Source organism: Vidua macroura, chromosome 18 (assembly GCF_024509145.1).
Source record: "Vidua macroura isolate BioBank_ID:100142 chromosome 18, ASM2450914v1, whole genome shotgun sequence".
In the NCBI taxonomy this organism is placed as follows: domain Eukaryota; kingdom Metazoa; phylum Chordata; class Aves; order Passeriformes; family Viduidae; genus Vidua; species Vidua macroura.
This window is the reverse complement of record NC_071588.1, coordinates 11988422-12106143: the sequence shown is the minus strand read 5'-3', so window position 1 is coordinate 12106143 and position 117722 is coordinate 11988422. Positions and strand designations below refer to the sequence as shown.

Genomic DNA, 117722 nt, shown 5'->3' with positions numbered 1-117722 from the left:
CTGACCACCTTACGCCTTTAAATAAAGTCATTTCTGCACGGAGCTGCCTCAGTGCTGCTGGGCTTCACTTCCCCCAAATCCCAGGGGCACAGAAGTGTGTTCCCATCTCCAGCTGGCAAACTTTAGGGAAACTCAGTGGCCTTGGGCTGATTTCTAGCTCCCTGGGCAGGGGATCCACACACCCCACACAAGCTGCATCTGAAGCTCCTGGGGCAGAATAACATCTGACCTTCCTGTCACCAATTGAGTAGGAACAGTCTTTAGACTTCTTAATTTCTGAAGCTGGAATCCAAATTTTGCAGATGGGCTGCAAAAAGAGGATGACAGGGCCTTACTTTGTGAAGGAAAGCAGCTCTGCCCAGCATTGTTTGTGCAGCTGTTAGGGTGTTGGAGGGTTGAAAAGGCAACCCTTTCTGCCCTTGCACCATTTTTCTATCCCCAGACATAATCAATTTGGAAGATCAGCTCCACATTTTGGAGTTGGGCTGCTGAAAGACAGTGACAGTACATTTTCTTGGGAGGGAATGCTCGTGGTCCCAGTGTTGATGGGTCAGACAAGACTGCCCGGGGTACAGGAAACACCTTTCTGTCCTAACAGCTTTTGAGTGGGATCAATCCTTGGACGTATTAATTCTTGGAGGTGGTATCCAAATTTCAGTGGTGGATCCCTGAAAGGGAATGTGACGCTTTTCCATAGGAGAGAAAACAGCTGGACCCAGTATTTCAGTGCAGATACCAGGCTGCCCAGGGGCGGTAAAGGCCAGCATGACTTTGCTGTCCTGGTACTTTTGGTGTTGATGCAATCAGAGACTTAAGCTGGGCCAGGGGAGGTTTAGATTGGATATTGGGAGGAATTTCTCCACAGAGAAACTGATTCAGACTGCTATAGATTAAATTGACCAACAGCCCAATTTAGGTACAAATCAATCAAGTAATTTATAAGCAAGCAGCAAGTAAGCAAAACAGCGCGGGGCAGCCAGGGAGTCTCCTGCTCCACCAACAGCATGCAACTTCCCCTTTTCAACTCAGACCTTTCATGCAGTTCTTTCTCCAGGTTACGTGTCCTTTCTTCTTGTACTCATGTGTTCTCCTGCTGCTAGGGGGTCGTTTTCTGCCTCCTGGTGGTCGAGGGGATGAAGGCAGAGGTCTTCCTCAGCATGCCCGGTGGGTGACTTCTTCTGGCTCATGCGCATTAGAACTTACCTTGTACAATCTTTTGGGAATGTCCGTGTTAAGCTTGCTGCTACTGCAAATGTTTGCGGTTAAAAGTAGCACTTGTGCTTTGGTTACCAAATTGCATAAAATTGTTGAAAATAGCACTTGCAAGTTTCACAACATTGCTTTATGTCTTGTCATCTGGCCAACAGACCGCATAGGTCTCTTAATGTCTTATGATTTGATTAACAAACTGCATAAGATCTATCATAATCCCCCCTTTTTGTTTTCCCCATTTTGTTCATCAAATCTTTTTACTACTTCCCTGGCTCTTTAGCATAGGAGCTTCTCCAACCTGATTCTCTTCCAACTGCTCATATCGTTCTCTTACAAGCATTAAATGTGCTGCCTCTAGCCTCCCTTCTACAATTTCAATCATTTTATTAAATATACAATGTCCAAAGGTCAATACCAATATAACTAGAACTAAGGGTCCCGCTAGGGTGGATAAGAGGGTCGTAAGCCAGGGAGAATTGTCAAACCAGGATTCATACCAGCCTTTTTGTTGTTCTTTTTCCTTCCTTCGTTTTTCTAATCCTTCTCTCAACTTAGCCATTGTATCTCTTACTACTCCGGTATGATCGGCGTAAAAACAGCACTCTTTCCCCAAAGCTGCACACAATCCTTCTTGTTGTAAGAACAACAGGTCTAGCCCCCTGCGGTTCTGCAGAGCAACTTCAGACAGTGACCTTAAGGACTTTTCTAAAGCCGTAATATATTTCTCTATTCTTACCAGGTCTTCATCTACAGCTGTCCTAAGAGATTGAAACCCTTGACCTTGTTTAACTAGGGAAGTGATTCCTCTGCCAGCCCCAACTGCCCCTAGAGTTATTAGAGTGGCTATAGTGAGGGCAGAAATCGGTTCCCTCTTCTGGTGATACAGTCCAGATTCCCAGCGGTTATACACGAATTCCTCAGTGTGATAAGAAATCCGGGGGACTATGGCCACCTGAATACAGTACTCTTCAGTTCTATTAAACACTTTTAGTGAGAGACACGGGGTTACCCCAGATCTTGAGCATACCCATTTGGTCCCGTTTGCTGGAATGAGCCACTTACTATTTTCATATGACTGAGGCCACATTGTTACCTGGCAAAGGGTCTCCTTATGGTGAGGTATGTTTCCTATGCACCTACCTTTCCCCGTAACATGTTGTAACGTAATTCCCTGTTTTTGTCTCTTCTGGCTCCATAGGCATTGTCTGGGGTTAGACTCATTGTCCATCGTAGCAGGATCGGTCACTCCTATTGCTTCATAAAAAGGAGGCTTTATATCATAACATAACCAGCAATGTTTGGTAGCATTTGGATTTGAAGTATTTAGAGCCTGATAGCTGGCTTTCATTAGTGTCCAAAGAGGGTTCTCGGAGTCTCGTACCTTTTCTTTATATTGGTTTCTGCTAATACCACTTGATATACCGTTTGATGGGATCGGATCATTTTCCCCTCTAATCCCTTCTCCTATTTGGGCGGAATTGGGGCCTATCGACTGGGGCCCTTCTCTGATTGATTCCTTTCTTATTTGGAGGTATCCTCCACGATCCTTGCCCGGTTCCCAACATCTTACCCCCCAAGTTTTTCCTGTCATCCATCCTGAGCTCAGGGGTTCAAGTACCTGTATTCTTAAGGACGTACAATCCCCTTTAAATATTATTACCCCTTGAAGGTCATACCGTGGAATTTTGCACCCCTCAGGGTTCCAGGAGACCCTCAGATATTGATCTGGATGTGTGACAGTCCAGGCAGTTGCTATGGTTTCACAGCCCCAGTACCCACAAAGGTACTCACCAGGGTAGTTACAATACTCCTTCCCAGGATTCGAACTAGGACACCAGTAAGTAGCTAAAGAATCAGGTTTTGACCACGTGTCTAAAGAATTTACCAGTTCATCATTAGTGACTAAGAAAGTTGGAGCCCCAGCTGTAACATTATACCTAATAACTTTTCCCTTGTCTGTTCTGGTCAAGGTCCAATTAAAGGGTTGGTAGATACTTTCCCCTCTTGTGGGTAGTATCACCCATCCAGCTATTAAGAATGCTGCATAGATGAGCCAGGCAACTGGTGGATTCCTAGGGCTAACCTCTTGCCATCTGCTTCTGTTTCTATTCCCCAATTTAAGGTGGGTCGAACCCTGCCAGTGCCATTCCCACTTAAGGCTGGTCTGAGGGCCATGGATCTGGGGTTTCAAGGTGGTCTTTTGAAAGTGGTCTGGTGACCTATGTCCCCACTTCTGTACACCTCTGCCTCCTTTGCCTACTCTTTTGCTCAGAGCAGCGAGGTGTACCATCTTCTTGGCAGCAGTCATATTCTTCAGCGGTTCCTCCATGCCTCCCTTGCTCCGCGTGCCCGGCCCTCCAGAGTCCTACAGGCTAAGTGTGCCTCTCTTTGCTTGCAAATTATTTGCAAAATCTGTGGGTTGGCTACTTTGGGTTTGCTAAGATGCACACATCCTTAATTTTCCCACCATTCCTCAGACTCTTTAATTATTTCCCCAGTCAATATCCCCACCCTGAGGGCCTGTTCCTATAGTACCATTTACAGATATCCCTAGGTGGGTATCTGTAGTTACAGTGAATCCACCAGTTCTCTTTACAAAGATTACACCTATAACACACACAAATGGATAACAAATACAATCAGGATCCTTACAAAAAGATTTTCTCACTCATGTGGTCCCTTTTTGCGCAATTTGAGCCTTAGATCCCCCGGCGTTCCAGTAATTTCCCACGTGCTAGTGTAGGCTGGCCCTTTTATTCGGCTGGTGTCAGTCCATCCTCGTTCCGCAGCCCGGATGGCCGTTTCTGTAGTGAGTAAAACAACAAACGGTCCCTCCCAGTGAGGGGTTAAAGATGATTCCTTCCAAGTTTTAACTAACATCTTATCTCCTGGAGTTATTTTTGTGAATTACTATATCTAAGGGAGGTTAGCACTCCAAAGGCAGTTCCCCAATCCACATTAACAAACACAGAGAAGGGTCTTTTGATGTCTGGTAAGCTAAACACGGGGGCATTAACTAAATCAATCTTTAAAACTTCGAGGCTTTTCTCATCCTCCTCTGTCCATTTTAACAATCCTTCCTTGCTAAGTTTATGATACAAAAACTTTACCTTCTTGCTAAAATTCTCAATCCATTTTCTGCAATATCCTAAAAGGCCTAAAAGTTGTCTTGTCGCTTACTCCTGGGGGCTTGTAAGGACAATATTCCATTCACACTATTAGGATCTAATTTCTTACATCCCTTTGTAATCCAATGTCCTAAATATTTTACTTTCTCCTCAGCAAACTGTAGTTTGGATCTAGAAACTTTCAACCCCTGTAAGCTCAAAAAGTTAGTTACCTCAAAAGGCTCAATGTCTAATTTGTCCACAGTCTCAGGGGTGTACCATACTTCTGGGTTAATTTTCTCCTCATCTTCCACAGTCAGGGGACATAACTTATAACTTAACTATGATCCCTTTATCTTTTACTTCCAAATTTATGTCTAATTCTATAATCAAGTCTCTGCCTAAGAAGTTGTAGTCTGCTTCTGGTATTAATAGAAAAGATCCTATTCTATACTTGTTCTCAGATTCTATTTCTACTTCTGTAATAAAAGGGGCCCTGAAAGGTTCTCCTTTTGCCCCAACTACTTGTAATTTCTCCGAGGAGGTAAAACATCCCCGGGGTACTTGTCGGACGAGGAACTCCACTTCTTGGCGCTGAGGACCCAGCTTTAATTTTATCAAGGGCTCTGTTCCTTTTGGGGTCCTCAGCACGTAGAGCCCCTGACCCCGCTAATCTCCCTTAATCATCTGTTCATCCTGCATCCTTTCTCTACAACTCTTTGCCATGTGTCCCTCTTTTTTTTACAGTAAAAACATTCTCTCTCTCTCTTTCCCTTTCCTGGCGGCCCAGACCAAGCCCCAGACGTATCCTTTCTCCCCACAGGGACTCTGTCTCTTGCTCATTTCTGTCCCTCTCTTAACTGCAGCTACCAGAAGCCTAGTTTGCTGCTTTTGAGCCTCCTCTTCTCTCCTTACATATACCTTCTGTGCCTCCCATAGTAGTTTATCTAATCCCTTCTCCTGCCAATCTTCTAACTTTTCCAATTTCCTTCTTGTATCTACCCATGATTTGGCGACGAACTGGGTCTTTAATAATGCCTGTCCAGTGGGGGTTGTGGGATCTACCCCAGAATATAATCGCAGACTTTTACAAAGTCTTTCAAACCAAATCTTTTATGAAGTCTTTCAACTCCCACTTTGGTGGGAGTTTCATCCTTTTTCTGTTCTTCTTTGAGGGCTTTATTAATGTTCTGCCCTCTTGGAACTGATTCCCTAACTGATTGCCCTGAATAATTTTTGTTCTTAAGGCTGTCATGTGTGCCCGGTGTTTGGGATTTTGGTAATTCCAATCGGGTCGCTGTAAGGGCCACTTTATATCTGCCCTAGGACCAGCTTGGTGACTATTGTCCCAGAGCCTCATGCCGGCTCACCTGATCATTTCCATTTTTTTCTAGAGTGAACAATATCCCCAAGATTGCCTGCAGTTCGTCCCAGGTATAGAGACTGGGTCCTAAAAACTGATCTAATCTCTCAGCAACCCCTGGGGGGTCTTCCAACAATCTCCCCATCTCCTTCTTGAAATCTCTTACATCCCCTGTGTTCAGGGGTACTGACACATACCCGACCCCTGGCTGCTGGGCGGGGGGTGGCTGCCCTTCCCCTGGCTGTCCTGGCTGCTGGGGCTGGGGTCCCGGTATGGGGACTTCTCGTGGGGGAAAGAGGCCCTCCCCTGATCTGCCACTTCCAGTCATACTTCTCGTGGCTCTTCGTGGGGCCTCTGAGCCGAGTCCTCATCTGAGGACCCGACTCTCTCCATTGTGAGGAGCCAGAGGGGCCTGAGCCTGGGTATCACAGGGGCATTAGGCCCGGGGTGTGGAGGCACAAAGGGGGGGATACAATAGGGGGTCTTCTTCCACACGGTTCCTCTTTTTCTTTTCTTTAAGAGCAAATATGGAGGTTACCCCAAATCCCAGGTTTCGCCCAGAAGGTGTTGGTATCCAGAGGCTGGCATATGCACTCTCTTCAGGATTCAAGGGTTCTTTAGTACTGACCCATAAATTTAATTCCCAGCACACCCAATCCCTGAAACATCCAAATATAGGCCAAATACTATGGGGGTTTCTTAGGGGCTTCCCTCCCCAAACTTCTATACAATAGTGAACCACTTTTGCTTTTCCCTTTTGTCTCCTACGGGTAGAATCATTACAATATTTTATCATTAACCCCAGAGGACTCTCTGGGGGTATCTCGGGTAGCCTTCCCTTGCCACCCGTGGGATCCGAGGGCTTGCTCTTCCTCTGTCCCATCTTCCGGAGTCCTTGACTGTCTCTCACTCGGCCGTGACCCACGCCCTCGCGGGCAATGGGAACCGCACTGCTAGAGGGCTCGCACCTGCCTGGTCTCGCACCCCGGGAAACCCACCCCGACCGAACGGAACACGCAATACTTACTCAGTCCAGAGTCTTCGTTCGGATCTTCCTGCACAAAAATTACGGGGTACTGCAGTTTCCTTTTGCTTACTTGCCGAATTCAGCAGGGTTCGGAGCTACAGGTTTGGGTACATGAGTTCCTCACTCTGGGGCCATCCGGAGATGGGGCGCCTCCCCAGCTGAGAACTCCGTATCCAATTGCCTGTACCCGAGTCACGGCACCAAGTTGTTATAGACTGAAATGACCAACAGCCCAATTGAGGTACAAATCAATCAAGTAATTTATTAAGCAAGCGGCAAGTGGTGTGGTCCGCACGGGGTGTTGGCTCCCAGCCGGGACGGAGAGCGCGGAGCTTTCCCAGCCGAACCGAGCCCGGCACCGGCACCGCCGAGCGCCCTCAGCCGCCGCTCCCGCCCTCCCCCCTCCCAGTGCGCGGCGCTCCCATTGGCTGGCTGCGGCAGGGCGGCTCGGCCAATGAGGCGCTGCCTTGTTGGCGCCGCGGCTCCGGAGGCGGTTGCGGTGGAAACGGCCGGTGCGCGGCTCCCGGGGGAGCGGCGGGAGCCCGAGGGACCCGCGCCGGGAAACCGCGGGAGCGCCCCGGGAAACCCCCGGGAAACCCCCCCGGGAGCAGCGCCGGCATGCCGGGGGCGGCCCCGCGAGGTGAGTGTCCCGTCCGCCCGGCCCCGCGGAGAGGCAGCCGGCGTTCGGGCCCTGCCCGGTGAGGGAAGCGAGAGCCCGGCCTGGGCGGCCTCGCCCGCGCCCCTCCCTCCGCGGGGCCGCGGTCGGAGGCGAACGTGGGCTCCCGCCTCCTCCCGGCCCTGTGTGCCGCCCTCCGGGCCAGCGGCGGCAGCGGCGTCCCTGCCCTCCGTGCAGAAAGTGGTCGTGTTTCGGTCAGAGCTTGTGCTAAAGTGAGACGGATCTTTGCAACGTTCAAAAAAAAAAGAAATCCAGAACAAAAATCGAGTGGTTTTTAAACGTGTATCTGAGATGTATAGATCCCAAGTGTAGCAGGAACAACAAAAGCTGGGAAAGCCCAAGTCGCTCCCTTTGTTTCTTAGAAGTTGAGAACACAAGTTCTGGGAGCAAGAGCTGACCTTGGAAATATTTACTTAAATTTTAAACTACTAAGGTTAAAGAAGAGAAGGTTTTGAAGGCGAAAGGCTTGCTGCCTTTCAGGATGTGCACACCTGTTGTAGCTACAGATTTATAGCTGAGACACTCCTGTATCTGAAAAAAATGCAAACTGGTTTGTAGTACTTAATACGAAAGAGTAACTATTTTTTGCCTGCTTATCTCGTGTAGCTGTGTTGCTCTGGAGGTGCTTGTAGTGACACACTCAGTTCCCGAGTGCTGTGGCACTGCTGTGACTCACTGCACAGGCAGGGTAGTTTTGCAGCCACGTACAGTGCCTGGTTTCAACCAAAATGAAATAACACCCTGCAAAAGCTGTGTGGGGGCAACACCCTGCCCCTGTTTTCCAGCAGCATCTCAGTCCTGTTCGGTTCTGCTCTTTCAGCCTGTGAACACCAGGCAGGAGAGATGTTAAATGGTTGTTACTAAGTTCCTGCGTGTTACACGCTTCCAGTATAAATAAGAAGTAGGAGTGAAATTATTTTCCCACGTTTTCTGCAGTTGCAGTTTCTCCAAGAGTCCAACCTCGGAAGTAAAGCCTTGACTGTGGTCTCTGCTGTTGACTTCCTCTGCCACCTTGAGCAAGATTATTTGGATTCAGCAAAAGACTTGGGCATATTACTGAATATAGACATTTTTGTAAGTGGACTTAAACCCCGTGAACTTAAATATGTAATTGATTTGGGATCATGCAGACTGACTTACTTAAATGTCATAAGCATCTACACCCTGTCCAAATGTGTAACATTCAGTCTGTCTGAAAGAGATGACCATTAGGATCTGTGCATGTATTTTCTTCATGTGAAAAGTAGACAAAGAGTCTGTCCTGAAGGAGATTTGAGGTTCTATTAATGTTTATCTGGTGACTTTAAAGGGAAAAATGCCTCATTGCTGTGCAGTTGTCAGTTTGATTGAACTACAAGCGAGGAGAGCCAGTGGTGCATGGGCCAGCAAATGCTCATTGCTGAATGACTGAAATTCCTGTCAAGGCATTATTTTCTCCACATGCAGGACTAATCATGATGATGTATGATGTATAATTCAGCTTACAGTTCAGAACTCCCACTGCTTCCTGCTGTAGTTAATTCAGGACTTACTCTTCTATTAATGTAGTCTCCCATATTAAAGACTGTTTTTAGCCTGTCTTGCATATGTCATCTTGTTTGAGTTGATGGGAAAGTTTTATCATACAGCAGTGAAGGTTTTCTATAAAAGTAGCACAGAGCTCTTTCATATATTTTTCCTTTACTAAAATGATGTTTCAAGCAGTTAATTGAATATAAATTATGGGCTTACCTAGGAGGAAGAATTACTTACAGGTTATACAGGTGTATTTACCCCTTCAAACTTTATCAGTGGTAAAAAGGACTGGAAATATGAGTATCCTTTTTCAGAATGAAGAAATGCTAGTTAGTAAAAGTTGTTTCTTTTGTTTCTTAGTAGATCTATGTGTGTCTGCAGTAGCTATAACTTGTTTTTGTATTGGTGCTGGTCTGTTGAGGTTGGTCAGAATACTCAGAACAACTGTGGGACAAACACTGGTTCTGTTCTAGCAGGGATGGCGGTAATGAAAATTATTCCTCAGTGAAATTATTGTTCCTCAGTTGTTGGGCTGTCTATCTCTTGGCATACTTTACAAGCATATTAAAGTATGCTTGTAAAGTATTCCCAGCTTGTCTTTTACTTCTGAAGGTTTTCTTTGTGAACAGAATAAATATTCTAATCCTGTTTGCTTTTCAGACCTGTTTGTGATAGAGCCTTCCTTCTATTCCTGGAGAAAGACATTGTGAATAGTTGTGAACATGGTAAGAGTTTTTTGAGATGGCTTTTGAGGTGTTTTGCTAGCAGTAAAATTGAGAATTTTCCTCTTTCCCTGGGACTAAGAATAAACTACCATAATGAGAACATTGTTTTTGGAATTATTGTAGTTATTGGTAAATTTAAGAATTTGGAAAAAAGTCACTGTAATGCACATGTCTATTTAGGAAAGGTGTTGCTTGCAAGACACTTGAAATTTATTTTTTTCAGCTGATTTGGGATGGGAAATGGTTTTGATATTTGTTTATGTGCAATTAGGGATGATTAAATTAATTACAGCTCTTGTAACTTTATGTAGAGATCTCTCAGTATTGTTCATGTACCAGTTAATTAAAAAAGAGAAAAATCCAGTTTTCAAAGGAGACTGGGACATCTGTAGGTGTCACATTTCTTGTGACATCTCAATTGTCATTGCAGATTCGCATTGCAGCGCTGAATGCGAGCTCCACAGTTGAGGATGACTATGAAGGTACCTTCAAAAGTCATAAGACACAGACAAAGGAGGCTCAGGTAAATAATTCCACAGTTGTCTTAATGAAGTTTTGTCTTGATGGGAGTTTTGTCCACTAGTTGCAGGGATTTGTTCAACCGTGATGTTTTGTTCTTATGAAAGTTTAGTTACTCTGTGACTTGAACCCTCCTTTAGCAAACTAAAACTTCACTCAGATGAGTTATTTTAGGAGAGTAACACAAATGTTCTGCTGTGTAGCAGAAAGTATTAAAAGTGTGAAACCACTGAAATACATAATAAATGTAAGTGTATTTAATAAAGTTGTCTTAATAAATACATTCTAATTATTTAAATCACAGGAAGCAGAAGCTTTTGCTTTGTACCACAAAGCTCTGGACCTTCAGAAGCATGACCGGTTTGAGGAGTCTGCTAAAGCTTATCATGAGCTACTTGAGATTCGTCTTCTGCGAGAGGTCAGTGACCCTGGGAGAAGGACACCCTAAGAACTGTTTGCTATATTTTGTCTTACTTCAGTTTTAAGTGGCTAACTAGAAATGTCACTATTATCAATTAGCAAGTTGTTTCTTGTTCTTGTTACTTGTCTGATTCCTAATGCCCACATTGCATTTATTTTATAATTTCTAGGCAGTTCTTTCTGGTGATGAGAAAGAAGGGCTGAAACACCCGGGTTTGATGTTAAAATATTCCACCTATAAAAACCTAGCGCAACTGGCAGCACAGCGGGATGACTTAGAGACAGCCATGGAGTTCTATCTGGAGGTACAGTGCAGCTGAAATTAGACACTGGAACCTTAATGTTTGTAAAAACTTTCTAAAATACAGACAGACACCTCCAGCATACATCATATCAGAGTACAGTTGAGTACTGTATTCTCTCTGATGCTAAATGGGATAAAATTGGTTCACCATTCAGGCCCCAAAGCAGCTGTGGTCCTGCTGAAAACTAAAGCAGTGCCAGTCCCTGCAGCAAAGTGGGTATGCACAGCTGAAATGTGGATAATACTGTTTGTTGTGCTTTCCAGGCTGTAATGCTGGACTCCACTGATGTCAACCTCTGGTATAAAATTGGTCGTGTGGCAATAAAGCTGATCCGCCTACCCTTGGCTCGTCATGCTTTTGAAGAAGGGCTCAGGTGTAATCCTGATCACTGGCCTTGTTTGGATAATCTTATCACAATTTTGTATACACTCAGTGACTACACGAGTGAGTACAATGCATGAAAAACATCTCAGTATGTGTGTAATTTTACATACCAAGAAAAATTGTAACAATGAAATCATATAGGTTGAAGTGTATCTTGCATAAGCAATGCAGCAGGGTTTGACAAAGAGTGCTACTTCATGGTAGAGATTTTACTGAATTATAAAGCATGATGGTTTAGATAAGTTTTGGTTACCCTAAAAATAAATGTGGTCTCACAGATCAGAGCCTCTGCAGGAAGTTCTCCTGTACACTGTTCCTTTGTCTTTCCATGCATGTTGGTTTTGGCTTTCTACTAATTTCCTGCTGCATAGCTCTAGGATTTGGATATAAAAATACAATCTCATTCATAGCCTGGTAAGATTAATTGTAGTTACAGCAGTGGATACACTGATTGCTTCACTAGTGGAATCTGCAGTTAAGACATTTGATAATATAAAAATGGTGAATAATTGTGTTTCTTTTTTATGGTTCTAATTTCTTCTGTGCCAGAACAGGCTTAAAAGTAAGTGGAAGATGTACTGCAAACATTGTTTAAACAAAATTAATTACATTCTTCTTCTGGATATAGTACCTAGGAAGACACAACATGCTATTTTAACTGTATGCATGTAATTATTTGACACCTCACAAAGCAATTGGACTAATTCATGTAAATGTCACATTTGGGTGGAATTCAGTGGTATATGTGAGGCCCAGAAATGGGAACTCTGAATGAACCAAAGCAGCCATTGACCATTCCATTTCTATTTCTCTGTCAGCATGTTTGTACTTCATCTGCAAAGCTCTGGAAAAAGATTGTCTGTATAGCAAAGGATTGGTTCTGAAGGAGAAGATCTTTGAGGAGCAGCCTTGCCTCCGGAAAGATTCCCTACGGATGTTCCTGAAATGGTGAATGTTGTCTTAGAGAATGTGCTGCCTTTGGAGTGTACATTTTGGGTTTGGGGTTGCTCAAAAAACCTGCTGAGATCTTGTGCTTTAACCAATCCTTTAAGCAAAGGATTGGTTCTGAAGGAGAAGATCTTTGAGGAGCAGCCTTGCCTCCGGAAAGATTCCCTACGGATGTTCCTGAAATGGTGAATGTTGTCTTAGAGAATGTGCTGCCTTTGGAGTGTACATTTTGGGTTTGGGGTTGCTCAAAAAACCTGCTGAGATCTTGTGCTTTAAGTGGTAGGAATACCTTGCTCATCTTCCTTCTGAATAATATGTGTTGGTGCTGCAGACAGAATGTTCTTCAGGAATTCCTTTTGGAGGGAGGTAGAAAGAGGGAAAGAATCCATTTGTTGCTGCTCATTTATTTTCATACCTAGACCTCTTGTAATCATCTGCCTTTGTTTTACTAATTAGTTCCTGATCCCTGCAGCATTCACTTTTGTTTTCCTAATTAAAACAATCCAATAACAACCAAAACCAAAACAACTCTCTCCCCTCCCAAGAAAACCTCACCAAAACCTCCCCATACATTATTGCTGTTCTTTCTGTGTGGATTTTACAGTAGGAGTGGGTAGGAGGAAAGTGGGAAAATAGAAGCCCATAAAATTTACAGGATCTGTCTAAGTTAACTGATCATTCAGAACAAAGATTTCTGATGGTTGACACATCTGTATGTATGCCATAAAATTGGTAACATAATGTTATGTGAATGCTTCTTTTAAGGCTGTTTTTGTTATGTTGTGTGATGGTATTAAATGAATCCCCTCTAGGCTTTAATAAAAAAAAAAAAAACAGCAAACAAAAACTTTCACTTATCTCCATTTTTTTATTATTTCTTAGTGACATGTCTGTCCATAATGTGAATGTGAGTGCAGCTGAAACAGGAAGAATCATAAATGAAGCACTGGAGCTACGTAAGAAAAGACAAGCGTTGCTGGTGCGTGACAGAGAGCCAGACCTCAGACTGGTGCAGCCAATTCCCTTTTTCACGTACGTCTTTATATTTCCTCTTTTCAAAAACAGCCTCTGAAGCATATTCTGACAACTGTGTTGTGCTTCAGATTTCTTCAAAACACCTTTTTTTCCCTTGTAAAAACAAACCAACCACCCCAGTGTTTTCTTATTAGCTTGTAGGTTGGTTCGGTGTGCTTGTGGTTTTAGCTTAAACCCCATAGCTATTAGTTTTCAACTTTTGATTTTAAACCAATGATGTAAAAAACAAATATGGTATCTGAAAATGATTTGGCAGCTATTCCAATGTATTACTGGATTTTTCATATATGACTAGTTTGTATGTGAATTTGAAAGGAAGTTTAGCTTTTAAAAATTGTTTTTACTATTGGGATAATGAAAACTCAGAAAAAAATTTGCAGTTCTTTATTTGCAGGAAGTTTTAAGCATACTCACAAGTTGTTTCATATGTCTTCATTAAGGCATAAAGGATTGTGGTTTGGTTTTTGTATTACACATATTTTTCTGGAATATTAATGGACTCTGCATGTAGTTCATATTGCAGAGAAGTTGCTTATACTTGTGAATATGGATGAGTTCTTTTAGTGTTGTTGATTGAATGCAGAACCTGAAAATTTTCTTTGACACTACTCTTTTCAGCTTTTGGTATAGAGTGATTTCCTCAGCAACTACTGCATGGACCTTGTGTTTTTTAGAGATATTTTTTGAGTGATGGGACAGGTTTTTGACACTCAGGTGTTTATCACTGTCCCACTGAGAAACTGCTCTTGCTATCTCTAAGCTGTTAGAGAAAAACAATGTTGAATGCTGTTAGGTTTGTAAACATCATATAGAAAATAATGTGACAAGAGCTGAAGACATTGCGATGCTGTTGTGTTTCCCTTACAGGTGGAAGTGTTTAGGAGAAGCCTTGCTTGCCATGTATCAGCACCTCACAACATGTGATCCTCCTCGACCCAGTCTGGGAAAGAGAATTGATCTCTCAGAGTACAGAGACCCAGTTCAACATTTGATGCTTTCTCCCACCTCTACTCCTGTCAGTGTTATCCAGCCAACTCCTGTCAGCACTAATCCAGTGGTGACAATGCCAGATCCTGTATTACCTTACACTCCAACCACACCCAACTTCCCAAGTCACAGTCAGAGTTCATTGGAACCAGGAGCTACTGTAGGTGAGCAAGGTACTTCAATCTAAGATTCAAGATCTCTTTCCTACTTACCTGGGTATAAAAAACTCTTCAGAATTCTTTGGGACATGCTGTCTTTCGACTGCATTTTGATGGAGTCAGAACCTTTTCATCATATGTGTAACATCTGATAGAGAAAATGAAGGAGTATCTGACCTTGTCTGGTTTTGTGCTGTTACCCCACAATTCAGTTTTTCAGTCTTTAAGATGAGAAAATTTGTGACTCCATTCCAGCAGAGATGCATATCAAACTTTTTGTTCTGGGAAGGGCCTTGAGCTCCTTGGAATGAATGATCTGTTTTACAAAAAGATGACTGTGTTGTTTTTCTGCTCATGTGTCACTTTAAGAAGCTGAGAAGACCAAGCTGTCAGCTATATTTATTTGAAATCTGTAGAAGATTTTTTGGCACTGTCCTCAGAAGGAAACCAATGAATCTCAAGTATTGCTGTGTAATTATTTTTTTTAAATAAAAAAGATTACTCATTTTTTATTTGTCAATTTAACCTGTCAAGTTTTGGGATTTTTTTCATTATGTTTTTAGGTGACATATCTGCAGGTGATAAATCTAAGAAAGGAGTGAAGCGAAGAAGAATTACAGAAGATAGTGGTGAAACAGCCAAAAGGAGATCTGCTAGAGTTCGGAACACCAAGTGTAAAAAAGAGGAGAAGGTTGACTTTCAAGAGCTGCTGGTGAAGTTTCTTCCTTCCAGGTACTGTACAGCAACAGCTTTCATTATGAGATAATCATAGAAAGAAAGCTGTTTGGGATTTTGTTTGATTGATATCCCCCAACCTTAAAACTACCAGTCCCATGTTATTTTTTGAAGCAGATGTGGTGCATTATCTTCTGATAAATGTAATAAGATTGCTTTTAGTAAAAATTGCTGAATAAAAATTGAAAAATAAAACAGCTTTTACTACTGTTAAAGTGAATTAATGGATAATGCACATATCAAAATGGGTAAGATAAAGTAATCTTGATTTCAACGAAAGGAACTGGATGCAAATCTCTGAATTTGTTGCAGTAATATATTCTCACTGTTAAAATTTGCACAGTGTTTCATATTTAGATTTCACCTAGTAATGAAAGAAAGAATGAGGACTTTGTTGATATTATGGATTTTGCTCCCCTTTCACACAGATTAAGGAAATTAGACCCTGAGGAGGAGGAGGACCCTTTCAATAACTATGAGGTGCAGTCAGAGGTCAAAGAGGAGAATTTTCAGCATGTTGGACCACACAGAATGTCATTTGATTCTACAACATTTATGGAATCTGGTAGGGATTGCATTATAACCCCTGTTCTTTCTTTGTTGTTTTTGCCATATATGATTTATTTTCTGTATTTTCCTGTTATGCCTAGAAGATACAGAAGTATATGCTGCTTTGAAAAGTATAATGTTATGATATAGAAGTATCTCAGTTGGTACTGATTTTTTGAGTTCTGGGGAATTGCTCAATCACTGTGTGCAGGAGCCCTGTTGTGTGGAATTTCCCATTTGAACAGATTGGAATACAGTCACTGAATTCTGTATGTGTACAGTGCAGAAGAACTTCTGTGATATAAATGCACAAAACCCTGTTGAAACTTAATTGTTTCAAGTTATGATCTGCCTCAACCTTACACATGTCTTTATCTGCTTTCTAGAAAAACAGGATGTTCATGAATTCCTGCTGGATAACCTGAACAACGGTGGGATCTTGGAGCTGATGATGAGATATCTGAAAGTCATCAGCCAAAAGTTCCTGGTGAAGTGGCCTCCTGGCTTGTGTGAGGTGGTCCTCACTATCTATAACAGCTGGAGAAAGCACAGCAGTAGCCTTCCCAACCCACTCCTGAGGGACTCAAGTAATCAACACATCAGGGTAATTTCAGCACCTTTCCTTATTCCATATTTGCTGTTGGCTTGGTGTCAGGGTGCTCGAAGTACCCAACTGAAATCCAACAGACACAGGTTTGGCTCAGCTCTGCTTGTCCCAGCTGTGGTAGCTGTCCTAAACTGGGGTGCAATGCAGCTCCTGGAGCTGTTCTGAGCTGAACAGACCTGGGTGATGCTACATGCAGCTCTGACCTGTATATAACGTGTGTTTATGCACACATACACCCGTAGAGATGTAATAGACACAGATGTGTTTTACCCCTTTATTCTCTTGTTACTCTTTCTTTTTCCCCACCCCTCCCTTTTCTTCTGATATGACACAGTTTTGTTTTGTCATCAGTACAGAGGCTGCTCTGTTCTCACTGGCTGATTCAGGGGTCAGCACTGGTGCTTTAAATAGAGTAAATACTAGGTAGCTTTAAGGTAACCTGAAATTTACAGTAAAAAAACCCAAACAACAAAACAAACCAAAACCACCTCCTCAGCATCACCATTTTACTACCTTTATATATCTGGAATTTCCTGAAAGCAAATAGAAAAAAATAGTAAGTTCTTTACATTAATGTTAAACCAGCTTAATGATAGAAGATGATATTTCTTGAATTATAAAACCAGTTCTGATACTTCTTGGCCCCTGAGTCAGCCTGTATCATCTTTTTAATGTTAGCAGTCTGTATTAATTTGGAAGGTTATTTGCCTTTGGTATGACTTCAGTTGGAAATGTTTTTTCAGATCAAGTATTTTTACTTCTTTGCAAATGAAATATTAATTATGAAAATTGCTGTGTTCCATTGATGTCATTTACAAAACAAACAAAAGTGCCTCTATGTAGCAGATGTTAAATTTTTATACATCCTGTGACTTATTTATGTATATATTTCACATATACGTGCCCTTTTTTAAACAAATGTAACTATATTTATAAATGTATTCCCTTGGTTCTCATTATTGCTGCATAACTGCTTACTTTTCTTAAATTTTGTCTTATTTTTCAAATGTCACTGCTACTGCTGTATTCTAGAATCATGCTTTTGGCATGATTTGGCAGTTTAATGTAGTTTTATTTCAGCCAGATAAAAAAGTAAGGATGACAATTTTTTCTAACATCAAGCAATGCTGTTCTGACCTTCTTTCATGAGCTGAGATTTTTCTTTTTTAATGGTTTCTAAGTATTGTTTGGTTTTGTACCTGTTGATTTGTCAGTGGTATTTTACACCTTTCAGGCAGAAGTAGTAGTTATAGCTTGGGAATAGAAATCCCAAGAGGACAAGATGAAGGCTTTCTTTGAAGTAAATTGCAAATTTAGTGATTTTTTTTTTTTTAATTTATGCTTCTTTTAATGTATTTCTTTCTGTGAATACTCTTTTGATATCTCCTTACTTTTTCTGAAGGATATGATGTTAATGAGCCTTTCTTGCATGGAGCTGCAATTAGATCAGTGGCTACTGACAAAAGGGAAGAGTTCTACAGGTGAGAACTTGATGTCATTTTCTTCACACTCTGAAAACACTGGGGGTGTATGAAGAAATGTTTCCAGGAATGCAGTTGATTTTGGAGCTATTTTTTCTTAATATCTTCCAGATCTGTATTTTATTGGTGAATCAATTGTTTGCCTTCAGGTAGATCAGTACCTTTGAAATTCTGTTATGTGGGACTTTTTCCATGGGATGCCAGTAACTTCATGATAAAATGTAATTAATTGACTTGCAGTTTCTCCACGAAATTGTCCTGCTGCCTCTGTGAATGGCAAGTTTGGTCCTGACTTCCCAGGAACTCATTTTTTGGGAGACCTGTTGCAGCTGTCGTTTGCGTCCTCGCAGCGAGATCTGTTTGAGGAAGGCTGGATGGAGTTTGTCACTCGGGTCTATTGGCTCAAGGCTCGGTTTCTGGCACTGCAGGTTGGCTTCACTTTTGGTTTAACAAACACAGCTTTTCCCAAATTCAAGTCAAAATTGTTCAGATGCAGCTGATTTGGGAATCTCAACTCTTTTAAGCATGTGAATAAAATCAACTTAAAACATAGTGATTTAATTTTACTTCTAAATATAATTAACTTCCCCTGAGTGTTGAGGTGGAAATTAAGTAGGAGGTCTCACATGCTAAGCAAATATTCAGATATGTTTAATATGTAAGTCTTTGTTTAAATTAACTCAGCTTAAAAAAATTATTTGTACTAAAGTTGCTTGGAATAGTGTTGTGGAGCTGCAGAACATAAGATTTTTGAGGGCCTGGACTCGTGGACACTGACAGAGTCTCAGGAAGTCCAAAATGTAGATTTTAAGTGAAGCAGATACTGTTTTATTACTGTTCCCTCTGCTTTTTCTAGGTGGCATGGTTCTGCTTTTGAAGACTTTCAATTTAATATGCAAATTTCGAAGGAGAGGGTTTTAAACCTATCACTAAGGGAATAATTTGAAGGCAATGTTATTTGATCCCAGTCTTTTTCTTCCCCTCTAAGTTTTGCTTCCCCAAGACATCAAAGAGAGTTTTTTAATTCAATAATTATGTTTAAATCAATTGTCAACTAGTTATGAGAGTCAGTTTTGTAAGTGTGAACTAACTTGTTCCTTCCCCCCTTTTTTTTTTCCTGCATCTAAGGATTCCTTTCTAATAGAGTTATTTAGGAAAAATGAGAGTTCCTATACAACTACTGGCATTTTTTCCTTGTGATATGCAGAGTTGTATTTTGCCTGTGCATGCCTTCCTGACCTCTCAATTTCAGTAACTACTTTGCACAGAGCAAGTAGAATTCATTCACTTTGCAGAATATACAAATGTTTCTTTACTCAGTGTTTTAATTTGCACAAATGGAAGAGTTATTTCTGCTAGTTTACTCTTCTGCCTTTTTAAAGGAAAGTTGTTTTAGCACTCCAGACCAATCTTACAAATTTATGCAGACTGAATTCTGTTTTTCTGATTTGTCTGTTATTGAAATAATTGGTAAAATATTTTAAAATATTTTTTGCTTTAATTTGAGCTATTCAGTTGAATTTGTAATTTTTGAGGACATGCAGTAATCACACTGGCAGTGCCTGCATTAAATTTAAACATTTTCTACGAGTTTTGGAGACTCTTTCTGCAGTGAGAACTGTAGGATTTTTTGGTTGAATGTTTTTCTCTGTACTGTTTCTACAGGGAGACATGGAACAGGCACTTGAAAACTATGATATCTGCACTGAGATGCTGCAGAACTCCACTAGCACACAAGCTAAAGCTGGCAATGAGTGCAGCGTCGTTATACGGTTGCCTAATCTGCACGTTGATTCTGTGGTCTCTTTAGAAGAGGTAAGAGTTCATTTGCAGCTGTGTGTTCCCTGTTCCATCCCTCACACTTCATCTCTCCCAGTTTCAAATGTCACCTATGAATTAGTTCTTTTGTGATGGAAGTTTACTGTATCTCAGAGTGAAGGTTTTGTAGTTTGAAGATTGTGTCAAGGCTACCCTCTCTTTTTCAAAAACTACAGTTTTTGTACCTGTTGGTCCTCTACATCTTTAGATTGCTTTTATACAAAATAAAAATATTAAAGCAGCAGTAGATTATTGAATCAGTGGTTTTATTTTCTTAAACATTAAGAGCTAAACTTCTGGGAGAAGTGTCAGTAGTCAAATATAAGTGAAAACAAAAGTTAAGATTATATCATCTGTGATGTTTGCAGATTGAAAAGAACCTAAAATCCCTGGAGAGATGCCAGTCTTTGGAAGAGATCCAGCGACTGTATGAGGCAGGGGACTATAATGCAGTGGTGCATCTGCTCCGGCCCACCTTGAGCTTTAATGGCTATGGCAGAGCCAAACACCTGGAGTTTGTCACATCCATTCCAGAGAGACCAGCTCAGCTGCTTCTCCTCCAGGTTTGCTTTGTTTCTTACAAAATCTGGTCTAGTAAGGAATTAAGACTTATTCCTGAAAACAGGAGGGAAGGATTTCTGGAGCGGGTGTTAACAGTTATGAGTCTTATTTACAAAGCAAAACATGGAACCAAATCTGTAAATGCTCTGAAGATCACAGCTTTATCGACATCATTAGCAATGTGCCAGCTTTTGCTGACTGAGAATGTGGCTAAAGATGCAAGATGTTGAGGCCTCCATGGAATGAACAGAAACTTGAATAATTTCCTGAGTTATTTAATGGATGAATTCATGCTGCTGTTGACTACATGGTGACTTAGAATCATTCTGAAACTGGTTATGTAGTTTATGAATGATTTTTTGCTATAAAGACTCTGTCCTGCATGAATGAGAAACTATTGATACATGCAGTATAATTGCTGTAGAGTTAATCCATTTGACACTGTAAAATAAGTGTATAATAAGTGTATAAATGAGCTCAGCTCAGCTGAGTATATTAGGTTATTTGTGGGAAAGAAAGTTTGTGCAAAAAAACCTGATGGTCTTTTAACTGGACTGAACCAAGTCCTACATTTTCCATGCTGAAGGTGACCCAGCCTCTTCAGAAGTAAAAAGAAGCAGGAGAAGTTGCTGTTACACTGGCCTTAGAGTTGCTACTTCGTTATTGATGAAGTAATAAAATGGTAGCACGAGATCATAAAGATCCAAACCCTATTTCTTGTAAGGGCTCTATTGAGCTGTAGATCATTAGAATTACAGACCTACAGCCATCCCTATTTTCTTTCCTTGTATCTCTTATTAAAGCAGAAAGATGTGATAATTTTTTTGTATTTAGGTCCTACTTGTGTATTTGTCATCCAGGGTCCATGTACCTCCTATTGTCCTTTTAATGTTGCATTTAAAGATGTTTCATTTCATTGAAGTAATCACATTAACTGAGCATAGTGTTTTGCTTTGCCCTGCTGCGCATTCATGTTTAAAATAAACTTTTCATTGTTATAATAGATCTTTTTCATATTTACATTCACTAGGACTCCCTGCTCAAACTGAAAGACTACAAGCAATGCTTTGAATGCTCAGATGTTGCCTTGAATGAAGCAATTCAGCAGATGATTAATATGACAGCAGCCTCTGCTAAAGAGGAGTGGGTTGCTACGGTAACACAGCTGCTCACAGGAATAGATACTTCATTATCATCAGTTAACAGCATCTTGAAAGACTCCTCTGTCACACCAAGCCTGGTTCGCTTAACAAACAACCTGATCCAGGTAACCCATGGCCTGGCACCAGGGGAGATGTGCTGTGTGCTGCAGAATTCAAGGCATGATGCAGTTGCTGTGTGACTTCCCACCCACTCGTAGTGATGGCTTTGGTTACATTCCTGTTACATTTTTGGGAAGATGGGTATTACCATATTGTGTGAGCATTGTTATAGTCTGCAGTGTGATAGACCTGCACTGAGCACACACCTGTGCTAGAACTGGTACCAGCAGGTACCTTTAGACACCAAGCTGCCTAAACCAATCAAAAAATGGTGGTAAGATAACCCAACACTGGGCTTTTAGGCTATTTGAAATGGTGATAATGTGAAGATTGAGGTGCCTGGGTGGAGTTTGTAAGTTATGGCTCTGATCTTGCCTGGATTTGCTTCAGGCTGGAGGGCAAGGTCCCATAAGCCTTACAGGTATGGTAGAATTGCTTGCAAATGCTGGCCTAAGTAAGTGTTTTTCTAGTGAAAACAGAGAGGGTGATCTGAACAGGGCAGGGGAAAAATAAAATGTGAACTGCTTCTAGAATTATGAATGCAACTAATTTTAGCCTTTTAAAGAAGGTACTTTCAAACCTCAAAACTGAATGAGTGTTTTCAGTCCAGGTAGCAAATGGCAGACTTACAAATGGCAGTTCTGTTAAGGAGCAGGTCTAGTTAATGTCAAAATTCAATGTGCTTGCAATTCTCAAATCTCTATTTACTTCTGTAAAAGCCAAGGACCCTTCACTACTTACAAAATCATACTCTTATTATGTAAAATTGTATGTTTTATGGAATGTAATGGAATTCTGGAGAACAGAGTGTTCAGGCACATCATTTATATAGCATTTTTAATGATTCCAGTTGGTCTTTAACAGTTGTTGTAAGACCAGTTCTAGAATTCAGGAATTTTTAAGTTCCTCTTCATTTGGGTTGTAGGGAAATTTCTTGTACAATAACAAGGCCTAGTAATGCTAAGAATTGGTGCTGTGTATTTCCTTACTCTGAATTGCTCATATAGCATACTAGCAGTGACACATCTAGGTGGAAAATGGGGGTGCAAGAGGAATGTCAGACTAGGGCAAACAATCTTCTACCCTTCCCCTAGTGATTGATTTACCTCTAGCATTTTTACAGCCACTTGTGAGAAGCTGAGACTCAACTTTAGGTTATTTCCTTGGGGTAAAATGTGTTGCCATCTTTGGATTGTTTGGGAAGTATTCACACCCGACCTTTTTCTTGCATCACTTTGTCTGTACAATGTCTGTTTCTTTCTTAGATCATAGACTGCAGCATGGCTGTCCAGGAAGAACCAAAAGAGCCATATGTGTCCTCAGTGCTTCCATGGATTATCCTGCACAGGATCATCCAGCATGAGGAAGATGCTTTTCGATCCCTTTGCTGCCAGCAGCAGCAGAACCAAGGAGAAGAAGGTGGATTATTTCTTCACTTTTACATATTGGACCTGAGCTCTTTACCATCTAGCTCAGGAATATAAGTAATAAACTACTTGTCTGTTGTCTTACCTTGCTGGCTGAAGGGAGTAGAGGGCTATGCAAGCATCACTTTCCACCAGGGAGGAAGCTTTTTGCCAGTTGAAGCATTGACTCAGATTTAATTCAGTTTTGTGCTACTTTAATATTTACCAATTTCTTTCTTCCAGTGAGTCCTGATACCCCTATGTTGCCTTCTTCACTTATGCTGTTGAACACAGCTCATGAATATTTGGGAAGAAGATCCTGGTGCTGCAATTCAGATGGTGCTCTGCTCAAGTTCTATGTAAGTATTGGCATTGTGGAATAACTGAGATTGATTCTGATTGATCTCTGAAAGTCATCTAGCCAAGCCACATCTCGAAGCAGGAAACAACGTTCAAAGTTAGATTGTTTATTGCCTTATCTTCATGTTAAATACACACTTTTAAATCTACTTTCCATCTTCTCCCAAACATATGAAAGTTTCAGTCAGTTTAATCTGAATAGCAAAGGCTTGTTATTCCAGACCCTTTTCTATTGGTCTGCTTCTGTCATACTCCCCATTGTTCTCTAGACTTACCTCACTGAGAAGAAGAGTTGTTTTATTCTCTTTTTTCTCCTTTATTTTGCTTCTTGCACTAGTATTTTGTTTTGTTCATGGGATTTGAAAGGGAAGTAGGAATAACCAAGCAGTTGGATAGTACTGTACATCATTTAGAAGCTAAAAACCCTGTTGTGTTACATCTTTAAAATTGCTGCTATAATAACACAGTGGGATTCCATATTCATCTTGTCTCAGTGATTCTAAATAAGTTGCTCACTTCACAGAACTGAGTTTGTCAAGTGTTAGGTAGGGTTTGCACATTTTCAGTGTACATAAATACTGTTTATCATGTAAAAAGAACGTATTTCAGCCAAGAAAATTCAGTTTTAAACAGCTTGGTTGTTTGTTTCTTCCAAATCGTAAGAGTAAAGCTTTGCAGCCCATCATCTATCCACAGTTACACAACTAGAATGCTCCTGATTGCTCCCACATCCTGTGGGGTGTTACCTGAATTTCCTCTGAAGCTGTCATGCATTTAATTGTCTGTGATTGATAAATTTGTCTTGTTTGATTGTACCTACCTCGATTTTATAGCACAGTCTGAAAAAAAAAGCAATTCTATTGTTTTCATGTTATTAACTAAATATTATTTAAAATACACATACACAGTTCATCTGTTGAGCAATGATGAGAATGAGGAATTACTTTAGCCCTCCATTTTCCTGTGTCTTAAGGCTGTACTTTGCTCTATTGTTCAGATGGGTGTGTTCCATCTCATAAGCTCCAGGAGTGGGTGTCTGGGCAGTAATACTGCAGCATTATTAGATGAAAGGACTTGCCCATTCATGGTTGACCTTTTTAAGATTATTCCTTGAGGTCTCATTGTTACACCAGAAAAGAAATTTCCCATGGTAAAGTAGAATATTTCTATGTGTTTGCTCATTTTCTCTTAGCTCAGAAAGCCAAGTGTTTCCCTGAGCAGAGCACTGACAGCCTGGGACAGCCTGGCTGCTGGCAAATCCCAGATAATGTGCTGCCATGGCATCCACTGGGCTGTGCTCTACAGGGACATTTCAGTGGCACTTTGCAGATTCAGCTTGACTTCACTGAGGTTTATTACCTTCAGCCAAGAGAAAATCATTATTAGTTCTGCTTAGAGCTACTCAGGAATCTCCTAATTTCCCTTCTCAGCACTCCCTGGAGCTTATTAGCCACAGATCAGTGCCAGACCCCATCTACCTCTGCATTTGAGCAGTGGCATGTCCAGGACAGTAATTTAGGCAGCTGGGAAGGATGGCACAGAGAGCCTGAGGGGTTCTGCAGGAGTCAGCTCACCCTGGTAGGGCTGGAGTGAATGAGCAGTGTTTGAACTGAGGCTGATTCAGGGTAGAACTATCAGATTATCTCTATGTCCTGCTCTCCTCAGCCTCCCTGGTGTTAGGAGCAAAATGCTGATACACCTGAGCTGCCCCTGCAGGGACTCCAGAGGGCTTATTAGCTCAGGCCCTGTGCTTCATGAAAATAGATGGGCTGTTCCCAGGCTCGAGCTTGCCCACAGATGTTGTGCTCTGAAGTGATGAGTCTGAATTGTGCCTGAAAAATGTGCCTGTACCCACAGCCTGGGGAGTCACAGAGTATGGGCTGGGAACCTGGGCAAAGTACAGATGACTGAGAGCTGGCAATGTATTTGCAGTGAGATCTTTGCAAATGTCATCGGGTACTTAGGACAAAATGTTCCATTTTCACCTACAGAATTGGCAGCTTCTTAAACTAAAATATAATATAGTATTATTAAAGACAAGAATTTGGTTTTCAGAGACTAGAGGGTGTTGGAAGGATAGGGAAAGACAAAGGTAAAATGGGATGAATTATTTGAAGAGAAAGGCATCTTCAAGAATGTGAAAAGTGTGTTTCATAGATTAGTGTTAAACGGTCACCTTCTGTAGGTGAACTGTCTGCTCGAGGACCTTATATTGCTTGTGGATGAATGTGCTGTGCAAGAGAAAGTGTTCATATTAATTAAGGCCTTTAGCAATATTCTGAATTATTAGGAACAATTCTGGATTTCTGCCAAGAACTTGAAAGTTGAATAGTAACACAGGAGATTGTTTTGAATTCTGTTCAAGTGTGAATTCTGTTACTGCTGTTAGATGTGCTTTTGTTTGTAGCAGTAGGAATAGAAGGCTTTTGTTACAGTATCCTCTGTTGCTCACTGTTTTTCTTCAGCGTTTTTAGCTACCCTTTCTGTAAATTTCAAATGTTGATCACAAATTCATGCAGGGAAAGTGCTGGCAATAAGGTGGCTGCTGGAACTCAGTATGAATGAGTCTGCTGTGACTCCAGATGTCATTGAAATGCTTTCTAAAAATTGTCTTTGCTTTTCTTTTTCGGGGGTTTGGCTCTTAATAAACAGTACCTTGATCTTAGCACAGATATTTTAATCAGAAGAGAATCAGCATCTTCTATTTAATTCCACCTCTTATAAATGAGCTTCTTACATGTGGAAAGTCAGACTTTTGCCTTGTAATGCAGTGTTTGTATTGACAGGAAAGCCCATCATGACGAGAAGCTTCATGTAGGATCTTGCATAAGTAATTGAGTTTGCAATTCTAGATGTTGAAAAATGATAAATGGTCACGAATAAACATTTCTTTTTTTTTTTTTTTTTAATTGAAATCTATAGTGGAACACATTGAAATTGAATCTTAAACCTCAGTAGTTGTGTGGGTCTTGTTTTGGTTACAAAATAAATATCCAGAATACCCCTACACAGGTTATTCTTGGTGAGCATATTTTTATTGACCTTGAAATGTCTTCTTGGAATGTGTTCCTTTTTGGTTTGTTTTTTATGGAAGCTTAGTGAGAATTTCCAAAGAGCTACCTTTCTTCTTTTGGCATTCAGCTGCAGTTTTTATAATGAATGTCTTAAAGTATCAGCATCTTCCAAAATATTCTACTGATGGGTGCTTTCTCTTGTGGTGTTGAAGGTAAAGATAGCAACTTGCTACAGTGTTTAGTAATTTGGGATCAATCCAGCCACTTTCCTTGGTGTGTAGCCATCTGTGTAATACTGTTCATACTGTTCAATTCTATAGTCCTTTTAGCCAGATTTTCATTAACTCTCTCTCTTCTTTTGCTGCCAAGTCCTCTTCATCCTGCTTTTTTCATGCAGAGGAAATTGCTGGTTGTGAGTTAGGGCAGAAATTCTTCTGTACCTTTTCTTTATTCACAGCATTGATGAACTGTAGTTCACAGTTATATTCACAGAAGCAGCTTGGTGTGTAGGGGAGAACTTTGAATGATTTTAAGTCTGAAACATGAAGCTGATATTTAACCTCATTGATTAAACTTAAGTATTTGTGAATTAATACAGGAAGAAAAATAAAAGCACTTCAATGCTGCTGCAATGCCATTGGAGACCAGTTTGCTGCAGTGCCATTGGAGACTGCTGCTGCAGTGTGAGACCAGTTTACAGAATTACACAAGTAATATTTGGTTGTTATTGGGGAAAAATCCATGTAAAAATCCCTTAAAATCTCTTAAAGTTGTATTCATCATCTGCCTTCAGCAGCTCCCTGGGCAGCTCACTGTGATCTGCAGGTGACCTTGTCCTTGATGCTTGGCTTGTAGGTTCAGGTACTTCAGAAAGAACTTGCAGCTTCCACTTCTGAAGATACTCATCCATACAAAGAAGAGCTGGAAACAGCCTTGGAACAATGTTTTTACTGTTTATATGGTTTCCCTAGCAAAAAAAGCAAAGCAAGGTACCTAGAAGAACATTCAGTACAGCAGGTAAGTTATCCAATGTCAGTGGAATATCCTGAAGTGATGAAAGATGCACTCTTGTTTTGTTCTAACGCACTTTGATATAATTTGGCTTTTATTTCCTTGTAAATTTTATGTATTTTACACATTGTAGAGAATAAAATAAAAATTTTAGTATTTTTTTAATTACTTAGTATTTTTAAAATTAATTTTTTAAAATTAAATATGACAAGTTGAATATTTTAAATGCTAGTCTTATCCATAGTAGTCTGCCGTTCTGAAAGTATTGAGAAATTGATTTTATTAAGCTATCACTTTCCTATTTTCAGCTGAGAAGAAGTTCAAGGTTGAGGAAAATTTAGAAAGGAAAAGTCAGCTTGAGAGAAGAAAGTTTTAGCGGCCAGCCTTGCAGTTTATGAAAGTGAAAAATGTCACTGTTTAAAGTTTGCAAGTACAGTATATTATCACTTATTTTGACATTTCTGGTGGTAAATACCTGATAGCTGTTTATGAGAAATGTGAAATTCAGTTGAATTGGTAGAAGGACAACTACAGAGTGCATCTGGAAGAGGGTTGCAATATTAAAGGAGGAAGAGAAGAGTACAGGGCAGCAATACAATGTCCTCCCTTGAGAAACGTCACTGATTTTGTTCAAAAACCCCAGACTGTTTTGCACTTACCAAATGCAAGGGTTCATAGAATTATCAATCAAAACCATTTTCATAAAAGCAAAATGGTTGTCTGGCTCTGTTGAACAAACCTTTTAGTATACACAAATAGTCTTACATTACTGTTCATTGAATATTTGGAAATTTTCTATGTTATCCATACATCTTACAGAGTGAAGATAATGAGAGAAAGGGGATAAATAAAAAAGGAAGTATAAGGAGATTACCCTCTGCAACTTCCCTGCTTTTCAATGCAGAGCAAAATTTACTGTAAGGGTAAAGTGAGCAATAAAAGGAGAAAATCTTAGTCTAGCAGACTTATTTAAGTCTAGCAGAAGAGAACTCTCGATTATTTTGGGTATTTTTACTGCTTTCAAGAAACAAAAGTGAAGAGAAAATGAGGAGAAAATTCTGGAAGTAACTTTCTGTAGAGAGTTTAAAGATTTTTGGGGCTCAGAATTTTCCCATTTCATTAACTCTGATTAATGAAATCTGAATCATTAAAATGATTCCCATTTCATTAACTCGTCTTACTTGGCTCTGAAATGGAAGGGGCAGAGTTCTTCTCCATATTTTACCCATGATCTCAGTGTCACTCAGAATGTTTACAATTGATCCTTGCTTATAAACAATTTTTCTGAGCAAGTCTTCTAAGCAAGTAGAATGAATTTATTTTTGCTTTATTTTGACTTCAGTGACATACACGAAGTTACAGCAATATCTTTGTCTGTTAAATCAATGAACAGTATATTGTATTTGTGAGCAGCATAAATTAATAGCACCATTAGCTCTGTTCTGGGGAGGTTTAGTTTGGTTCCTGCTAGAGTAATGTGTACACTCCTGTGAACTAGAAAGGCTATAGAAAACCATCATTAGTAGACTTGAATTTTAGAATTTGAAGTATTTTTTTCCCCTCTCATCTACCTCCCTCTTCAGGTTGATCTGACATGGGAAGATGCTTTGTTCATGTTTGAGTATTTTAAGCCTAAAACTCTTCCAGAATTTGATAGTTACAAAACCAGTACTGTGTCTGCTGATTTGGCCAACCTTCTGAAGAAAACTGCCACAATTGTTCCTCGAACTGACAAGCCTATGCTGAGCCTGGAGACTGTATCTGCCTATATTGAAGGAACATCCAGCAAGGTATAATTAATTCTTATTTTAAAAATTAAATTGAAGGGAGTAAAAATTGGTATTGCTGTTTTTATGTTGACTTTGAGATTATTAGTGGGATGATTTATTCCATGATGTTTGGTTTCCTTGGGTAATTGCATTTAAATAAAATGAGAATGATCCCACCAAAGCTTTTAGTCTTTGAATAGTAAAATACAGTCAGGATGAGATGTTCACTAGTGTTTGTAAGTGCTCTGAGTATCTGTGAAATGCTTTCAATGTCTTTATATTCAAAACCTTCATATTGTGTGATGAAAACCTTCGTATTGGGTGATGATTGTGCTACTTCCTCTACAAGGAAGAAGCAAATGTGCAGCTCATTTAATATAAAGCCTTGCCTTTTTGATTTTCAGGCACCATCTCTCCCCGAGGGTGCAGACTATTCTCCACCAGTGGTGACTGAGCTGTATTATCTCCTGGCAGATTATCATTTCAAGAACAAAGAACAGTCCAAGGCCATTAAATTTTACATGCACGACATTTGTATTTGTCCAAACAGGTCAGTATTTTTGAATCCTGCTGCATGTCCTTCATTCTTCTCACTTCTTTCAGCACTGAAAAGCAGATGACTGGTTTCAGGAATGAAAAAAAAGCCCAAACAACCAAAACCCCCACCTGCAATCCATTATCACAGGTCCATTGTATAATTAAGGGCATCTCTTAAACAACCCAACAGAGAAAACAAAACCCAAAATGTAGGATTAAATATTTGATTGCTTTGAAATTAAAACCAAAAAATGAGGGGGGGGGAAGCTAAACTGAAATAAAGAGTAACTGTGAAGAATGAACTCTTTGTACCTTTTGTTCTTTGCTTTGGCATGTTCATGCATGATAAGGAGTGAAAAATATCATCATTTGATAGGTGATGATAGCTATAGCACAACTGGCATCCTTTAGTGCATTAATTGCTTAGGCTGACCTCTTCCTAAAAGTGTTGATTTTGCTGCTAGAGAACGACACAGAGAATACAAGTAAAGTATTTAAGTGATATTTAAACAAAACCACCTTGTTTCTTGATAATTTACAACTCACTGGAATACCATCAAGATTAAGCTCTCTCATCTTAAAAATAAAGCATGTTCTGAATATCTGTCTTCTAAATTAAATTAAATAACCTTTAAATTTACTGATTAAATATAGAGTTTGCATATTAGGTGTTATCATTTTAATTTTCCTTGAAGTTGATAGATCAGGGTCAGTGACAAAAGCCCCAATTTGATAGATTTGAGACAAGAAAATTGTTTCTAAATCCAGTCACGTAACGGAGACAAAAGGGAAGTGAAGGCACAGAGCAATTTTAGATGTGAAATCTTCAGAGGAAATAGCTGTAGTTTAATGTTATTGCATCTTCTAGTATGGGACTTGTGACTAGCAAATGGCTAAAACTTTTGTTTAAAGGCAGATAAAGAAATTACCATTATCACCCCCTGCCCATTTTTCTAAAGTTTTGATGTTCGAAAACTTAAATTCAAAAATAAATGAATGGAATGCATTTTTACTTTAATGTGTGGTATTTTTTTGCTCAGAAGATGCCTTATGTGGTAGCATATTATTTTTGCCCCAGTCAAAATAGTTGGTACTTGTCTGTACTACAGTTCCTGTTCCATTCCCCTCAGGAATCTGACTGTTGAGGTCACTTGACCTAGAAATGGGTTTTCTGTTGGAATCAGAAGAAATTGCAGGCAAAAATATGAGAACATTATGGCTGTTGCCTTGCTGCTAAAATAATGGTAAGATTGAAAAGCCCCAGAGCAGAGGAACCCTGGTGTTAGTGAGGTGGTGGCCTATGGAAACCACCCTTCAGGCTGTGTTGTCAACAAACACAGGGCTGGACCCTCAACAGTCCTTCAGGCAGAAATTACAGTTCTAGATCATCAGGATTTTCCTTCTTGAATGCAATTTTGGCTTTATGATTTTTATGCTGGGAAATGATGATGATTATTCACAGTTGAGTCCAACAGTACAAGGTGTCATAATGTCTGCTGGCCTACAGGGTGACAACATTTTGACAAGGCTGCATGGTTACTGAGAAAAAAACAGTGGGAGTGCTGCCATTAGAAATACAGATATCCTGGCTTTGCATGGCAAATAAACCTGGATTTTTCATCAGTTTTCCATGTGTGACAGTTACTGGGGGCAGTGCTTTGTTAGGAAACCACTTCAAGAAAATCAATATGATTTAGGTTGTACAGCTTGTGTTCTACTCTGAGGAGAGGAGGAAGTGCAGAAATCTGTTTTGTGTGATGAAAGCAGGAAAAAGTTGTAGATACAAAAAGACAAATCTTGTCTATTCGGTGTAATGTTCAGGGGGGAGTTTCTTCATGGGTTGTAAGAGCCTGAGACGAGAGCTGTGGGACTCCAGGCAGCTCTTCAAAATGCTGTTTATTGTGTAGAAGATGTTACAGCAGTCTCAGGTTGTGGGTAACAGAGCCATGCCTGCAGCTGTCAGTCTCAGCTGTAGACGAGCCTGAAGCTGCTTTAGTTCTGGTTTACAATGCTTTATATATTTTTCTTTGCTGAGCATCTTAATACAGAACAACCAATCAGCATCATACACAACACCTTTACTGTTACCTACAGCCTATCATAACTACTGTCATTGCCATATTATGGTCATTTCTGTCCAATCACCTGAGTTAGGATGTTACAGTTTAAGCTTAAAGTTGTTTTTCAGTTTTCTTGCAGTGGAAAATTCTTAGACCTTTTTTCTACTTGCCACATCGGCATGTTTGTTTGCCTGTGGTATCTTTCTGCTTTTCCCTATTTCTGCTTGGTAAAAACATCTTTTTTGTTTGTGGTCAACATATCCTTTGCTCTAGTCATAAAACCTCCTTCCAACTTGACTTAACCTTTACTTTCTTAGTTGTCCAGCAATTCTCAATTTAGATATCTATTGTTCTTTTATATCAAAACTTGCTTCCATCTCTATTCTGCTCTCAGGTTCTACATTCAGAGAGCTTTCTGCCACAGCTGTGAAACTTTCTTGTCAAACTTTCATCTTTCCCAACAATGGGTTATGTTCCTGCCTGCACAGGTTTGACTCGTGGGCTGGGATGGCTCTGGCTCGAGCGAGCCGCATTCAGGACAAGTTGAACTCCAATGAGCTGAAGAGTGATGGCCCCATCTGGAAGCACTCTACCCCTGTCCTGAACTGCTTCAAACGGGCCCTGGAGATCGACAGCTCCAACCTCTCCCTGTGGATCGAGTACGGCACCATTTCCTATGCCCTGCATTCCTTTGCATCCCGACAGCTTAAGCAGTGGAAAACGGAACTTCCCCCCGAAGTTGTGAAGCAGGTGGGATCTAACAGAGAGTATAAAATTTTAAATATTTCAAATTAGGTTTTCTAACATAGTAAATTTTTAAATTAAGTATTTACATGCTATATTCTACATATGAGACTGTATGGTTACTTCGTAATGTTGGAAATTCCAATATTCATGTGTATGGTGCTGTCAAGCAGCATTTGAAGGTGGGCTTTTTCCTTTCTTTTTCCTGTATAAAATCAGTTTGAGCCTAATCTTTGAATTATCTTTTGAAGATGACACAAAATTATTGTAACCTTCTGGAAAGGGGAATTATATTTACCTTTCCTTTCTGTAAATGTCATACAATGTTTCCAGGAAAAGGTGAAATGCATAAATATTGAAATAGTGAAGAGATCAGAAATTACTCTGATACGTGTCCACATGTCATCTCATATATCTAAGGAATCCTCCTTTTTTTCTGTGGTTTTGGGCCATTTACCTAAATGAAAGATCAAAATGAGAAGATTGGTAGAATTTCCATTGAAAAAATTGTTATGAATTCATTATCTCTTTCTGTATAAGGGAGGTGAAAAATATTATTAAGAAGTTTATTGCGAAACTAAAATGAACAATTCTAAATACACTCTGACAGTGATAACAGTTGCTTGGAAAAATGTTTTGTCCTTTTGGACCAGTGAACTCCATTTCTGATTTAGCTGTTCTAACTTCCAAATATTACCTAGTCTGCAGCTGGAAGCACAGTGAAAAAAAGGAAGTGCTGCTCCTCTGCAGTAATTTGTAAAACTTCCAGTGTCTGAACTAGAGAGATCAGTGCTGGGAGCACCCTTTGCTTCTGGGAGAAGTATTGACAGGAGCTGGTGAGTGTCACATCTGAGCTGCCTCCAGCACTGCATTAACACTGCACTTCCCACCAGCGCTTCCTTGCCTGAGAGCAAAGCTGATGTCAGCCTGTATCAAAAGGGAACAAATAGTTTATTAAAGAATATGTTTGAAATTACAGTTAACAATAGAGATTTCTTCTGGAGGGTTATTGCATCCAACAGCTCCAAAGCGAACTCCTCAGAAAATGAAGTTACTACATTTCATGTCTTTGCCCTACCAGAAGTTTGGTCTCATGGTCTTGCAGCCTCTTGGCAATGAGGGATTTGTTGAAGAATTCCAGGGATAGTGCTGGTATTACTTCATATTATCAGATAAAAGGAGCAATACAGAGCAGCCATCTGAAGTTAAGAATTAAATGAGAATGTTTGTTTAGGACTACTTAAGTCTTCATTTTTTCAAGTGAATATATTAAAAATTCATAATTTAGTAAGAAAAGTTCTATTATAATAAAAGATAAATTGAAACAATTTCATCTCAGTTCCACAGATATATCTCTTCAGAAGTGTGTTTCTCATACATAAAAACCTTATTATTCTCTTCTTACAAAATGTTTAGGAAAGGAAAGGTTATGTTTTAGTTCTTGGTTATAGCCACACAGCTTAAATTTATAAACTTCATTTTTAAAGAGAGAAAATTACATTAATGCATCTTTTGACCCAGTTTTTTTTACATGAATTTATTGGCATTTAATTTATGCTGCTGGTTTTAATTTTTTTTTGACAGGGTGGAGAGAATATTCATCTCAAAATTAGATGCATTGCAACCGAGATGAAACACTTTTCTTCACAAATGAGAGTGGTCCATAGTGGCTTCAGCAGACTTCAGTTGCAGAACAAAGCAAATAATTTTTTTCTTTGAAGAGTTAAGATAATTACAGCTGCAAAAAAGCAGTAGAATTTCTGTAGACTGAATATTGGGTTGTTATTTTTCAGATTTATATTTATATAGATATAAATATTTCTTCTGTCTTACTGTTTTGTTCTGGTCATTTGTGCCAGCAGTCACTGGAGTGAACAAAAACCTAACCACAAACACATTTTGTGTTTCACCCCTTGGGATGTATTTGATCACTTCTACATCTTTTAGGTTGAAAGCATTTAAAGGCTGTACCATGTTCATGTGCTTTTACACGTTTTTGGGGTTTGCCACGTGAGCTGCAGTGACCTGGTGTGTTGTGTTGTGCCCTGTGGCAGATGGAGGAGCGCAGGGACAGCATGCTGGAGACAGCCAAGCTGTGCTTCACGTCGGCGGCGCGCTGCGAGGGCGACGGCGACGAGGAGGAGTGGCTCATCCACTACATGCTGGGCAAGATAGCTGAGAAGCAGAAGCAGCCTCCTGTGGTGTACCTGCTGCACTACAAACAGGCAGGGCATTACCTGCACGAGGAGGCTGCTCGCTACCCAAAGAAGATTCACTACCACAACCCACCAGAACTTGCCATGGAAGCGTTGGAGGTAAAAGAACGTTGAATGTGTGAAGCCTTCTTCTCTACAGATTGTTAGGCACGTGCAGATGCTGCTCAGTATTGGGGAATGTTCACTTGGAGAGTGAAATGGAGCCTGTTATTCAGGCTGGTTTCATTTCAAAGGCAGTTTGGACAGGTGGGTAGCAATTCCACTTCTGAATTTTGCTGCACACAGTTCATTGGTTTTTATAAAAATCAAACCTTGATGGGATTCACAGGCTTCTCGTACCTATGGAAGCACAGGTTCATGCAGGAGGTGGGACCTTTGCTTTCACTGGGTTGTCTGGTAAAAGCAGTGGCTCTAGAACACACCCAGTGGTCACTTGCTCACAGCGAGGCCAGTTCTGCTTTCTTGTGTTCCGTAGATTATGGTTATAAAATTTGTACAGTGTTCAGATTTTGTAATTTAAAAGCAACTTTCAAAGGCAGGGAAAGTTCAATTCAGGTAAGTTCAGGTGACAGGTAGCTGTCATAACTAACTCCTGCAGATTCTATAGAGAAAGGACTATTTGTAATAGGTTACAGAGCTACAAACTCTTTACTGACCAAATGGACTGTGATGTTTTTTAGGTATATTTTCGACTTCATGCTTCTATTTTGAAACTTGTGGGGAAGCCAGACTCTGGAGTAGATGCAGAGGTACTTGTTAGTTTCATGAAAGAAGCTTCTGAGGGACCCTTTGCCAGGGGTGAGGAGAAGAACACTCCAAAGGTTGCAGAAAAGTGAGTGCTAGCTTCCAGCAATATCCTCTGAATGAATGCTGATAAACTACTGTACAACAAACTATTAAAATGAAGCTGAATAAAATATAAACAAAGGGAATAAAATTTACATTAATGTTTGCAGTTTTCAGGTACCATGAGTAAGACTAAATGCTACTCTGAGATCTCAATAAGTGGCACAGAGGAAATGGGATGGGAAGAAAACAGAACAATTCTGATCTTGTGATCCGTTTTGAAGCCACTGTTTTTATTTATTCATAAATTTGTTTTTTAAAATCAACAGTTAAAAAATGCAAACGCAAATTACATTCACTTATAGGATGAGAGATTTTAGTCCTTACAGTTCTTCTCAACTACAACATAAAGAAGAGTTTACTATTGACCAGTCATAAGGGAGTGTCATGGTGGAGAAACTTCATAATTACAAATTTCCCTGGGCAGCTGCTAGTCATAAAAATTGAGAACCACAAAAAAACTTTTCCTCTTATTAAAAAAAATCTCCAAAACATTAACAAAAAAACCTTCTCTCCCTAAATAAGCTAAAAAACCCCTATTTTAAAAGTAATAAACTAACTAAAATTTTTAAATTTTATTTTTTACATTATCAATAAGAAAAAAGTTATTAAAAAAGTATTCTAACAACTTTATTTTAATTCTTACTACTTTTTTTCTTTTAATTACTGTTAATAAATTTTTCTTTCTACCCTTTTAAAGTTTTAAACCTACTTTACCTTTCTCCTAATCCTATCTTCCTACCTCACAACAAGAAATAAATACATAAGTGATTAACCAACACTAAACCCCACCACACTCATCAATACATTAGTTAAAAAATCTTAAATTAACAAACCAAAACCACTACAGGGAGGAAAATAACTTGTACTAAAAATCCTTTATTTAGAATTTGTCAGTGAGTGTTGCCCTGATTTTAAAAGTGTTAAGTTTTCTTTTATACTTCTTTTGAAAGTTTTAAAGTTCTTTTAAAAGTTTTCCATGCCTTCTGATGTTTACATATGTATACTGGAGTTCTCACCCACTGTTCATGTAAATAATGATTGTTTTGCATTCTTCTTTGTGGGAGGAGAGAATTGATGGACTGTTGGTTTGACCAGTGTGGTTGGAGAGGTGGCAATTTCATCCTCCAATCCACTGTCACTTCTGGAATTCTCTATACTGCGAGGTCAGAAATAAAATTGGCTCTTTTTCTCTTTTGAGCTTACCAAGCTTCTGTGTACTCATTTCATGTCCAGTAGCGAGAAGTGAGTTTTAATTGCTGTGTTGGAAATGCTGTAAGAACATGTATACAAACACTTCCCCTTTCTTCTCGCCCTCCCAGAGAAAAACCTTGCTTGATAGATGAAGACTCTCACTCCTCAGCTGGAACAGTGCCAGGCCCTGGGACTTCCCTCCCCTCCTCCTCGGGTCCAGGTCTGACATCCCCACCTTACACAGCCACTCCAGTTGACCACGATTACGTCAAATGTAAAAAACCCCGTCAGCAGGCAACGCCGGACGGTACAGTCCCTGTTCTCAATACTGCCAGCAGGGAGGTGCTCTGAGCTCAGCATGGGGGGTTTGACCAGTTTGATCAAACTGCTCAAGGAGGGTGAGGGGTCTGTGGTATCACGGGCAATATTGAAGCTCATTATCTTTTTCTATATGCGGTGCCTTAAATAGAATCGATGTACAGTCAGAGCTTTAAATGCAAAACTCAAAGTTGTCACCTGCCACCGCTGGTACCTGTCACTTAGTCAAAACAGTAATGTTGGTAGGAGGAGTATGAGCTCACTGAATTTTCAGTGATTTTTTTTCTTCAGAGCTCTTTAGGAAAGATGTGGGTTCAAACTTTAGAACACTGGACACTGTTTCGGCCTATGTGAAATGAATGGTGAAAATTTAAAGTGGTTTCAACAAGATAAATTGGTAAAAAAACAACACAAGCTGGTATTACAATTTCTTGAAGGAGGCAGGTGGCAACTATTTTGAATATATTGTGATTCAGCACGAAGTGATTTGCATGACAGTCCAGTAGATTTCATCTTTTAATTTTTCTTTATCATTTACAATGACTGGTTAGCAGCTCATCTTTGTAGAATGTAAAGTGATAGAATAAATAATTGGCTTATAAATGTAAGAAGAAGGGGGGTGGTGTCATAGTGTTAATGAAGATTTTGCAATTGCATATATAATAGAAATTAAGTTACAATTTAAGTAACCTGAGTTTATTATTTGGCTAGGAGTTTGATTCTGATTCTACTCTTCCAGCCATTTGTTTATCCATCTGGATCTATGAGTATCAGCACTCAAGGAGTAAAATACCTACAGTGTTTAGCTTGGTGTTGGTAGAATGTGCCAGGCCCCACAGAAATGCTCAGCTTGATATAAATTTATTTCTGGAGGGTGGGCTGCTTCCTATTGTCATTTTCTGAAGAATGGGAATTGTAAATAACTTTGTTGACACAAAGTTTTGAAACAAATGTTCCTATGCCTGAAAATTTTTAAGGGTGAATTTATTTCTTTTCTTCAACAATTCTTGGTGCAACTGACAGAAGCTCTTTTATTTCTCTCATTATATTGAACAGAGAAATGTTTGTTTTGTTACTGCTTGCATTTCACTTGGGAGTAATTCATTAGACTGTTTTGAGATCATTTGTAGTGTGGAGGTGTCAATGGCTTATGTAGTGATCAGGCTCTTTTATTGGCTTTTTGATGTCTTTTGACACAACAGCATAGAAGGGAGCAAATATTTAAATATTTCTTAAGTAATATTCCCTGTGGGGAGCATTTCTGCCTAGTACTAAATCTGCTTAGGTCCTGAAGAGTGTCTCAGTGCTCCCAGGAGAGCCATGAGCTAGATAAATGTTCCAGTGTGTGTGCTTTGTACCTCCTCTCCAGTGAGACATGCTGGGCTGTGGCAGCCCATGGCCCAGTGGGAGCGGAGGCGGCTGCTGAGCCGAGCCTGAAGGTGCAAGAGCAGGAACATCTGCCTCTGCCAGGGCTGGAGGAGCAGTGCCTGGATCTGCAAGCTGAGCCTAGCTGGGACTGAGCTTTGTGCTGTCAAAGCAATTCCAAATGTCAGCTGCTGGAAGAGACAGAGTTTGGGTGATCTTCAGGAAGGCTGTGTGTAACCATGACAAGGAGAATTGCAGAGTACTGCATCATTCATAATGTTTTGTAAGTTGCTGGCACAACTAAACCCTGGATACAGCATATTGAAGAACCCCAGGAAAGTGAAATATTTGCCTTGGGGCTGTTACAGATGGAAGAGCTAACAGGCTGAGCTAACAGGCTCAGAAGTCTTCCACTTTTACATTATTACATATACTGTGCTCTTCTGCATGCATTTGCATTTTACTTGTATTAAAATACATACTTCTGAAGTAAAATGCTCTTGACATCTTACACATAATCACATCACTGAAGAAAGCTGGCGCCAGCATTTCTATTGTACCATTCCTAAAAATAGCAAGAAAATACTCATTGTTTGACTACTCTTTAGATTATTTTTTAACCATTCTGACAGAAATGAAGCAGTCTATATTGTTGTTCAGAAATGAATAAGTTGACCAAAATTCAGCCTAGGTATTTATTCTTTCTGAGGCTTGACAATATTCTTATTTACACTTTCATTTATATTGTTGATCATAGATAGCATAGGTAAAGTAAGGGTGTACAGTTTTACACACTTTTCATATACTACCACAAGCAAGATGTTATTTGAGATCATTACTGACCTCAGAGACCTTTTTTGACCATTTCTGTGTTCTGTGCTTTGAGAAAGCATGACCTGTGAGGAAAGAGAGAAGGAACTGGGATGATTTGTCTGCAGAGGAGAAGACTCAGCGGAGACATGACAGCAGAGTAACCTAAATAGTGTTGGAAGCTGTACTAAGAGTTAGAGGCAAAACCCCAGGATATCCGTGTTCATGGAAGACAGAACAGATGATACTGCACTTAAATTGCATTTTCATTCTGAACATTAGAAAATTGTGTTTGAGTAGTCTTAGGAAATTCTGGTTTTGTATAACCCTGCAATATTTAGCACTGGAAGTCATTAAAAAGTGGCAATGCAGCTGTCTGCCAGGCATGATGGAGATATACTTTATCCTGATGGAAAAAAGAATGGACGAGATGAACACTTGCAGTTCCTTCTGAACTCATTCTATTCATTTTTTGGGTTTTGTGGGTTTGGGTTTTGGTGGGGTTGTTAGTTTGGTGCCTTCTAGAGCAGCAAATTCTCATTACAAGCTGGAGAGAATTGCTGTACAGCAAAACATCTTTTCTTGAAAATACTGGGATTCTGAACTTCAAACATTTATTGGTAAACAGGTGAAGCTGTGAGGGCAGTCTTATTTTGAATACATTATATTTGAATGTGTCATTATAATTCTATAGCTCTCTAGGATGTTTTGCTGGTGGAAGATGATGACTGGCATATGCAGAAATCACTGATAAAGTTGAGAGCACTGAGAGGCTTCAGATCCAGTGAATGCTGGTGATACTAGTTTTAAGTTGTGTATTTAATGAAAACAGGAGAAAGGAACCAGTAAATACAACTTGTAAAGTAACTAAAATTCTTTTTCCTCGTGGCAGCTGCTAGCACATATCTCCTTCAAGGAGACAAAAGTATTGCCGAGTGGCAGCTGTTATTTGCTGGCTGACTTGCTGCTATCATGTGTGTAAAATGGGCAGCTTCCTTTCTCTTTTCTTGTCCTTCCATTTGGCAACATCTTTTCTTTCCTTCTCTTAATCCCATCTTTCCTGTCATCACCCCTGCCTATTGCTACTTTATAACCCTTCAAAGTGAAAACTTGCATTTGAAGTTTGAAGCATAGATTCAGACTCTTATTTTCTAAGAGTAAAATAGGAAACAGGAAAACCCAGGAACTTGCCCAGTTCACCCAGCCACTCAGACTTTCATTACTTGTGCTGTTACTGTGTTTACACAGCTAAATGGTCAGTGTTACATAGCAAAACAGACATGCTCTCTGTCCTCCTCTATACGGGCTGGATGTATGTAGTCAGTAAAGACCAATTGCAGTAAAAGCAATAAAGTTAGTTCAGAAAGCAAGAAAAGTAGTAAAATTAAAAAAAAAAATCTGAATAAGGTATCTGTTTCCCAAAAAGTAGACTGGGGAGATTGTTAGGAGTCTTTATTGCTGTAATATGCCTTTGTTGTGTTGATACTCAATTCCATATTCCTGTGGTGGTATGCAGATGATGTATCCATGGCTATTGCAGTGTTAAAATGTTGTTTTGTTTAAGTCTTCATCCATGTCATGTAGTATGTCATGTGTAGTTAGACTTAATTGTCCTTTTTTGTGTTTGTCTTTGCCTGATTGCTTTTGCAACCAATATTGCCCGTGCTGCCTCTAACCTTTACACAAATCTCTGTTCCCCAGGCATTCTCTTCCTGCTTTTACCTGTCACGGCTTGCTTTTAATAATTGGCAGAACCTGCATGATAAACTCACTGGGAAAGGCTCCTTGCTTCGTGCTGTGGGAGAAGTCTCACTCCATAGTTTGTCGGTCTGTAACTCTGCAAATGTGATGAAGATGCACAGTTTTTGTAAATGGGGGGTTCTCAGCATCCTGATGAGACAAAGGTGATCTCTGAGCAACTTCTTGCACCAGGTTGTCACTCCTGCTAAACTAAATCAGCTTCTGGGATGGAGTGGATGTTTCTGTGCATAAAAAGAATGTCCACTTTGCATTTTGGAACATTAAAATCTTGCCCTTAAAATTCCCTCTCTTCAGCAGTTAAAAATGAAATCTTTGGGTCTGCAGTGCATGTCCTGTTCTGGCACGTGGTGCTGGAAGCTCTTGGGGACTGCATACTGGACTCCATGAATAATGAATCACACCCAGTTTATTGCAGTGTGCTCCATTTTTACCTTTCCCCAATTTAACCTCTTTCTGATTAGTACAAGTGTCACACTGAGATGTAGCGTGAGATTATGTAAAAAGCATTTGTCCAAATAAATGGGACATGGGTGAGATACTCTGGTGCTCTGCTCTTGAAGACAGAACAGCAATATAGGACTGTAAGTTATGGAAACACATTCTGTGTTCGGTACAGCCAGACAAAACATAGACTCTCATCTTTGACTCATGTTAAAGAGAACTCCCTTTGAATTGCTGTCCTCAAATTAACCTACTCCCGTGCAAATCTTTGCAATTCTTTTGCTTTTTAATAATGTGCAAGTGCCTTTTGATGCAGAGCTAAATGTTGTCTTCCGTTATGGGTGGAATCTGTTTGCAGAATGAGAATTCTGTGATACATCATGTTTCTGACTGCAGACCAGTAAAGAAAAATGCTCATGTGTTCAAGTGAAGAGGGGAGAGATGGTGCCAGGCAGGACAAAGAGAATCTGTACCTTCACAGCCTGTGAACAGCCCACCTTTATTGCATGAGACAAGATTTTTTTTTTCTGTTATATATAGTTGCTTATTCATAAGCTGTGACCTGTGCAGCAGGATGTTTCTTTTCTGCAAATTGAGTTAGCATATGTATAAAGCTTTGTAGGAAAGCTTTCTAGGCCACTCATTTCTGATTTTCTGACTTGTTTGTCATGATTCACATACCTTCTTACAGTAACTGGATGCATATTTTCCTTCACATGTTTAAGACAGACAACGATATCATTAAGAAGTGAATTGTACCCTCTTGGCTTTCTGAGCCTTTTACTTACTCCTGTATGCAGATGTTTCAGAGGTCTTCTCCATCTTCCTTTTAACTTCCAGAAAGTTTCAAAAGAGGATTACTGAGCTGCATAGTAAATAATTGTCAAAGGCAGAACACCTCATTGCCATTGGCACCATGAAGCTGTGCATAAATTCTGTAATTCTGTAGCTGGTCATCATGCTTAGCAGTGAGAGCTCTGGCATTGGGATTGTCTGAGCTGGTTCAGGTCACTCACACTGTGACACATCACCCTCCTTGTCCCTCCTCAGTGCTGAGGGGGCTCAGGTTGGGTGACACTGTGACACATCACCCTCCTTGTCCCTCCTCAGTGCTGAGGGGGCTCAGGTTGGGTGACAAGGCTTATGGATGGTGCACAGGGCTGCTGTGGGAGGGTGCTGGCACAGGGTAATGCCTGCTGCAGTACTGAGCCCTGTTTCCTGTTGCATTTTAAAATTCAACAGTCATTTATGCTCTCCAGAGTCGAGCACAGCTTTGTCCTGGTGATGGGGTGGCCTGCAGGGGCTGTGCCCAAATGCTGAGGGAGCAGTGACAGTGACATGCTATGGCTGTGTCTGCTTGTGGAGGAACACTGAGGAACAGGTATTTTTGAAGTCAAGCCAGTAAACCTATTCCATTCAGGATAAGATTAATGTTAAAATGCTCTTAAGCATGGGATTAAGGCAAACAGACTTCAGATATTTTTTCAAACATCTGTGACAGATGTATTTCAGTAATGACAGTGATTTAACAATCCATGTGACTGACAGGACCTCAGTGTGATGCAATAAAGGTCTTGGCAGTACACATGAATGCACAAGTTCTTTCTTCCCAATGACATCTTTCTGATAATAATTAGTATTTTTTTACTAATGTCTTTGAAAGTTAACAAGATCCTTCTTTTGACCTTTTAAAATCTGCTGTCCAAAGCTGTTCTTTTTCACCTTTTGACAGAGTAAGGGATGTAATCTGACATAGATTTGAAATGAAATGTCACAAGTTGAGGACATTATGAGAAATGAGGTAAAAGAAACTTTCTTTCAAGTGCCATTTTCTGAGATTTTTAGAGATACATGAAATATTTAACTTCACATCCAATTGAGATTTCAGCTCATCAGCTTGTTTGAAATCTTCCTAAAACTTAGGAACGATGCAATGAAGTAATGAAACAAAATATAATAATACCAAGGAGAAACCTCTACTATCAGATGATATTTTTCATAGGAATATAGTTACAGTTACTTATGCACAATTTAGTAGAACTTTCTCCCTAGACTCTTCATTTCCGCTACAGATAATAATTTTGGGACATTAATACCCAGCTGTATTTTTATCTTAGCTTTTGAAGTAATAGGAAACTTTACAGGGAAGGACCTCAAAAGAATATTTAGTCCTTGATTTACCAATCTCTTACAACAAGGGACCACCCCAGCTCTTTGGAAAAGCTTGCCTTATTGCTGTTGCTGAGTGGGGAAACTAAGAAAATAGGTAAACAAAATATAAAAACATAAAAATATAAAATATTTTTTTAAAATTTAAAACTTTAACTCTTAAATTACACTGGGTTGCATTAAATTGTGTCTAATTATGGCAGAAATTATTAAGAAGCACTGATGTTCTCCATGGATTTGTGTCATTCAGAAGGGCAGGTGTTGAGAGCAGTTGGGAATTTGGAATTAATTCTTGTGCCTCATGCACAGCAATCTTTGGCACGTAGGTTAAGTAGCACTAATGACTGTCTGAACTGCACTCTGCTCTTACCAGAGAAAGGAAAAGCTTCATAGCACAACAAATGTTATATATCTGCTATATTTATATTTATATTTATATTTATATTTATATTTATATTTATATTTATATTTATATTTATATAAAAGAACTGTATTTGGCAGCTAGGCTAGAAGAGTACTTTCACATATACCAAATATGGGGGGTTTTTTTCTGTTTTGAAAACCAGAGTTAGGATGTGAATTGGTGCAGTTGCCAATAGTTCTGCATTGCATACTGCAGTATTTAGGTATTGACAGAGCTTTTTATTATATTAAGGAACATCTTGGGTAACCTAACAAGTGATGGCTGTTTGTCTGCCTGTCTTCAAAAGCTCACAGTGACTCTGTAGGTTGGTTCACTGTGCTATTTTCTAACTGTATGTAGCAGTTAAGATAGAGATGAGCGGAAAAAAGTCAATTTTCTTGCTGCAATTAAAACCTATTGCCTTTTGCACTGTACTTAATGAATATGAACAGCAATTATTGTATTTTTATTTTGGTTAATCATATGTATTTGGAAATTCTCCCTCATCTTTTTTTAAGATAAGTCCAATTCTCCTGGTAATTTTCATATGTCATCTCATTAATCTCTCATTTTTATCCTCTCTGAATTAATTTTTCCCTATTTCAGTGTCTTTTTTAAAACGTGGGTCCCAAATACAGACACCGTAATTAAGTTTAATTTTCATCAGTGCTCAGTAGAACAGGAAGACTCTTACATATTTTTTCTGTGAAGTTACTGATTACACATTCAAGAGTGCTGCTTTGCTGAGGTGTGTTTAGAGTAGCCTGACATTTTGGCCAGTTCTGGTTTGAGACACAAATTCATCACAAATTCACATGTGTCAATGTGTGTGCTGGGATCCACTCACACATTTTCTACTCCTGACTGTGTTACCTTTTATGTGCTTAGAGAAGGATTTATTTATTTATGCTCAGATAATTCTGTGGAAAATGAAGGCTGGCTGGCTCCCAGCTTTGACCTTTCATCCTTTGTAAAGATAAGTACTACACTTTGTTTTACATTCCCTGGGACTTTACCCATCCTCTGTGATTTCTGAAAAATTAATACTAATAATTGGTGGCTGCTGCTAATTTCTGGAATACTCCAGGGTTTTCCATCTGGCTCACTTAGTTTGAAACTATCTGCTGCATTCAAGGAATATCTAATAGAATAGAAAGGTGTCTCAATAGTAATCTTCCTCTGGTTTCCAGTGATTAAGGAGCCCAGTGTTAATATAATTATTTTTTAAATAGAGTTAATGTATTGAAAGAAAAGGAGAATAAACATCCCTACCTAGACCCACACTCATTTAAGCAGAAATTTCAAATTAAATTAGCTAGCTAATTGTAAGGAGGTGTTTACATGTGTTCCCATAAGGAAAAGCTCATGCATACATTTGAAATCTAATGTGTTGAATCATTGTCTATCTTTGCATGATGAAAAACCATTGTAATTTCCCAGTGATCTGATCTCACCCAGGCATATTGGTCTGGCACCTCTTGATTTACATTCTAATGCTTCATCTGTCAAAACCCACACATCAGAACTGACCTGCAGGCTTGTGGCAACATCTGGAAATTTGCAATTTTTTTTTCCCTAGATGAGTAATTCAGCCTCTTTGCCACAGATACAGCAACTTCTCTTAAAAAAATATCAAGGGAGCTCCTGTAAATGGTTTTCCTGATGTCAACTGGGAGTTCAATAGTATTGATTTGTACCACAGAAAGTTATTAAAGCTTTATAAATGAGTCATTTAAAGCTTGACTGACCTCTCTTCAGAATCCTTCTCTTCCCATTCTTTATAATTACATTCTTTCTGTATAAAACTTGTCATCATTAACCAGCTTATATAGCTTCCAATTAGGAAGCAAACACTGTTCCCCTATTCTTTTTCAAGATATAGTTTTATCAAGATCTGCTCACTGAAAGGGAAGGTTTTCTTTGTGTGGTAGTGAAAAACCTACAGAGTGCATCAAATTTGGTTTAAATTCATTGGAATCCTAATAAGCAGAACCTGATCTGCAAGCTGAAGGTTTGCAGAGGGATTTATCTTGATAAAATAAATTCATAGGAGGCCCTTAGCTCTCTCCTGAACAAGTGCAATTCAGATGGAACAGAAGAAATTTAATTAAATTATCTGCTCATCTCAAAGCAAGGGCTTTTGCTTTGTTAATTTTCTTTCTTGATCTTATCAATAAAATGAGTGAATCAGAATGCAGTGGAACTACCTAGACAATGGATGTAACCCCCTCCTGGTTATGCCATTTCTGTATGGAACCATAAAATGGTTTGGGTTGGAATGGACCTTTAAAGATCATCTAGTCCCACACCCCTGCAATGAGCAAGGACACCTTTAACTAGATCACAGAATCAAGTATCAGTATCTTAAGAAGAAATTGGAAATAATTCTTGTGGACTCCAGATTTAAAGGGAATTCCCTGTATTGGAATTTTATATTGAACACTGAATTATGTTGGCACAATGTGGAAAAATGCCAGTTTCCCATTTCAGTGGGAATGTGCAGGCCTCTTTCTGTCAGAGAGACTAAGCTGTGTTCTTCAGTCATGCAGGCTTGCCTCTGATAACCCTTGATGTAAAGAACTTGGGTTATATCTGGCACGTTTCAGACATGAGGGGGAGGTTTTCACTTGCCTGTTCTGAGGTGTGTTTTATCCCCCCTGATAAAGTCACAATGCCTGTTCCTGTGCAGATTAACAACTTAATTGTGACTGTACTGTAGTCAGCAGCCACTGCTCCACTCTGTCAAGGTAAAGTCACTTCTACTCTTCTGTGCTGCTTTGAAGTCCAGTTTCCCTGTCTGTGTTAGGCCTAGTTCTTGGATGTGTTGTTTATTTGCCATATCAAATCACCTTTCAGAACGTTTGTTGAATAGCACCTTACACCTGCAGGATAGTTGGCATCAGAGATCACTCCTGTAAGTCTTTGCCTTCTAATTGTACCTTTTTTTCTTTCTTTCATGAGTAATTTTTACTGGTATTGTTCTTCATGGTTTTCTCTTATCAATTGAACTTTGCTTGTGTCAGGTTCAAAATTATACTGGGTGCTTTTCAAGACGAATGGTCCAGTAAACCTGGGAGATTTTACAGGGCCATACTACCTGAAATATTGTGTCCCCAGTCTAAGTGCTCTTGAAAGTTGAGCTTTATTGCTTTTGAATCAAATTCCAGGATTATATTCTAGGAAGAAATGTGGTGAGAATGAAATACCTTTTCTTGGTGGTGGTAAGGGATCCTATGTGGCAGTTGTAAGAGTTTGCAGAGTTTCGTGTTGCTGTTACCAAGAGACAAGTAACAGCTTGAGGAGTATGAAGTGGTGCATTCCTTCTTTATCTCTTTTGCAGAGAGGAGTCAGGATAGCACTGGAGCAGTGCTGTCTGACTCCAGTTCCACACAGGATATGTTTAATGAGCCTGCCAGTTCTCAAGACAGCCTGAAGAAAACTTACACAGAGAAGAGGATTTCTACTACCTATGCTGATACACTGGTGCTCAGCAAAGAGACCCTGGGATCTGCAGAGGAAAAGGGTATGCCTGATTTAATAGATAATGTCAGCTGCAATAGTCTCATTAAAATGTTTCTCCTGGCTTGCAGATGCACTGAAATATGCTGCACTGTGACTAAGAATTTTAACTAGGTATCATTGCTGCCATGTGTGCTTAAATTTGGAACTGTGCCTCACTTATGTGGCCACCAACCCGATTTGTTCTGTCTGTTAAATCTTACAAAGAAAATCTAAACTCCTGTCTGCTGGCCCTTTGACTGACTTGCCGTCTTTTAGGTTATTATTTACTTTTTCTTCAGTGTTTCATATTTTTAAATAATTTAAAGAGTAGTTATTTGAATATAGTCTCAAATAACACTTTTTTACTTTTCCCAGGAATAGATGCCCTTTTTGTTCTGTCCCAGTAACAGCTTAATATTCAGTACAGAGAAGAGCTTTAGTAGTAGAATTTAGATACTTTATTCCATTGTATACTTCATTCCAGTGGAGAACTAGAATTGCTCTCTACCAGATTTTTCCATATATAACAGTACTAAGTGTTCTGTGTTCCACTGGAAAAATGGCTTCAAAATCCATTAGCTGGAATTTCCCTTTGTCTGATGTTTGTACAGTTGGATGTAGCAGTAGATAAAGAGGCTGGGCTTCAACAGGGAAAGACAAACAAAACCAATGTGTAAATTTTGTCCACCTTTCCAGGCTGTGGCTTTTTGTGGGATGTTAAGTCTTCTTTGCCAGTTCACACTTTCCCAGTTCCCGAAATCAGAGATCATGCTATGTGGAGAGTCCTGAATCACTTCCCAGATCTCACTAGGAGCAAGTGCCAAGCAGTTATCTCTTTGTTTGCAGACTTAGATTACCTTGGTTTCTTGTTTTTAAAAATATTTTATTTCAGTCTTGCCTGAGCTAGGGAAGCCTGTGGTGGTGCTTGCATTAACATACTGAAATAGATGCCAGTTCCCAGTTTTGTGAAAAACTACTTCCATAATCACTAAATCCAGTAGTCTTTTGGCTACTAGACTAAAATCATGGCTCTTTTTCAGGCTTGCAGTGAGCTGTGTTATTGTCATCATCTGTCTGTCAGAAAAAACATCAAATACATTCTTAAATTACTGGTGTTTCCCATAAAGCTACCTGTACAGTAAAATTTTAATGGATTATAGGCATCAGGCAAGCACATTTTGGAAAATGTATGTTCTGTAAAACATGTTTGACTCAAAAGTTCAGCCTTATGAGAGAAAAAGTTATGGAGCATCTTTATATTTGAGGATGAAGTACATTTTAGTGTATCTCTACACTCTTTGCTGGGAGATAAGATCTAATGTAAGAGGCTCTTTATCCTAGCAAAGACAAAGACATGGTAAACTTCCATGACTAAAGATCAAAGTTAAAGAAATTAATCTGCATGTAGCATGTGTGTTTCCAGCAGTAACGGTTAGCTAACAGGAAATGTGGAAGCTGCCACTCTAACAAGATGATTTCTGAAGTAAGATTTGATATCCTTCAACAGAAGATGGGTCAATTGAATTATAAGTTACCAAGTTAATCACAAAAATATTTACATGGAACTGTAGGTTCTACATTATGCAGAAGACCAGGTGAGCTGCTGAGTCCATTTTGAGTTCTGGGATTGTGTTCTAGGCAGACTATTAAGAATAATACATTTCACTTGGGAGGGTGGCTTTAATTTTCTCTTCTTTCTTCTTTTCTTTGCAATAAAATGTTCCTGAATTTACTCTTTTATTTTGGCTTTTTTCCCTCCTCCTCCTCCTTAATCTTCCAAGAGTATGTAAAACCCTGTATTGTGTAAGGTGTGCTGAATTCATACTATTGTTCAGGATAAAACCCAAATGAAGACAGTGGAGATACCAGGATAAAACCCAAATGAAGATGGTGGAGATACCAGGATAAAACCCAAATGAAGATGGTGGAGATACCAGGATAAAACCCATATAAAAACAGTGGAGATACCAGGATAAAACCCAAATGAAGACAGTGGAGATACCAGGATAAAACCCAAATGAAGATGGTGGAGATACCAGGATAAAACCCAGATGAAGACGGTGGAGATACCACTGTGTGGCTCTGTCAATGAGTTGCAGATTACTTGTTCACTGAACATCATGAATAGTCATAATTTTTTTTCAATATTTCTGTCTATGCTTTAATGAAAAGGATTACCTTTTGTCATACTGAATTTTTGTCATTTTCTATATGTCATTTGACATTTCACTGTCACTTTCCTCTTACTGTTCCAGCTGCAGGAAAGTCAGAAGAGCTGCTGGAGATCTCAGTATCCTACGATCCTGCTGAGCCTACCGGCCAAAAACTGCTGGTGGATCCTCAGTGTGCTTCTGGCAATGCCCTCAAAGCTGCCATCCCCCCAGGCTCGCAGTGGGACTGCAAGAAGAAGGCTGACCCTTGTGGAGAGGATGCAGCTGAGTTTCCTCAGGGCCTCCCCGCAGACCTGGAGGAGCAGCGCAAGTTCCTGACGGAGCAGTGCATCTCCTCCTTCTGCCTGTGCCTCAGCCGCTTCCCCCAGCACTACAAGAGCCTCTACAGGCTGGCCTACCTGTACACCTACAGCAAAACACACAAGGTGAGCTCTGAGCCCCAGCGGGAGATGGATCTGTGCAGTTCTCAGTATGTATCCATGTGCAGACCTTGAGATAAGAAATGCTGACTCAGAAATGCCATGGAATAGGGCAGACGTTGTTGGGAGAGAAATGGAGCTAGAAACAAGTTTCAAAGGATGGCTTTGCAAACAAGACTGGATACTTTGGAGAAATGGAACTATGAAAGTGCATTGTAGTGGGACCCACGAGGGGTAATTTCAGATCATTGGCTTTAAGGCATCTACAGCATGGTGTGGCTAAAGCTGATGGGCCAGGAAACACTTACAGTGTATCATAATTAGAAAATAGCTTCTGATTGTGATGGTTTGAATCATAACACCTGTATTGTCTCACCCTTCTCATGAGACTGAAAATGGAATAAAAGTTTTTAAAACGCCTCTCAGTTGCCCCATCTCTGGGTCAGGAAAAGAGCATTGTTTGACACCCCAGCAAACCAACTGTGCTGCCACTGGCACTGGTGCAGAAGCCTCAGTGCTAAAATACAGCTTGTTCAGTGCAGTTGGGATGAAACTACACTTGGGGAAGTCTTCAGCTTCTAGATTGTCTGACTCGTGTGTGAGGTCAGTTAAGGAGAAAATTTCTTTTTTTATTACTGAACTAAGTAATTTTCTGTCATTCAGCAGAGAATTACATTTTAGTTATGTCACATAAATTAAGATGTTCTCATGAAAATGACAGCAATTATTTATTTTACTGAATAAGTGGACTGGAAAGTGACTTGGAAGCAGAAATTAATCAGTATTGTGCAAACACATCATGTGACACACAGATAAACTTTCTGGGTCTTTGTTGGTAAAATGTGTCAGAACAGTACATTGAAATGATCAGAGGTATTTTACTATTTGCCATAATCAAGGTTTGAATTCACAGATTTTATATTTGGAAGTCTTGTATTAGATCATATGCTGCTTTGCATGGCTTCCTGAGTTTTCTTCCCCACCAGTACTGAGGCTTATGTGAACAACAGGGAGGGGAAACAAATTGTACCCCTGGCCTGGAAGCAGCAAACATCACCAGTGTCACTGCAAAGTGAGCTCAAGCAAGTCTTGCCAACCTACTGGAAGGTGATGAATATTCCATTTGTCTGTAGAGTGATTATCCAGAAAAAGATCACCCTTTTTTATGGAGAGCTTGTTTTGAAAACATTTTTATGCTGTTTGTATGTAACAGTTGTTAATTTTTCCATGGAGCTAATCATGAATAGGAGCCATAGATTCCTGCAATCTGTCATTACTGTTGCTGACATGATTTTGTATCAACATTCAACGAAAAAAGCTGCCTGTTTTCAATTTATTGGTTCAAATAGCATGTCCTTGCCTGAGGAACTACGTGCAAAATAGTTTCTTCCATTATTTTTTCCTGATGAAGCTTTCTCTTTTGCTTTTTATATCTCCCTCTTTATATAAATATCAACTCAGTGAAGGATTTCTATGTGAAATACACATTGTTATCTAAATCTGTTTCCTCTTGGAACTCAGAAAAACTGAATCCTGCCTGTTTGAGCCTAGTAGTTACCAGGCTGGCTTCAATGAGCATTTTTGGGTTTAACTGTCCTTTCTATTACTTGTGCATAATGCATAATGAACAGCCACTTGACATGGCAAAACCCAAAAAAAAAACTTCTTATTGATTGTGCACTACGTGTTTTCACATGGGTTTTACATTTTCTTTCTTCATTGGCTCAGTCAGGTTCTTTTGCACAGCAATGTCCAATGTCTGTGTTTTAATGGCACATTACTGTGTCTTTAGTGGAAATTATACTCCTGCACAAACTTAAAACACAAAATGGATCTATGCATTGTCAGCAGGAACTGCAGTAAGAATTGTGCTTACATTTACTCATGATAAACCTGATTTTAAAAAAATGAGATCAATTACATCAGGTTGTGCTGTTGGAGGGCGGAGTGGTAAATTTTAGAAATCTGAGATTAATTTTTAAATGCGTATAACCACCTTGGAAAATTCAGCATTTACATTCCAATGCCAGGAATTTGCATGAAGAATTTAGACTGATGGCCAAAATTCATGGTTGGCTGGGAAAAGGAGAGGATTGGCAGGTCTCCATAGTGCTCAGAAAAACAAGTTTTCCATATGCAATCTGTTTTCTCCCATTTCACAGTTTTCCTGGTTTTGCTGTTGTGAGATTAGTGAAGATAGTTGAGTGATTTTTAAACATCTTTTCAAACTCTTTGAACATTTTGTTTGGCTACATGTTCTGTTGGGGTTTTTTTTTTCCCCTGCAAAATCCAGCTTTAAATATTTATAGAGTTTATTTTTCTTTGTTGTAATCTGTTATCAGAAGAAATTTATACATAGCTATTTTTAGTTGGAGTAAATGTGCAGGGAAATACGGATGAATTTTCAGAAGTTACTTCATTGCCAGTTTGGGCAGTAGTTTCAGTTTCCCATCATATTGTCTTGAAGAAAAGTCTTCATCCTTTGTGAGTTTTACCTCCAAAATGAATGTTGGCAGTTTGGAAGGAGAAGTTAGGTCTTGGCAGGGTACTGTTTGTCAGTGTAACTTTGTGAGAAGTATTCACCTTATGGTCCTTATGGATCAGAATGTGGAACTGGTCTGATAATCTGTAACCAGCAGGTTGTCAGGAAAGAAAAATATTTACTTTTCGTAATGTTTTTTTAAAATCTCAAAATAAAAAGTGCTCTGTAAATCCTGGAAGAATCTGCTCATGAAGACTGTCTGAGTTTTTAAGTTTGTATATTCTGTAATGTCTGTTATTAGCAGTGCCCTTAATGGGGAAATGAGTGTTGGGTGTGACAGGCTGGTCAAAGCAGGCGTAATACATGCATGTAAAAATTACAAGATTATATGTTTGTAGGTTTAATATATACTTAGAGACAGACATAACCTGGAAGCATAATAGATGTAACCACTTCAAGTAGAAACAGTTTGATAATAACAGTTCATTTAAAAGGCCACCCTTCAAATCAGTAGTCTTATTTTGCTTTTATTTGATGGAGGAGTAGGAGAAGGTTTTTGAGACAAAGCTTTCTAATGGACTGTAAATAAATCAGAGGGAGGGATTAAAGTATACTGGTGTGTTTTGTTCACCTCTCAGAAACACTTTGTGGAGTTTCCAGTTTAGGTGAAGGTGCTTCTGACACCATAGAGTTAAGGGGTATCCATCCCAGGTGATTCAGTTCCACTTGGCTGACCCTAAGAGATTTTCCTTTTCTACTTCAGCTTTTTTGCAAGTTACTGTACCCTGTCAGTCATCTTGTCTTTGAATCTTGGGGTGATAAAGATGTGGGAGGCAACAGCTGAACTGGAAAGAGTATTTCATAATTGCCCTGAGTCAGACAGCCAAATCCAGCATTTCAGGCTGGCAAGCAGTGTGCCAAGAAGAATAAATCCTTTTTGCTGTGTCCTGGATCCCTTCACCCACTCCTAATAACTTCAGGTGGAAACCAAGCAGAGCAGACTCTGTGAAATCTAATGAGTTGAGACCTGCTCAGGCATATTTACTGGGAATAAGTGATCATGCTGATTTAAGGAGAAGGGTAGTGGAAAATCTGTAACTATGTCTTTTATTCCTATTAGCTTTGATTGTGTGAAGTTACCGTGTAATTGCCCCATTTGTCTGAATGATCTTTTCTCCTCCTAGCTGGGTTACTGCCATCATCTTGTTCAATAAAAGCCTGTGAATTATGTGTACCAAACACATGCCTGTGCATGGTCAGTGTAATGTGCACAGCACATCCCAGCACCAGAGCATGATGCTACAATTAATGATACAGTTAATGATCTCTTAACCTTTTCCTTGGAAAGCTTCTATTCGAGAATACATCCACAGCTAACTTTTCTTTAGACTGGAATTTTAGATTTAAGCTTTGTGGTGGGATGGTAACTTTCTTAAGGATTTTGTTTTCCTTGAATTTTTATGTGATAGTTTTAACTGTAAGATTCAGATTAGGCAAGTTTTACTTCATTTTCACACTTGAATTTACTTAAACTTCTGATGACTATGATTAGCACAAAAATAAAGCATTTTCTCTGCCTGGCTCTTGGATGTTCCAATAGGCTTATTTTTGTTGGATTCTGATTTTATTCAAAACAAGATGACTTTCATGGAAGACCAGATTTTTGTAGGTTCTCTTGCTTTGTATTTTCTTCTGTATGTATTCCCAAGCATTTTTCAGGATTAGGTTAACAGGATTACAGAAATACATATTACTAAAGAAGTTATGTAGAGGAAAGTTAGTATGCAGCTGAGTTTACATCCTCTGCTTTCTTCAGTCTTAATTAAATTTGGCACTCAATGATAATAATTAAATTTACTGATATCCGTGACCAGGCAGAAAGTACCTTGTGATGTTTATGAGTGAATATGTATTTGTTCCATACCAAAACAAAGCTGTCCAAATCCCCTTGATTATGCTGCACTATAATCATGAATGTCCTGTGTAAGTACCTCTGTGAGCTCTTGGAATGAGGGATTTTTGACACCCGTAAATATCTGGTTATTATTGTTTGGCTCTCCTGCACATGAATCCATAATCAGCATTTTGCTAGAGGGGATGCTGCAGTTCTGGTGAGACACTGGAGATTTCTGCATGATTACTGTCATTAGCACAAAGGCACTGATGATTGAGCAGAGCTTTCACTGTTTCACCAGGGTCTTATAGACAAAAATAATCTGGAACACAGGAGGAGAACTTTTCTAATAACTCCCCCTCCCCACCATACAAACATATACACAAAAGAAAGGATATTACAGCTGGAATATCCTTCTTGGATGGACGTGATTTAATCACATTTATGACTCACAGAAGTGTATTTCCAGTCCACAGAACACAAGCCAGAGTGCAACATTCTTATTTCCCTCTATGAACCAAACATCTTCCTCTTTCTTTCATGTCCTCTCTTGTGAAGTTTTCTGTACAAAAGCTGGCCAAATGCAATTCAAATGCCACATTTGAACCCTGAAATAAAAAAAAAAAAATGAAGTGAAGCAAAGCTTCCATCAGTGACATCTCACAATTAATAATTGTCCCATCTGTTGGTAACATTCTGCCTGGAGCCAACAGCTGTCCCGAGTTCTCAGCTACAAAAGAGAGCTTCATGCATTGAACTCTTAGAGGGATAGTGCTTTTATCAATTTTTGGTTGTTATCTATCATTTAGTTTCCTGCTGATAATTTCTTGTTAATTCATTGAGCACTATTATCCAAGTTTGATGACAGTCATGGAATTTCCAGGGAGGTAAAGTGAACTTACATGGAGGGCAATGGCTGGGTAGGGCCAAAGGCCCTGAATTCAGCACCCCACTAAAAGAAGGCTGCAGTTTAAGCCTGAGGGTCGAGGCCTCAGCTCTGGCAGGTATTCCCTGCAGGTGGTTGGCCCGAGGGAAGAGCTGGGAATGCTTCCAGAGAGTGTGTGGGGAGAATGGAACAGCAAGTATGTGGGAAACGAGAAAAGACACTTCAGGCTAATAAATAAAAGTGTACTTAGTTTTGTACTTTTACCTGTGGTGGCATTTGCATCCCCTGCCTCCATCTCACCTGGCTGTTGTTGTCCACAGAACCTGCAGTGGGCACGGGACGTGCTGCTGGGCAGCGGGGTGCCCTGGCAGCAGCTGAAGCACATGCCTGCACAGGGCCTCTTCTGCGAGAGGAACAAGACCAATTTCTTCAATGTAAGTTTACACAGCTGATAAACACAGTGCACTTGTGTTCTCAGCCAGCCCTGAGACACCTGTTTCTCATTGGAAAGGTCTGCAAAGGGATGGGGATGTGAAATTCCACACAGGCACGTTAAACAAGCCATGAGCAAGTAAAGGGAAGGAGAATTACAGAGATATTTACTGGGTGAATGTCTCCCTTGAAGGGTTATTTCTGGTGAGCTTGAAAACATGGGGAGAGAAGCACCAACATTTTTTTTTCAGTTATGCATCATTTTTCATATACTTGATGGCTGAGTTCTCTTTAAAAATTCCAATTTTGTTCATCTTAATTATCCTCTTGTTTATTGTTTCTCAACTCAACCTGCAGTTCTCATGATGAAAAATAGTGCTATTTGCTCTGAGAACTCAGCAGAGTTGGAAGGAGCTTTCTTGTGCTCTGCTCTCTGCAGCATGGCTCAGCAGAAGGAGTCTCCCAGCCCCACAGAGAGGCAGCAGCACTGTCACAGAGAGTGTGGCTGTGATCACTTCCACAGGGTGCCTGTGCCTCTCACTGACATGGGACACAGAACACTCCTGAGACTCACATGGGCATTTATCCATCAGTTCCCTGCTGGGATTGCCACTTACACGCTGCTGTTGTCTTTGGTATCCTTGGCTTTTCTGTGCTATGTGCCAGGGTTTTTGCCTTTTGTTCTTTTGTGATAGGGTTCTTTAGCAGTTCTGGTTTGCAGTGTGTGGTGAGAGCCTGGAGATGCTCTGCTTGTCATTCTGGGCTGAGTACAGTCCAAATCTGTTATGTGGTTGCCTGTGATGGCAGTGACAAAATGTTGTGTCTCTACTTTCCCATCCAGTGCTTCTGTTTTAATATTGGAATTGTGAAATTTATTTCAGCTTTATATCTGCTAACAGCTATCTTCATTTTTGCTGTATGTTGTGTTAATTAGCACCTCTCTGCAAACCTCTTTTAAGTACAAGGTAAGTGCTCATCTCTGATTATAATCCCTCAGATGGGTTAAACAACTAAGGAATATTGACAGTGGTTCAACATTGATTCATGGGTCAGTCTGCAAAAAGGGTTTCTATATCATTGCATCTTTCTGGAGAGAAGTTTTGATTAACAAGTGCTGTCAGCCAGCAGCTAAATACCATTCACCCATGTGATCACTCCCCTTCTCTACCCTCCATGGGATGGGGAGGAGAATCAGAGAAAAGGTAAAGCCCGTGGACTAAGATCAGTTAAAAAACTGAAATAAAAATATTACAATAATAGTAATGAAAGGGAGGTAAAGAAATAGAGAGAAATAAAATCCAGGAAAAACAAGTGATGCACAATCCAGCTGCTCAGTACCTGCTGACTGATGTTCCAGTTCCCCAGCAGCAATCAGCCCCTCCCTGCCAGCTCCCCCGGTTTCTATACTGCTTTATATACATACCTCTGTTCCACCCTCTGGCCAGTTCCAGTCAGCTTTCCTGGCCACGCTCCCTCCCAGCTCCTCGTGCACTTCCTCGCTGGCAGAGCCTGGGAAACTGATTTAGAGTAAGCACTGCTTAGCAACAACTACAACATCAGTTGTGTTATCAACATTATTCTCACACTGAATCCAAACCAGCGCTGTAGCAGCTACTAGGAATAGAATTAACTCTATCCCAGCTGATACCAGGGCACAGCTGATGGGGCAGACTAAACAGTGGGGACCTGATTGATGGCTACACAGCTGATTTCCCTGCACTGTCTGCCAGTTTTCCCTACAAAAATCCTGCTGTTATTAGCCCCTGACACAGCTAAATGCTTGGACTCAGATTCACATAGCACAAAGTATTCTTGTGGAAATTAATGGAATTATTCAACATGCTTCAAGCCAAGTGTGAACTTTGCATGATCAAGGCTGACTTGTTCATCACTGCAGGGTTAAGTGTCAGAAGTATTCTTTTTTAATGTATGAGGAAGATGAGCAGTAGGGAAATGAGAGGTGTGTATAAGGGAGTGTTTCTACTTTAAAATGTGAATTACCACATTAAGAGAGATCAGTGGTTGACCTAAATTGTGTCTAGTTTTTGAATGTTAATGCTAGCTAATTTAATTTATAGAGATTCCATTATATTCCTAGGTGGAATTTTCTAGCATTATTGCAGAAAGTAATTATTTCTTACTCTGCATACTAATATTTTTATACTCTTCAGGATGAAAAGTACTAGTACAGATACTTGACAGCAGTATAATAATGTTTTTTTATAAATCAACAAAAACTTAATTCCCATAATTGATTTATTTAATCAGAAATTAGATACACTATGAAAAAAAAGACAACCTTCAACAGAAGGTATATGCTGGCCCAGTGCAACATATTGGGAACACTGGTAGAAAAGATAGAAGGTATTTGTAAATGCTATTCTCAGTTTGAACTTGGGTCTGTCAGCATAGAAAGGTAGTGTTAGTCTGGAGTACTCCATGTAGACCACTGTGTCCAGGCTTTAAAAGTTTGGGTTTGGGGATAAACTCCAGTGTCTCAGCTGTGGGGACATCTTGACTTATTCTGCATGCATGTAGGTTAATCTTCCTGGTAACAGGCACGAGTTTAGCATGGTGAAATATTTTGGTGGTCTCATTTTCTACCCAGCAATATTTTCAAAATCCTCTTCAAGTAACATTGTGTGAAGCACGTGGCATTAATCCAGAACAGATGACACAGACATAGCACAGTGAGGAAACCCAGATCTGAGAGGGAAAGGGCTACAAGTGCCCATGACAAAATGTTGGTGGTGTCAGCTGACATTCCAGAATTGGACAAACCTAAATCTGTGAACAACTTGGAAAACAACCTCTCAGCTCTGCATTGACTTTGCCTGGGTTAAACCACAACTATTCTGTTCCCATGCAAAGCTCCCAGGCAGGCAGTGGGGAAGAGACTGAGCTGCACCATCTGGGTCAGAGCTCTGGTGTGTCATCCCCTGTGCAGATGGTGCTGCAGCCCACTGTCCCAGCTCCTGTCTTCACATACAGGCTCAGTGATAAAACACAAATTCTAGCACTCTACAAAAGTAGTCTCATCTAATCTTAGAAATTAAATGGCCAACCTTAAGATTTTCTAAGCCTATTAATGTCCCCCAGGGTTATTTCCAATAGAAACCTTTTGCCCAAAGTGTTTATTTGCTTCCATAAAATGCCTTTGGTTTTCTCTTTTGAGAACTCTTCAGCCTTCATGATACAATAGAGTGAAATGAATGTCTCAGTGGCTTTCTGTAGATACTTTACCACTGGAATACCTTTTTCTTCTGCAGCAAGTAGCACTGGTGTTTTTAATCTCTTGTAGAGAAGATTTAGGGTTGTTGAAATTACAGCTGACTCAATTTTACAAGTACAAACAACAGAGTGCAAGAGAGAAAACTAGCAGCTCCTCCTAGACATTTTATAAATCATGCATAGTCCTAGTAGAATTATTTATGAAATGTTTATGACAGCACTGTATGAAAAGAAATAAACCTGGGTAAAGCTGTCTCTTGTTAAATTTTACTGCAGAACTGCTGGTCTGGATCTGTGTGTCACGGGCTGTTGTATAATTTGTTAGCTGTCACTCATCTGCACCTTAAATGAGCGAAAAAGGCATGTTCAGTTAGCCCTGACTTCTTCTCATTTGACATATTAGAATAATGTCAGGATGCTCAGAACTTCCCTTTTTCAGTTCTAAGAAAAAATAGTGATGCTGCATTATTGTACCTATTTGTTTCCCGAGCAGTAAAGAAAGGCCCTGGTTTTCTGTAAGCAGAGTTTTTTGCATGTTCATGGCTTTGTTAGTGAGGGCAATCATATGAATGAATATTGCTCTTAGATTTTAAGGAGTTTCAGCTGTGTTCCTATAAATTACTGTCAAATCTGGTGCTTTTGACCATTTGTCTCTTGCATGTACAGGTACATTCCAGCTTTTCATCTCTTCTTCTCAGTGTGAGTGTAAATATATACAGAGATTTTTTTTTAGGATGGCTGCAGGATGGTTTCTATAGTAACTAAATTAGAAATTATTTCAGCAGGAGGAAAAAAATCCCAATATATTGCTTTATATAGTAGGGCACTTTCTTATATATCCAGATTTTGTGGTACTATTAATAAAACAAAGTTAAACTTTGTGCACAGATGATGGGCATTGATCAGGCTGTGGGTAGGTGGGGATTGTGGAAGAAGCATTTTGGTGGTTGAGCTCCACGTACCAGCAAGTTCTCCATATGGTTTAATATACACTATTTGTATTTTCCTGGCACATCTTCTGTGGTAATAATAATCTGTTGTAATAAGATCTTCATGTCCATCTTTAGTAACTGTTCCCCACAGACAAAAGCTGTGCATGCACGCCATATACTACAGCGTTGACACTGATGTGCATGAAGTCTTGCTGCAAACTGTTATGGGTAATTGTTCTATTTTTAATTCCAAAAGCAATGCAGTGTGTTTATTCTCTGCTGTGTGTGTAAAGCCCTTCATTCTGTGGTCTGGGCAAGCAGGGTCAAATCAAGGTGGGAGCATCCACTGAGTGCCTGAAGCTGCAGACAGCAGCGAGCTCCCTTTATTTTGCCTTTGTTCATGCCAAGTGTGACTGGGCGCTGGCAGGAGGCTCTGCTGAGCTCTGGACACTGAGTAGTTGAGGTCTAAAGCTGGTGCTGCAAGTTTCTAAAGGTAGTTCTTATTACACAGCATGGTGTCACCCAGTGGGAGCTTGCTCTGGTACTCTCTGTGTAGCACCTTCTTCCCTTAGTTGTGTTCCAGGAAGGTTGGTTCTGAACAGGAGAGCAGGGTGCTGTTTTGGGATTCCGTGTGACCAGAGCCATTCAGGGGAATTTGAGAAGCAGAAAATAAGTCTCTTATGAAGTCCCCAATATAGGGGACAAACAGGCAACATGCCTCAGCTCTCCTGGAAGTTGGGCAGTTCTGTCAAAGAGATTTCATTTTATGCCTCAATTATTTTTATATATTCCCACAGATATACATTACTGGTCACTGTCAAAAATAGGGCATTGAGAGAATATATAGGATTTTCTTTTGATACAATCCAGCTGTTGTTTGTTTCTCTCCCATTTCCTGAAGTGCAGCCTCAGCATTAATGATTCTCAGGCCTTTGATTAAAATGAAAGATTTGCTACAGTATTTAATGTCTCTGTTAGAGACAACTGGCTATCTATCATCCAAAGGAAGAGGGAAATCCATTAGCAGTGCTCTGAACCTGTGTTAGGTGTGTGTTCTGCCCAGTCTGAGTTTGCTACCAAAGCTGGCTTGAAGAACCCCCAAGCAGCACACAGTGCCAAGGGGCAGCTCTTCAAGGCTGCTTGAGACAACCTGACTGGAGCCTAAGGTTCAGCATTTCCTGCCATGTACTCGAAAACTTGAAACTGGAGGAACAGCAGACTAAAACCACTTTTGTAGAAATCTTACCACTCTGCTTTCCTTCCTGTCCTTGGCTGGTGAGAGATCTGAGTTACTCTCCTCCTGCTCATAGCTGATGTGTCTCTTTTTGGTTGGCAAATGTGCTTCCAGCACCTAGACATCTGCTATGTGGAACACGAGCCTTCCGACCAAACTACTGCCATTTAAATCAGACTGGGGGAAGTGGAAAAAACTTGAAGAAACTTACTGTGCCTCCATTGAGTTGAGATTGTGCCCTCAGCATGGTGAGAGGTGGAGTTTAGTCATGTATTGAGGCTCTAAGAAAATTAATGATTATGTTTTAGTTGGATCATGATTGGTTCTGAAAAAACAGTTGGTCTTTTTAGTGCTTCTAATGCTTTATTTGAAAATGAGTATGAGGGGTTGCCAACTCAAAAAAAAAAAAAAAAAAAGAAATCACAAGAGACATCCCAGAAATCACAAGGGTTTAGTTATTCCGTTTTGCTGTTCTTACTTCTGAGGGTTTTGGATGCCATTTTTATGCAGCCACAAGGGAACAGAAACCATAAAGAAATCATTAAAAAAAACCCCAAAAAACCGCTTTGATTCCAGCAACTAGATAATGCTTGAAGCAAGTTATTAGACTTAGTACCATTCGATATGCAAAAACAAGTGTCTAGAAAAGGTGACCTCCACCCCTGACACTGTGTAGTTGCAGTAAACAAAATAGTAACAATGCCATAATGACAACATATAATAATAGTTTAATTTTTTTTTCTACTGCTTATTTTTCTTTTTTGTGCTTTTTTGTCCCTAGGGATAGGGACATCTGGTGAGGAGATGGTTAAATAACCTACTTTAGAAGATAGAATTGTCTTTAATCTCTTCAGGACATGGCCATGTTATAGCCATGAAGTGCCAGGGTTTTCCGTGGGCAGGAGCAGGCCCAGTGCTCTGCTTTGTGCAAGGGCTGTTCAGTAATGCAGCTCCTCCTGCCAGCTCCCCACTGACTGGGAGCTGTTGAGATGTTAAGGAAGAGACATGTCTGTGCTGCAGATTTTCTGCCTGTGCTAGGAGGAGGAAGCTGCTCCGTGCAGCGATGAGGCACTTTGGGAGCTGGTGCTGGCAGCAGTGCTGGGCTGTGCTCAGAGGCTCCTGCAGCGCTGCCTGTGCTGCCCAGGGGCTGTGAGAGCTGAGCCTCTCCTGGGGCACCGATAGCACAGACCTTGCTGCTCTGCCTCACGTGGGCTGGGGCTGCCACGCTGCCTGCCTGGCCTGCTGCCCCAGGAATTTTAACAAGGATTTCAGAGCTTTTGCTACGTTCCCCAGTAATGACATTATAGACCTATTGTTCCTCGTCTGTGTGAGGAAACCATTTCTGGTGTGGTGAAGACCTATTTGTGTGGAAAACTGCTGGGAATAAATGAAAAACCCTCCAGGAGTCCCTTCTGAGCCAAATGATTCTATCATCATACTGCCTTAATTTTTAAATACAGTCAGCTGTATAAATGGCAGATACTTTATGGTTACAGTACAAGCTAAAGTTTGGAAGACTGAAAAATGCAAACAAATCAGTATTTTCCCATTCTCTTTTCCTTGGTTTTCTTCCTTTTTGGTCTTTGCTAATTTTCTCCATTACCCTTCACTGTATCTTCTGCAGAGAAAAATAATGTTACAGGTGTGATGCTTCCAGCACTCATCCTTGAATGTTCCTTGAGCCACAGGATAAAGGAACTCCTACTGAAAAAAAGCATTGTCATACCTGCCTGCAGATTCAGGAAAGCATGTTTGCATTGGTGACATATAATTCTTATTTACAGGAATATTTTTGCATCAAATCACCACCACTGGGGGTGGTGTTGTTTTGTTTTTTTTTTTTAATGAACATTTAAATTTTGGACAATCTGATTCATTAAAATGCATAATAAGGTGATAGCCCAACCCTTTTCTCAAACCATGACTGAAAGTTAATTTTATTAAACTGAATGTATGAAAGATTAGTGACTCTGACTCTGTTGAATTTGCTGAGGACAACTGTTTATATGTGGAAAAAGGTAGCTTTTCAAAAATCCACATATTTTAGTCAAGTAATCATTAATATGATTGTTATATGTTGTATGTCCATTGTTTTTCTCATCTAGCATGGTAAATGGCCTCCACTAGGGAAAGGGGAGGCAGGAAAGTATGATACAAGTTGTCCCTACAGTCAGAGTTAAAATTAAATGATTTCTCTTCTTTACCCTTGATAGTTGTTCCTTTGTCAGTAAAAAGCCATTTTCCATCTTTGTCCCTTTTTTTCCATCTGTGAAGTTAATTTCATTCTATTCATCCATGCCTTGTCTGCTGATTTTCTAACATTTTAGTTGATAGAATGCTTTTAGCAGGTACAGAGGAGTTGTACCTCTCATTCTCTGTCACTTGCTCTCATGTGTGCTCACTCTCTTGTGCAACCTTAATACCAGCTCTGGGACCAAAGGTAAGCAAGGAGTTAACTGTGCAAGTGAAACTTCCATAGTGATTGGCTTGAGACCAGAAACCCAGCAAGCAATGAAGTCTTAAAGTTGCCTATAAAAAGCTAGATAACTTTTTCAACCTCTGCCCAACATGTTATTTACAGTTCTTCACTCCATCCTCTTGGAAAAACAGAACTCATCAGTGAAAAATGTCCGTCGTTCACAGAGTTTTCTGCCTCAATATATACACACTGTTCTTCCTGGCCAACTTTGCAGGCTTCCAAGACCCAGCTAGTAAAGATGCCAATAAATCTAAATCCCTGGAGATACAAGCATGGGGTTTGGAACTGTGGTTTGTGCCAGTGGATATTAAACAGCTATTTTTTTTTTCCATTGTTTCCCTAGGAAAAGTTTCTTCTTTTGTTGAGTAGATGAATTTCTAGGCAAAGGTAAGCAAGGGAGCAAATAACCCTGAAATAAATGAAGCTATTGCTTTGTGGAAGAGAGATTGTCATGGAGACTGTAGTGTGTTAGAGGACATAAAGCACTTTGTTTTAAACCTGGATCTTAAAAGTCTAACAGCAACCATTCCACCCACTCGAAACAGTATTTGAAAGGTGGAGACTTGCTGGAATACTGTGTGATCAGTGTCCTTTTACAAATGTGTAATGAATAAATCCATTATTTGATTTTTCCATCTGCTAGCTGTGTATCAGATACGGGTGGGAGAGCTACCTTTAGGCACTTAATGGGATTACTTTTACACTTGGATTGGCTTCATTCCTCTTAAAAAAAATTTAAATAGGATTTTTTAACTAACTTAAGATTTTTAAATACAGTAGGAAAACAGAGTTTTAAAGGTGGTGATCCATGAAAGGTCTTTAAAATACATGTTTTTATATTATATGTGTATTATATGTCTATTTATCAGACTGGTTTTTGCAGGTTCTTACTGTGAGTTATTTCTCCTAGTTTTATCATGGAAATAAATGGCAACAACAGTTACATCAGTGTAGACTGCTGCATAAACAAAACAAAGCAAACAAACCCAGCAAACTAAATCTGGAATATTGAAAGAAAATCTAAGACATAAAATTGAATCTTTATTAACTGCCATTAGCTTTCCTTTCCCCTACAAATTCCTACAGTCTCTCTCTGAAAGCTTTGACACAGAATTCCTATTAATATCCATGTGTGGAGTTCACACAGGAGTGTTGAGCAGGCCAGTAATGTCCATGTGTCTGAAGTGGTGAAGCTGTACTTTCTGTCTTTAGATACTCCCTTCTTTTGTTCTGAAACTGGTGGCATCACTCAGAGGAACATTTATGTAATGCATGTTGATCCAGAATCAAGACATACTCGAGTTTTCTTCAGTGCTTCCTTCTTAGGTGAAGCTGTGTGTGATAAAGCCAAGGTGAACAGTGCTTTTTGATGAGCTGTTTCCTCCAGTTGGATGTTCAGAGGATTCTGTGATGTTAACCAAGGCAGTTTCCTCTTCTATACATTCAATTTTGTAGATATTTCCACGACTGCTTTTGGGGGAGATATCAGCCTGTATATCTTGCTCAGCTCTTGTCTGTTCCATATTCCAGGTATGGCAGACTTTTTTCATTCCTGTATCTTGTCTGTGTAAAAAAACTAATCTCACTCTGAAAGACCCCAAATGGCAGTAAGGGAACACAAAACCACTTCTATCAGACAAACTGCTCATCCTGCCTTTCTGGAACCCTGTGAGAATTTCCTTCTGCACCAGTGATGGTTTTAATTTACCTGGAATTATGGTAATTTATAATAACTTTCATCCTTGTAGAAAGAAGAGCATTAATAGTTAAATTAACTTTATTTTATTAAAGAAGTGAATTTAATGAGAAATATTCCAGGAATTTCAGTTCTCTGGAAAAGGATGTAAGTATTTGTCATGGATAAACACTGCTGTAGTGCAAAAATGAAAACAGGAGAATGTGGGATGAGAGCAGCATGATGCAAGTCTGTATGTACCTGTGCAAGCAAGTAGCATTTATAGATAAATGTTTTTAACTTAATGGCTACAGCAAGATACAATTGGCCAAGTTAAAAAGGTTAGGATGGAGAAGATAAGATGGCAGATGATGGTAGGTAAGAGCATGTTTGTTTGCTGTGGAGGCTGACCAGTTTGCAATGTCAATGTGTGGAGCTGAAACATGGATATTGAAAGTGGGAGTTCTCTGAGTAATAGTACTCCATCTTTTGGCAAAATTCCTAAAGTTAGAGGAGTAAAAATGTTGAATATTGTATAGTGTGTTATTGTTGCAGACTCTTTGGCTCCTGTGGAGGATTTCCTGGCATAATATGAACACTTCTGGAGTTTGCGCGGTAGCTGCTGTGGAAGCAGCAGGGGTTGACCACTTAGACAAGGTGACTTTCTCAGCCTCCTGAAAGGAATTAAGGCAAAATAGGATTGAGTGGGTGAGGCAAAGTAATGAAGGCCATAGTGGTCAGTATTTCAGCATGCTCCTCTGAACACTCAGATGTATTACTCTGATCCGACAAGGGAATTTCTGTAAGAGCTTGAGTGACAAATGGCTTTTTTCCAGGAGCTTTATGGCCTTTGTTCATTTCAGTTGCCTCCACTCCATCTCCTCCAGTTTGCTTACTCACCTCCTGTCAATAAAGTTTCACAAATTCGGCTTTTATGAAGTTGTTTAATTTTTCTGTAGGTTAGAGGAAGGAAAATCAGAAAAAAAGCCACCACAAGCTTTGCACTTGAAGCACTTACTAACAGTTACTCAGAATGAATTATGAATTTTGCTGGCTGTTTGATTTGCTGACACAGTAAAAATCAGAACTGAAAACTCCTACCAGGTCATTTTCTATTTAAATCTTTATCTCTTCAGCTGCTCCCTGTGTGTATATTCAAAGTGAATTAGCACTTAGACTATGATCTCCTGTTTAGCAGACTGAAACTAGTGGGAGTCATTAATGCAATGGCAGTTTCTTAAGTATTCAGATGTTTGAGATAATTTAATGAGCTTGGTGTAACAGCTAAACTGATTTCTGTTTACATATACCTGGTTTATTCCTCCTGACAGACTACACTAAGGGTTTAAAAGCATGTGTTGGGGTTTGTTGCTCATTTTTTTCTTAATTAAGAGTACAACTATCAACTACAGCATTGCAGAATCACTAGGCTCCAGTTATTTCAGTGATACTGAAGTGACTAAAGTATTTCCAAAAATCTGGACAAACCTGAAGATAGGCCAGGCTTTTATGTCCATGTAGCTCATCCATGGAGAAGCGTGTGCAGCCATCCCAAACTCAGTGACACTTCAGCACTGCCTTCTGTCCTGGGAGATCTGCTTAATATAGAGTACATATTTTATGTTTGTAATCCATGTGTGTCACAGCTCGTGGCAGATTCAGTGTTAAAAAAAGCTGAAATAGAATCATAAATCAGATTTTAAAGGGAAGTAGGGCTTGCAGGCCCATGTGGTTGTATAATGAAGATGGGATTTCTGAGGTGAATGCAATGCAATGATTTCAAAGGTATTTTCTTGGTAGCATAAGGGAAAATACTCAGGAATGGAAGTGTTGAAATGAAATGCACATTCCAAATACTTTGTAAGCTGAAACACTGACAATGGGATAAACGTAATCCTTAAAAATTGTATTTAGTGACACTTAAAGGTGCTGTTTTCATGCCTGTAACACAGTAGTTTTTCCAAGAAGCTTGAAAGAAAAACATATGGCTTTGTTTGCCCTTAGACTGACAGCTCTGTACTAAAGGTCTTACTGAAAATTACTTCCCAGCAGGTTTCAGGTCAGGGTACTTTCACTGTAATTTTTTTCCCAATTAATAAGAAAGCAAAAGTATTTTTCTGAATTATTTATACTAAAGAGAACATTACTTTTAGGACCAACAAAAATAATAGTTCACATTTTCTAGTGTTTCAAATAAAACATGCAACTATGTACACAGACATTTTCTGAAAGTTAAGCTTATTTCAAACAAAGAGATTTTGGAGGCTTAGGCTTTTACTAAATTTTTTTTTTAAACCTTCTTTTCAATATTTAAATTGCACGAGCAAATAAGCAATATTCTATATAGTTTGTAAACAGAACACTAAGCTATAGAAGTATTAGAAACTGACTGAAATTTAAATTAACAGCAGTGAGTGTGTTCCAGCTGGAGGGAGTTTTAGTCAGGAAACAGACTTGGGCTCTCAGCATTGCTAGGTTGTGTTGCAAAATTTCAAGTGAAGAATTTTACCAAAAAAACCCAGTGTTGATTGCTTTGGAGATCATCAGTGTCTTGATGTGAAATTCCAGAACAGTCAGTTGCCCTTGCTGACATGCAGAAATATCAACTCCTGTGCCATAAAAGTTATTATTCCAAGTTGTGCCCCTTGGCACCCAGGCACTTAGAAAGCAAAAGGATTTGAATTAGGGAAGAAAAGAGGAGACATATAGACAGGACTTAACTGCCTTACAAATTTCCTGCCCAGGGAGTTCTCAGCCCAGGATTGAGACAATCAGTCAATGTGACCCTGCTGACAAAGTGTGGGAGAAATAATTTTAAGCAGAAGGGTGGGTTTCCACTTTGTGAATTAGTAGTCAGTGAGTATTGCTCTCTTTCTGAAATCACTGCTAGAAGTCACAGGCACTGTTTTTGGGCTGAGCATCAGGGTGACAGGTAAACCATTCCCATGTAGGCCCATTTTCTGGGTTATTTTGTCACTGTCTTCTCAATATGTCACTTCTCTCCTTTAAAAATCTGACAAGTCTCTGCATGCTTTTTGTGAATAATTGAGCTAGAATAAAATTTCCTGCCTCTGTATGTTCTCAAATCGATAAGGTAAAGCAAAGCAAAGTGTCTTTCTTCCTGCAAACCTCTGTCTGAGAGCTGTCTCCAGCAGCAGACTGGAGCTGACAAAATGAAAGGCCCACCAGGAGATGAATCTGAATCTGAAGTCTTTGAAGTATGTGGGCAGCAAGGTGAAGACAGCAAGATGATGAACTGCAGATTCCTGCTCCAAGACTCCTTTCAGCTTCATTTATTCCTATTGCTACTTTTTGACATCCTCCTCTCCCATTTTTCCATTTGTACTCGTTCTTTCCTCTTCCATTTGCCCTTTTGAGAACAACAGTTTGAATGTCAAGTGTAGGCAAATCATTTGATATGATTTTACATTTGTTTGTCTCTGGACACACAGCATATGGTCCATCTGAAATTCCCAAAATAATAGCTTTCTGTGTAGAAATTGCTGTTCTTGAGTAAGTTTTTGAGGTATAAAATTATATCAAATTCAGCTCTAACACTGATGGAAGAGAGAAATTTTCCTGGAAAATACTTATATAAGACCACAAAATTTGCCAGTCTGGATTAGACAGGGGTTTCTGGGCAAATATTTCAATGTGGTAGCTATTGTCATCTGACTGTTTGCAAGAAAGAAGCAAGAAAGAACTCAAGAAAATACTTGAGTTAAAGGAGGCAAATACTGCTGCTGGAGGAATGATACTTTCTAGTTCCTGTAGGACTTGCACTGAACTGGAAACTTCAGATTACTCTTATCTCTACAAGGAAAAAAGAAGTCATCTATAAGTGAAAACAATGTCCTACTTCCTTAAAAACAAGAGGTGAAATCTACTTCTGCTAAGTGGAAATAGAGTTCATGCTAGGATTTATAGTGCATATCCTTCAAACTGAAAAAAACATTTGAAAATGGAGCAGAATTTCAAATGACCTTAACAAACTCATATGCTGTGTTTGCAAGGAAAGCTGGCACCCTTATCTCAACAGTGCAGAGAGGCCTGCAATCTTTCTGAACATTCATTATTCACCCTAGAACATTTCATGGAGAAATCCCAGAGTGCAGAAGTGTAAAATCATTTCCATCTGGCTCCTAGTATTGTGGCACTGGAGAGCACATGTGGAGCTCACATACTGTAGGTGATTCTGGCTGAAGTGTTCATCAGACTTCTTCTGATTGTTACTCATTTGAAGATCCAAAGATTTTTAAACAAACAAAAAAAAAATAAAAATTAAATGAGGCTTAAAGTAGGAAACACAGAGTGCAATACAAACTTGTCAGTTTTAATGTTCTTTAATGGTTTTAATGGTCATTCCCATAGTTGAAGGACAAGTATAGGACATGGTCTTTGAGGATTACCAGTTGCACCTAGGATGATTGTTTTCCTTTCTCAGAGATAGTTTGCTGAGCTGAAACTATTCATTCTGAGTATTTATTTTGAAAAGGACAAATGTTAGGTCATCTTGTTGACTCTGGGCATGTTTCAAGTTCCCTGTAATTGCTCTGTCAGTCTTTTTCCCATCCATCTTTCATTGCCAAAATGCATAAAGCCACATTGTTTTGTTCCTCTATCACCTAAATTAAGCTTAAAGAGCAGTAGATGTTAGCTGTTTCTACAGCCCTCATTTGCACAGTGTCTCCAACTAATAAAACAAGAAAACACTGTAGCATCTTTTACCCTTAACCAGCCAGAAACCTTAAATTTTGTGTCTTAAATACTGCTGTGTATAAAAGTAACGAGTGAAAAGGCCTTTGATTTTAGGTGGTGTTGAGTCTGACTCAAGAACACCAGGGGATGGCTTCCTACTTACAAATAAGTAGGAAGTGGCTCCACCCTCTGCAGGAGCCTGGAGCAGCACTGCCTGCACCAGGGCTGCAGCTTACAGGGATGTGGGTGGGTGCCTGGGAATAACCCAAGGACATTTCTCACCCGAGCACCAAAGGTTTAGTCCCTTTCTGTGAGCACCAGGTAGTTTTATCCACTTGTTCTTCACAACCTTCCTGAATTTGGAGCATCTCTGTAACATGTCCCATATTCAGAATGTGCAAATCCTGTGGTGTGGTGTTGGTTCCCACAGGTACAGGGGATGCCACCTACCCTTCATGGAGCAGATGTATTTTTTACCTTAGGTAACTAATTTGGAATTATTCTGCTCAGTAGCACTGTAAGTTATGTACACTTGCACATGCAAATATTGCAAAATTCCTTCTGCTTGTGAGGGTTCAGACAACTGACTAATGTATGCTGTGGGAGTCTGCAATGCAAACATGGGAAATACCATGGTGATTAATGAAAATGCCAGTCAGAGAGACAAAAAGTTGAGAAGAAACCTTTGGAATTGGGCAGAATCAAAGATAATACATGGTGAAAAACATATCCTTTTAAAGATAAAGAGACAATTTCAAATTAGTGAACACCAACAGTGTATTTAATTCCAGGTACAACAACTACTTAATTTGCATTAAAAATGACAGTACAGAGGAAAAAGTCTCAGTGTAATAGGGGAGATAGGAGCTCTACTGTGACTAAAGGAGCAGATGAAAAAGGGCAGGTCAGAAAGAAGCCTATTTGCATGAATACATAGAAAGTAAGTATTCATTTCAGTTCTGTATTTAAAATGTAAATCTGTGCTATGTAGTCAAAAGGGTAAAGGTTAATGGATTTTTGAAGTGGTAGTGTCAAAACTGTGTTGTTAATCAATATAGAATTTGTTATTGCCTTTGGTGGAAAGATGTGAGAGGCAATGAAGACAGATTAAGTGGAGACATAGACACAGGGTATTGTTGATTAATACAATTTTATAGAAGGTAAATAGGGTAGCTGAATTATTCTTTAGCTATTTTTTCAAGATGCTATTAAGCATAGAAGTATGTGTGTGATTTATGCAAATAAGTAGGAAGTGGCAAGGTGTATAGGGCTTTCAATGTGAGAACCCTTGTGCTAAGAAAATAGGAACATGAAGAAAAGATTGGTAAAAAGTGGCTAAAATGATGGGAAATGAAGATAATGTTGGCACCTGCTTTCTACCTATAGTGGGGACTGTCATGGTTGAGAAGCGAGGTGTTAAACCTGAGGTGTTAGTAAACAGCATGGATTTTGAGCACTTCAAAATACTCCTAATAAATGGGAGAGGGGAAAACCAAACCAAAGCAATGCAGTGCTTGGAAAGACAAGGAAGAGGTCAAAGCCATTGCCTTGCCTGCAGAAGTGAGAGAAAGCAGCAAGTAAAGATAAAATGTTTAAACTTCTGAGATGAAGGTAATCTGGAGCAGAGCCTGGATCAGTGGCTGGGAAAAGAAGATGAGCTTAGCTGTGCTGAGCTGAGATGGAGAAAGATGTATCAATGAGTTTGTGAGGCAGGATTACATGGACTGAGGTTGGCAGCGGAGTGGCACACATTTGGGGTCTCTTAATGGGGGATTGACCGGAATCATCAAAAGGAGAGGGAAGTCCGGGAGAAAGGACAAGGGGAGATCTTTTGTTTTTCCCCTCAAATAGTTTGAGAAAGGCTGAAGGATGTAACGAAAGAAGTGACAAAGGGCTGGAGCGAGACCGCTGCCAGCAGCACCCCCGGTAGCGCAGGAGCCGGGGAGGGGACGATGTGACAGCGGCAGGCCGGGGGATGGTGTCCGAGGCCGCGGCGCCGCGTGTCGGTGCCGTGCGGGGGAGCTGCGGGGTGGCCCCGCGGGGGCGAGCGCACAGCGGTGCGGGCTGTGCCGCGGCGGGGGCGGCCCCGCGCCCGGCCATGGCGGCAGCTGCGGCGGGGAGGCGGCCGGTGGCGGGCTCGGCTCCGCTCCGAGCATCCCGGCGGGCCCCGCCGCCTCGGCGCTGCGGGCACAGCAGCGAGCCGGCCGCGCCGGGGAAAAATAGGTCACGGACGGGCCTTCGGTGGCGGCGAGGTGAAGGGCGGTGAAGCGGCACCCGCGGGGTTAGACTGGGTCAGGGAATGTCTCGGGGAGGTTTGGCGGACAGGTGGGAGCAGATAACTGGTTTTTATTAATGCTCGCGAACCGACAGCGGCAGCTGTTCGCTCCGTTGCCCTAAGCGGGATGGCTGCGAGCCGGGCTCGGCGGTAACCGGCACCGACATCCCCTTGTCAGGCACGGCCGGCCCCGGCCCGCAGCCCCCCGGCGGCGAAGGCAGAGGGAGAAATAAAATAAATAACTATCCGCGGCGGCAGGAAATCCGAGGTATGCGGCTTCCAGGGCTCGGGCAACTCCGGTGCGAGAGGAAGTGTGAGCCGGGCGGGGGCGGTCAGGTGGGGGCGCGGGGGCGGCGCGGGGCCCGGGCGGGGGCGGGCGCGCTCCGGCTCCGCGGCCGCCGGGGAACTCCGGCGGAGCCAGCCCGCGCCTCGGTGATGGTGAGTGCGGGGGGCGGCTCGGGGAACTTCCCCCACGCACACGCGGGGAGCCCGGGGCCGGCGGGCGGGAGATGCCCCGCGGGGAGGCCGGGGGCTCCGGCGGGGACACATGCGGTGCTGGAGGAAGTTCGGTCCCTGTGCCCGCAGCAGCACAAACAGCTGCCGGCTCCCCTGCGCTGTAGGGCGTTCCTCGGTGTGCCGTGCCTTTGCCCTTTCCCGTTCCGCTTGCCCGCGGGCGCTCAGAGCCTCCCGGGCAGCTGGCCGTGACCTGCGGGGAATCCCTTCTCCGGTGCTGGGCGGGCTGCGGGCGCCGCTGGGCTCATCCGAGCTGGAGGGAGGGAGATGAGATCTGATGACATTTGCCGTCGTGGTTGGGAAATACTTATTTCATTAGTTCGGTTCGCCTGCGGTTAGAGGCTGAACAGAGCTGCTTTGCTGCACGGGAAAATCCTGAGGGCGATGGGAAACGGAGGAGTCGAGAGAAGTTTGGAAGGGGGGACGAAAGGGTGAGGGATTTTTGTTTGATTCACTCTGTATTGTTTGGGATTTCTCCTTCCTCCACTCCCTGGGTGGGATGAATTACTTAGCACCCTCGTTCTCAATCCAGCCCGGATCTCTTGCGAGGGGCGGCTTTTCGGTAGGTCTCCGGGAGCCCGGCGTGGCACAGAGCAGCCCAGCTGTGCTCTGCTGCGAGAGCCGGGCGCACACGGGAGATTCCCCTGCTCAGCGGTGACCTAAGAGGAAAGCCTGTTGTTCTGTTTTGCATGAGCTACGATGCTCTAACAGTTGCGGCTTCATTCAGCTAAAGAGAGAGAGAGGATAAGAGGATTCCAATTTAATTAGCAGTTTGTTAAAACCAGTCAGCTTTGTCTGGTCACATGTTTATAATTTTAGAACGTATGTCTTAATTGCAGTAAATTCTGGTGTTGTGCATAAAGCAAGTGCCACATGCTGTTTGCGGCATTGGCTGTGGTAGCTCCACGTTTCTGGTTTTTTAATTTACTGCAGCCTCTGTTTATTTGTACAATGGCAGATTTTTGAGTGTGCAGGGGGCATTTTGCATGAAGCAGATCTAAGAATTAAAGCATATGCTGTAGAGGTTTTTATTACCCAGGGAGCTGCAAGTTGTGTCCCTTCTATTGGAGCATATTCAGGTTGACATCTTGAATACCCAGATACTGTTTTCAGTAATAGGACTGTTGTGTGTTTTTAGCATCTTTACTGGAGTCTGAAATACTCTAAATGTTGAGGCCTTCCTAAGTCCTCCTCCCCCCCCAATAATTACTCTGGTTGTTCTCAAATAATTTCTCCCTCATAGTATCACTGGAATCAAACACTGTACCCTGTCTTCTGAGCTGAGACACTGCTGTGCCTTGTGTTAGACTGAGCTCTGGTAGTATTGCTGCTGGCTGAACATTGAAGCTCCCCGTGTATACTGTGACTTATGTTACTGTAAATAGGGTAATTAAATCATTGCTTCTCTGCAAAGTCTTGTTCTTCTGGTGTTACCAAAGATCAGTCAGCTTTAGTTGGGGTGCTAGGCAGGCTGCTGCCTAAATGTTTACTTGAATTAGGCATTTCCACTAACTCTTAGAACTGGATAAAGAGCTGCTTTTGTTTTTCTGAGGAAGTCCTGGCAGTGTCTGAAAGCAAGACAGCATAAGGTGTTAGCACATGTATATGTCCTCCCCCACAAAAAAAGGGTAAAATACATGAGAAACAGATTTACTGAAATTCTTTTTTGTTGCATGAATTCCAGTATCAGAGGAGAAAAGATAACTTGAGATTAGCTGTGGGGTGCATAACAGAAAGAGATTTTTTTACCTTTTATAGCCGTCAGGATTCCTTCAGGGCCTCCACTTGCTGGACAGAGAAGGGAAGTGTTCTGTGGATGCTGCTGTAGTAGGGGGAAATGAGAAAATGAAATTAATTACTTGTCAGCTCCTAATGGCTTAATTTGAGGCTCTTAATTGTTGAGGATGAAATGTGTAAACTCAGGTAGAGCTTTAGTTTTTGGAGAGGAGTATGTCTTCTCCAACGCTTTACCCACTGCAGATGTCTTTTTCTGGTTCATAACCTCTATTATGGGGTATTTGTTTCTTACTACCTGTTTCAAATAAGCTGCTTCCTTCTCTCAACTTCAGCTGACAAACTGTTTGAAATCCAGGCTGTGTATTTCTGTCATTCCTAAGCCAGTAGGAAACCTCAGACAGAGCTGGAACCTTCAAATATGAATTAAGTCATGTGTTTACAAACACAAGTCTTTCTAGAACTGGCCTTGGAAAAAGGAGCAGGGAACCCTAGTCAGATCTTAGGGATTCTGGTTTGAAAGGCTTTTCTGCTAGCTCCTGCTGTCACTTTACCTCTCTCAGAACGCTAGAGGAGTTTAAATTTTTACTCCCTTCAGCTTTCCATTGCTTTTTTTCTTCTCAACATTGACAAAAGATTTGAGTATTTCTGCGTGCTTCCAGATTGTGTGCACATACCAAAATACCATCCTGTCATAGAACATGCCATTCTTGTCACTTTCCAAAAGTGTTTTCCAATAGTGAACAGTTGAGTATATATTTTTTTCGTACTATTCCTGGTATGTATTGCATTTTATATTTCACCCTGGTTGGTAGTGCTTGTTTATATTAGTGCTGTTAAAAGTCCTGAGAGTTCTTCATTAAGTTCCAATGTGCAGCTCTCTTAATTTTTATAAATAACTTCACAATATTCAGTGAGGTTTACCAGCTTTTTTCATAATCTTGATTTGTTCCTAAATAAGCTGCAAAACCCCCTACCTATGTGTGTTTTGAAGCCTGTGGCTTATAAACTAAAAACTAAACTTACAAACTGTGAATGTAAGGTCATAGTAGCTTTAAAGAAAATTGCCAGTACCCAAGCAGAGCAGTTGTCACATATGGATTTGTCACTTCCAAGTAATGACGTGGCCCTTTCTGACCAAGTTTCAGTAGGTACAGTACACAAACCTGATTTTCTGTTGTGTCACCTTGAACCTACTTTATTTTTTCTTACTTACCAGGGTCAGTTGAAAAAAGCTACCCAACAGGTCACTGAGGAAAAATGTACTCTTTTGTGAAGTCCCTAAGTGACCCCCAAAGTCAGGTGATGTGTCTGTGTGGTCACTCACAGTACTCTGAGGTGAAGGTGTTGTCTGAAAGATGCATTTTAGCCAGCAGGCATTTTAAGGAGGATGTTTCTGGGTAATTTTTATGAAGATGTAATTTTGTATCAAGATAAAATTAAAATGAAGTCTTTTCTACCAGTTTTAAGGATCAGCACTTGATTGTGCTTTATGAGCTGCCATCTGATGCTGCTATAGAGGGTTTTCTGTTTTCAAAAATTCTGATGGAAATTAATAGCAAGCATTTTCTGGACCTTTTGATTTATGTTTCTTCAGGCTCAAAGATCTCAGCAGGATCTCCTAATGCCATGTATTCTAGTGATTTGGTACTAACAAGAAAGAACACTGGCTGCTTGATCAGTATTGTTTTCTGAAATGATAGCATTTTCCTCTGCTGCTGATCTAACCCTCTAGCTTTTGATATTTTCTGAGACTTGGAGTCTAACACGGTGGTATAGATGTAAAATGTAAAGGTGCATATGTTACTTCTTCTAAGCATTTTATGAACATGCTGAAATATTTTGCAAACACTGAGATTTTATGGACTCTCATCTTGATATTTTACTCTGTGTTTCATTATGTAGGGGAGAGTAAAAGCTGAAAGTCTGTGCTGTCAGTGCAGGGATGCTGGATGTCAGCTGTTGGGTGGGAGTGGGCAGTTAAGCATTTTGTTTGTTGAAAAGCAAGGGATGTAGGATGGAAGACCAGTTTGTGTTGGCATAAAAACTGGAGTATTTTGTTAAAATAACTTTTTAGCACTCTGACAGCCTAGTTTAAAATACTCCAAACCAACGAGTCTTTATGTATTGGATAATAGGTAATTTCCATCTAAAACTTGGTATTTAAGTAGGTGAGAATGCATTCCTTCAAATCCTTCAAGCCTGAAGAGTTACAAGCTGAAATAGTAGAAGTGACATCCTGTACAAGCAGGAGACCTTTACTGCAGTGTTACAGCATGAAGAATTTCTGAACAACTCTTCATGTTAATTCAGGATGTTAATTCTACATTAACAGTGTGCTGAATCTCAACAATTAGCATAGTTCTTGTCCTCCTTTCCTTTCTAGAACTGCATATACTGCACTAGGTGGTGGAGGCTTTGTTATGCTGGAGTGTCCCTGCAGTCTTTTAAGGCAGGAGTGTTGTCAGAATAACCTTAGCAGTGCTCTGAGCCAGGCTCACTATTTTTGGATACTACAAATAGTAGTCAGAAATTATAGCTGATAGTTCTGTGTTCTGAAGCAATTTTCAATTTTTTTAAAATTAGGCTGAGGTACAATCATAGAATTGTAGAATCACAGAATAGTTTGGGTTGTAAGAGACCTTTAAAGGTCACCCAGTCCAAATCTCCTGCATAGAACAGGGACATCTTCAACCAGATGAGGATGTTCCAAGCCCTGTACAATCTGACCATGAATGTTTCCAGAGATGGGGCATCCACCACTGCTCTGGACAGTCTGTGCCAGTGTGTTGCCACCCTCATTGTGAAATAAGTTTTTCATTATATCCTGTCTAGATCAACCCTTCTTTAATTTAAAACTGTTGCCCCTTGTCCTGTCGTGACAGGCCCTGCTAAAATGTGTGTCCTCATTTTTCTTAGGCCCCCTTTAAATATTGAAAGGCCACCCTGAGGCCTTGCCAGAGTCTGTGTTGTGCAGGCTGAACAGCCCCAGCTCTCTCAGCCTTTCCTCCCAGCAGAGGTGCTCCAGCCTCTGATCACCTCTGTGGCCTCCTCTGCACCCCCTGCAGTGGCTCCAGGTCTTTGCTGTGCTGAGGACCTCGGGGCTGGACACAGTGCTCCAGCTGGGATCCCCAGGTAACCTTCCTTCCCCCAAATAATACCAGTTTCAGTGCCTGGACACTGCTGGCTGCTTACTCTGTAACCCCTGGGGATATTGGGACAGTCACTGTACAGACAGAAGTGTTGGGGTCTGTGTGAAAACAAAAAAATATCTTATAATCCTTAAACGTGCCCTTCTCTGGGAGCCCACTGCTGCTCCCAGCTCTGTGTTAACTCCAATTCTCTGGTTCTGCAGCACCTCCTTTAGGAGTAAGACTGAATGCTGGGGCTCAGCCTTGGTTTGCCACTGACAGAGACCAGAGCCACTTTGCAATGTTTCTGCTTGTCATTTATGTCCCCTAACATTTGCCATCTTTTATGACTTAGCCATCATCCTTTGTGTTGAAAGGAAATAGTAATTTCTAGCTTGTAATTCATCTCATCCTGACGTGGAGCCTCTAATAGCTCAGGTGAGCCACATCCCCTAAATGCCTTTTTCTGGGTGGTACCATTAAATGTGTGTGTCTGTCTCAGAGATGTGTGGAGTTAGATTAATGCCAAGTGTTGTCAAAAAAATGAAAGTTTGCTTATGTCTTCAGGGGGCTGATGCAGAGGCCTGCCCATGGGCTGTACCAAGCCTGTTTCATTAGCTTTTAGTACCATTTGCATCTGATGCCAGGCAGTCTGCTTGTAGCAGATACACAGAAAAGTTCTTAGCAGGAAAATCCTCTTAATACAAGGAGAGGCTGTCTATTAGGTGAAACCAGAACCCCTGTCACTGTCTAGATGTGCCCTGCTATCTATTTATTTTGGTGGTATAGAAGTGTTCTCACATCTAGCCCCAGAAAATAAGTAAAGAAATTCAAAATTCTGATAAAGGATTTTCCCATCAAAGTTTTCATATTCTTTCATTAGATTTCTACATCAAGTTATTTGTGTGTTAGAATATTTAGAAGCAGTCTGTGTTCTCTGGATTTCTGTGCTGTATATCCTCCCAAAGAAAATATTCCAAACTCTTTCATACAGGGACATGACATAAAACCAAAATGTACCTCAAAAAAGGGTACTGAAGTAACAAAGGCAGAATCTGAAATTCCAGCATGGGTGAGGAGAAGCTCCTCAGTGTTTTCTGTAGAGCAGATGGAGGAGCCTGACTAAGTCTCTGGATGACTTCTGCTCTTCTGCATCCCTTTGGCAACCTTGAATTGTCTAGAGGACATGGTGAATGAAACTTAACTGCTGGTAATTTAATTCCTAACCAATCCCTTTTTCTCTCCCCTAAAATACAGTTGGTAAAAGGGAGCAATTTACAGAGGAAAGATGATTAATGTACTTAAGTAATTTGTTCCAAAATCTTTTTATCAGTAGCTGACCTTCCAGCTCGAGAAGTTGTCCAGCTGTCCAAAAGAGAACCTTTGTTAATGTTGGCAACAGAAAAAAGGGGAAAAAAAAAAAGTCTGTGTTCCACAGCTTTATCTTCAAATCCACTTTTGCTTTAGCACCCTAGATTTGCAGGTTAGAGGAATGAGGGACTGAACAAGAGGGAATTCTTGGAGTACACTGGAGAAGGATACTGAAAGGTCCAACACCCTGTTGGTGTTAACCTGGAAAAGCAGTGCAGGGAGCAGCCCCCTTCTCCCAGAGGCTGCTGCATTGTGCACACACCTCCTGTGTTTGCTGCGTTTTCCTCTGGGTGCTGGCTGGTGCAGAGCTCCAGAGGGAATGCAGCTGTGTTATTGTTTGAGCACAATTGCACCTTCAAAACAGGTTTCAAGAGACTGGTCTGTTGCTTCTCCTTGCTTTCTTTGTCTTCCTTTCTGTCACAGCCATGCAGTAGAATAGTTTCTTTATTTCCTTTCCGTACAGTCTAGTTAGCTGTTTCCCTTTAAAAAAAAAAAGTGATGTGACTTTCTGTTGACATGGTTGTGAAATCACATGGTACATGGGAACCATCTGAGTAAAAACTCCTCAAGCCTCCTGACTGGGTGAACATAAACCTCCAGATTCTGCCTGGCAAGTGGCCAAACCCAAAGCTCTGCAGAGGCCATCTGTAGGCCTCAGTTTCTGTTTCATTAATTCCACCTGAACTTGTAACTCATCTTAACAAGGCATTTCTGGTTTTATTTAATTGCTTATGCAGCAAGGAAGTAATTCCCTTTCCCTGCCTCCTGTGTGGATGTCCCTGACTTGTGCTCACAGTTTCCCAAAGTGGCTGTGGCTTGGGTGTTCTTTTCATAGGGTTAAAACCAATTTAAAGTCAAGTCAACTGTAAAATGATTGTTCTGGAAATTGAGAAGTCTGAAATTTAAGACTCTGCAAATACATTGTATTTTGAAGAGAGAAATAAGAGGTGAAAATTGTCCATTATGTTTCTTTATCAGCATATGATGATTGGAACATGTGGAGCACTTCCATTTGTCAATACTTTTTCATGCTGCTGTCTTGCTAAAATAAAGTTACAGAATTCCACAGTTCTTCCAAAATGCATGCATGCTGTTTATTCATTTCCAAGTGTGTGTGTATTTAAAAGATAAGAAAAGAAGGAATTGACAATATTTGCCTTGTAGACTAGGAATTGTAATCCTGCTTGTTCTTGATTTACTGAAAGGAGGTTGCTGCAGTTTTGGTTTTATATCTGTTTCCTTTTCCACGCCGATAAATTGTAATTTATGTATTATCATACTTTTAAAAAATATATTGTTACTGGTCTATGTAATAACTATAGTCTGAAACAGTTGGTAAGATTTTCCTGAAATCAGTTAAGTTACAGTAAGCCAGGCTTGCTCGATGACACAGGCCCTGCAGATAATAGTTTTAATACTCTGAATGTAGCTGCTTTCCTTTCTTAATACTTCTGTGCCCACTTGCATTCCTGTTCACAGAGGCAGAATTGTTCCATTACAGGCTGAATAGCAGTGTGGATGAAATGAGGAATTGAGGAAGAAAAATAATAGAATTATCTGCAGAAAAGAAGAAAAAGTCAAAATCAGGTGACAGAGTAAAATAATAAGAGATATGGGAGCATGTTAAGGTAGGGTGAGGAAAGGTGGTTTAGTAATTTGCTGCGTGGGGGAGGGGGCAGTGGTTTTAATGGTTGTGCTCAGAGGTAGCAGGAAGTTGTGAGTGGAGCACTAAATAAAGCCATGCTGACAGAGGAGAGTGGGGATAGGCAGGGGTCTGTGCTGGACCTTCCTGACTTCAAATAGAGAGCTCTCAAACCCTGTGTGTTGAATCTGTTCAGCTTGAACCATATTCCTTTCCTCTGCAGGCACCCAGAGCAAGAAAATAAAATTATAAAAGTAACTAAGAAGACAGGACATGAGTAAAACTGGTAAACTGGTAGTATTTCAGTATGTTGTGCTTAACCCTATTTAAAAGCAAGAACTTCAAGAAGGTGAGAACTTTCCAGGGATTATACAGCTGTGCTTAGTTCAACTTCATGATTTTGAAATACTGTGTAGGTTATATTATTAATTGGTGCCTTCCCTGATCTGCTTAGTTAGTTTGCTAGTTTTGTCATACTTTCTAACAATCTTAAAATAATACTTAAATTATTTTTACTAAGGTCTCTTAGCAGGACATTACTGAGACTGACAAATGAAGAAATGTTTGGTTTTGATTTGGGCACTTGGAATCCAGTTTGTTGTACGTAGTGCAACTTGAACTTCCAGGACCCCTTGAAAAAAAAAAAAAGGATGCAAAAGAGGGAGTTGAGTAATGGGAAGTCTTTATTTGTTTTAGTGTGAGTTTTATGTGTTTACTTGTTATATGTGAATTGGATCATGTGGAGCATGACTTGCATTTCTCCATTTCGTTGAGAAGGGAATCCATGGAGCACAGAGAGAGTAAAGTTTGATCTGTGCTTAGAAAATGTCTTACCCTGGAGCTGAGCCGTGGCAGCAGCAGCCATCCCCAGGGAGCTTTGGGGTTTGCTGGGATCTGTCAGCCTCTCCTCCTCAGAGAGGCATTCCTAAACCCCAGGGAATCCCCTCCCCTAAAGTTCTGGAGTAAGCAGCATGGAGGAATAATAAGCACTTCCTTCCTTTCTATTTTCAGTGCCTGAACTAGAAAGTACCACAGTGCTGCAGCTCTGCTCCCAGCACCGTCCTCCCCTGCTCACCCTCCCGAGCCTGCAGGTCTGCAGGGGGAGGCACAGCAGCAATTCCAAGCTGAAAAAGAATTGTAGAAGGGTCACCAGGATTATGGTAGACTGGCTTCATTATTCAGTTTCATATTTAATGTCATGTTCAGTATTAAGTTCTCTGCAGGGTTTTCACTACTCCCAGATTTATTTTTTCCTAGCAGTGTGTGTCAGGCTTCCCCCGCCCCCACTCTTGCAGCGTGTTTGTTTTGCCAGGAAGGCATGGAGAGCAGCCTGATGTTTTGGATCCTGAGAGGCATTTTGGAGTTGTTGGAAGTGTCTCACTCCTTCCTCTGGTTTGTGTAAACAGCTCTGCTGCCTGTGGCAGCAGGGAGGAGAACCTTTCAGCAGTGGCAGTGGTGGCCAGCGTTGGATGTAAAATCCTTTCGGTGGCCAGAGCTAGAGACATTTTATCAGGTACCCTGAGAGGCCATAACCAGCAACAAAACCTTTCAAAGAACTGGGAATTGTCACAAGGATCTGCACTCTTCTCTGAGTGTACTTTCAAGAGAGGTACTTTGCTAACGAATCTCAATGTTCAAGTGATGATATAAAAACTTCTAGTTAAACTAATTAATAGTTCCTGGTCTTCTCCCCAGTTATATCTTTACAGACTTTGCATTTGTATATTTCTTGAGCTTTGTTAAAAGTAATAAAAGCCTAACATTGAGCTTCTTAAAAAAAGTTGCAGTGTGTGATCTGAATTTGGAAGTGTTCTTCCTGATATTTAGGAAGGAAAAATTAATACCTGATGGGCTTTATTAAACCTCTCTTTGGAAAAGATTTAAACAAGACATTCTTTAGTTTCTGACTGAAATTGCAGTCTTGAAAGTTCCATATGACTGATGACATGAACTCTGATAAACTCACTTTACCATCAGTGTTTTGCATATTGCTTAACACAATCTCAGTGATGGAATGAAGATTGCTCTGGTGGCAGGTTTCTTTCTGCTTTTGCCTCCAGGCTGCCTGTGGAACAGGCAGCTGTGTCACATTGAACCCCTATCTATTGCTGTTCTGCATTTATGAAGCTGCAAGTCAATACATGAAAAGTTAGTGACTTTCCTTTTAAAATCAGTCCTACTTTTGTAATTGCAGTAGGAAACTTGGACACCCCTAATGTGAGTTTTAATTTAACCTCTTCTAATGTGCCCTGTTGTGGAAGACAGCAGCATTCTCCAAAATATACAACTTTGTTTCTATCTGAGGGGCTTTTTCCTGGGTTTCTGGATGCAGTTGTATATTCTGTCATTAAAAATGGTTCTAATACTAAATTCTTGTAATTTCCAGGGTAGCATTAAAATGTATACATGGGATATATGAGAAGGAGCTGCAAAATTATTTCCAACTGATTCCAGATACGGTATCTGATCCAAGTGATCCTCCTGATGCAAATGAAGGATGAGATAATGCTGAAAAAGACCAGGAACCTACCTACACATTGGCACTGTTCCACTCCTACAGTGTGCTGTAGTTGACCATGAATTGTTTTGTGTAGTTAAATTGGCTAAGTAGGTTGTTGCAATGTGGTGCCATTATGAGGCATTCACTTGTTTTGGGATTTGGCAGGAACCCAGTTTACATATGTGCAGAGAAGGAAAAAATAGCAGCTCCAGAATGTGTGTTTCATCTGTAGGCTGAAAGGAGAGCCATTGTATGGTTTGGGGGAAGAAAAAGCATCTCTGTTTAAATAGAAGTGTGTGCTGGTTTACAGAATTGTCACCTGCAGGACCTGGATGTGCTTGTGAGCTGCTGAGCTCCCTGAGCAGGTGAGCTCTTGGCCACCAGGCCACGGGAGGTGTTTGTGGACATTGTTGGGAATGGGAGGAGGCAATGGCTCTGCCTGGGGCTTGGCCATGGTGCTGTTTTAGCTACATTCTGGAAAAGGGAAGCTACAAAAGACTTTGAAAGAAAGCTTTAGGGAGCAGAGAGGAAGAACAGCTTTATTGTGATCACTAGGGAGTAAGAATAGAGAGCATGAGGAAAAGCAAGAGCAAGAAAATTTGGCAGATTAGTCTGTGCATTATATCCAGTTGAAGTCACTGTTTTCCATGTAAAAACACTGATATTAAACCACTGATATTTCTGTGTTGTTTCTTCCTAAGTTCCTATACATCTTATGGTGTGGAACTAGAGATTTGCTGCAGACATGCAAGGGAAAGGTCCATTTTACACAGGGGGTTATGGATCTGCCTTTCTTGTCAAATGTCATTTATGATTGCAGTAATCATTTTCTTTGCTTACACTTTGTATTAAGTTTTGGAGAATTTTGATCACACTGAAAGTAAAGCTAAACAAATCGAAGCAAGACCTTTAAACAAAGATAAAGGAGTAAATATTTGTATATCCTGCTCTCTGAACAGGTTTGGAAAGCCAAACTCTTTTTCAGTCAGGTACTCCTATCAATGAGACTATTCTTTCCTGCCTTGTCACAAAATTATTTACATGATCAGAGGATTTTCATCTTAGAAAGCTACTACAGGAAAAGCTTCAGAACCAAATAAAGCACGAGGGAAGGGTTTGCACTGATGCAGCAGCAGTTTTTGTGAATGATTATAATTAAGTCCCATCCTAACATGCAAGCATGGTAGTGTGTGCAGTTCATTTTTTCAGGTGTGGTTGACTAGGGTGCTGACAGCATCCACAATAAATGCCTGAAAACAATCTCGTTAGATGTGTTAGACATAGCAAAATCGGAGCTAACTAGCCCTAATTAAATTATATTTGCTATCAGCCGCCAGCCTTGCTCCCCAAAGATTCCCTTGTCCCAGAAATTTAATTAGAAGGATCAGGATGTGTGGCCAAGTATTTGAATCTGCCACTAGAAAATGGATTCTGCTGAGGAATCCAATTCTTCCTATTGGACTGGTTAGTCCACAGTGAACACTGATGATATCAAGGCTCCTGCCAAGTTCCTAAGACGTTTAATAACAGATTATTTGAAGATACAAACTTGCTGTGACTGCATATTAACAGCTTTCAGGCCAGGAAAACTTACTACAAGTAGTTAGTTGAGCTTTGACTCAGTAAGGTGTGTTCATTGACATTGAAGAAAAATGCATAGTATAATTTGGGCTTTGCTTGCTGTTTCTTGGAACAGCTCAGAAGCATATTTAGAAGGCGTGCTGTGGCTTCTGTGAGCCTTCCTCTTTTGCTACTGGCAGGAATCGGTTGACTTCGTATCTCACTGTCTGGGGGAGCTCAGCTTTTCTCTGTCCATGATTCCCCTGTCCCTCGTGCTGCAGAATCTGCCCCTTATTTTCACAGTTGTGTCCTTTCCAGTTGGATCCTGTTTGAAGGTTCCCCTTTCCCTCCTCCGCAGGGAATCTGGCGCATCCCCGTGGATGAGATCGACCGCCCGGGCAGTTTCGCGTCTCATATGAACCGCTCCATCGTGCTGCTGCTGAACGTGCTCTCGCAGCTCAAGGACTACAACACCCTGCTCAAAGTCTCCTCTATGCTGCAGAGGACCCCTGACCAGGGAAAGTACGGGCGATTTCTTTGAAGCCATTCCTTTGTAAAGCTTTCAGTGTGTTTTGTTTGCTGTATGACTGTTTTATTTAAAGCTGTTCTTTGTTTAGGAAAAGAAGTCTTTCGACAGATTCCCTTGGGAATATAGTGGAATTGTTGGTTTTCTTGGTTTTTACAGAGACGGGGTAACTGAGAGGCGTTTCAAAAGATTTTATTCTATTATCAGTCTCAGTGAATAGTGAGGCACAAAAGATATACAACTCAACGCTATTTTATCAAAAACTAACTTATTTCTTAGTTACCATACCTTATAAATGTTTTTCAGCTTATCAACTTTGTAGCACAATACTGCTATTACTTCTAATACTAATTACCTATATTTTTTCCCTACATAATTCTACTACAATGTATCTTTCACAATCCTAATTCTCTAAAATATCTTGTCTTTTTACAAAACCATATTTTAAAACTTATTAAAACTTTTTTTTTTTAGTTCAGTCTCTGTCTTAACAATGTCATCTCTATTCCATAACAGCTCAACACACTTTATCTTAGTGTTTACATACAGATGTGTAATACTATGTGAGCCTTCTATCAACAAATCCATTTCCCACGTGGAACGATGGCTAAGTTTTTCTCAGGATTACGATTCTCTACCTTAGCCTGGAGTTTCTCTGCATTTCTGCTGAAACTCAGAGCAGCCGTGGAGGTGCCTTAGCAGGCTTACAGAGGTGGTGTGTCACGTGGAGGGATTCTCTGGCGGAGCAGAGCGTGACTTGGGCACCCTGTGCTGGCTCTTGCGTAAGAGCTGAGCGCAGCGCGGGAGGTCACGGCCCAGCATCCTGCCTTCCTGTAATCCTTGATGGCCTGAACAATGGTTATGTGCCTCTTGGCAGCTGATGCTATTTAAAAAGCTTATCCTGTTCAGGGGTGATCTAATTTTAATTGCATTAACCTTATTTAAGAAAAAAGAAGCTATTAGTGTGAGCTATATATGGACTCGTATCAATGGGAAGACCAAAATAAACATCCAAGGAAAACATTGAAGCAACTGAGGTAAAATTCTAGTAGGTTGTCCTGTGGGAAATGTTGAAATTGGTCTCTGGCAAATGCTTAAGAAATGAAACTTGAATGATTGATGGCAGTAAGTTGGAGGCATTGAAGGTTTCTTCATGTGTTTTTGAGTGTGAGTGCATGTGAATTTGCATGGATTGTAGTGTGTCTGGGAATATGTCACCACTTGTTCAGCAAACTTGAAGCCAAAAATATTTTGACTTTTAACATACCAGAAGAACTGGACCATAGAAGGTTTCAATTTCTTTCCTAAGCAAACCCATAGCTGTACTAAAAATATTATGTTATTTATAAGTCTAGACTGAATTCAAAAAACAAGTAATTTGACATGTTAGATCAGCCAGTGCCAGCCGTGGTGAGGTGCAGTTGTTACAGGAACTTAGAAATACAGATAATTCTGGGTGTGTCTGGTATATGCCTGGAGCAACCCTATTTTTAAAAATAGGGTAGTTTTAGTTACTACTGAACTAATGAAGAGTCAGATGTTTATGGTTTGCTTTTCAGAGAAAAGATAGCAAAATTACCAATTTAACCTAAAATCATAGAGAGGAAATATGTGTATTTAAAATGTTGGCCTTTTGACTGAAATAGTACCCTTCAGAGTTATTTACTTGATTTCTAGGCCTCTCATTCAAACCAGCTAATTCTGAAATAGAAATTAAGTTTTCCATTAAATGTGATTAGGTGGGATTGACAGCTGGAAGTGTTTTGCTTGAAAGCAGAATGAAACATTGTTTCCAAATGTACTTAAATTACAGTGCTCTAGTAAATTAAATGAAGCTATAGAGTGAATGTTTTACACATACAATATTATTTTTTTGTAATACTTACTAGGAAAAAGGGTAGTAGCACACCCATGAACCCAGGATTTTTAGAGCTAAAAAGGCAACTGTATATGATCAAAGAGAGAAGATTTGCTGATGTTCTTAATCTCACATGCATGCTTTATCCAGAACATGAAAATCACCTGAGAGAGTTCAACATAGCTTTGTGTAACTATAAGACTCTTTTTCAAAAAAAGGATTGAATAAAAAGCTGGTATTTGAGGGGCACAGAAGGCTTGATACAAGAAAACTAAATCTGGTTGCTTGGTTTGCTCTGGGTTTGGTTGCTTGGTGTTTCCCATTTCTCCCCTTCCCTCTGGCTGTTGGCAGAGCTGTCTTCTGCTTTGTTTGTGTCATCTCTGATGCTTGTGGGGAAGGGAGAGGTGGAGGGAAACAAAGCTGAAGTGTTAAATCCCAATATTGTTTTATTTCAGTGTGCACCTGTAGATTTTTGTTTGTTTCTTATGTTTTGAATTTGTTGTGTTGGCTTTTTCTTGTTTTTCTTTCAATGTCCTGTGTCTTGGTTTGAAAGACGAGTGTCTGCTAAGGCAGGCAGGAGCCTCCCTTGAAATGGAGAATGCAAACCCCTTCCCTCTGAATTATTATAAGTTTGAAATTAAGGGGCTCTTAGGGAAAGATATGGGAGTAGGAATAACAGTTCTTTAGTAGGAAAATTAAAAGTACAAATGCAATAGTACAAACAAAAAAAAAAAAAAAAAAACAAACAAGCCCTGCCAGAGTGAGAGCAGGCCCTGGCAGCCTGTGTGTCAGGGTGGTGGCAGCAGTGCCATTCCATGGTGGCTCAGCCCTCCTGCAGTGCCAGCTGTGCTTCTGCTGGAGCAGGATCCTGGACAAGGCTGGAGTTTTCCTCTGAAGCTCCAGGGCTGCTGGAGATGGGCCTGGGCTTCCTCTGGGAATGCAGTGGGGCAGAAAGCTGCTCCTCTGGGAATGCAGTGGGGCAGAAAGCTGCTCCTCTGGGAATGCAGTGGGGCAGAAAGCTGCTCCTCTGGGAATGCAGTGGGGCAGAAAGCTGCTCCTCTGGGAATGCAGTGGGGCAGAAAGCTGCTCCTCTGGGAATGCAGTGGGCAAAGGCTGCTGTGCTGTTCCAAGGTCAGATTGGATCCAGGTAGGAATGCTTGGCTCCTCCCCTGGGCAGAGCCTCTCCCCATGGGCTGATGGAATTTTCTCAGCCATGCAGGGACACTCAGTGGCCATGAACAGCAGAGATCTCCTGGAGGGAGGATTGGCTGTGGGAGAGATAAAGAAAAAACTGCCCCATGAACAGCAGAGAACTGCCCCAGCTCTGACAGATGGGGATAGAGCACACAGCCCCAGCTACACCTTTCAACCTGAGACAGTCCTGGCTCTTGTTTTTAGAGTGCTGGGAGCTTTTGGCAGCTAACTTCATTTCTGCTCTCTTGCTGTGGCACAGGAAGTACTTGCGTGATGCAGATCGCCAGGTTCTGGCCCAGCAAGCCTTCGTGCTCACAGTGAAGGTGCTGGAGGACACTCTCAACGATCTCACACAGGTGAGCAGCAGTGCACTTCATGGCTGGAATTTAGTAATTAGCTTTTGCAGTGTTCACTCATTCCTTAGATCTCCTGAGATTGAAGGGCTGCGTTTCTAAGCACTTACTTCTAATACCTTTTGTTTATATGCCACTAAACAGAAAATTTTCTTCCAGCATTGTTATTTCTTGGTTTTGAATTTCAGTAACAAATACAGTCTGCAGTAAGGATTGCAAGATTGCAGTAGTTTGGTCTCACTGTCCCTTAAACTTCAAATAATGGTAGATACATGTAATGTTCAAGATCTCCATTTTCAGGAGAAAATAGAGGAAATTTGTAGGAAATTTCCTTTTAAAATGAACTAAGATTCATCTTGCAAAACAAACCCAGATAGCTTGGTGTTACATGCCTAGACCCTTTTCACTGCTAGTCCTTGACATCACCACACTCATTATTACATATAATTGTAATCTAGATTTAGTTTTTAAAAGTCATACAGAAACTAATCAGTTCCCAGGTTAAGGGATCTGGATATTGGAACTTTACTTGGTAAATACATTCAAGGAAGAACTTGTTCCTAAGGGTTTTCTAAGTTAGCAGACTGTAGGTTTAACAAATTAAATGAAAACATTGTCAAGATCACTGGAACTCTGTATATTAAATGGTTTGTTCATAAATCTGGATGTAAGAGTTGTATCATTATCAGTTTTTGAAAGAAAAGATGATGTACTGAGTTTTTCTACCTTTGGAACATCACCAAAGTAAAGGTACAAAAAGTAAAATACTATAGCAGGGTTTTGCCTACTTCTTGATCTATTAACAAGCAGGTTATGTAAGAACAACAAAAAGAAAGATTCTTAAACTTGAGCTTGATTTGCAGCTGCCAAAAGAAACAGATTTGGTTTTGATTTCAATATGTTAGAAGAAAAATTTGTGCTTGGATTTCATTTAGCTGGATCCCTTAGCATGGACTGAAGTAGTGAGGGAAAATAAACATTGTGGCTTTGGTTCAGCCTGAGCTGTTGACACTTCTCTGTGATGTTTTCACTTATTAAAATTCTTCTATTAGTATGATTTGTGGCCTGGATTAATTAATATCGAGGAACAAAAAAGAATGAACACAGAATAAATGCATTTTCTTCAGCAGACACAGTAATGAGAGGTACTGGTCAATATTCATGATAGACACAGCTGTTCTCAAATGCTTTCTGATTTCTATGATAACTGAGAAGAATGATTTCTTTTATTAAGGTTTCAGAAGATCAGGGTTCCAAGTCTTCTAGCCTTGCTTCAGGAAGGATGACAACAGACGTGTCCAATAAAACGAGTGCTGAAGAGGGGAAAGATGTCCTTCCCAAAAAGGCAGTTTTATCAGATGGAGCAGTGCATAGTACTGAAAATGGAGTGAAGGAAGCCACCCAGGGACAAATCCCCAATGCTATGGACATATTGGAACAAGAGGACAGGAGTGACAAGGAGATTAAAGAGCTTCCTGGCCCTGGTTCAGTTGAGCCTATGGATCTTGATGGCTATTCCAATGACGCTGAAAAAATCGATTCTTCGTGTAGACGCAGCGAGCCGGAGCGGCTGCAGCCCGGCAGGAGCTCCAAGGACAGGGCTCCCGAGAGCAGGACTCCAGAACTTTCCTTGGAGGAGCTCAGTATCAGCTCAAAACACCAGCAGCAGGCAGCTAAAGCAGTACCTACAGAAGAACCTGTCCAGAGGTCAAGCAGGAAGAGGAAATTACTTGAGGATGTGGAGTCTGGAAAAACACTTCTGCTCGATGCTTACCGAGTCTGGCAGCAAGGTCAGAAAGTTATGGCCTATGACCTGGGCAAAATTGAGAAGATCATGTCTGAAACATACATGCTGATTAAACAGGTATTGTATGATTAATTGTCATTTCTCTATGTGGCCTCAGACACGCTTTTAGGATCTAACAGGAATTGCTAAACTGAGCCCTATATCTGTTTAAAACCTGGGGAGATAAACACCTCCCAGAGAACCATTCTCTTGACAAGGCCATTGCTGGGCATAGGGAGTAGGACTCTCCATGTTTTGAAACTAAATTTCTGAAATTAGTTAAGAGCTGTAGTACCACTTACATGGTGTTTGCTCAGCTAAATGTTCATTTGAATTGAGAGAGCTGAGTATTTATCTTTGGGTACGTGCTCCTGAATAACTGAAAGTCAGCATTTTGCTGTAGAACTGCTGCTTCCATGCTCTACATCCCCATTTCATCTCAATTTAATTAGATTTATAGATGAGCTAAGTAATTATGACCTCATTAGTTGTGGTTCTGTGTTCAGGTGGATGAAGAAGCAGCACTTGAACAGGCAGTCAAGTTTTGCCAGGTGCATATGGGAGCATCAGCACAGAAACAGGTAAGCTCTGAATTCTTTGAGTGCTGCTGACAAGCTTTTATGAGTCTGTACAGGCAAATCTGTTGCTGAGTGTCTTCAGCACCTAGAAATGCCTACTTTCCTTGTATTGGTGTTATCTAAGATAAGTTGGGCTACATTAGTAGGAAGATCACTCCTTTATTAGTGTCAGTGCTACTGTTTATGTCAGGCTTGCAGGATCGTTTTCATGCCCAAAAGCTTTTGGGGAAACCTCAGACAATCTTCAAATTGAAATATTTGTGGCATACTACAATTTCCCTAATGTCCACATCATAGCCAGCACTTCATGGATGGTAATTACTTCTCTCTGCTCCCTAAGGGCTCCAACCTCATCAGCTCTTGCCTTGCTGGCATTACACACTGCTCCAGAGATACCAGATAGATTTTCTTTACTCTGCTAAAAACAAACTGTTACTCAGTTTCTTTTTAGCTTGTAGTTTACCCAGCAAACAATTATAAGAGCTTTAAAGGGATCATTATTTATCAGTCCTTAATGTGATATCAAAGCCAAGAAAAAAACTGCATGAATGAGGTATTTATTGGTGTTCATTTTGCAGCCCCAAAGTATTTACTAGATTTGTATTTTCCATCATTTTTGTTCAGTTAAAATGTGCTTTTGTATAGTGCATCTCTTAGCAGAGTAATAGGAGAGGATGTAAGAGGAAAGGTAGATTTTTTTGTTTATTAGGTTTTCATGGAAGTAACTTTCTCCAATTTGTGCCCCTCAGGAAGTCAGTAACATTGTTCCATTGAACTACAGAAATGAACAGAAATGTCAAGAGGTATTTAGTAGAAGTGTAGGCTTGCTTGTAGTCTGGTATTTCAGGTTTTAAATTTTTTAATAAAAAATAAATGTTAGTTCAGCATGGTAAGCCTTTTTCAGTTTATTCTGGGGAAAAACAGACATCATCACACTGTGATTTATGACTTTAAAATAAAAAGAATTTGCTAGAAAGCTTCTTTAAAAAGTAATGTTACTGTTGCTTTTTTGGATGTGTTCACCTTTTTAAAAAACACTCAGCAAATTCTCCTTTATCAACCCAATTCCTTGCTGGGCTTTCTTGAAGGTTCTGGGAATGTCACTGCTATTCCAGCTCTTCCAGCAGGGTCACTGGGTACTCAGGCATGTGGCAAAACATGAGAATGGTGAAAAACTTACACACAAACTAATCTTGAGAGTAGACACAATAGGTGAGCTAGTATTTAACAGCACTGGGAACAGTAAGATTTCCTGTTAAATCACTTGAAATAAAACATGCCCCTTCACATGCTGCACTTGGAAGCTTTCCCTTTTAGGAAGCAGTCCCAGCTAACGAGGTTATTACATCCTGCAGTCTCATTTTCTGCTTCTAGCAGGATCTTGCAAGCTGTGTGAAGCTGCTCCTGCAGCACTGTGAATTAGTGTGGAGACACAGGAATAGCCACTCTTGTAGACATCTGTCTGTTTTCAGCAGACTGAATCCTGTTTTATTTAAAATTGGCAAGTATTTGCCTTCTGTAAGCAAATGATGTCATGCACAGAGCTGCTGCAGCCGGGGGAAATGCTTTGTTCCTAGATGGTTTGAGTGGGTTTGCAGGGCCTGTGGTTCTTCAGTCACTTAACCCAAGAAATTGACAGTAAAAAAAAAAAAAATCCACCTTGATACACGTCTTTCTCAGCTGGCTGTTGTATTTTAAAGTTGCAGGTGTTAGATGGTTTCTTTATGAAAGTTTTCACTTGCTACTAAAATGAGGCATTACTTAAATTCTGGCTTTTCAACTTTCTTCCAGACCAGTCGGAGTTTCTAACCTAAATATTTAGCAAATGTGTTAAAAGCTCCTTCTCTGCCTCTCCAAGCCCAAGCAGGAAACAACAGAGCAATCAGTGAGAGGAACTGGACCAAGTGGGTCCTTACACTTCTGTGAGCAGATCTAATCTTTTTAATGGCTTGGCAATGCTGTGACCCTTTGACTTGGTTTCAGAAATCCTCTCTAGTGCTTATGAGTGATGCACTGCTGACATGTTTCCAGCCAATGAGAGGCACATCACCCACAAAGTCAGCTAAAAACATGGCAAGTGGCTGAGAAAGGTTGGCTTCCAGCTTTGAAGAAGGCAGAAAAAGTCATTGGTACAAAACCTTGCCATGGTAAGTCCCAGTGCTCCAGGAGGACTGGAGAAATTGGAGTGTTTTCCATTGGGAGATTCCAGTAATTGATATAAAATTGTGTTCTGTGTAAGTTGCTGGGACATTTCTTTCAGTATTTAATATTAATATTTTTTTAGTGATATATTAATCAACTTCAGCACATTTTGCTTCACAATTTACAGAGTGGTGATGCAACATTTTTAAGTGCTGATATTAATGCTGTTGTGGAGAAAGGTGTGGCCAAAAGTAATTCTCCAGTTTTTGTCCTTTTCCCTTTAAATTCTTAAGTGTGAATAAGACTTATTCTTAAATGTGAATACACCTATCAAATGGGCTGAAATCCATTGGTGGTCACGGGATCTTTAGCAGTCAAGTAACTAAAGGTACACTGGAGATTAATTGACTTTCTGAGCAAGCAGCATTTTGAAGGTCTCTTGTTCTTTTCTTTGATTTTTCTGTCTGAGAATGTTATCTACAAGATTTGCAGACATCCTGAAAGCAGTCATCTCAGTTGCTCTGAGTTATATTTTTAGTCTTGCCAACTGTGATTTTCATATGAAATTAATGGTCCCTGGAAATGGAGTCCTTGTGGAGGGAGGATGAAAGATTGAGGCAGACTAGTTGGATTTTGAAGTAGCATTGTACTTAAATATCTGGTCCTGAGGACCAAGGAGGAGACATGTTGGCAGAAAGCAGTGCTAAGGATTCCAGATAATTAGAGAATTCCTAATAAGCCTTTCCACTGACTGCTTAAGATTGCTCTTAGGAAATTCTTCATTTTATGCTGTTGAGGACATATTGACATGGGAAAGTTATTGCAGTACAAGCTAAGGATGAAGCTTTGTATTGCACAGAATATTCTATAAATGCATGTGGAGATAGTTTAAGAACCCATCTGTCTTCTGTTTTCCTGCAATCTGAAAGGTATTTTTATTACTGGGGACTTAATATTGAATTCCTTAATACTAAAAGTACACCTTTCAGCAGTGTTGAAAGTCAAGACAGTTAAAACTCTGTGTTGTGTGTTGGGATCTAATGTATCACTAATCCTGAGAACTGAATTTCTATAAAACAAATACTTTAAAACATTGCAAAAATCAACATTGCACACAGGGCTGGATTTAACATCTATAAAAATACAAGAGTGTTCAGAGGCAAAGTTCCAAAATGCCACTGAGTCTCTGGTCCTGTGTTGTGACCCCTGAGAATTTGGGACTGTGTGTAGAAAGCGCTGGTAACGGGTAGTGCTGTAGGAGCTGAAATTTCTATTGGCTCTTCAAGGTACAGTGTATCATCCAAATGTCATGAGAAGGGGCTATTTCAACATTGCTGAGTTATTTAAGACTCACTGCTGCCTTAGCCAAAAAATCCTTGCTCTGGGACCAACTCCATCCCTGAAGTGTCAGGGAGAGAAAGGAAATTTTCAACTGCTCTTTCCTGCTCCATCTGCCAGGCCTTGAGCTCTCCCTGCTTGGCTGTGGCTGCCCAAATCCTCCCTTTCACCTTTGCTTCACTCACCTCCTCCTCAGGAGCACACCCATGGCCACCTTCTCCCCCTGGCTGATGCCAGACTCCAGGTGCTTTCCCCATTTCCCTGTCTCAACCTACAGTCAAAACACATCAGCAGATTTCAGTGTCAGCTCTAATTAAAACTGATGCTTCATGAAGCTACCAGCAGAATCAAAACAATGAATTTTATTATAAACACAATCAAGTTATGCAAATGAGCTGTTCAGGCTCCTGGCAGGCTGCCAGGGTGATCCCTGATTTTATAAAGTTGTGCTGCTGTAATAGAAGAGTGTTGTTTTATACAAAAGTGCTGTAATATAAAGGTGCTGGTTTAGTGCTCTTCCAGCCCATCTCTAGTTCCAGAGCAGGTAACTGGGGTCTTGTTTTCTCCTTCCACCAGTGTTTGCCCCTTCCCAGGGCTGCTGATCAGCAGTCTGAATCCACGGGCTCGTAGTGAAGAGTTTTCTGGGGTCATTGGTGGGTTTGATCTGTCAGGGCTGTGCTGAGACCAGCCACAAGAAGCTCAGATGGACTCTGGAGCCTGGGTCTGGTGATGGGACCTTAGAGTGAATGTGATATTTCACTTGGAACAGGAAAACGTTTTCTGCTGTGAGTGAAGCTAGAGGGCACTCCCATGGATTTTTCCCCTTCTGCTGTGGAATGCAGGCAGCACTGCAGTGACATGGGCTCTCAGGCATTTTTCCTCAAGGACAGAACTTGAGAGTGACTTGTTTGAACTGCCTTGGGTGTCTAGAGCGTTTTCTTCTCGAATTCTCACGTTAAAAAAAACCCCACAAAGCAACAAACCACCAAGCTGTTCTCTTCAGGAAACAGCTAAAAGCCTTCCGTAAAGGCACTTTGCTGGGAATGGGAGGAGATTAGGAGAATATTAAATAATTAGAAAATAATCATCTTCTACCTCATGTGTTTTCTCCCCCTTTTTGTTCCACCCACATGCTGCTAATTTTCATCTTTTCTTCCTGCACATCAAGACGTCAGAGACTGCTTACAGAAAAAGTTGTTTTTCCTGAGTTGTCTGTATGCTTTATTAATGCAGCAAAGATGACAAGAAAGGAGGGGGAAGGAGGAGGTGGGGATGGGGGGGGACAAAAGGACGAGCTCTTTCATGGTCTCCTACCAAAGGGTGACCATTTTGTTCACTGTTGCATTTGCCAGTTGCCATGGCATCCCCCTCTCACTCTATCCTGGAGGTGTATCCTTGATATAATTAACAGCTCTCCTCCTTCTGTCTCCTGCAGAAAGCAATCATTAAGTGAACATGAAGGAAAGAAAAGACACTTTTTATCTTTTACTTTGTATATTAATGTTTTTCATCCTGCTACCTGGTCTCTCTTGGTCAATAATGATGGTTTTGTGTATGGAAGTGTTGCTGTAATATGGCTGCCAATGTAGAGCAGGACATTGAGCCCCTGCTTGCATTTGTGTTAATGGGGGATTTTTTAATTAGGCTAGAGTTCAATCTTATGTTTGTAAACCTTTGTTGTTTTCTATATATAAAGTGGTCTTGGCAAATACAAGGTTCTTCAGAATCTTGATCATGGATAATTCTGTATTTCTGATGCACCTAGAAGAAAACTTCCAAATGAGATTTCTTTCAAATGCTGCTGTAGAGAGATTGAGGGGGAGCAAAAAAAGAATGGATAGGCATAATTTAATTAAAACACAATATTGAGGAGGAGTTGGAGTGGTAGTGCTGTGGAATGTGGCCAGCATATTGTTCAGGCAGCTTGTGTGACAGCTTCCAGGCTTTGTGGGGATGTTCTGGTGTCCTTTTAAAAAGGAACACCTTTGTGTGAGGTGGGTTCTGACTTCAGTCCCACTAGAGTGCTCAACTCAGGCATGGGAGTAATTGAAAAAAAGAAAAAAAAAAAAAAAAAAAAAATCACAAGAAAATGTTATGTAACAGTTGCAGTTCCAGCATCTTTCATTAGGAAACTTTTGTTGGGAAAGCTGTCACTTTCCCTTTCTGGAACATTTGGTTTTTAATTTTTCCCACAGCCACAGAGCAGTGAGCCCTCCCAAAAGCAGGAGTGGGAAGGTTGCTGGAGGATTTCTTTGTTTTTCAAAATGTGTTTTGAAAAAACAGTAAGTAGGGTAAAAACAGACCCTTGGTCAGGTTCTCTGGTTTATGACTTCACAGGCTACAAATTTAAATTTTTCTCAAGTTTTATCTTAATGCTGGATTTCTTTTAGCTGCTGCTGAAGTGCCTCACTGGGAAACTGTAGGGAGCTATTTTTTCCAGTAACATCTGTGAAAAAATTCTGCACTTTTGCTGATAATTTTAATTTTTGCTGATAATTTTATTGGTGGAGGGCTGTCCCAGTGCTGGATTTCCAGCATTTTCCTTACTTGTTTTTACATCAGCTTTCAGCATGGGAAGGGTTTGTCCATCACCTCTGTGAAGCTGAATGAACTTTTTGAGGAGCATGCTGAAATAGTCAAAGTTCTAACAAATAAAGAGACTGATTTTTGTAACCTAAGTCAGAAATAGTCACAATTCACACAGGCATCCTCCCTAGTTATTCATTTACATTTCAGCTTTTTACATTGTTCAAACTGAAAAACAGTTTTTGCTAAGTTTTTTAAAGGGAATTAAGATAGTGGGCTCTTTATGGAACCAGTAGCTCATCCATGGCACCTCATTTGGATATTAATAATAAGCCTTAAATATTTCTTCTATTCACTTTGATATAGTAGTCAATACAAAAGCAGGACTGCATACCCTTCAGTAGCTCATGGGTTTTTTTAAAATCTAGAAAGAAGTCCAGTCTTGACTAGAGGAACCTGTAATTATAATGAAAGACAGGAAGAAGTCAGATAAAAGAGTTTTTATCTCAAGTCAGTTATATTCACATGTTCTGTAAGTAACACTAAATGTAAGAAAATATTAATTTCTTCTTAGTGACTAAAGGCACTCTGTAATAGTGGTGGTAACAGAGGCACTGAGCATGGTGAGATGGATTGGAGAGGGGAAAAGGAGAAATTCTGAGTCAGAACTGAGTTTTGGCTTTCTACCACAGCAAAGCAAAAACTAAAAAATAATCTTCTGATGAGAAACCACATAAAACACTGGTGAAGGTTTGTCACTGCCTCTCCATTTCCCACTGTCTGTGGAAAACAATCTTTATTGTGCCTTACTGGTGGTTTAGCAGTAGGGATGGATGAACAAAAGGCTTCTGGTAAATCCAAGACTGCTGGAGTGAGTTTTTCTGGGTTTGTTTCTCAGCTGGGTGTTATGAGGTCCTGTGTTTTCCTGGAGAGCTGCAGATGATGAAATGTGGCCCCATAAGTCCTGAGCAGTGTAGTTAGTGACATTCCCTGAGCTGCCTTTGGTGAGTAGCATCACTTACTGATCAGAGGTGCTGGAATTCTCACCCCTACACTAAACCCAAAATCTTTTCAAGAACATGTGCCTCACTGTGCTGCTCATTTTGGCTTTGTGCTTACAGCCTTTGGATGGTCTTCAGTTCCTGAGTGCAGTAAAACCACTCAAAGCAGGTTTAAATCCCTTTTCTTAAGGCTCTGTGAGTTGCAGAGTGCACAGTAACCAACAATGGGTTTTTTAGTGCTTGGCTCTGATTTTGAAGAGAGCTTTCTCCCTTTTCTTCTGCTCCCACCCCCTTTTTTGAAAAAAGAAACAGTCAGTGTGAGATTTTTTTTTTTTGTTTTTCCTCTCAAAGTCTTTGTTTCATTGAGTTGAAAAGAACATGTCTGTTTACAGCAGCCTGAGACAGCTCTTCACCAGGTCACATCTGGAAAATTCCCTTTAAAAAGTATAATAACACAATAATCTTGGTGTTGCTTTCTTTCTTTTGTATAAGACTGCACTTTTTGATTACACATTAGAATTTTTGGTCATGGTTTTCCTGAATCAGAAACATCACATTTGTTTCAGCTTTATTATTTTTTTGGTCAATAAAATGTTTCAATCCTCTGGAAAAAAGAGCTGGGATACTTCATCCTGGTGAGGAGAAGAATAATGGAGGATAAGGTTATGGAATTGTGGTCTTCAGCAGAAAGGAAGGGACCAGAATAGAGGCAGCAAGAGAAATTTGGATGAAATGATTGGAAACAAATGTTCACGGGGAAGGTGGTAAAACACTAGAAAGGGGCCTGAGAGGCTGTTGAATCTCCTTCCTTGGCAGTATTTGGACTGGGCTGGCCCTGGGCCCCAGTAAACTGCTGGAACTGGGAAGTCAGCTCTGCTTGGAGCAGGAAGTTGGACTGGAGACCTCCAGAGGTCCCTTCCAGCAGCAATTATTCCATGGGCTTGCACTCTCTCTAATAATTTTTCATCTGAATACCATCCAAATACTGCTGAGTTACTTTCCAAATGTCCTCTTTCTGGCTCTGCAAATAGCTGTGCATTTTTGTAGAAATCTGAGGTGCAGATCCATTTTTAACTTCTGTGTACCTAAATAATACCTTCATGTGTTTCTCCAGAAAAAAAAAAATTGGATACAATACAAGCACAGAAATGTCAGGTTCTACATCACCCATTATGCAAGTTAATGAAGTGCATGGGTGGGAAGGGCTTTCCCTTTAAGTCACAGCTGAAAACATTTCCTCAAGTGATCTCACTTCTAGCTTAAGGCTTTCTTCTGCAGTTTAATTTCCCTCAGGTTTGTGTGATCCCATTTGTGTGTCAAGACCTTTAGTTTTGGAACTGATGCTTTAAGCATCAGAAAGTTGCTGCTTTCAGAGGCAGAATAGACCTTTTTTTGATCCAGGGTGGTAATTGTTGTGAATATAGCTGCTGGGTTTTTTTGGTTGTTTTATTTTGTGTACACACAGAATCTGGCAGATTTTAATTGTATGCTTTTTAGAGATTGATTAATCAAGTTCAGGAACTTCAAAAATACATTCTGCCAATTATTTTTTTTTTAATGTACTTGTGTGCTCTCTACCTTTGAATTTTAAGTATGCATTTTCTCCACCTGAAAGTTCCTCTGTTCTCTCAGTGAAATTCTACTGACTTTTCTGGCTTTGTAATAAATCTTTGGTCATCTAGGACATTAGGGTCCAATTTGATTTTACACTTGACAGCTGAATCCTGTTTCTGTTTCAGACATTCATACTCTTATCACCATGGTTAAAATGAGGGTTTTTTTTTTTCTTGCTGGAGGTATGAGGCAAACAATTAAACATCTGAGAATTCTATCTAACTGCATCTTTTATGGTCCAGTAAATCTCCATTAAGTGAAGACTGTAAAGAGTGTAAAATAAATGCTTTCTGTGGCCTTACAAGCAAGAATACTTTATTTGATTACTGATAAAAGTTGTAGAGAAGATATTCATTTTATGGGTACTTTTATTTCCTTCTTTGGTGAATTTATGTCCCTCTTCTACCTTCTGTCTATATAATAAATGACATGCATTCAATTTTTAGCACTGGCTTTGGAGAAGAGCACAGCTCTTGGTGCCTCTCCTCCTTGTGCACAGGCAGCAGATCTCCCTGAGCCTGGTTCAAGTGGACCTCAGTGTTACTCAGTTCTGCAGTTGTCAGGAATTTATGATACGGACTTATGCTCATCTCTTATTTCACAAGTTAATACATTTTTCTATTTTCTCCATTTCTTCTCACATCATTCACTAGGAATTATTTCTTGTGATAATTTGCAAAGTCTCTTAAAGCAGTGCAGATCTGTTTTTTCAGGTCAAGCACTTGTCAATGTATTTTTAAATGAAAGAAATATGTTTCTGTTTACAGGAGATTGTAACTCATGCTTAATTACAGAGTTCAGGGAAGAATGTTGTGTTGTGAGGGATGTGTTAAATTAAACTTTGTAAATGTGAATAAGTGTTCAAGTGCTAGTTTGATAAACAGACCATAGAGAACAGAAAAATAATCCATAAAGGAGAAAAGATTTCTTTAGAATAATGATTGAGTCATTGTTCTATTATATTCATTTTAAAGAGAGTGTTTTCTGTCCATAAAATGTGCTGCTTGCAGGAGATATTGAAGCAGGAGTCACAGAGTTAGTGACATGCAGAGTTTTTCTCACTGCTGCCCCTTCTCTGTGCAGTCCACAGGAGAAGCACCCACAACCCCAAAGCACCCGAAGGACAACCGAGAGAGCTTCTTCCCAGTAGCACCAGCCACACTGCATCCCACCCCAGTGAATCCAGACACTGTGACTCCCGAAAACCTCCTGAGACTGAACGATCTGCATTCCAAATCCAAACCAGCCTCTTCCTCTTCATCCTCCTCCTCGTCGGCATCGTCGGTGCCGCCCGCGCAGGAGTGCCAGCGGGAGCCGGAGCCGCCCCGGAGCCAGGGCACGGAGCCTGCCCCCAGCATGGGGGATGCTGCTCGTGGTGAGTCTCAGCCAGGCAGAGCCTTCTGGCCCCCTCTCATCCGTTTCCACGTGCTGAGGTTGTGCCCGAGTTGTTTTCTCATCACTACACCACGTTCAAAAGGCTGCACAGATTTTTGTCGTGGTCCTGAAGTGGGTGCTTCTGTATAATCAATACATACTTTAATTTATAGCATAGATTAAAGGAGTGATCACTCCGTGTAACTTGTATGTGAAATCATGAAATAGCAGCCTGAAAATAGTAATCTCTTTCAGAGAATTGAAGTCTCTAGCAGCATTAAAATGAAAATTATTTTGTTTTCTTCAATGAGTTGAGGATCCAGTTCTTTTAACATTTAAAAATATTTAAGTTATTTTAAAGTGATTACAATTAAAATAAACTGCTGAGCAGCCTACATCTGTCTTAGAAGTGCTTGATTAACGTAATTAGCTGTGCAGCTCTCACTGCCCAGCATGTATGAGTGTGGAGATACATAACACTGATGAACAAGATTCTGCATGGTCTAGAAAGTTAGCTTATCATCACTATTATGTTTCACATTTCAGAAAAGAAGCATCTGACAGGACCAGAATGTTGGAATGTGTTATTTATAACCCTGGTGTGGTTATGTGCCAGGTTAGAGCACAGGAAAGGATTGAAGAAACCAAACAAATGTTATTTATTCTGTAGCACGATTGTGTGATTTGTTGATGGCTGTATTATGTAATTGGTCCTATACAGTTTTCTAGATGAGGAAAGAATAAATGAGAATGCTGTCATTTGCTTTAGTGCTGTCATGGCAGCCTGGCTTGTTAGCAGCTGAAAGATCTCTGTGCTGGGCAATGCTGATCCACTTTGGGGAGTGAAGTAAGATTAGACCCAATTTCAGCCTTGCCTTGGGTGCCCAGAGAGGTGGTTGGCAATATTTGTGGGACACTGTGCATGTTAAGGTGGCAGAGCACCTGCCATAGGCTGTACTTTCTTGCAACTTTAGCAGAAGTGCTGTCTGAAAAAGCATCTGCTGCTGCCTGTGCTCACTCCATCTGTTTACAAGCCTGGGCCCAGCACTACTCACAAAATGCCTCAGACAAGTCATGGGAGCCCAGATAAAGTTATGAATGAACCACATATAGAACAGGTCTTGTGGAAAATGATGCAGGAAGATAGTGTCCAGATTTGTGGAAGTAGTGTCCAGATTTGTGAGACGGGATATTTTCTTTGTTTGGAATTGTGACTTTGTAAAGTTTTTGTCTTTACACTTCTGGTATGTCATTTCTTTCCTTATGTAATCAGCCTTGTTATTTGAATGCACATAGTCTGCATCCATCAGCAGTGAAGAGCAAGTTAGGGAGAAATAGGTTTTCCCAATTTGCTAATCTCTGAGTACAGAACAAAACTGAAATTTAACATCTAGTATCAGCAGTTGTATTGTCTAATTTTCCTCTTTCACAATTCCAGGGAGAGATTGTCTTAGGAAGGGAAAAGAGAAAAGTGGAGTGATGAGGAAGGAATGGCTTAGTCTGTGTGTAAATTACATTTGTTACTGTCCTTGGGAAGCAAAAGAATGGAGTTGCCTGGTGTCATAAGATGTCTTGTCTGGCTTGTTCAGCAGGGAGTAATTTGGGTTTGTGCCTAGACAACAGGGGAGGAAAACCTGAATCCTCTGTGAAGCTGTTATGGACTTACTAAGGAGACTGGTGTAGGAATGACAGTGCTGATAAGGACTCATGCATTCTTCTGGTTTTCAAACAGAACTCAGGAGCATTTCTGATGTGCTTTCCTCTCTGCAGTTCCCCAGGCCACATCGAAGTGATTGGAACATTTATTTTAATCTTTTGACTTTCTGGGCTTTGTTAAGGTTGTAGAGTTAGATATTGTTCATTCTTCTTTGATGTTTCCTATACATCATTTAGGTTGAGGGAGATGGAAGGGTTAGCTGCCAGAATTACACCCCTGAAACTGAAAATCAAGAGGCTCTCTCCAAAGCTCAGTGCTGAATGCATGAGTGGTATCTGGCTCTCAGCCCTACCTGACAGGTCATTTCTCTAGCTGAGAGAGACACCAATTACTGCTGTGTCCTTTCTTCCTCTTTTCTTTTCATTCTCCTACCTTTGTATCTACCTTCTCTAAAAAAAATGAGTTATGATTCTGTTACAGCCCTTTTTCATCTGCCTTTCATTGGTCCTGTTTGGGTAAAAAACTCCTCCCATTTTTAGAATAAACTGTTTTCAACTTTTTTGTCTCATTACCTGTACCTACTTGTTCATGTGGAAGTATTACACATCAGAGAGTATTTATTAGCTGCTCTCATTTTCTCTGATTTCACTCAGGAAAAGGATTTGTTTTTCCAAGCATTGTTGATGCTATGCCACTCATTTCTGATGTAAATGTTTTGCTGAGATTTTGTCTAGTGCATGACTAACTGGTACAGAGCACAGCTGATGCAGTCCAGCAGCAAAGGGATGATGGTGGCAGTTTCAGCAAGACACCTTCCTACATTTGGGTATAAATGTGCTTGGGACTCTTAGCCTTCCTAGCTCAGCCTAACATTTCTCTGGGGAAGCTAAAATAGGACAATTAAGGTAAACTCCTTCCAGCCTGTCACACTCTTCCAGTATTATATGGTTCTAAATTGCTGAAAAATCTTGACATTTTCTTCTTGGCTGTCCTTATTGCAATAATGATTTTTATGAGGAATGAACAGGAAAACATTCACATTTGAGTTCTGATACCAAGAGAAGGTTTTTATACCTAGAATTATTTAAAGTTCTGTGTTTTGCTTAAAGCCAGCTATTCACCAAGTTGGAATATAAAATCCAAGTAGAAGACACCCCAGTATTAATTTTTGTCCATTTAAGGCCTAAGCAGTTCAATATGAAAGCAAGGTCATGATAAAGCTGTCCAAACTTAGAAATTCAAAGCTAGGGAAGACAATTCTTTGTGTTGTGCAGGGAAGTGGCACTCCATAAGCCACGGGAATATCCTGCTGTAATTTCAGGTGTTTGTGAAATGGGCACAACAGGGGAAGTAGAGGGGTAAATATAGTTCAGCCTGTAGAACTTTGGGAGTTTCAGAAGCACAAGAAATTAATACAAGTGAGGACAGTTGCATGGAAAGATGAGAGACTGTTACACAGAGTGTGCAGGCAGCTGCAGAATCCTTGAAAGGCAAATGTTCCAAGTAAAGAGGGTTTTGAAGTGGGAAGTCCTAAGAATTCAGTAACACTCAGTAGTGCTGGAATGTGACATTTCACCCTGTAGGATAACTGGGTGCTGGAGTCATAGGTGTAAGGAGCATCTTTTCCCAGAAGTCTGCAACTTAGTTTATTTTAGCAGCTGATGCGTGGCTTTGGGTTGATAGTGGGTTCTCAGAAGACTGAGGAGAGCAAATGTTTTCCTAAGGCATCACTACAGAGAATGTAAACCATCATTTTGCATTGACAGCATCTCTTGTCTTAAAATAGTGCATGGCACAAGGGCCCACCTGGACTCCTTGCAGTTTCCAGATACCCAAACATCAGTGAGCATCCACAATTCCTGTTCCTGGGTGAAATAATGGGGATTGTGCTTTGCCATCAGAAGTGGAGCTTAACCTCATACTGGTCTCAGTGGATCCTGAGTTTGCTTGTCATGAATTCCCAAAGACAAACACAGATTTTAAGAGCCTGTAGTTCAGTGTTTTGACAACTTTTCTTCTTACACAGAAGTATTTGGCCCTGTTGGCCAAATTTGGCCCTGTTGGCCTTATTTTAATTATGCATTTCAATTCAAATTTTCAGGTACTTTTTAAATGACTGTAAGTAGTAACATTCAACCCTCTTAATTAGAGTCAGTGTCTTACCTTGTTTTTTCTGTTGAATTCAAAATTGTGCTGTAGAGCACAGAGTTGTTCTCAACAGATGGCTCCAAAAAAGATGAAACAGAAAAGTTAGGCAGGCCAAGGACCTGTGGCCTCATGTGAGCTACCTTCAGATTGCAGTTACCTGGCATGAAGCTTCTCTCTTAAATGCATGTGTTCTTCTACTCTGTTTTCTTGTGGCACTTGTGTGCATCTTACTTTCACTACTTTCTCCTCAATTTCTTGAGGAGAATGTTGACTTGTTTTGGTTTTTGACAGCTGTCTTCCTCAGTTCCCAAGGCTGGATTTCTCCTAGGCTTTAAAACCTCTTCTCTAAATGCTTGTAGCCCCACCCCATTGGTGCTGTCCTGGGGTAGAAGCTCCTGCCCAGCCGTGAGTGACTGAAGAGTCATCACTGGGAATCAGCCAGGCTGGGAATCACTGGCAGTCCAGGGGGCTCTGCATGGCTCTCTCTGATCTCTTGCTGCTGCAGCCTCCTTGCCATTGGTGTTCTCACTTCCCCTTGTCTGATCCATGCTTTTCATGAAGCTTTTTATTTTTCACAATGGTGCACTCTGAAAACAACCTGGCTGCTGAATGTCAGCAGGGGTTTCCTGTTTGTGGGTGACTTCTTAATTCCTTTTTGCAGTGCTCAGACAGTACCAGTCAGTCATGGCTCTTCCTCTTCCCTTTGTAAAAATGTGCTGATTTACCGCCTGTCGAAACAAACTCATTCCACAAGAATTTTTCAGTACATTTAATGTCTATTTCTGATATGTACACTTCAGATTCCTGACGTTTTATTTACTCAATCCACTGTAGTGCAGAAAATCCTTTGACATTTAAACTGTCATAATTTTTATGTACCTGTGTTGGATCAGTAAGAGCAAACAGGGCAGGGGCAGCAGCTGCCCAGCAGAGGCAGGTGAGGTTGATGGTTTGGAGCCAGGGTTTAGTGCACTCAGGGCAGGTCTGTGCTCCAGGAGCCTCTCTAGCCCTGTGCACTCGTAAATCTCCCTGAAAATCCTGCAGAGCCATTGCCCTGTGGATGTCTTGCACTACTGAAATGCAGTTTTTGTAGACTTTTGTGAAGGAACATACAGCAATGCTGTATGGTTACAATATGGTTCAGTTTCACTAGTTTTAGATTGCTGTCAGCAGCAGAAAATTTACATATATTCCTGCACAAAGGCAGACTGAAGAGAGATGTAGTTATAAGTCCTCTGCACAGGCATTGTGTTGCTTACAAATTACTTAGAAAATTGTGGGGTGTCATTACATTCACTTCACAGATTTTTCTGCCAGCTGCTTTTGCTAATTTCCTTGTGCTTAGCTGGCTGTCAGGGCAAAGGAGGGTGAAATATTGATGGTAAAGGAAAGGTCTTACAGCTTTTGTTAGGTAACTCCTAGAGAAATTTCAGAAGCAGGAGACTGCAAATGACTATTCCTGTCCACAGGTGCTGTTGTGATGCTCTCCAGATGATGCTGAGTCAGATATTAAACAAATATCAATTAGCTGTGTTTTGATAAAGCCATTTGAAAGTTCATGTCGTTGAATATCAAACTGTTGTCTTTTTGATCTAGGCTCATTGTTTGCTCTTTCAAATTGGAGTTTGGTTTGAAAAAATAGAGAAAGTTAGGACTGAACTTCAGGGTTTTTCTTTACCCACGTGCATGCCAGGTTTCTGCACCTCTAGGACAGCTGGTGGTGGCAGGAAATGTTTTTGGACACAGGAATTCTGCTGTCTCTGCTGTCAGACTGGCCCCAGCATGGCTGTTAGAGGGATCTGGGAGTTAGTATGGGCCAGGGACTATTTCCAGGAAGCATTTTCAAAGCAGCCACCCATTTTAAATTTTAGTCTCGTTAGTGGTCTGTGACAGCTGACCTCAGCATTAGGAAGAGTTTTGGGGTATGTCTCATTTGATTGTACAGTACACTCTCCCTGCTCAGGACCTAGTGATAAATATAGCACTGTGCTGTGCTATTGCACTGCAAACTTCTGTTCACCAGACTGCTTGAATTTCTTTTCTTTCAGGGGCAATAGAACTTGTGTTCTGCAGCTTTTCGCCTCCAAAATTACTCCAATGCTTAATTTTTAACATACGACTTTGTGTGTCAGCTTTGAATGTAATTTCCTGCATTTGGCATTTCAAGTCAAATACTTCTTTCTACAGCTATATGCACTAAAAGCACTTGGCAGTGCTTTTTTAGAAATAAATTTAATAGCAGGATATTTGGAATGAATGTAGAGAAAGCAAGGCTACCAAGTGTACCTGCCACATGCTGTGATGGGCTAGGTACCTCGCTGTCTGCTGTGCTGTGGTACCTCATGGCTAAAGGCTCTGTTGTTTTTGTGTTTCTGCATCTTAACTCTGTCCAGCTGAGCCAACCCCTGTTCCAGTGCAGTCTTTCTTCTGACTGAGTAGCACAGCTCATAAGGAAACTCTGAGCTCCTTCAAATTCAGCCTTTCCATGGCCTTTGCAACTGTGCTGTGGGGAAAAAAGCTGTATTAATTCCCAGCACACCGGAGAGCAAGGCAGATGGAATAGAGAAAGTGAATTGTTTTCACATTAGTATTATTCCTTGGAAATGTGGGAAGATACTTCCTCCACTATGTCAGGGAGCAAAGGATCAGACGCGTTTCCATTGGGTGGAAAAAAAAATACAATATTCCCTGCCTTGTGCAGTAAATGAGTTGTGTGAACAGTTGTGTGTGCTGTGGGTGGCCACCAGTGCAGAGTAAACCAGTTGTTACTGGGACTAGGAAGATTAGTGTTTCCCAGAGTCTGGAGGCACACAGAATTCAATCCTTACTCTTTTGAAGCTGTTGGAAGGCAAGGTAGTACAAACCAGCTAAATCCTACTGATGAATTTCCAGGATTTTTGTCTTGACACACAGAGCTGCTGGGGAAGGGATTTTGCAGAGGGACGAAGGCAAGTGGTGCAAGTGCTTTATTTAAGCACTTGAGGTTGTTGTCTGCTCACTTCTCCTTGTATTTTCTTTTGAAATGATGTTAATATTTTGTCCTGGAGTTCAAAGCTCAGCTCCTTCTTCTTTCCTATAATGAAATGGTGCTTTGTGCATGCACTCTGCATTGCCTATATTCTTTAACATATCTGTGCTGTAATACTTCAAATTGCTTCTGTTAGAAACTGGAAAATGTTTTTTCCAGGTGCTCGTCACATTTTCTGGGCTTGTCTTCCAGTTTTAATGTAAGAGGTTTAATGCATGACTAAAGAATTTTTATGAAACTCCATACAAAATGTTTTATAACACTAATGTTAATGCCTCATACCTGACAGCACGATGAAATCAAATTAGTAAGTGTTCAGTGCAGAGGGACCAGAGCAGCTGCTTACTGCTTACAGTAGTACTGCTTTTAAACTTTCTCCACATCTTCAAATTGCCAAGTGATTATTTTTGCCAGTGTTATTTTTGATTTTTATGTACATGAGAATAGCAAAGTGAGCGGTGTCGGTGTAAAGCGCTCGCAGGGTTGTATAATCAGCGTGTTGATAGTGTGTGCATGAATGCATGTGGTGCATGCTGTGGATGAGGAGCTGGGAGAGGATATTAACTGTGATGAAGTCATGAACCCAGGCGCCCGCTATAGGCATCTGCAAACACTGGTTACCCTGGCAACAAGTGGGAAGAGGTTGGAGAGGAAAGCTGGAGTAGGTTGTTGCATTGAATTGTTTCTTCCTCACTAAAGCAGGGAGATGTTGAAAGGTATGATGTCCCTCTTTCTATGTCGTGTACTATTTTATATGTATTTAGGCAGCTATTGGGAAAGGGAAGGCTAAAAAAAAATCCTTGTAATGCAGCTCGATTGGAGAGGAACTTTTCAGTATCAATAGTGACGTGCATTGCAAATCTGTGCTTTTCTCTGTGTGCTTAATTTCTGTGTTTTGTGTTGTGAGAGTGCTATATGGGTCTCCAGAGCACAGTACCTGCCCCATCCTCAGCCTGGGGACAAGTGTCTCTTGCATATTATATCTTCAGAAACTGGTTTTATTTTAAACTGGGTTTGTAGAGCTAATGTTTGAAAACCTGCCAAGACAGTACAAGTACAGGGTAATACCAAAAGATTTATTAACTGATATTAAATCAGAGCTTCTGAATCTTCAGAATGCACTGCACTTACATTCTGGTGTTCTTGCACTTGTGCAGAATATTGTGGCTCACGAGTTAGTGGAGTCTTTACCTCCCTGGGGAAAGTTTTTATTAGAAGAACTAGGACATTATGTTCAGGGCTTTAACAGCATCTTCCTCAAAACAAATATTAAAATATTCTCTTCAGAAATCTGTTTTAGACAAATAATGAAGAGATCCAACTGTATTTTCTTGATTGTCCTTCCTTGTTTTGACCTTTTTGTCTGTAATGAAAAAAGAACAAATATCTATGCAATATATTAAAGTATAAATTATGATATGTACACTGAAACAACCAATTCTTGCTATTTTCAAGAAGCCTAAAAAATATTTTGTTTATTAACTTTATTTTTAACTTGGTCACTTGAGTGGCATTGTTTCTATTTAAATTTAAAAAACCCTAAAATTGCACAGTCCTGAAAGAATAAAGTGTATTACCCAGTCAGGGAATAGAATGCTGTGACTGTATTGAACATCTCTGACAGCAAGGGAATGATTAACAGTGGTTCTTGATTTCTATTGTACTGAAAGGCACATTCTAATAGAGTATTATCAGATATTGTTTCCAGAAGTGCAGTGATAGAAATACAGAGTGTGCTGGACTCCTGCCCTTTCATTTCCATTCACTTCTACATTAAAAATTGCTGTCAGATATTTTATTCAAATATAAATCTGATTTTACTGCACTGTAAAACTGCATCTTCAAAACTTGGAAAAAATATATTCTGGAAGATGGAGATGTGTATGACGATGCTGATTGCTCTTGAGAGAACATAGACTGACACCAGTCTAGTAGTATCTTCTTAGAATTAGGCTGCTCAAAAGAGCTTTTATCAGTGGGCCATAATTTAGTTAAAATAAAGTACAGCAAATCAGTTTAAGCAATGGTATATCTTATAATCAAACAAATATTGTAATCAGCATAAGAAGTAGAGTTTTGTCATTAAATAGTAATGCAAATCAGAGCTCTTACTCTGTATTGTGAACTAATAAGTCCCTAATGTAGTTAAGTAGTAGAGTAGATACAAAACTGCTCTCAGTTAGCAGTGTAGTTGAGGCTGTAGGATTTGCAGTTTATTTGTGTATAGTTCTATGCCTGCTAAGTTAATTACTGGTTTGTATTCTGGGTTAATAAGTGGATAAGAAAGATTCTGTTAGTACTTACCCTGGCTACTTAAGATGTTGATTCTGGAGGGACTGCTGGAGAATGAGCTGACTTCTCTGTCTTGTGGAGTAATCTGAAATCATCATCATTTTCATCCTGCTTTTCTTCAGATGTTGTAATGTTTGATCAAGTGTCCTGTAGCCATGTCAGTGTGGGAGTGCTCTGGGCTCAGACTGCAGCCTGTGGTCAGCACCTGGGCTGGGATGGGCTGGGCTGGGATGGGCTGGGATGGGATGGGATGGGTGTATGTGCTGGCCTGGGGCTGCTCCTTTGGCAGTGTGGGGTTAAATCCCTGTGTGCTGATGGAAAGGGCAGGCAAAACCCAGGGATCTTTCAGCTGTCCTCTGCTTCTTCAGAAGGGAACAGTGCTTTGGGATTTTCCTACTCAAGATTCCTACAGTTATGCACTTCCTTCTGCGTTGTTCTCAGCTGATTTGGTCTATTAATACATGGACAGATGCTCGTGTTATTTTCCTACCTCCAGTTCTGTATTTTGAAGTATCCAGAGAGAAATGTGCACGGGAGTGCTGAGAATGGGAACCACATTCATTTGCATTAGGCTGTTCCATTTTGTGCTTGATAGTGAGTAGAGCATCTCAGAACAGGAGCTGCCTGTGAGCTGTGCTGTAGTGGGTGACCTTTCCTTTTTGAGAACTATTGGACACTCCTCTACAAGCAATCTCATTTATCCTAAGGCTTATAGGAGCTTTCAGCTACAAGTCTAGATGATGGGGCTTTTTCTTTACCTATGAAAATTAGTGGATGAAAGAATAGCCTGCTTTCCTGAGCTTTTTTTCATACAAGTTATTCAAACCATAGAAATGATAACTCTTTTTAAAAGTTGCATCTTTCAAACTGCGTAGATCAGACTGTTAAGCTGTGATGTTTTCTGAAGCAGTTTCTGCAAGGGGAACTCTTGTACAGGAGAATATTACCATGGTAAATTCCGAGATCTTCTCTATATTGGTGGAGATGGAGAAGTGTTTTCAACACTTGAGGGGGTGGGAGCAGTTTTCCAATGAAGAAAAGTTAAAATATGTATTCCTTTTTAAGACGTTGCATGGTCAAAATCCCAAATTAATTTAGAGCATTGCCATACAAAGAATTTTAGAGCAAATGAGACTGTGCCTGTCCACTGCATGTGCTGGTCCATGCTAGTTGCCTGTGCCACCTTAGCCTGTGGAAATAGGAGGTGACTCAAATTAGACCAGGCAGCCCTTTGTTTTTTGAAGAATGTCTTCATTTTTTAAGAGAGAATAAGAGCTTGTTTTGTGTCCATAGCCTTGAAGGGGTCACTGCCCTGCCCCACAAGGGCACTGGCAGGTCCAGTGAAATGACTCCTGCTATGTACAACATGCAGCTCAGTGTGTAAGAAAGCTGCTTTAACACTGCACTCATGTGAAAGCAGCTACAGCTGGTACATAACAGCAAGACTGCACACACACGTGGATTCTGAGTTACAAACATCCCAGGCTCTAGAATAGCAGAAGGTGGGAATTTTAGGCTAATATATTTATAGAGGTACAGTGGATGTATCAGTGAAGAGTGGGCATTCAGTATCACTTGATATTGGTTCTGTGAGAAATGGATTTGGCCCTGGTATTGGATGTTCACAGTGATGACTCTTCCTGAGCTGTGCTCAGTGTAGCAGGTACCTGTGGCTGGAGATCAGAGAGGGCCCCATTGATCACAGCTGGACCTTCATTAAGGGTGATGGATTTTGCTCTGCACGTGGCAGCTCTTCCTTCCAGCCCTCACAGCTCCAAAGGAAATGCTCAGCTCTCTGTTTCTGCAGGTGTGCAGAGATGACAAAATGTCAACCTCAGAATTTTTTTCCTTTGCTTTTTAAATGGCATTTACCATTTTTTAAAGATTTTGAATTGATGGCACTAAGTATGAAAAAGTTGCTTTTGCCATCTTAACTTGCCAGTATTTAATTTCACTCAGTCATGTTATGGTTTAGAAACAGAGCAAGGGTTAAAAGGATTTTTCTACCTGTTGGTTAGACAGCAAAAGGATTGAGGCTTGGGAGAGAGATCAGGATGTCTCTTAATCTGTGAATTATATTTCATTACTAAAGAGGAAGAAGAGCTTGAAGTGCCTTTGGAGGGGCTTGGATTTCAGCAGCAGGAGTCACGGCTTTGTCAGCAGATGAAAATGGCTACTGTCGCACCATCGCCAGAGCCTGTTTGCTGGCAAGTGGAGCCCGTGCCCAGCACAAATTCGGGACATGTTTGTACCCCAGGTAGGAGCTTCCTGTGCTTCAGGGAATTCTGAAATGGGGTGGTGAGCTGTGCATCCTCTGTAGGCACTGATTGTTGGACAGTTGGGATTGACATGCCTCAGTTTCTCTGCCTGCCCTCAGAGTTTAGATGCATTCCTGGCAATGCCTGAGCTTCCTGGGCAAGAGCCCTGTCATCCCTTCGTGGTGATTCTGCTTGGTGCATGTCTGGCATGCTAAATACCATGGCAGCAAAGCCAAATAAAAAACCTCCAGTACCAGCTTTCATGCAGGATAGTTTGTGCATCCTCTAAAGCAGAATTTTTCTTTTAATTGAAGTCTTATATGGGACAGTATGATAACAGTTTGGATTGCACTATTGGGATATTTAGCAGAAGGAAATGGTTTTTTACAAAACTGACTCAGTCTAAGTAAACATAAAAACCAGCATAACAGCAGTTAATGTGTTCTATCCCTCCTCTGCCCTCTTCCCAAGAGAAGAAGTTGGTGTTTTAATTGAAAAAAATGTAAAACCTGGTATTTCAGGCAACCATAATGTAGATTTTCATTTTTTGGGGTATCTTGTTTTTCCTTATTTATGAGAGCAGATTATCCTGTGTCTGATTACTGTCTGGAAGGATTGGCTGCCCATGGTGATGGGTCACTGACCTTGATGGAAAGCCATGCCTCATCTGTTGTGGCAGCTCTTACATTCCTGTGTGCTGTTGAGAATATGCAATTCAATTTTACATCCCTTAGTAGTTTGCTCTACTGCTGCCTGTTTCTCAGGATAGCATTAGGAAACTGGCATTTTATTTTGCTGTGTGTTAAGTGGCCGTGTCCATTCCCAATATCTGCCAGAGATGGATTTGACAATACTGAATCTGAAAACATGTACATGAACACCTGTCATTATTACCAGACTGAGAAAAGCTCTGGTGTTTCCATTTATGTAGTTGCTAACAAATCATTTGGACTCCATGTGAAGCAGCATTATTAGTAAGAAATCTCTTTTAACAAATAGTCAGTTTTTAACATCACAGCATTGTCATCTACTGGTTATTGTTGTATATACATAATTTTGTAATGTGATAGTGCCTGGGGAAGGGCTGGATCCTTGTGATGAGATGTACTCAATAAACACTCTGGGAAAGCTTGCACTGTAGAGGCCCCAAGCTGAGACACTTGGGAAGGATGTGGAAATGATGCTAACCAGTGTGGGAGCAGTGGCCTGAGCACACCAAGGAGGGCTTTATGGCAGCATCTGCAATGGGGAAGTTTTGACAAGTGTTACCATATATTTTTCTCTAATTGTTGAGGAGTTGCTCTCTCAGTACTTGAAGAGACAGTGCTGTGGTGGAGGAAATGAAGACTCATAAGTGAAGCTGAAGAGCTTTGTTTGTTGCATTGCAGGATGGAGGGACAGGAGATGATTGCATCTGACCCAAGTGGGAAGATGGTGTTTGTAGTAGATGTAGATGGCCAGTGCTGCACTGCCATTTGTTGTGCTTGGTCAGGTTGAGTTTCTGACATCCAGTAAGATGTTTTTTAATTACTACTGGTTCCCAGTTGTCATTATACAATCTTTTTTCTGGTTCTAAGCTTTGGTTATTGCAAGGCTTGAAGAAAGGCCTTTTGAGCCAGCCTTACATCTAACAATGAACTCTTCCCTCTTCTTTGACATCCGAAATCCTAGATAACTTCCTAACATATTTTTTCCTTGCTGTTTTCTGTTTAGCCTCCAGTTCCAAGCCTGAACTCAGCTCCAGTTCACAGACTTTGGGAAGTCAGCAGAACAAGACAGATGGCACCCGAGTAAAAACTCGCATTCTGCCCAACATGCCAAAGCTTTTCATACCTTCATCTGTCACCAAATTTCCACCTGAGATCACTGTCACTCCACCCACTCCCACCCTCCTTTCTCCAAAGGGCAGCATTTCAGAAGAGACCAAGCAAAAATTAAAGGTAATAAAAGGGAAACAGTAATTTTTTAGATTATTGTTTTTATCTTAATTCTCCCCTCAATAAAATACTTGTATGAAAGAAGCAACAGTTCATGTCCCCAGTTCATAACCAGAGGTAGATAAGTAGTGGAAGGAGGTGCTAGCTGTTACCAGCAGGAGCCAGTTCTTAAAGGACTGGTGAAATACTGGCTGTGGGTGAAATGAGAGCTATTCTAGTCCATATCCCTTTTCTGAGGGATTTGGAAAAAATTAGAAAAGTGGCTGAGTGACCTGGTGCAGCCATTGCAGTTCTTAGATGAGTGGAAGCCACCAGACCATTAACTGTGGGGAAGCCTGCTGGTAAATGTTATGTTGTTTAACGTTAGGATGACATCTTTTATCAACACAAGACAGTTATTGAATGTGAAGGAATAGCAACCAGTGGGCTTTTGTCCCTGTGATCATGGGTTTATCCTGACTATTTAGCAATATATTCTCTCTCTCTCTTTTTGGGATCAGTCTGCTATTTTGTCTGCTCAGTCTGCAGCGAATGTAAAGAAGGAGAGCCTTTGTCAGCCAGCTTTGGAAATCTTAGAGACCTCAAGCCAGGAGTCCTCACTGGAAAGTGATACTGATGAAGATGATGACTACATGGACATATGAATGAATTCTGGCCATCATCAACACCAACCACATAACCATTCTTCTTGTTGCCAGCATCTCTGGAAGTTGAAACATCTTCATTGGCATTACTCTCCATTTAATTGGCATCATTGTGTTCTTCACTTTCATTACCTTTGTTGTCACCACAGCCACTTGTATTGCCTTCAGACTCTTCGCCATTCTCCCCATCTTGGTGCTTGACAGAAGGAATGATTGATTATTTACCAGGCAGTTGGTAAATCTGGATCACGCTGTCACCAGGAACTTCAGTAAACACAAGGATGTTTTGAGCTGCAGTTCTTATCTCTCCACTGTTCCTGCTTCTCCAAACCAGAGCCTTGGGAGTTGCTCCGGTAGCTCTTTTCTGTAGTGTTTTCCTCCTTTTAGTTGTCTTGCATTTTCCCCCTCCAGCTAAGTTTTTCTCCCAGTAATTCAGCAACCTGATGTCTGTCTAACCATGCCATGATTAATCCAACAGCTCCTTTTAAGGTGGATGGATTAGGAAAAATTTGCTGAGCTGGTAGAGATTTTAATTGCATCAAGAAAATCTGTGGCTTTTTCATAGGGCAAGGAGGGTGAGCTGAGAGTCTGTCAGCTCCTTCACACTGCTGGGGCTCAGTTGGAATTGGACTCTTTCAAATAGACAAAAGAAGCAGCTTTTCCAGGCAGACAGAGAGGGTGGTCTCCTGTTTGTGCTCATTTCACACCAGTGTATGAGGTCCAGCAAAATTTATCTACCTGAATGTTGGCTTAAAGAACTGATCTTTCCAGTATTGTCTTACAGTCCTTTCTCTTCTAATGCCTTGGACAAGCATTTTGAACTGGGGGCTAGATGATATTTTTATGGTGGTATTGGAAAAAAAAAAAAAAAACTTGAAAGATTTCAGTACCATTTCAGTAATGTCTGTTTTTTACAGAATGACACGAAAAGGTGTTTTTTATCTATCTGCAGAGGGACTGCTCACAGTTATTTATATGAGAAAATAATGGTAACAAAAATCCTTTTTTTTTTTTTCTACTGAATGTTAACTTTGTAAAATAATGAATGCAAACCATGCAAAAAAAAATACGTCACACACTATATATACACCCGCGTGCGCCCACACACATATATATATGTGTATGTACATATATATATGTCTGTATATGAAAACAGAAAATGCATACAGCTTGCAATGTCGGATTTCTTTGTGTTTGGGGGGTTGGTTTTCTGTAAAATGCAGAGCTTTGTATAAACTTTTGGGTTTCTTTTCTAATAAAGTTGAAATGCACTGTTGTCTCTGTTTGTTTGAGAGGGCACAAGGTGCCATGGTTCTGAAAGAGCACTGCTCCTCTTTCCTTTTATTTTTTTGGCTGACAAAAAAGGGGTTGGGGGGACTTGATGGGAACCCCTTTGTTTTCAGGGAACTGCCAGAGCTCTTGGGGTGGGTTTGATGTGTGTGACCCAGGAACAGGTTCAGTTCCCCACTGAGACATGAATTCTTTTTCACCCATCTTGGTGTCTTTGAAAGCTGATGAGCAACATAAGGGGGAAGACACCACATGCGGTGCAGGATCACACAGAATATTTGGCTGTACAGATTTGCACTTGATCTATTATTACAGTGATTGATCTCATTGATAAGAATGATAAATGGACTGTGGATAAAAAGAAGCTTCAGCAAACTTTGTATTGCAAGGTTGTTCTCAAATTCTGGGGGTTTTATTTTGGAGAAAATGTGGTTTACAAGGAAGTGAGCATGTCCATTTTAAATGTGTTAGCAACTGTTTGTGTAACTTGTTCACCTACTATAAGTGATAGGTGAAGTGAGTGCCATTGATACAGAAAAGATGAGGCAAATGATGGTAAAAGCAAACAAATGTTTTCAGTGTTTACTCTGATTTGCTGTAGGTTATTATAAATGCAGTGTATAGCATACTGTGTAGTCACTGCCAGGTAAAAAGCTGAGGAAGTTTCAGATAAGCATGATGTTTAGGTTTTTTAGAAGAAAGCACAGAATGAAATAAAGCAGCTGCTTATGAGAAATTGAAAGGGGAGGGTGTAGTTCTGACCAGGGCTTTTTCACCCAAATGGAATGGATTGCACAGACTGTTTGGCTAATGTGTATTCTTAAATGAATTCTAATTTAAAGATCACATTTAAATTTTTAGGTCCACACTTTAGCTTGGGTTTGATGTATAAAGCATTTGATTTTCTAATTGAATGTGACCACTGAAGATTGTTGGTTTTCCTTTATTATTCTTAAGGATTCCTTGGCATTAGGCTTTCTGGGCTTTTTCCTCCAGACTTCCTAAAATGCTGGTCTTGAGCTTTCTTTTGAATTCTAGTCCTGCTTTTTGAGAAGGATTTAAAATTTTACTGGTTTAGGAAAGCTAGAACAGTAAGTGTAACTGTTCCTGCCAGCAACAAGAGCTGCATTTGCTGGACTGCTCTAAAATAATTTTAACCTTCAAACTACTCAACTGTGCAACTTGTTTTATCCTATACTGAATTCTCTTACCTGGTTTTCCTTTGTTGTTTTTCTTTTTTTTTTTTTTTTTTAATTTATGATATTTTTACTCCCATTATGCTCCTGAGTAGCTCAAGGACTTTTTCTCAAGCTCAAGAAATTACTGAGGCTGAACTATACAGGCCACCTCCCTCCACTCCTGCCCTTCTGCTGTTGACTAAATGTTTCTCAGCCGTTGGGCCTTCTTCCACAAGGGTGTTCCTGCTGCACTGAAGGAGCCTTTCTTCTTCTCCCTGTGTGAAATCTCCTCTCTGTAAGTACAGCTGATGTAGTTCTTCAGTTCAAGGAGCCACATTTGGGAGTGAAGGTGCCAAGGTCCCTGGATGCACTGAGATAATGGTATTTGTCTGAAGAACCATCCCTAAAGGTACTCAGAGCAA

The 117722-nt window shown here is 40.5% G+C and overlaps 1 protein-coding gene across 1 annotated transcript; it reads left to right on the top strand.

The window, feature by feature from the left end:
* Window positions 1-7217: 7217 nt before the first annotated feature.
* Window positions 7218-116108, top strand: CABIN1 (calcineurin binding protein 1). The gene is made up of 38 exons (XM_053993816.1): window positions 7218-7349; window positions 8322-8459; window positions 9561-9625; window positions 10056-10148; window positions 10449-10562; window positions 10735-10869; window positions 11133-11313; window positions 12072-12201; window positions 13084-13233; window positions 14104-14387; window positions 14945-15113; window positions 15545-15681; window positions 16052-16269; window positions 17675-17753; window positions 17994-18181; window positions 19419-19568; window positions 19940-20134; window positions 21163-21399; window positions 22660-22813; window positions 23044-23159; window positions 27030-27191; window positions 28769-28975; window positions 29359-29504; window positions 32040-32301; window positions 34350-34610; window positions 35192-35343; window positions 36680-36858; window positions 47159-47341; window positions 49575-49915; window positions 55492-55605; window positions 84937-85100; window positions 88416-88512; window positions 89744-90373; window positions 90802-90876; window positions 100578-100869; window positions 112086-112250; window positions 113965-114191; window positions 114689-116108. Exons 3-38 carry the CDS (start codon window positions 9623-9625, stop codon window positions 114830-114832), a joined length of 6534 nt encoding a protein of 2177 aa, XP_053849791.1. The 5' UTR covers window positions 7218-7349; window positions 8322-8459; window positions 9561-9622; the 3' UTR covers window positions 114833-116108.
* Window positions 116109-117722: the final 1614 nt, after the last annotated feature.

Bases quoted from the DNA above. Each gene is read 5' to 3' on its own strand.
- CABIN1 (XM_053993816.1), top strand. The intron at 55,606-84,936 runs GTAAGTTTACAC...CCTCCTCCGCAG, and splicing joins ACAAGACCAATTTCTTCAAT to GGAATCTGGCGCATCCCCGT. The intron at 90,877-100,577 runs GTAAGCTCTGAA...TTCTCTGTGCAG, and splicing joins GAGCATCAGCACAGAAACAG to TCCACAGGAGAAGCACCCAC.